The sequence below is a fragment of the Somniosus microcephalus genome, chromosome 19 (genome assembly GCF_052327205.1).
Source record: "Somniosus microcephalus isolate GS21.2 chromosome 19, FLI_Smic_1.0, whole genome shotgun sequence".
NCBI classification, from domain to species: Eukaryota; Metazoa; Chordata; class Chondrichthyes; order Squaliformes; family Somniosidae; genus Somniosus; species Somniosus microcephalus.
The window spans coordinates 75,536,649-75,680,827 of record NC_141005.1 but is presented as its reverse complement, the minus strand read 5'-3'; the positions used below and the strand labels follow the sequence as shown (position 1 = coordinate 75,680,827).

Below are 144,179 nucleotides of genomic sequence, written 5' to 3'. Positions count from 1 at the left end.
AATGCAGGATAAAGTTGCAGCAGAAGAGAAGGTGTTAGTGGCGCTTCAGGCTTTAAGCCAAGAAAGAGAGCAGACGGCCAAGGAACACCAGGCAAAGGTAGAGCGCCTGGAGGCCCAGGCCCTCGGAGTGCAACGGGAACACCAGGCAAAGGTAGAGCGCCTGGAGGCCCAGGCCCTCGGAGTGCAACGGGAACACCAGGCAAAGGTAGAGCGCCTGGAGGCCCAGGCCCTCGGAGTGCAATGGGAATGCCAGGCAAAGGTAGAGCGCCTGGAGGCCCGGGCCCTCGGAGTGCAACGGGAACACCAGGCAAAGGTAGAGCGCCTGGAGGCCCAGGCCCTAGGAGTGCAACGGGAACACCAGGCAAAGGTAGAGCACCTGGAGGCCCGGGCCGTCGGAGTGCAACGGGAACGCCAGGCAAGGGTAGAGCGCCTGGAGGCCCAGGCCCTCGGAGTGCAACGGGAACACCAGGCAAAGGTAGAGCACCTGGAGGCCCGGGCCATCGAGGTGCAATGGGAACACCAGGCAAAGGTAGAGCGCCTGGAGGCCCGGGCCGTCGAGGTGCAACGGGAACACCAGGCAAGGGTAGAGCGCCTGGAATACCAGGCCGCTGAAAGTAAAGCCAGCGCTAGGCACAAGATGGAGCACTTAGAATACCAGGTTAGAGAGGCGAAGGGCAGCGAGGTAAGGCTGCAGGACACAATTTGCGACCTTACCCAAAAATTAAAAGAGCAGGAGGAGAAAGTAAGGGAGGTAAAGGCAGCATACAAGCTAGCCTGCGACTGGGGGTTCGAGGAGGCAGATCATGGGCCCTGTAGGGAGGAGATAGAAAGCTTGGGCATGGCCTTGTCGAGGGCGAAGGGCATGGTATGCCTCATCAGCCCGAAGGCGGGCCAGTCGGACTTTACCGGCAACCCAAACCGAACCGTCACAGGCAGCACCCAGGACAAAGTTGGCTAGGGAATCAGAGGACCCACGGCCGCCACCCATAGCTCCGAGTTTTCAGGAGTTCTAGCAGCAAGGGGGGGTGGAGGATGAAGTGGTAGGGGAAGCACAGCAGGCCCCGCTAGATAGGCCGGGACCAGGACCAGTGTACCCCCTCCGACAACGGAGGTACGGCCCGCCCGTTGATGACGAGGACCCAGGGGCCATCCAAAATCAGTTTGTGGTGCCGCATGGCACCCAACAGCTCAGGGCCATGGTTAGTCACATCCCCAAGCTCACCGAAAAGGGAGACCCCTCTCTGCACTTCAGGGAGATAGAACAGGCAGCGTGCGTCAATGACTGCGATGACGCAGAGCAAGCTAAGATGCTGCTGTTTTCTCTGGGGAGTGATCTCCTCCAGGCCCTATCTGATGAATGTAAGAAGGGGCAGAAAGATTTGAGGAACGAGATATTGGAGGCCATGGGACTCAATGACGGTAGTCCGTTCGCCCGGGTGGAAAAAACGGTACAGCTCCCAGGGGAGTCCCCGCAGGCGTTCGCAGACAGGCTGTGGCCAGTCTACTGGAGCGCATGCCCAGGAATGCCAGCGCAGACATTACTGAACCAAGTCCAATTGACCCACTGGCTCCGTTGTCTAATGACAAACTGCCTGCCCCAAATCCGAGCCCAGGCTGCGGCCTGGTTTGACCCTAGTAGCCCCCAGACCACCGAGGAAACGGTGATCCGCCAGCTCACGATAGCATTTAAAAATATGAGGGGTATCGAGACGCCCAACCCAAGGGAAAAGTCCATGAGGTTAAACCTGGGGGCCAGAATAAGAAAGAGTGGCACCAGGAGGAGAACCGTCCCTCCCAGACTAAGTTAAACTGTTACGGGTGCGGGAAGGACGGCCACTGGCGCAAGGATTGTAAGAATCCCTGGAAGGAGAATAAGGGAAAGAATTCATCAGCTCCAGCCCAGAAGGCAGAGACGGAAATTGCTCCCGCTGCGATCGAGTCATTTTTAGAGACCATGCGATCTCTTATGACCAGCCAGGGGAGAATAGCAGCCACCACCGGTGTGGTGGTTCCCTCGGCCCCCTTTGACGCCCCACAATGACTGGAGCCCGCGCAGCCTGTCCACCTGTGTGATCTCCAGTATGACGGGTGGAAGAGACCGCTCGTGCAGATGGAGGTGGAGAAGGTTAAAGGGATTTATCTGCTGGATACAGGAGCATCGTGCACCATTATCCACGCAGCTAACCCCACCACCACACCTCTGTCTAGCGGGGTTCCATACGTCCTAGTGGGATTCACAGGCAAGGAACAAGCAGGAGCGTTCTCCAAGCCGCTCTCAATCCAGCTCGGCACGCTCCAGACAAAGTGGACGTGCGTCCTGGCGAACTGGGAGGTGGAGGGAGGAAAGGGGATCCTAGGGGCCGACTTCATCGTGGGCCACGGGATCCTCATGGATCTCCGCAATCATTGCCTTTGGGGAGCCAACACGGGTAAAGAGGGAGGTGTAGTAGTCATCCCGAGTAAGGAAGGAAAGGGGACCCTGTGTACTGTGGAGCCAAAAGAAGGTTACGACCTCGGCCTCATGGTCGACGATGTCCCGGGGGAATTTTGAGCATTCGTGCAGGCTAACCTAGCTGCGTTTGCCACGCACCAACACGACTGCGGGAGGGTCACCGGGTTTGAGGTCAGAGTAGACGGGGACCCCATGGCCCGGCCCCAGAAGCAATATAACTTCCCCAGAGAAGCAGAACCCGACATGGAGGCAGCCATGTCCTGTTTAGTACAATAGGGAGTGTTGAGGTCCATAGCCACCCATGTTAACTCTCCGCTTTGGCCGGTTAGAAAACCGGGCAATTCATGGAGAGCCACGGTGGACTATCGGGTGCTCAACAGCAATATCCCCGCGTGTGCGCCCACAGTGGCAGCAGTGGCCGACCTCATCGGGAGTATTCCAGCATCTGCGACCACGCTCACGGTGCTGGATATTTCAAATGGGTTTTGGTCCATCCCCTTGAGGAGGGAGGACCAGTATAAGTTTGCTTTTACTTTTAAAGGGCAACAGTATACTTGGAACTGCTTGCCACAAGGCTTCCATAACAGCCCCAGCATCTTCCACCAGTGTATGGCGGATAGCTTAAAGGAATTTAGTCAGCCCACCCAGTTGCTGCAGAATGTGGATGACCTGCTCTTGTTTACCGACTCAGTCGGGGAGCATGTCCCGCTGCTCGCCGAACTGCTGGCGCTGCTACAGAATAAAGGGTTCAAAGTCAACCCGAAAAAGGCGCAGATCGGCCAGCGGGAAGTTAAATTCCTGGGCCTAACCGTCCGCGCAGGGGAGAGAGCCATAGACAACGCTAGGAGGGAAGCAGTCCAAGAGTTGCCGGTCCCCAACACAGTGAGAGGTGTGAGGTCATTCCTAGGGTTAACGGGGTACTGCAGGGACTTCATTGAAGACTATGCAGCCACAGCAGCCCCTTTGTTCCGACTTCTACACAGAGGAGTGGAGTGGTCTTGTGATGAGGGTTGCCAGGCAGCATTTGTCAAGCTCAAGGGAGACATGCAGACCGCACCAGCCCTAGGAGCCATAGATGGGGGGAAAGAGTTCTTCTTGGGGGTAGCGGCCAGCGGGGATAGTCTCAGTGCTGTGTTGCTCCAGGAGCGGCACGGCAGGCTAAGACCCGTGGTCTACTCCTCCAGAGTACTCACTGATGTGGAGAAGAGCTACTCAATTTGCGAACGGCACCTTTTGGCCATGTATTGGGCTGTGAAAAGATCCTTGATCTTCACAGGCACCTCTCCCATCACCCTCCTCACACACCACACACCCACCCAGATGTTTCTGGATGGGAGGATTAAAGATGGGACAGTCAGCAGTGCCTGCATTGTGCACTGGACCCTCCTCCTCTCGCAGATGGATCTGAAGGTGAGGGGCCTTTGTGAGCCAAAGCTCGCGGCCAATATGGTATATCCTGGAACAGCCCATCGGTGTTCCATAGAAGGGGTATGGGAGGTGAACATAGGTTTACGGGCCGGGATGCATCCCACAGGCCGCGAGATCTATGTAGACGGTTCCAGCATGGTATTTTCTGGCGAACGACTCACGGGTTGTGGAGTTTATGACCCAACGGCAAACATTGCCCTGGCGATCAAGCTCCCCAGCACCATGAGCGCCCAACAGGCTGAACTGTCCGCAGTGGTGTACGTGGTTACCCACCCCGAAATCTTCCCCACCCCATACACGATTTGCTCGGACGTTCACTTGCAACTCGTGTACGGAATACCTGGCCATCTGGTCCCGTTGTGGGTATACCTCCGCCGACGGGAGGCCCTTAACAGTAAGGCCCCTGCTGGAGAAAATCCTGGCAGCTGTGGGGGAGGAAGGCAAGGTCTTCATCCACAAAGTGAAGGCCCATTCCTCCACAGAACCCCGCAGCCAGGGTAACCAGCAAGCCGACATGCTGGCCAAGGAGGGTGCACACGCAGGCATTTTCTGAGACCCGTATGAGTCCGGGCCCGTGGCGGCAGTTAGAGGCAGGGATGGGACCCAAGGGAGCTCAGGGGTAGTGTCAGCCCCGGACCTTAAGACGGTCCTAGCCCAGGACCCTGTCCTGAAAGTCGTCATTAGCGCAGTAATGGAGGGCAGGAAGGTAGAAGGCCCTTACGGCGCAGCGGCCCTCTCCATAAGGGAAGGCATGCTGTTCAAAGAAGAACAGTGGGTAGTACCCCAGCAACACCGGAGGGAGTTCCTTCAACTGGCCCATGAGGGTCCGGGAGCGGGACACCCCAGGCCTGAGACCACCTGGCAACGGGTGGAACAGGCGGGATGGTGGCCGGGACTCCGGGAAGATGTCCGTGAGTTCTGTGCTAGCTGTCTTGTGTGCGCTGCAAATAACCCCGACCCTCACAGAAGGAAGGTGCCCATGGGACACGTTAAGAGGGTAGAGGGACCATGGCAGTCGATCCAGATCGACTACATTGGGCCCCTGCCCACCGCCCAGGGAGGCTACAAATATTGCCTCGTCCTGGTAGGTGTGTTTTCTAAGTGGGTGGAAGCCTTCCCCTGCAAAACGGCCACAGCATTAGGGACTGCAAGGATCTTGGTGCGAGAAGTGTTCTCACGGTGGGGACTACCCCAGTTTGTGGAGTCCGACCAGGGAAGCCACTTCACTGGCCAAGTCATGCAGAACACCTTTATGCTGCTCGGCATCAAGGGGAAGTGGCACGTAGCTCACAATCCACAGTCCTCAGGGATTGTGGAGCGCATGAACCGCACCGTTAAAGAAAAGTTGAGGAAGGAGACAGTGAGCTCGCCCCAAAAATGGGCGGAGGTCCTGCCTCTAGTCCTCATGGGGATCCGGGCCAGCCAGTCCAAGGGTACAGGGTATTCCCTGCACGAACTCATGACCAGTAGGGTTATGAGGACCCCCACCCATGTCCTAGCCCCAGTTCTTACTAAAGGGCATCTCCGGGAGATAAATCGGGATAAATTCACCCGAACACTCCTCGAGCGCCTCAAACAGATTTATGAACAGGCAGCAAGTAACATGGGGAAGCAGCATCGGAATAACCGGTTGCTGCTTGAGCCTAGCAAGAGCCAACAGTGGGAGATAGGGGACCAAGTGATGGTTAGGAACTACGCCCGAGTGGGGAGTTTAGAGCCACTGTACATGGGACCCTATAACATAGTCAATAAAGCCAGCCCCATGGTTTACGTAGTAAAAATGCCCCGGTGTACAAAATGGTTCCATGTGAATCAATGTAAGTTGTTTAAGCCGGAGGCAGGGAAGCAGCCAGTTGGGAGTAGGTCTGAGGTTAGAAATCCTCAGCCCGCAGCGGGTTCAGGCAGGCGCTGTGGCTTGTGTTAGGGGAGGAGCCATTCCGTCCACTGTCCAGACCACTCCCCCTCTCCTATGGGATTCCGAGGAGAAGGAGCCTGAATCAGATGGCCCCGAGCCTGAACCAGGTTTTGAGCCTGGAGGGGAAGACCCTCAGCCGCCGGCAGCCGGTGGCGAGGGATTGCCTGTCCCCAGTTCAGGTTTGGGAGGGAAGGGACCCGAGGGAGAAGGCCCCCAGCCAGCGAGGACTGACCCGAGCCAAGGGTCCACTCGCCAGGGTAGCCCCACCAGTAGCACTCCCCAGGAGATCTCCTCGGCCACCCCAGCCCAGAAAGGTATGGTCACCGACTCCCCAGCTTAAAACGACAACCTCCCGAGTTAAAGAGAAGTCGGAAGACAAAGGTCCCCAGCTAGCAGCTACAGACTGCAAGGGACCGGAAGTGCAGGTCAGTGCAGCCACGCTGCAGGGAGCAGCCTGCAGCAGCCCAAACAGGGATTAGGCTGGCCGCCCAGAGACGGGCGGCGGATGTATATAGTTTAGGTAGTTTAATTTTTAAGTTTTATATAGTGTTAAGTTTAGGGTGTTTAATTTAATTCTAATTAAGGTGATGGTTAGTTTTAAGTAATCTGCTCAGAGTGTGTACATTTGAGTCGAGGTCGCAAGACCTGACCATGCTTCACCCAAGCCAGCGAATCTCTAGGGAACCTGGCTGTGTGCTTCTATATCTGTTACAGGAAAATTAACGGAATGAAGGGGGGCGTAATCCTACTCGCCCTGGTAGGACTGAGCTTCGGAAGGAGAGGTGACATGGAGGATTCCCACCTCTATGGGTGCTCCGGAGACACAGCACCGATAGCGATCGATGGGAGCGGCGAACGGGATGCAGAGGAGAATTTTACCAATTATGGGAATAGTAGTCAGAATGCCGGTTATGGGTAGGACAGCCCGACCCGCCCCGGTATACAGGGTGGAGAACATTGGAGTCATTCAAGGGGGTGCACACATTCGTTTTGCAGCGGTCCCGCCCTATGTCATAAAGTGGGAGCATGCTATGACGGGTACTGACCTCTCGGGGTGCCGTAGCCGGGCAGCACACATCATCCTGTGTCCCCAGCACTTGAATGCCTATTCGAAACCACAATGCAGGTTCAGAGCTGCTGACGCGAAACCTATAAATTGTACCATGGAAGCCATGGCACAAGGCTATGTTCCCCCACAGGTAGCATATATAGGAGGTGGGACATATTGCGTCACCACAGGAGCGTCTCACTACCAGCACGGACAGCACAGCTGGTGCGCGGTGAGTGACAGCAGCTTCTGTTTCAAACCCGAGGCAGAAGTTCAAGTGGCACAGACACAAATTGTCCCCATTCCTGAACCATCCACTGTTCACCTCACTGTGGAGGAGAATTTTACCCACCTCCAGAAATATGTCGTCCATTTCGGTTACCCGATACCCCCTCTCCCAGAACACCTTACCAAATTATTAAAAGCCGTCCTAGTATCGCAAAAGCACTTCTACACTTTGGAACAGAAGACTGTACAGATAGGGGCCAACATTTTAGATATCACGACCCCACCCTGGTGGGACGTTTTTGAGAGTATAGAGGTCCCCTCCTGGATTCGAATGGCGTCGCACATCCTGGTAGTCTGTCAATTAGGGATCGGCCTCTACCTGGTCTGTGTCCAGTGTAGGAGAAAGGGTCCCAGGGTAGAATTTAAAGTAAAAGGGTTGTGGAAGGACCAGTATGCCCGGGTGGAAGAAGAAACACCCGTGTGAGCTTTGTGTAATATCACTGCCCAATGATGGCAGATCCGTTTGTTATTTTAATAAAGCTCGTTTTGCTTTTGCTCGTTATTTTTAATAAATATGTTTTTTTTGGCCTGATGTTTATTTTTATTAAAGGTTGTGGGTTGAAATGAAGTTCTATGATGTCCCAAGTAGTGCAGGGGTGTTGGACCCCCTCCGTGCTTGGATTATTGTAACAGATAGTAATTTGTTTCTATCGATAGATGCCTGTCGTGCACGGAAGGTTGTTTGTGGGGGATCAGAAATTTGCTCACCTTGATTGAATACTTCAAGCAAGTTTCAGTATCCTAAGGCGGACTGAAAGGATTCGCAAATTTCATGTCTCCCCTGAAGATTTACTTCTGGCTTATTGGAGAAACCCTGGCTGGACTGAGTTTAAAATCCAGGGCTCCAGGGCCCAACAAGATGGCTACGGTCAACCTCATGCCCAAGGCCTGCAAAGTTCAGGTTTGGACTGACAAAGAAGGAATGTTCCAGAAATTAGAAGGCAGACAGGCCTTCTGCATTTATGTATGAGAAGCAAACAGTGGCATTCGGGCCTCTGATTAAAACCCATCAAGGCCGTTTGCACAGATAATCAACGGGTAATAGCTGCATTCAGACCTTCGTTAGTTGACTTCAACACTGTTTGGAAACGATCAACGAGGCATTAAAACTGGAATGGCCCCATCACAAGACCAGTCACACAAAGGAAAACACTTATGGGATGTTTAAAGACCGAGTAACCGGACATCCAGGGCGATGGGCCCAGACCGGTTTCCTTTGTGTCATCTTCAACACGTTCAGGTCAGACAAAGAAACAAGCTGATCTGACAGGTGATAAGGGCTCCCAGAAAGGGGTATAACTAGCCCCTCGGGAAGCCATCTTGCTCTCTCTCGCCTGGACTCCGGTGCCCTGCCTTACCATCAAGAAGATCGACGACGAAGAGCCCGTCCAGGGAAGCAAGATACCGACAGTTACCTTTGAATCACTGGGGTATCTCTGCTCTGGGCAGCGAAAACCCTAAAGACATCGGCAGGTAACGGGGCACGGAGCAGGCGTTCTAACATCCGAGACTGGTGAGCATAAACTTTCTGGCCCATCGCAAGACAACTTAGATAAGTGTAAAGGGTGGGAGTTAAGGGGATTGCTAAAATTGTCATTTTAGTCATTTTCCCTCGATGTGTCCGTTTCTCCTCCCCCGCTAAGTGTAATTGTGTTACATACATAATGATTTCCTCTGTATAGTGTTTATTTTTCTCTATTTTTAATAAACATTGGTTTTCTTTGCACCAAACCACTGGTCTCCTTTTGTTCATATCACTGCTCGTAATAAGTCTGGTGGTCAGAACCAGAGGGGAAGCGATTCGAACCGCACGGGGCTGGAGCAACTCAGATACACCTGACTGGCCAGACACAAACCCCAAACCAAAACCCCCTTGGAAGATTATGGCCAGTACCTCCGCAATCTCCACCGTTACTTCCCTCAACATCCTAGGATGCATCCCATCCAGTCCTGGTGACTTATCTCCTTTAAGTACAGCCAGCCTTTCTAGTACCTCCTCTTTATCAGTTTTTATGCCATCCAATATCTCAACTACCTTCTCTTTCACTATGACTTTGGCAACATTTTCTTCCTTGGTGAAGACAGATGCAAAGTACTCATTTAGTAACTCAGCCACGCACTCTGCCTCCATGCGCAGGTCTCCAGTTCGGTCCCTAATCGGTCCTACCCCTCCTCTTACTACCTGTTTACTGTCTATATGCCTATAGAAGACTTTTGGATTCCATTTTATGTTAGCTGCCAATCTATTCTCATACTCTCTCTTTGCCCCATTTATTTCCTTTTTCACTTCCCCTCTGAACTTTCTATATTCAGCCTGGTTCTCACTTGTATTCTCAACCTGACATCTGTCATATGCCCCCTTTTTCTGCTTCATCTTACTCTCTATCTCTTTCATCATCCAGGGAGCTCTGGCTTTGGTTGTCCTACCTTTCCCCCTAGTGGGAATGCATCTTGACTTTATCCGAACCATCTCCTCTTTAAAGGCAGCCCATTGTTCGATTACAGCTTTGCCTGCCAATCTTTCATTCCAATTTACCCGGGCCAGGTCCATTCTCAACCCACTGAAATTGGCCTTCCTCCAATTAAGTATTCTTACTCTAAATTGTTCCCTGTTCTTTTCCATAGGTAATCTAAACCTTATGATACTATGATCACTGTTCCCTAAATGTCCCACTACTGATACTTGCTCTACTTGACCCACCTCCTTCCCCAGAACTAGATCCAGCAATGCCTCCTTCCTCGTTGGGTCAAAAACGTTCTGATCAAGAAAGTTCTCCTGAACACACTTCAGAAATTCTTCCCCCTCTCTGCCCTTTACACTATTACTATCCCAGTCTATATTAGGATAGTTGAAGTCTCCCATTATCACTGTTCTTGCACCTCTGTAATTTTGCTTCAAATTTGCTCCTCTATATCCTTCCCACTATTTGGTGGTCTACAGAATACACCTAGTAGTGTAATGGCACCTCTATTGTTTCTCAACTCTAACCAAATAGATTCTGCCCTTGATCCCTTCACGACATCCTCTCTCTCCAGCACTGTAATATTCTCCTTAATCAATACTGCCACCCCACCTCCTTTCTTTCTTTCCCTATCTTTCCTGAACACCTTATATCCAGGAATATTTAGTACCCAATCCTGCCCTTTTTTGAACCAGGTCTCTTATCACCACAACACCATTTACCACACTTCATGCATTCACACACATGCACTGTAAACCTATCTGACACTATCTTGTATTCTCTCTTAGTCTGACCCCACCTAATACCATACTATTTCTTACTCTAGTGCTATCTGTCTCTCCCAATCCTTTGAGCACTTTATTTCCCCTTTCTATTGCTACATCCTGGTGCCCATCCCCCTGCCAAATTAGTTTAAACCCTCCCCAACAGCACTAGCAAACCCTCCGCACGAGGACATTGGTCCCGGCTCTGTTGAGGTGCAACCCGTCCGGCCTGTATAGGTCCCACCTCCCCCAGAACCGGTCCCAATGTCCCAGGAATCTAAAGCCCTCCCTCTTGCACCATCTCTCCAGCCATGTATTCATCTGCTCTATCCTCCTATTTTTATACTCACTAGCTCGTGGCATCGGGAGTAATCCGGAGATTACTTCCTTCGAGGTCCTGCTTTTAAATCACTTGCCTAGCTCCCTGAAATCTGCCTGCAGGACCTTATCCCTCTTTCTACCTATGTCATTGATACCGATATGGACCACAACCTCTGGCTGTTCACCCTCCCCTCTCAGAATGTTCTGCAGCCACTCAGTGACATCCTTGACACTGGCACCAGGGAGGCAACATACCATCCTGGAATCACGTCTGCGGCCACAGAAACGCCTGTCTGTTCCCCTAATTATCTAATCTATCACTATTGATTTCCCAATCTCTCTCCTCCTCCCCCCTCCTTGGACTTGGCTCTGGCTGTACTTCCCAGAGGAACCATCGCCCTCACCAGACTGGTTAGAGAGTGAGATGCACTCAGGGGACTCCTGCACTACCTGCCTGGTCCTCCTTGACTGTCTGGTGTCACCCATTCCCTCTCTGCCTGCACACTCTTACACTGCAGGGTGATCACCTCCCAAAACGTGCTATCCACGTAGCTCTCAGCCTCACGGATGCACTGCAGTGACACCAGCTACTGCTCAAGCTCCGAAACGTGGAGCTTGAATTCCTCCAGCTGACGACACTTCCTGCACATGTGGTTGTACAGGACGCTTCCCGTGATTCAATCTGCCAATCAGAATGATCGATAGCTGCCATGTGAGAGAGAGAAAAAAACTGGAAAAGATAGGGGCCGAGGTTATGGTCTGAAATTGTTGAACTCGATGTTGTGTCCAGAGGGCTGTAAAGTACCTCATCGAAATCTGCCAGTGCCATTTACACTTCATCTAGAGTCATCTTTTGTTTCTTAACTTGTCCCATTACAGCTCCTTTTGCCTCGCACCATCATCCCTTTTGTCTCTTAATCTCTCCCGCCTTCCACCCTATCACAGACCTTCCCTTTTGTTCTTTCCTCCCCTCCCCCTTTCCCTCCCCCTACACTTGCTTAAAAACCTGTTCCATCTCCAGCTTTTTCCAGTTCTGACGAAGGGTCATCAACCTGAAACGTTAACTCTGTTTCTCTCTCCGCAGATGCTGCCTGACCAGCTGAGTATTTCCAGCATTTTCTGTTTTTATTTCAGATTTCCAGCATCCCCAGTATTTTGCTTTTGTATCTAGAGAATATAGGCCTAGTGTACCCAATCTCTCCTCATAGGACAATCCCCCCGTCCCAGGAATCAGTCTGGTGAACCTTCGTTGCACTCCCTCTATGGCAAGTATATCCTTCCTTAGGTAAGGAGACCAAAACTATACACAATACTCCAGGTGTGTTCTCACCAGGGCCCTATATAATTGCAGTAAGACGTCTTTACTCTTATACTCAAATCCTTTTGTAATAAAGGCCAACATACCATTTGCTTTCCTAATTGCTTGCTGTACACTTGACCTTTGTGACATCACAAAAGGTCACTACAGATCCCAATCAAATCCCCAAAACTATGGGCGCTGACCATTGAAGCTCTCCCTTCTGACCTGCATGGGACAAGGAAGCAACAAGCTGTTTCCAATTAATATGGAAACATATTGGCCCAGAAATTCGGGTCTCCACGGGCGAGTATGCACGGGGTACTCACCCGTAAGCCCGATGGAATTGCCGGTTTTCTGCATGCACTGCGCATGCGTGGGAAACCGGCACTTCCGTTCCTCTGCAAGCAGGGGTTCAGAGGTCGAACGTGTGCGTGGGGGAGGATGCGCGTGCGCATTGAACTTAGTTTTTTTTTACAGGTTTTCAAGCGAGGTTAAGCCTGCAGGATTTAGAAATTTAAAAAGCAGGCGTAAGGCCTGCTTTTTACAAGGTAAGTGGTGAATTAATTAATATTAAAACATTTTTTCCACAGGTTTATTATTTTTAAATACTTTAAAGCAAGGTAAGTTTATTTTTAGCCCCGTTAGAATATAAAATTATTTTTTTCAAAAATTTAAATTATTGTTTAAAATAGTTATTTAATGTAATTTATAGTTTATTTTAAAAATGTGATTTTTTTTTAAATGTATTTGAAGGTTTAGTGCTATTTTGGGGCCCATAATATTTATAAGTCTTGACAGCACTTCTTGTCAAAACTTATGAATGGAGCATTCGCTGCTCCGATTGGCTGCCCATGGCCCACGTGATCCCAGGGGACGCATTGAACTAACTACGCCCCTGGGATACACAAGCACAGCGCGCCGGCAGCTGGACCAGGCCCCAGATCGGAATTCCACGGGGCCCTACAGCTCAATGGCTGGCGCGCAAGGTAAGTGCAGGTCGGGGGCTTGCACCCGCGGGAAGCCCCCGACCCGAATTCCTGGGCCATTGAGTAGGACCTTACAGTCTGTGCTGAAAAGGGAAGTAGCCTGGTGTCATTCTCCATTTCATAACAACACACAAGTTTTCAGCTGCAGGATTTTCCAAGTGCAAAACAGACAAATGCGTCTACGAAAAGAGCCCATGCTGTTTTCTCTCTTATGCCGTTCCTTTGTGTCACTTATTTTGCATTTTCCCCTTGAGTGACAACAGACCAAATTGATTGGAGGAAACTCGAGGACTTTAACACGGCAGTGCCACGGCATCCTCAGGAATTCTCACACTTAACCGAGCATCTGGATACTCCCACAGGGAGAGAATGACATGTCCTGATAATCTACTCATTTCTACTGTGCTGTATTTTAACCACTTTTCAAAAATACAGGTTTCTTGGGAAAATATTTGATCATTAATAATGTATTTTCATCAAAAAAATTCTTTGCAGACATCACTGGTGAAATAACAGAAAACAGATAACAGTGGACAGGTTAGGAGTGGGGGTAGTAAGATATACCGTAGAGGAGCAATCCAAATGTAAAGCAGTGTGAAAAGTGGTGAAGAAGCTATAAAGAAAGACTTGTATTTATATAGCGCCTTTAGCGACCTCAGGATGTCCCAAAGTGCTTTACAGCCAATGAAGTACTTTTTGAAGTGTAGTCACTGTTGTAATGTGGGAAACGTGGCAGCCACTTTGTGCACAGCAAGCTCCCACAAACAGCAATGAGACAATGACCAGATAATGGCCCAGAAATTCGGGTCGGGGGCTTCCCGCGGGTGCAAGCCCCCGACCTACACTTACCTATCGCGCTGACATTTGAAGACTGGGCCTGCGTGGATTTCCGGTCTGTGGCCTGGTTCAGCTCCCGGCGCGCTGTGCGTGCGTGATCCAGCGGCGTACTTAGTGCGATGAGCCGGCTGGGATCACGTGAGCACTGGGCAACCAATGGGAGTTTACAAAAGTCCATTCATGAGTTAGACATAAGACCTGTCAAACTCATGAAAAGTCCGGGCGCCCAAAACACTACTTAAACTTTAAATAAAAGTTAAAAAAAATTCCAATAATTAAATTAACTATTAATAACTTAAAAAAACTAATTTAAACAATTATTCAAATTTCTACCAAAATTTTTTTTTCAAGAAATCGGGTCCAAAAATACACTTACCTTACTGTAAATTCTTTAAAAATAAACCTGTGGAAAAAATGTTCTAACTTTAATTATTAGACCACTTACCTTTTAAAACTAAGTCCTTACGTCTGCTTTTTACATTCGTAAAAAGTGGAGGCCTTCACACACGGACAAACCTGTCAAAAAAAACGAAGTTCAACGCGTACGCGCTGCCTGAAACGTCGCAAGGGAACCGCCTCTTAACCCCTTGGTTCAGAGGAGAGGAAATGCCGGTTTCCCGCGCATGCGCTGTGCATGCTGAAATCCAGCACTTCCAACGGGCCCACGGGTGAGTACCCCCGTCCGTACTCACGCGTTGGGACCGGAATTACTGGGCCAATCTGTTTTAGTGATGTTGGTTGAGAGATAAATATTGGTCAGGACACCAGGGATAACTCCCCTGATCTTCTTCCAAATAGTGCCATGGGATCTTTTACGTCCACCTATGGTTAGCAACAGCAACAAGAGAAGCTAATGCGAGAAGGATAACGAATAAAGCTGAAGAACTAGATGCAATAATTGCAGTAAAAAAGTGTCATTATTGCTTTAACTGAAACTTGGCATCACCCATTGTATGGGGCAAGCTAAATATTCCAGGTTTAGAAGATGAAAGCAGAGCGATGAAAGACGGATTATAACCTGGATAAGCTAGAGGGAAAAGTTCATTAGTAGAACATGTGTAGAGAGAGTAGTGGTTCTGGGACCGAACAGAAGGTCGGAAGTTCAAATCCCACCATGACAAGTTGTGAAACTAAATTCAATAAAATTTGTACCCAAAAAAACCATCTTGAAAGCTGCCAAGTTATTATTAAAAGTCCAACTGGTTAACACTAATGAAACCTACACACGATGCTTGCCTACACTCGGAAGTGGCCGAGCAAACCATTCAGTTGTACAAAGGAGAAGGCGAGTGTTGGCCATGTCCCCAGAACAAGCTTGGGGGCGGAGCAGTCTAGGAATGTTCCATTGAGGAAACAAAGGCTAAAATAAGAAACTACAACTTGTGGCAGAAAGGAGCTGTGAGAAATAGCAGAATCTACAAATAGAGACAACACAAGAGGGGTACAGAGAGTTAAGGAGTATGAAAAAGAGACCCGCGGCCAACAGAAAGGGAAATAGCAGAGGTTTTCATAAAGTCATTAGGAAAGAGAATATTAAGAGGGGTGGGACCACTGAATAACAAGCATGGTGCGATCACAGTGGCAGATAAGGAAATGGCGGAGTTGCTTAATGCATATTTTCCTTCAGTATTTGAAAAGGAGGCTGAAAGATGTCTTCAGAGGCTTGGGGATCAAGAGCTGGAGGGAAATGTATATACATATATACATATAATAATATATGCATTCAAAAGAAAAACAAAACTGCAAATGCAGCAGGCCAGTCAGCATCGGTAAAGAGATGACCCTTTGACATAATCTGTGTTAATAAAGGAAGGAGCTGAGGGTGCTAAAAATTGATAAACATTGCGCTTCAGATGATATGCACCCCAGAATACTGAAGGTTAGTGAGGAAGGAGCTTAAGGAATAATTAGAATTTTTCAGAATTTATTAGGGGAAAAAAAGAAAGACTTGCTTTCACATGGCGCCTTTCATAACCTCAGGACGGCTCAAAGCGTTTAGAGCCAATGAAGTACTTTTGAAGCGTAGCCAGTTATAATGCAGGAAGCATAGCAGCCAATCTGCACACAGCAAGGTCCCACAAACAACAATTAAATTAATTACCATTTCATCTGTTTTAGTGATGTTGGCTGAGGGATAGATATTGGACAGAACTCCCATGCTCTTCTTCCAATAGTGCCATGGGATATTTTAGGTCTACCTGCGAGAGGCCTCAGTTTAACGTTTCATTCATAAGACGGCACCTCTGACAGTGGTGCACTCCCTCAGTACTGCACTGGAGTGTCAGCCTAGATTTTGTGCTCAAGTCTCTGGAGTGGTGCTTGAACCCACAACCTCCTGACTCAGAGGTAAGACTGACACCACTGAGCCACGGCTGCCACCGTGACAGGGGACTGGATATTCCTCCGCAATTCCACCCCAAATTGACAAGAGCAGCAGAAACAACAGGAAAATGGGGGTGGTAAGGCCTACCGCTGCCTCCCTGTTCTGACCTTTATCCTGCGACCCCCGAAGGAACAGATGGGTGTCCCTTTCCTGAATGCCGCTTGTAGCTTACACCATGGAGGTGGGCCCATGCTAGCTGTCCCATTTCCCTGTCTTCCACCATGCCACTGCGGTCCCAGGTACCATCAGGAGAGGGGCGGTGGTGATCCATGGGGCAGAAGGCACTTCTCCCTTTTGGGAGAAGTGGATCGCAGGGTGGGCACCTCTACCTCTTTTAGATTGCGTTCCCTTATCTTATCCATCCCTCTCCCTGGCTACTGTTTAAGGCTGAACCAGACTGTTCACAACCTCGGCATCCTATTGGACCCTGACCTGAGATTCTGACCACACATCCTCTCCATCACCAAGACTGTTTACTTCCACCTCTGTAATATCACCTGTCTCTGGGCTTGCCTGAGCTCCTCTGCTGTTGAAACTCTCATCCATGCCTGTTACCTCCACTCAACGATTTCAACACTCTCCTGGCCAGCCCCCCACCTTCCGTAAACTTGAGCTCATCCGAAACACCGTTGTCCGTGTCCTAACTCGCACCAAGTCCTGTTCACCCATCAGCCCTATGTTCGCTGACCTACACTGGCTCCCGGTCCGGCAATGCTTCAAATTTAAAATTCTCATCCTTGTGTTCAAATCCCTCCATGGCCTCGCCCCTCCCTAGGTCTGTAACCTCCTCCAGCCCTACAAACCATTCCAGTTTTGAAAAAGGGTTTTGACCCGAAACATTGACTCTAATTTCTCTCCACGGATGTTGCCTGACCTGCTGAGTTTTTCCAGCATTTTCTGTTGTTATTTCCAAGAATTCTGTGTTCCTCCAACTCTAGCCTTGTGCATCCCCCACTTCCTTCGCTCCACCATTGTCGGCCGTGCCTTTAGCTGTCTATGCCCTAAGCTCTGGAATTCCCTTCCTAAACCGCTCATAGAATCATAGAATGATATAGCATAGGAGGCCATTCGTCCCATCGTACCTGTGCCAGTTCTTTGAAAGAGCTACCCAATCAATCCCACTCCCCTGCTCTTTCCCCATAGCTCTGCAAATTTCCCCCCTTCAAGTATTTATCCAATTCCCCTTTGCAAGAGCATTCAGATCATAACAGCTAGCTGTGTAATCTTTATGTCGTCTCTGGTTCTTTTGCCAATTGCCTTAAAACTGTGTCCTCTGGTTACCGACCCTCCTGCCAGTGGAAACAATTTCTCCTTATTTACTCTATCAAAACCCTTCATGATTTTGAACACCTCTATTAAATCTCCCCTTAACCTTTTCTGCACTAAGGAGAACAATCCCAGTTTCTCTAGTCTCTCCACGCAACTGAAGTCTTTCATCCCTAGTACCATTTTAGTAAATCCTCTCTGCACCCTCTCTAAGACAAACTTCGAAAATATGCCCTGTATACCCAAGTCCAGGTCATTACTATATATCAAAAAGAGCAGTGTTCCTAATACCGGCCCCTGGGGGGGGGGGCACCACTGCATACTTACCTCCAGTCTGACCCACGGAACGTAGCAGAGAACCCTTACTCTATGCACTGGCTATTGCAGTGTGTCACAGTGATTCTCTTCTCTTTGAACAGTGGACTGAATACACACCTTTACCAAATTGAGACAAAGCTTTGGTCCAACAAGTGATTTTATTTGCTTAAAATAGATGTGAACAGTAAATAATATAATGCAGTGAAATATACATTTCTCTGGACACTGCAATACAGAACAATAATAAAGATGCTAATCGCTTGCTCCTAAACATACAAAAACAGTCCCACTTCTTAGGCTGCTGTTTGAAATCCTTCTGGCTAGCCCTGGAACTTTTATAACTCACAGCCTTGCAGTTATCGGCTGCGAGATTCACACACTGACTGTAGGCAGGCTCCCAATATAACTGTGTGAAACTCTGACAAGAAGCTGTGCATCAATGAGGCCTCCAGCAGTCAACTAGCCGGTCCCCTTCTCAAAAGATTTCAGAAACAGCTGTCAATCACAGCCACAGGGGCCTATCCTGTGATCTGTGGCCAGGCGGCTTGAAACCTGCAGCCAGCTGGAAACAAAAGTAGTCGACTGCAACCCTCGGAATTACCCTCCACTGCCTCTGATTTGTCACGCTGCTTGTCCGACATCCAGTACTGCATGAGCAGAACTTTCTCCCAATTAAATATTGGGAAGACCAAAGCCATTGTCTTCAGTCCCTGCCATAAACTTCGTTCCCTAGCCACCGACTTCATCCTTCTCCCTAGGCACTGTCTGAGGCTGAACCAGACTGTTCACAACCTTGGCGTCCTATCTGACCGAGCTGAGCTTCCGACCCCATATCCTTTCCATCACCAAGACTGCCTACTTCCACCACCGTAACATCGCCCGACTCTGCCCTTGCCTCAGCTCATCTGCTGCTGAAACCCTCATCTATGCAGTGTTACCTCTAGACTTGACTATTCCAATGCTCTCCTGGCTGGCCTCCCACGTTCTATCCAATGTAAACTTGAGCTCATCCAAAACTCTGCTGCCTGTATTCTAACTCGCACCAAGTCCCGTTCACCCATCACCCCTGTGCGCGCTGACCTACATTGGCTCCCAGTCTGGCAACGTCTCAATTTTAAAATTCTCATCCTTGTTTTCAAATCCCTCCATGGATTCGCCCCATCCTATCTCTGTTAACTCGTCTAGCCCTACAACCCTCCAAGATCTCTGCATTCATCCAATTCTGGCCTCTTGCGTATCCCTGATTTTCATCGCTCCACCATGGGCAGCCGTGCTTTCAGCTGCCTAGGCCCTAAGCTCTGGAATTCCCTATACCTCGCTCTCCTCCTTTAAGATGCTCCTTAAAACCTACCTCTTTAATCAAGCATTTGGTCACCTATCCTAATATCTCCTTCTGTGGCTCAGTGTCAAGTTTTGTTTGATAATATTCTTGTGAAGCACCTTGGTGTGAAGGAATAAGCCATATTTCAGAAAAATACACCATCCTATGAACAGATTTCTGATATTATTAAAAACATAACATACTGGGTTTAAAAATCTAAAGTCTCAACGACACAAGCTGTGCAAACAGGCTTCTGAGATAAGATGAAGTGTTAACACACAAGCTTTTGAAATGGGAATTGGTTAAAAATACTAAAACAATGGCCCTATTGAAATAGCAGTTTGGTGCTTCCAGAAGGTCTGGAGTTTGGGAGAAACACAATGGAATGACCCAAGTAAAGTGTTAAAAACTTACACTTCGAACAGGAACACAGAATATTAAAAAACCATGTGCCTTTGTAAAAGTAACATCAAATGAAACAGGAAACACGATATAATATAACCAACTAATGGCTAGGAAAACAAACACCCTAGTTGAAGTGTCTTTAATTTACATGTTGTAAATATGATGCCAATGGAACACTTTGAAGATATGACTTCAATAGATGCACCAAGCAATCACATTGTGTTTGTGTTGAACTTGGAACAGTTAGTAGACATGACATCTGTTTTCAAACAGCAGCGGTGATTTAGAAATTGAATGGAAGACCTTCGATAAGAATGACATCAAATAAATACTACTGTCATATTGTTTTATGATAAGTTTTTCAAACATCTAAACAACAGACAGAAGCCTGAGAGTTGGCAGCTGAAATGACAGTAAGAATTGTAAGAATTCAACAGAGAGAATGAATAAAGATAATGAGCTTACATCAGCAGAAAACTTCAAAGGCTAAACCACTAAAAAAAGTATAAAAATAGAGCTTTTCAGATAGACAGTCAGAAGTCGTTGGAAAGGAGCAAAGCGATTCTCTCACTCTTCAGAGGCATCTCTGTACATTTTTAATTCTTTGAGTCTCGGGGATCAAAAAGGTACTTTTAATTTGATTTTGGTGGATATTCTGGATTAGAATTAAGAATAAGAAATGTAAAAATGTACGAAGTTAAGATTTGAGAATGAGAATCTCTGTGGATAAGAAATGGAAGCTATTTGTATTTTGAACTATTAAAGTTGCGATTGACTTATCAGCTGTTAACTGAATGTCGGTTCTTTAATAAATTTATATATTTTTAGAATTGTCTCAGAGTATTTCTGTATCAAACTCGCGAACTCAATTTCTGTACACTCTTTTGTAAGGAGTTGCAGAATTCTGGGGGGGTTTTCCGGACCCTCATAATATCTGGAAGGTTACAGTCTAGTTAAACTTATTAAAAGTGCTATCCGGAGGACGGTAACATCTTCAGTCATTCCTTTCCTTTAGGGAGAGATAGCCTGGACCTTTAGACCCAATTAAGCGTCTTATGGAATTCGGCTATCTCTAACTTAAGTTGAAGGTGAACGTCTGGGGAATATGCCTGATCTGGGGTAGCCCAAAAAGGGCTAGTAGTAATTATCCCTTCATTGGGACGTTTTACTACATTAAAGGCGCCATAAAAATGCAAGTAGTTATTGTTATAACAACAGAAAATGCTGGAAACACTCAGCAGGCCAGGCAGCATCCGCGGAGAGAGAAACAGAGTTAACGTTTCGGGTCTGGGACCCATCTTCAGAACTGGAAAAGGCTAGAGATGTAACAGATATTAAGCAGGTGCAGAGGCAGGGGGAGGGGAGAATCTGAAGGAACAGTCTGTGCGAGGGTGGGAGGCAGGAACTATTAAATGTTGCAAATGGGGCTGGCAGAATCATACAGCCTGAAAAATGGGGGTAGGGGTTATAGTCTGAAATTGTTGAACTCAATGTTGAGTCCAGAAGGCTGTAAAGTGCCTAATCGAAAGATGAGGTGCTATTCCTCGAGCTTACGTTGAACAGTATTCGCTGCTCACGATGGAGTACTGTGTGCAGTTTTGGCCTCCTTACCTAAGAAAGGATATACTTGCCATAGAGGGAGTGCAGTGAAGGTTCACCAGACTGATTGCTGGGATGGCAGGACTGTCGTATGAGGAGAGATTAGGTCGACTAGGCCTGCATTCACTAGAGTTTAGAAGAATGAGAGGGGATTTCATTGGAACGTATAAAATTCTGACAGGGCTAGACAGACTGGATGCAGGGAGGATGTTTCCCCTGGCTGGGGGGTTGAGAACGAGGGGTCACAGTCTCAGGATACGGGGTTGGACATTTAGGACTGAGATGAGGAGAAATTTCTTCACTCAAAGGATGGTGAACCTGTGGAATTCTCTACCACAGAAGGCTGTGGAGGCCAAATCACTGAATATATTCAAGAAGGAGATAGATAGATTTCTAGACACAAAAGGCATCAAGGGGTATGGGAAGAGCGTGGGAATATGGTATTGAGATAGAGGATCAGCCATGATCATATTGAATGGCGGAGCAGGCTCGAAGGCCGAATGGCCGACTCCTGCTCCTATTTTTCTATGTTTCTACACCACAAGAGTAGACTCTCAAAATGCACTAAATAATGTTGAGAATCAAAACTTTCCAGGGAGGGGGGCATGTCCCAGATCCCTCCAGAAGGTAAGTCTTGAGCACTCAGTGTCCCCATGCCCTTTAATTGGGGTCCAAATCTGTTAACTGTTACTGGAGAAATTAATGGGACTAATAGCTGACAAATACCTAAATCCTAGGGTTTTAAAAGAGGTGGCTGCAGAGATAGTGGATGCATTGGTTTTGATCTTCCAGAATTCCCTAGATTCTAGAACAGTCCCTGCGGATTGTAAGGTAGAAAATGTAACCCTACTATTCAAGAGAGAGAGAAAACAAGGAACTATAGGCCAGTTAGTCTGACATCAGTAGTAAGGAAAATTACAAAGATACAAAGGAGGAAAAGTTGAGTCACGCCCCCTTTGGGGCGCTAACTTCGCCGGGGCGCTACTTTTAGCACCCCGAAAAAATTAGCACTCCCGCGGCCGAAATACATCGGTAGCGTCCCAAGAGGGAAGCAGGGTGCTACTAAAAGCGCCCCGCCTCCCTCTTGGGGTACTGTGAGGGAATATCGCGGCGCTATGTGCGCACGTCACGGTGCAGGCCTTCCTCCCTTTCTTAAAGGGGAGGGGCCTTGCGCAGCGCAACCTGGATCCCAGCTGGGCCACCAGGGATCGGAGAGCCAGGCAAAAAGCTCGTCACTCAAGCGAAGTGCCGGGCTCATGGGGCGCAGCCGGCACTCCGCAGGAGGCCAGGGACGGCAACGGGGGCAGGTGCTGGCGGGCGGCCAGCAACAAAAATGGCTGCCTCGCACCTGGCCTTTAATTATCGCTGCCCCGGCCGCAGATAGGCCCCCCTGACCCCATTGGATATAGCGTCCAGCGGTAAGTCAGGGGGCACTACCAAAGATCGCAGCTGGGGCAATTACGTAATTGCCGGCGGCGCAGCACCGCGGGGCACTAATGGTTACAGCCACCGCTAACCTCCCGCTGAATTTCGCAGGCGGCGTTGGCGGCGCCGCGCCCGGGCAACCAAATTTTTCCCTCAAAGTATTTACAGCACAGAAACAGGCCATTCGGTCCATGTCGGTGTTTTTATGCTCCAATACTGCAGTTAGTGTAAGTGTAGCTTGAATCCTAAAGCTACAAACTAACTCCATAGCAAAGAGGCAGGCTTTACTCCACTTCAGAGTCAGTTCAGGCTTTGAATACCAATTTGCACTCTACAGGTTTGGTGTCAATACAAAATTGCTTCACACCGATGCTAAACTTGTGCTGTGAATGCACCGTAACGGACACAGGAAAGGCTGCAGAGAGATTTAGACAGGTCAAGTGAGTGGGCAAGAAGGTGGTAGTTGGAGTATAACGTGGGGAAATGTTAAATTATCCACTTTGTAGGAAGAATAGCAAATCAGAACACTTTTAAAAAGGTGAGACTAATAAATGTTGGTATTCAGAGGGATTTCGGTGTCCTTGCACACAAATCACAGGAAGTGAACATGCAGGTACAGCAAGCAATTAGGAAGATGGTATGTTAGCCTTTATTGCAAGGGGGTTGGAGTGCAAGAGTAAGGAAGTATTGCTGCAATTATATAGGGCCTTGGTGAGACCACACCTGGAGTACTGTGTACAGCTTTGGTCTCCTGATCCAAGGAAGGTGCAACAAAGGTTCAGTAGATTGATCCCTGGGATGAAAGGGTTGTCCTATGAGGAGAGATTGAGTAGAATGGGCCTATATTGTCTGGCATTTAGAAGAATGAGAGGGGATCTCTTTGAAACATATAAAATTATTAGAGGCTTTGATAGGGTAGATGCTGAGAGGATGTTTCCCCTGGCTGGGGAGTATAGAACTGGGGTCATTGTCTCAGAATAAGGGGTCGGCCCCAGAGGGCTGTGAATGCTCAGTCATTGAGTATATTCAAGGCTGACATAGATAGATTTTTGGACTCTAGGTGAATCAAGGGATATGGGGATAGTGCAGGAAAGTGGAGTTGAGGTCGAGGATCAGCCATGATCTTACTGAATGGCGGTGCAGGCATGAAGGGCCATATGGCCTACTCCTGCTCCCAATTCTTATGTTGCTATACATACTTTTCTGCAGTTTCACTTTTTCTCCACAATGCGAATGACTGGTGTAATTACATTTTTTAAGCTTTTGCTAGTTTTCTATGTTGTCACATACGCACATCAAATACTCCCATAGGTCAGTGCTCCTTTGCACTTTCCTCTCGTTTCAAATATGCCATCCAATGCGGATTTCCTCCTTTCGACAACCACCCAGCTTCAAATATCAAGACACATTGCACCACTTCCTACGATCCGCAGGCTTTTAAAAGGCAAACTTGCTGCCAGTGTTTTCTTCTCATAGAACACTGCACCACAAAGAACCATCAACTGATCCAGGCAGCGGGCGGTCGAGAGGGGACGTTCGGCCCAACTGCCTGCCTCTCTTCCGTGGGGCCGCGTTCGGCCCTGGAGACGGAACGCGCAGTGTCCGTCGGCACGCTCGAGGCCTGCCGCGACCGGTGGGGTGGGCACCGCAGGGACTGGAGTGCATCATCACCCTCGGAAACCAAATTTTAATTTAATTTGTTAAGTTTCATTTGATGTATTTTTGTTAAGTTAGTTTATTTATTGATTGCACGAAAAGAGCAGTCCGTGGCCCACGGAGATATTGGGGCCTCTTTACAATAAAACAATAAAGATCACAGTGGCTCCAACGTGTGAGCTCCATCCTCCTGAAAAAAAAGATCACCCCCCCCGCCCGCCAAATTTTAATTTAAGTTGTTAAGTTTCATTTAAGGTTTTAAGTTTAGTTACAGTCATAGAAACATAGAAGATAGGAGCAGGAGTAGGCCATTCGGCCCCTCGAGCCCGCTCCACCATTTAATGAGATCATGGCTGATCATCCAAATTCAGTACCCGGTCCCTGCTTTCTCCCCATATCACTTGATCCCTTTAGCCTTAAGAAATATATCTAACTCCTTCTTGAATATATTTAATGAACTGGCCTCCACCGCCCTCTGTGGTAGAGAATTCCACAGGTTCACCACTCTCTGGGTGGAGAAATTCCTCCTCATTTCTGTCCTAAATGGCTTACCCCTTATCCTTAGAATGTGACCCCTGGTTCTGGACTCCCCGACCATCGGGAACATCCTTCCTGCATCTAGTCTGTCCAGTCCTGTCAGAATTTTATAAGTTTCAATGAGATCCCCTCTCATTCTTCTAAACTCCAGCGAGTATGAGTCCAATCGTCTCAATCTCTCCTCATACGTCATTCCTGCCATCCCAGGTATCAGTCTATTTGTTATAACAACAGAAAATGCTGGAAAAACTCAGCAGGTCAGGCAACATCCATGGAGAGAAATTTGAGTTGACGTTTCAGGTCAAACCCTTCTTCAAAAAGTCTATTTGTTTATGGGTTGCTCAAAAGAGTACACCACAAAGAATAAGTTGCAAGCTATAATAATAAAACTAAGGAAAAGACCCAATCCAATTCTAACTGTCTCCTGCCCCATGCCCCATCGCCGCCATCTTCCCTGCCGCCCAGTTTGTCCTCTTCCCGCCAAAAGCGCCACGCACGACGTCCCCCTGACGTCATGGCGCCGCCCGACGTCAAAGGCGAAGCCCCGCGCGGCCGCCATCTTAGCCCGAGTCCAGCGGAAGGCGGTGAGGTCGGGCGGCGAGTGAGTACCGGGAGGCAGCACCGAGAGACCGAGCGAGCGGACAGGCGGACAACCCGTCATGCGGAGGCGGCTGTGAGGCGGGAGCAGCGAGCCGAAAGCTACCTGTCAGCGAGGCCCACCCCCCCTCGCTTCGGGCCCCGGGAAGGCGCTGCCGCCGCGGTGTGTTTCCTAAGTGTGTCCCGGGGCCTCGGGCTTGGGCCTTGGGCTTGATTTACCTCAGGGAGGGGGGGGGGAAGAATCAGCGTCGCCATGGCGGCCGCCAAGTTCGAGTCGCACGACCGGACCAGCTGGTATTTCGGGCAGCTGAGCCGGCAGGAAGCGCAGGCCAAGCTGCAGGGCCAGCGGCACGGCACTTTCCTGGTGCGGGACAGCACCACCTGCCCGGGAGACTACGTGCTGTCGGTGTCGGAGAACTCCAAGGTGTCTCACTACATCATCAACAGCCTGCCGGGCAAGTTCAAAATCGGCGACCAGGAGTTCGACAACCTGCCGGGCCTGCTGGAGTTCTACAAGATCCACTACCTGGACACCACCACCCTGATCGAGCCGGCTCCCCGAGCCGCGGGCCCGCCCGCCTCGCTGGGCAAAAGCCAAGGCCACGTCCTGCTGGGGCCCAGCCCGTCCACCGGCGGCGGCGGCGAGGAGAGCGCCGAGTACGTGCGGACACTGTACGACTTCCCGGGCAACGACGTGGAGGACCTGCCGTTCAAGAAGGGCGAGCTGCTGGTGATCGTGGAGAAGCCCGAGGAGCAGTGGTGGAGCGCCCGCAACAAGGACGGCCGGCTCGGCATGATCCCCGTGCCTTACGTCGAGGTGGTGGTCAAGTCGTCGCCCCAGCAGCAGCAGCAGGCGCCGGGCTACCGCAACTCCAGCAGCTACGGCATCCCCGAGCCCGCGCACGCTTATGCCCAGCCCCAGACCAGCAGCCCCCTGCCCACCGGCGCCAACCCGCTGCCCACCACCCAGAACGGACCCGTCTACGCCCGGGCCATCCAGAAGAGAGTCCCCTGCGCCTACGACAAAACAGCCTTAGCATTGGAGGTAGGTGCAGTATTGGGTCGGCCAAAAACACATCCTTCCAGGAGACTTTTAGAGAACGTCATTTCATTTGACAATTTTTCGACTGTTAAAGAAAACTCGGACGAGGGGCAGTTATGTTGAAGCTGGGATTGTTCTCCTTGCAGCAGAGAAGGTTAAGGGGAGGTTCAATAGAAGTTATGAAGGATTTTGATAGTGGATAGGGAGAAACTTTCCACTGGCAGGAGGGTTGCTAACCAGAGGACACAGATTTAAGGTAATTGGCAAAAGAACCTGTGGGGAGATGCAAATTCTTTTTTCTGCAGCAAGTTATGATTTGGACGCAGTGCCTGAAATGGTGATAGAAACAGATTCAGAAGTAACTTTCAAAAGGGAACCGGGCATATACTTGAAAAGGCAACAATTGCATGGCTATAGGGAAAGGATGGGACCAATTGGATAGTTCTTTCAAAGAGGCACGGTACAATGGGGTGAATGGTCATCTTTGCTTTATGACCCTATGGAATTTTTTTTTAAAGAACTACATCTAGGTTAAAATGTGAAACTAACTCCAGCGAATACTAATGACCAATAACATCAGTCCTAGAATGATTGAACACTGGCACAGATCGAGTAAACCCTGAATATTACTTGAAATCAGCCAAGGAAGCAGACTGTGTGAAGATTAGTTTTAAAACTTGTCTTGTTTGGAGTTATCTGTCAGGTGTGGTATTGGAGGCATAGATGGGGAGGGCGCCTGATTTTTTTTTTGGGTGCATAGCCTAGGAGAAATATGTTAATTTACATACACTAAACTGTGGTCACTAAATTACTTTGATTTAAGATCCACCAATGAGGCAACAGCTGTTAAACTACCAGTTCCAAACTGGCAAAATTCAAACCAAGCTAGTAAGAAAAATAAGGCCAAATAAGATTGAGATACTGGGGCTGGAGGCATGTGCTGGGTGTCATGTTAGGGTGAGGTTTGATCAGCCAGTTCAAGTTTTGCCTTTGACTTCTGTTATGTTCCTGTATGAGAGGATTGTTTTAAAAGATGGTTTATGTTGTACTTTGTGTTTCAGAAACCTCTCCGAAGTCATTCACGACTGTTCCATAGTCTATGCAGCAGCCGTTATTTTGTATTTGCAAGCTGGCTGTTTGCATATTGAGGTTGAGTTCAAGGTTTGCAGTGGCTAGTCCTGGCAACAATCCCATTGAGGTGTATGGTGATCTGGAGTTGGCCTGCTTTATCGCAGTGCGTGGTCATTGGCAGGCGAGCTGTATGTCTGCCGTTGACAGTACTCTACTGGTGTAAGAGTCTCTAAGGGGTATTGAGTTAACAGCCTCAGATGATTTTTGACTTGTAAAAATGCACACACAATATATGCAGGTTGGGTGTTTAAAACTAACTCAGTGATTTTGGAATGTGCCATGTTTTCAAGAGCTAGATGTAAGAATCAAATTCTAAGCGTGTAGTTTTTTCTGTCACCTGTAGAAACAGTAACATGGGGGAAAGACCTGACGATGGTGAGATCCACTAAAGGTGAACTGTAGAGCACTTCAGAGAGACCTGTGGATCTCTGCAATTTCAGCTGTTAACCTCTGATAAATGGAAGTCTGTTGTTTTTGAAGCTGACTGTATGAAATGGTGACCCTTATGAGGCAGGACAGTGAAACATCTCCCCAGGAGAGTTTTGTAAAATCTGAGCTGGAGCTTTCCTGAAGCAAGACGCAACAGAATTCTTTAGCAGGTCCACTCCAAGAAAGCCAATGAAAGCCCCCCATTTGAAATTGCCGTGTCATTTCCTAAATTTGCAGTGTGTATTTTCTTTGGGTTTGCAAGTTGGTATTGCAACAGGATTTTTGCAATTTCATTCAGTGTGTTAACCAGGAGGGATGCAATAGTAGAGAACAGCCACTGCTGCTGCCAGGCCTTGTATTCTTCCTGGGGTGAATCAGAGGGATGCATACACAGTATTGGGATGGGCCATAGTAATTGGCAATTTATAGTACATGTTTTTGTCTTTCATTAAGTTGTGCTTTCATTAAGTTGTGCACTATCATTTTGTATCTAGTAAATATGCTTTTTGTCAGATTGACTCCATTTGTATTGTGCTCTCTGTGTCTGATTTTGAGCTAGTTATAAAACCACAATGATTGTGGATCTGGCAACTTGCAGGCAACCATCAACTCAATGGCACTTGGGCCATAACCAAGTTATGGATCTGATGCCATGTTAATGGGAGATCTGTCGTGAATACAGCCAATTGAAGTTAAAGGGTTCCAATTCTAACCATCTATGCAGTTCAGGCTAACTCGATGCATTGAAATTCAACCAAACTCGCTGGCCTGTGTATTCTTGCATTACACAGTTAACCTGGTAATCAGTTTTTTAAAAGAAGAGGTTGAGAATTACAAAGTGGTGCTAAGGATTTCTGTTGGCCTGATTGCTCGCTCTTGTATCTTTGTCATTTATTGTTCAGTTTGACACAGGAATTGCTGACTTTGTGCGGGAGCTGAAATCCTCAGTTGGAATCCTTAACTTGTGTTCCTCATGAAACTGAGCTCTCTTTCCTCTAAGGTTTCCCCCCCCCCCCCCCCCCTCCCTGTGAAGGTCATTGTTCAAACAGAAATGGAAAGAAATTAAAGTTGATCTAAATTGTTCTTAATTGACTGATCTTTTTTGAATTACTACGAGCTCCTGAGTATTGTGACCTGATCATACAAATATTAATTCCGGAGAAAGAATTTATTTGTGCTTGCAGGAAGAGGTCATGTGGGATATTGAATCTGAAATTATAAAATCACTTAAATTGGTTTTATTGGACTGAAAGAAGTCTTCCAAATAGTACCTTTGCAATGCTGGCTTCTGGTGTACACATTCTGTATTTAAGCTTGAAGTGTTTGGCCTATTGGGAGTTCCCCTGTTGCAATGTTCATGCACTGCTGCACTTGCAGTGCAGTTTGAAAGATGTCCCAGACCCTGATGTTTTGGAGTTTTGCCTTGCAAGAGGGGTGGAGGAGGACAGAAGTAAGCAGGGTCTCTGGGGTTCAGTTGGCTCTAAGGTAGCCCGTTTGGTGATGGGAGGATAGAACCATATGTGATCTGTTACCTGAGCTAGGTAGGGCTTCTGCACTCCAAGACCCTGATGAAGATTGGTCAGCCAGCCTGGTTCATTGCGCTTCTATTTCTCCAGGTCTTGTAACGTGGCGGCTGGTATTCTTTCCACTGTTCCAGTGCCTAATGAATGAGTGGTCCAAGTTGGGTAACCAGCAGGAAGCTTATCAGAGTTGTGTGATGAGCTGTGCAGTTTTGCCTTGTTAAACTAGCAGTATCCCGATATATACTTGTAGCGGGGGGGAAGGGGAGGCACTAATCATTGGCTGTGTCAACTACATCTAATTCTCTAGGTGTAGATAAGCGGAGTTGGTCCCTCTTCAGCTTTAGTGACCCTGCCAGATTTTTCTGTGGCAGGGGTGGGGGGTTGAGATGAACGGAGAGCAAATAACATTAGAGGCCAAAGAGATGGACAGATGAGGCAGATAGAGGGCCAAAGGAGAAGAGTTTTGAGAAGTCTGGTAAGAAAAGGCCAGAGGAAAGAGGGGACCAGAAAAGGTGGTAAGGAGCTGGAAGATAGAGAGCAAACTATTCAGGCTTTGGAACTGGGGATTGGGGCAAAGGAGGGGGGGAGGATGACCACATGAAAGGAGGAGGTTCAATGAGGGGAAAAGAAGATGGGGTCTTCGCATGTTCTTTTCCATTAGATTGACTGCTGCCAATGAACCGGAAGCTGTGGCCAATGATCGGAAGCTGCGCAGAAGTGTTCACAGAAATCACAGAAACCCCACAGTGCAGATAGAGGCCATTTCGGCCCATCGAGCCTGCACCGACGCATACCCCACCCGATCCCCGTACCCCCTACACCAACACATATCCCACCCGATCCCCGTACCCCCTACACCAACACATATCCCACCCAATCCCCGTAACCCCACGTATTTAATCCCCCTAACACTAAGGGTCAATTTGTCACAGCCAATCAACCTAACCCGCACATCTTTGGACTGTGGGAGGAAACCGGAGCACCCGGAGGAAACCCACGCAAACACGGGGAGAATGTGCAAACTCCACACAGACAGTCGCCCGAGGCCGGATTTGAACCCGGGTCCCTGGCGCTGTGAGGCAACAGTGCTAACCACTATGCCACCGTGCTGCCCTTTTCTGTGCATAAATCTGGTTTAAGTATTAATGTATAATGTAGTTTTGCTATTGCTGCTGTTTCTGCTTTGTTTCCCCGGTGCCAGTGTCCTGAAGGCCCGCTCTGTTCCCGTTTGCCCAGTGCCTGTCACCTTCGTTGGCAGCAGTCGCTGCCTAATACTTAAACCAGCTTTATGCGCAGAACACTTCGTTGGCAGCAGTCACACTGTTTTGTGTAATCATGTGTGGCCTACTCATTGGTTTTGATATGAAATATATTTGGCCTTCAGCTCCAAAAGATTGGACATTATGGCTTTAAACGTTCATGATAAAGATTAAGGAACAAGTCCTCGTAGAGTTTCCTGGTAGTTTCTTATAAATTTACTTTGTTAAACTTAAAAATAACTGTTCTCGCCCTTTTGGTGTGTACCCTTCAGTTCTGCAGACTAAAAGATAAACAGCTAATGAAGCTTGTGGACTTTCTGTATAAGGGTAGTTTGTCAGGGTGAGGCTTCAGTTGATTGTAACTGGTTTCATTGGGGTCACAATGTTTTGGCTGTAAGAGGAGCTGCAAGTTGGGGCCTGATCTTAACATTTTTAAATACCAAACTGGCATCAATATTCTGACTGTCCACATTAAGCACATTCCAGCTTGGTTCACTATGTACCAGGATACCAGTGACTTGTTGCTTGCCTTCTAATCAAAGTCCAGCGAATGAACGTTTCCACAATTGTTTGCTATAACCTTTAAAAAACACTTTAAAACTTGTGTAAAAGGTCTGCAGGGCTTTCTTCTGCCTGAAATATGTCTGAATTCTAGTCAAGATTGACATTGATGTTAGTCCTGAGCTTTGTCGTGATAGGAAGAACATAAAAAGTAATGCGCGAACAGGATTTCAGTGAAATGTAATGTTGGGGGGTATGGGCAAAGCTAAACTGCAGATTTTTAGTTAATATTTTAGTACGGTATTATACTGAGTGCACATAATTGTACCAAGAAATGTCTTGCATTTATATAGTGCCTTTAAAGTAAAGGTGCATCCCAAGGCTCTTCAAATACGCATAGGGAAATGGTCTAAACAGGAAGCAAGACTTTAGGAGGGATGGCAGAAAGCTATAGCAGAGAGATGGGTTTGGGGGTTTAGGGAAGGCATTCTAAAGATTAGAGTGAAGGTGGCTGGGGGCTGTGCCACCAGTGGAGTGGATGGGATGTACAGAGAATGGAGTGGGCGCAAGGGAGACGATAAAGAGCTGAAGGAGTTTGCAGAGATGGAGTAGGTTAAGGCTGTGGAGGGATTTATAGACAAGGGCAAGGATTTTAAATTCAATATGTTGGTGGAACCAATGTATGGTAGACAAGGTTGGGGGTGGTGGTGGTAGGGGGAGAAACGGTTGGTGAGATAGGTGAGTGGAGCTTAGTGCAGGCAATAGCGTTTTGGACAATCTGGCGTTTGTTCACGATAGGAGCCCAGAAGGGAGGGTGTCACAGTAGTCGAGTTTGGAGGTGATATAATTATATAAAGGAGTCAGTGGTTCAATCAAAGATTCTCTTTACTATCTGATACAGTTATACATTCTGTCCTTCCAAACTGGGAGACGACATTCTGAGACCATTAGGGTTCAGTACTCTTGGTTAAAGGACTGTCATTGAAGGTGAGAGAAATTTGAGGAGATGATTAAGAGCGCATCAGAGAACAGTGAATTGTCTTAACATAGGTACATAAGAAATAGGAGCAGGAGTAGGCCATTTGGCCCCTTGAGCCTGCTCCACCATTCAATAAGATCATGGCTGATCTACCTCAACTCCACTTGCCTGCACTATCCCCATATCCCTTGATTCCCTTAATATTCAAAAATCTATCGATCTCTGTCTTAAATATACTCAACGACTGAGCCTCCACAGCCCTCTGGGGTAGAGAATTCCAAAGATTCACCACCCGAGTGAAGAAATTCCTCCTCATCTCAGTCCTAAATGGCCGACCCCTTATTCTGAGTCTATGAACCCTGGTTCTAGACTCCCCAGCCAGGGGAAACATCCTCCCTGCATCTATTGAGAGAGGTTGATGCATCTACCCTGTCAAGCCCTGTAAGAATTTTGTATGTTTCAATGAGATCACCTCTTGTTCTTCTAAACTCTAGGGAATGTAGGCCTAGTCTGCTCAATCTCTCCTGGGACAATCCCAGGAACCAGTCTGGTGAACCTTCGTTGCACTCCCTCTATGGCAAGTATATCCTTCCTTGGGTAAGGAGACCAAAACTGTCCACAATACTCCAGGTGTGGTCTCGCCAGGGCCCTATATAATTGCAGTAAGACATCTTTACTCTTATACTCAAATCCTCTTGTAATAAAGGCCAACATACCATTTGCTTTCCTAATTGCTTGCTGTACCTGCATGTTAACTTTCAGTGATTCGTGTACAAGGATACCCAGGTCCCTCTGAACACCAACATTTCCCAATCTCTCTCCATTTAAAAAAAACTCTGCTCTTCTATTTTTCCTACCAAAGTGGATAACTTCACATTTCTCCACATTGGCCCTGAAATTAGATCGGGGGCTTGCCACGCGTGCAAGCCCCCGATGTGCACTCACCCTGCGCGCCGACATCTGAAGCCCGGGCCTGCTTGAATTTCCTGTCACTGGCCCGGTTCTGATGTCAGCGCAATGTGCTTACCTGATCCAGCGACGTAGTTAGTGCGATATGCCAGCTGGGATCAGGTGAGCACTCTGCAGCCAATCAGGGGAGGGGAAACTTCATTCATGAGTTTGATAGTAAAGACTGTCAAACTCATGAAAAGTATGGGCTGCCAAAACACTACTTAAACTTTAAATAAAATTTAAAAAAACATCCCACTGATTATATTAACTATAAATAAGTTTAAAAAAATATTTTAAACAATGAATCAAATTTGAGAAAAATAAATTTTTAAAAAAGAGGGTCTAAAACGAAACTTACCTTACTCTAAATTCTTTAAAAATAATAAACCTGTGGAAAAAAAAAAAAAAATTCTAAATTGTACTAAAAGCCCACTTGTAAAACTAAATACTTACGTCTGGTTTCTCCACGTGTAAAAACCGGAGGCCTTTACACTCGGGCAACTCTGGGGGGGGGGGGGGGGGGGGAAAGGAATTTCACTGCGCACGCGCTGCCTGTGCAGTCGCACGCGTACTGCCTCTTAACCCCTTGGGTCAGAGGACAGGAAATGCCGGTTTTCAGCGCATGCGCTGTGCATGCTGAAAACCGGCAATTCCTCCGGGCACACGCGTGAGTACCCTGTCCTTACTCACGTGTTGTGACAGGAATTACTGGGCCAATATATTCCATTTGCCATGCTCTTGCACACTCTTAGCCTGTCTATATCCCCTTGAACCCTCCTTGCATCCTCCTCACAACTTACATTCCCACCCAGCTTTGTATCGTCAGCAAACTTGGATTTATTACATTTCTGTCCATTAACCAATCCTCAATCCATGCTAGTATATTACCCCCAATCCCATGAGCCCTAATTTTGTTTAATAACCTCTTGTGTGGCACCTTATCGAATGCCTTCTGATAATCCAAATACACCACATCCACTGGTTCCCCCATATCTATTCTGCTAGTTACAACCTCATAAAACTCTAACAGATTTGTCAAACACGATTTCCCTTTCATAAATCTCTGTTGGCTCTGCCCAATCCTATTATTATTTTTCTAAGTGCCCTGTTACCACGTCCTTAATAATAGATTCTAGCACTTTCCCTGCTACTGATGTCAGGCTAACTGGTCTGTGGTTCCTTGTTTTCTCTCTCCCTCCTTTCTTAAATAGTGGGGTTACATTTGCTACCTTCCAATCCGTGGGAACCATTCTAGAATCTGTGGAATTTTGGAAAATGACAACCAATGCATCCACTCTCTCTATAGTCACCTCTTTCAAAACCCATTCATCGGCTTTCAGTGCCATTAATTTCTCCAGTACTTTTTTTACTAATAATTTCTTCCAGTTCCTCATTCTCATTAGACCCTTGGTTCTCCACTATTTCTGGGAAGTCTTTTGCGTCTTCCATGAAGACAGACGCAAAGTATTTGTTTAATTTGTCTTCCATTTCCTTATTCCCCATTATAATTTCTCCGAAAGGTCTTCGACCTGAAACGTTGACTGTTTCTCTCTCCATGGATGCTGCCCTGGCCTGCTGAGTTTCTCCAGCGTTTTCTGTTATTTCGGATATCCAGCATCTGCAGTATTTTGCTATCGTATTTTTTGTAATTTCTCCTCTCTCAGCCTGTAAAGGACCCACATTTACTTCCGCTAATCTTTTCCTTTTTACATACCTATAGAAGCTTTTACAGGTTGTTTTTATGTCTCTTGCTGGTTTACCCTCATTCTATTTTCCCTTTCTTTATCAATTTCTTGGTCCTCCTTTGCTGAATTCTAAAATCCTCCCAATCCTCAGGCTTACTGCTCTTTTTGGCAATATTATAAGCCTCTTCCTTTGATCTAATACTATCTTTAACTTCTCTTGTTAGCCACGGTTGGATCACTTTTCCTGTGGGGTTTTTGTTCCTTAAAGGAATGTATATTTGTTGTAAATTATGTATTAAATCTTTAAATGCTAGCCATTGCTTCTTTACCGTCATACCTTTTAATGTAGTTTCCCAATTTACCTTAGCCAACTTTCCCCTCATACCTACGTAGTTTGCTTTGTTTAGTTTAAGACCCTAGTTTCGGATTTAACTAAATCACTTTCAAACTCGATATAAAATTCTATCATATTATGGTCACTCTTCCCTAAAGGCCCCTTTACTACAAGGTTATTAATTAACCCTTTCTCATTGCACAATACTAGATCTGAAATAGCCTGTTCCCTAGTTGGTTCCTCAACATACTGATCTAGAAAACTATCTTGTATACATTCCATGAATTCGTCCTCCACACTATTACTGCAAATTTGCTTTGCCCAGTCTATATGTAGATTAAAGTCCCCCATGATTACTGTATTACCCTTGTTACATGTGCCTCTAATTTCCTGATTTACACTCTGCCCTACATTACAACTACTGTTTGGGGGCCTATAAACAACTCCCACCAATGTTTTCTGCCTCTTGCTGTTTCTTAGCTCCACCCAAACTGATTCTACTTCTTGATTTTCGGAGCTAAGATCCTTTCTCTCTACTGTCTTTATCCCATCCTTTATTATCAGGGCTACCCCTCCTCCTTTTCCATTTTGCCTATCTCTTCTAAAAGTTAAGCATCTTGGAATATTTAGTTCCCAACCTTGGCCACTTTGCAACCATGTCTCCATTATGGCTATTAGATCAAATCTGTTCATTTCTATCTGTGCTATTAATTCATCTATTTTGTTGCGAATGCCTCGCGCATTCAGATATAGTGCCTTTAGCTTTGACTTACTTCTATTTTTCTCAGTCACCTTGGTCACTGATGCCGTATTACCTTTGTTACTCTCTCTGTCCCTTGCTTATTTTTACCCAGAACTCTTCTCTGCTCGAGAGCCTTGTCATTTCTCTTGCTGCTTTTAAATTTACTCTTTCCTGAATTTCCCCACCCCCCTTCATTAGTTTAAAGCCCTGTCTACTGCCCTAGTTATTCGGTTAGCCAGGACACTGGTCCCAGCCGGTTTAAATGGAGCCAGTCCCAACGGAACAGCTCCCTCTTTTCCCCGGTACTGGTGCCAGTGCCCCATGAACTGAGTCTTGGCTTAAGTGTGATGTATTTTTCGGGAAACCTGCCTGTGTGAAGCAATTGGTTGAGTTTTTCTTGAGGCTCCAGTGATCATTATGCTGATAAATGGCTGTGGGAGGAGAGGAAGCGATACAATTGACTATTGGTAACCTATTTTTTCAGCAAAACTTGTTCATTCAGTAAAGTTTTGGTCCAGGAACTTTTCCTGTAAATGCAATAATCGCTGGAGTATTTGTCTAGATACATCAATCTTTTATTTAAAACAAAACTACCTTTACAGCAAAAGGCTCAAGGTGATGATCTTCTGAGCCCTTGGTGCTGTGGCTTGGTTGAATACTCACTTTGTAGTATTTTCTTAGTTCTAGAATTTGTACAAACTCAGACAAGTTACTTTGACCAATGCAGGTACTGAAGTTTATTTCTCTTGATTCAAATTATAGGGAGATTCCAATTTTGTTTAAATGGCAAAAAAATGATTTTCCGGTATCTTGCCGTGTAAAACCAAATGTGTACAACTTTAAAAAAAAAAAAAAAAAAAAAAAAAATTTTTTTTAAATCTGGAAAGTAAGTGCTTCAGCACTTAAATTGTATGAAGTGTTCACTTGCCAGTCACGCCTTCCTGGGAGTAGTGGTGAAGGATTAAAGCCCAGGTTTGCAGTAGTAGAATCAACCCATAACTGAGCCATATAGAATAGCGCATCCGAGGTTCAATTTTGTGTAGATGTTTTAACATGGAAGACATTTTATCGCACTTCTCGGAGGGGAGGAAGGCAAAAAAAATCAAGGATTGAATGCTGATAAAAGATAGATTTAATTTAAAAAGTATATAAAATAAAGTAGCAAATTCTTCTGTGCTGAGTTAGCTGATTTGCGCTGGGGTGGGCTAGAGCTAATACTGTTGACTTCAGTGTTCTTGGGTAGAGTGGGAAATCAGCCAAAGTTCCCATTTAGCCACCCTCCAGTTACTCTTGCTGGAAAGGGCATGCGTGGGGGCATTGGAAGAGGAAAGAACCCGGATCTGCTTTGATGGTTCCCATCATTGAATAACTTGCCAACTTGAACTTTTTAAAATTATATCTACATATACACTCACGCTGTCTGGACAATGTGCTAGCGACTGCCTGCTAATCCTGGGACTACAGTAGCATAGAATGATACAGCACAGAAGGAGGCCATTCAGCCCATCGTGACAGTGCTGGCTCTTTGACATTAGTCCCACCCCTGCCCTTTCCCCAATTTCAATAACTGTACGAACATCAACGTGTACAAACATTAATCAAAGTGCACAGGGAATGAAACTGGCCAAATTGTGATTGTTGTTTTGCTAAATAGACTGCTATAAAAGCGGGTGCATAACTCGTGTCTTCACTTGGACTGATGCAACTCCAAGTTTTACAACAGAGCAAACCTCAAAATGTGGCTGTGCCTACAGATCCTGACTTCAAAAAACCAGAATCCACGACAGTCGACTTTTACACGGAATGGGGCTCCTTTAACTATTCTTATATTTTATCCTAAAAACACTGTTCTGCGCAAAGACCCAGCTACAACAACAACTTGCATTTCTATAGCACCTTTAACATAGTAAAACGTGCCAAGGCGCTTCACAGGAGCGATTATCAAACAGAATTTGACACCGAGCCACATAAGGAGATATTAGGGCAGGTGACTTGGTTAAAGAGGCAGGTTTTAAGGAGCGTCTTAAAGGAGGAAAGAGAGGTAGAGAGGTTTAGGGAGGGAATTCCAGAGCTTAGGGCCTCGGCAGCAGAAGGCACGGCCACCAATGGTGGAGCGATTAAAATAGTGACCAGAATTGGAGGAACGCAGAGATCTCGGAGGGTTGTAGGGCTGGAGGAGGTAACAGGAGACCCAACTTTTATATGGTAAACCCCAAAATATTTCCAAACTGTGGACAAATGTCACGTGATCAAATGTCTACACGCCAGACTGGTGTCGGTGAGCCAGTTTTCTGTGGGTTTACGGTTCTGCTGCTGGGTTAAGTGAGTCAGGTTTTGCTGTGTGAACTCCCGGAGCCTGCACTGTAACTATAGGCTGGGTGCTTTTCCACAGTTCTAGTGGACAGACTATGAAAATTCCACCCGGCCGCTGCCCTGAGCTCCCAGCGACTGCAGTGTACCCGTGACACCCAACACCGGATTAGCTTCACTCCTTCACAGAATCATACAGCACCGAAGGAGGGCATTCGGCCCATCGCGCCTGTGCTGGCTTTTTGAAAGAACTCTCCAATTAGTCTCACTAACCCCTGCTCTTTCCCCATAGCCCTGCAAAGTTCTCCTTTTTCAAGCATAAGTCCGTGCTGCTGCTGTGGGGTTGTTAACGAGCCTATATTTGTGCATAAAAACATCTGTTGCCCCCCTCCACAAAAAAGAGCTTTCGGACAGTCACTTTGGTTAGTTCAGACCTCCAGATGTGTTTCGAATGCTGCAGATGTAGCACATGCTACAGCAGGATTCTCTTTCCCACCCTGTTGCGATTTGATTGTGTGGCTGAAGTGTGCTGGTAAATTAAGCCTAAACCCAGCCATTCATGTGTTCAAAGCTTGGGCAGGGGGAAGGAATTAAGAATAAGCAACACAACAATGGTCGGCCTGTGAATGCTATTATAGTTCTGCAGCTGTTACAAGGGTTATGTTTGGATTTTGGGGGGAGGGGAAGAGTCTTGAATTAAGAAAATTGCTGATGAAATACTTCCTCAAGCCATGAATACTTGGCTTGAGTTTCTTCATGTCTTCTGTCTTCCAGACAGTGCAACGTTTAACTGTAATTCAAACAACTTTGCTAGCTCAAATGGAGTGCAGCCAATTTTGTGTTTGGACACAGTAGTGCTTTAAAAATGGTTTGGTTTATAAGGGTAATAAAACTGATAATTTATGTGATGGTGAGTCTCTGAGGCGAGCCATTGGCGCACAGAATTTGGAATTTTTTTTTCTTCCAATTTACTTCCCCTCTCAAGTTGTTGATATGCTGGGGCAGGGTTCCACAGATCCCAGCAGTCCTCAAGTACTTTGTCCAGGTGCCTCTTTGTGTGTGCCAATAGTGCATGTTGTAAGGCTATGTGACTGTCGGGCCATCCGACCAAAGCCTAAACCTTGGCTGCTGTAATGTTCACGTGCACTTTACAGCTTGGGTTACTCAACAGTGGGTCTGACTTGGGAACTGTGGCTAACTTATTCTCTTCCTTCATCTCTTCTCTCGTTCCTCTGGGCCTGGAGCCACTACGGTCAGTTGTAGTGTCCCGTGGGTGGGGTGTGGGGAGAGAGAGACTCGGTGCCACAGTGGGTTATATACACTGGCCTTTTAACCATGTGATTCTATCTAGTTTAGTACGATGGGATGAAAATTGTCATCTTGACCGCAAGAGCCCTGTATGAAATAAATTTGGGGAATCTCCGTTCGCTTCCTGGTTGATGTGAGTAACAACAACTTACATTTATATAGCGCCTGTAACTTTTTCGCAAAACTGGCACTAAATTGGTACATGAGAAGAGCGATGCAATGGTGGGACATAGAAATCTCGCACTGATCTAGTATGGGTTGAGGCACATTGGTCAGATCGGAGCTTTTTACCTCGGAATGTACGATGCTGATGTTGGATGTCTTTTCCCAGGGCCTCACTTTAGAATAACGCTATCTTGATGGGTGGAGAAATAAGCCCTGATCGAGAGGCTAGATTTGGCGTTGGCCAGAGATCAATCAAACCCAATCTGTGTGGCTCAATAGTATTAAAAATGGGTGGATTTATCTAGTCGCAAGAAAGTAGCACCTCCCCAGGAGCTTTAGCTGTGACAGCAGTGGGGGAGAGTAAGTACGAGGTGTTTGTGAGGCAACTCTTCAAATCAAGGCATTGCTTAACCGGGAGCCAATGTAGGTCAGTGAGCACAGGGGTGATGGGTGAACGGGACTTGGTGCGATTTAGGACACGGGCGGCCGAGTTTTGGATGACCTCAAGTTTACGTAGGGTAGAGTGTGGGAGGCCAGTCAGAAGTGTGTTGGATTAGTCAAGTCTAGAGGTAACAAAGACATGGATGAGGGTTTCAGGAGCGGATGAGCTGAGGCAAGGGCAGAGACAGGCAATGTTATGGAGTTCGCAACCTTGGTGTCATATTTGACCCTGAAATGAGCTTCCGACCACATATCCGCAGCATAACTAAGACCGCCTATTTCCACCTCCCTAGCGCATGGAATGTGGGCTTAGATTATATGTTCAAGTGCTGCAGTGGCACTTGAACCCACAATCTATGGATTCGAGTTGAGAATAATATCAAGTAATCCAACGTGACACCTTAAGAATGAGGTGGTTATAGTCTGATATGCATCATTGACTGTTTTGCTTTGAGCTGGGGCGTGGAATAAGCAGGCTAACTCTTGCTAGGGTACAGTTGCCAGCAGCCCTCCAGCACCTTGCCCAGGTTACCATTCCTCATGTAAGCCTCACCATGACTATTGGCTAGCTGTCAAGTTATTGGAGAGCATCATGGCTGAGGCCAAGTCTCTCATCACCCAATGTCCATGTGCGCACGTTCTAGCAGGGTGCTCTATCTCTGGGCAGTGATTAGGAATAGGAACACTAACTAGCTTTCGTTTTCCACACACTGCCCGGGGCACTGAGGCCAACTGAAATATCGCACCTGTCTGGCAGATTAGACAGGGACCTTCTGACTGGTACGGCTGAGTGCTTTACCACACTAGTCTGTAGATTCTTGTAATTATTTTAATCTTGGTGAGATTTTCCCAATTCTTTGTACATTTCACACTTCCTGAGACATTGGATGTGGAAATAACAGATGTTGGTCAGTACAGGAAACTTTCTGATATCCGGCACTGACGGGACCGAGCTGGTGCCGTAACATCAAAAGTGCCGGACATACCAGAGTTAATGTTTAAACATACGGAACTGCTTCAAAACAGTCGGCTGCAGCTGCAAGTGTCTGGAGCTGAAGCTGTTGCTATAGCTACAGACCTTGCAGTGCTTGACTGGGGGGGAAAAAAAGCAACGAGAACTTAAAAAAAACATATAGAAAACGGCTCCTGATTTTTGCCGTTAGATCAACTATTCCGGACATATAACCTCCGGATAAACCAAAGTTTCCTGTAGTATGCAAGGTGATGTCATCCAGGCTAAGTTGGGTTAACCGTGTAATCTAGGCAACAAGAGTAAAGTTAGCAGCTGCTTTGAATAATGGGTGATACTTGTACCTGACTTTGGGGACACGTGCACCTTTTCAAACATTACCCTACTCCTGATTTAAAATAAAAATGCAGTGTTTTGGGATAGCATCTTTTTTGTAGTGTTGACTGGAGAATGCAGGCTGATTAGGCCAAGTTATTCTAGTACTGCTCATGCAAAACAAAGAGTTGGTCATATCTAAACAGAAAATGCTGGAAATACTCAGCAGGTCAGGCAGCATCTATGGAGAGAGAGTTGACGTTTCAGGTCTCTGATCCATCGTCAAAACTGGAAGATGTTACAGTTGCAGCAGCTTTTAAACAAGTACAGAAGTAGGGAAGGAGAGAACAAAAGGGAAGGTCTGTGATCGGGTGGAAGGCAGGCGAGATTAAATGACAAAAGGGAGTGGTAATGGGACAAGTAAAGAAACAGAAGAGGAGCTGTAAATGCCAACAGCAGAATCACTGCCAGCACCTGCTGTCCAAAAAATGAGGGCAGTGGTTGAACTGAAATGAGTTGCTTATGTTGAAGGTCAAGTTGTTCCACAAACTTCTCTCTAATCGCCACCTTGTTTCTCTCCGCCCCCTTCTATTTGTCTCCTTGCCGGCACTGATTTGTGCTTGGATGGTTCCATGGGCACTGGTGGTCCTTCACATGTTAGTCCAGCGAGTGACAATATTCAGACTGAAGAACTGTACTCTCTCACTTCCCTGGCCCTAAAGTGCTGAGGCCAGTTGTAGAGATTAGCTAAGTCCATGCAGACAGAGGATCAAACCTGCAACCTTCCTGGTCAGTATAGTTTCACAAGGGGTTATCATTACCCACGGGTACCTAGAAATGCTTATTTGAGTTTTGTTGAAAGACTTGGAAGATTCTGTTTACATTAACTTGTGATGGGTGCTACTTCTGATCATCAGTAGCTATTTTGAAGTAAAGATGAGGCCTATTTCAATTCCTTGAGAAAGCAGCATGGTTCTGCTTTGGAGACATCTGCCTAAGGTAGAACTCTAACTGGGACTGCGTTTTCCCCTTGGCTAAGTGTGCACTTCCTAAAATGTAACGCTTCCAAATATATGTAGGCCAACAATTAATGTAACTACTCTGGGGCTTGGAGATTACACGTGACCCAAATATTGTATTTCAGTTCTGCAGCGTTCTCCGTCTTACTACTTGTATCTTTTCCTTATAATGAGGCAATGCACTGTGAGCAATGTCTTTTGTGTAAGTGCTCTCTGTCGTCGTCTTTTCTTCTTAGACAGTCCCTCGGAACCGAGGATGACTTGCTTCCAAATTAAAAATGAGTTCTCAGGTGACTGATGAGTCCAATGCGGGACCTACAGTCTCTGTCACAGGTGGGGCAGACGGTGGTTGAAGGGGCGGGTAGGTGGAGTGCTTGGGTTGACATACGCTCCTTGTGCTGTTTGCGCTTGGCTTCCGCTTGCTCCCGGCAAAGAGACTCGAGGTGTTCGGCGCCTTCCCGGATGCTTCTCCTCCACTTTGTGCGGTCTTGGGCCAGGGATTCCCAGGTGTCGGTGGGGATGTTACACTTTTTCAAGGAGGCTTTGAGGGTGTCCTTGAAGCGTTTCCTCTGCCCACCTGGGGCCCTCTTGCTGTGCCGGAGCTCCGAGTAGAGCGCTTGTTTTGGGAGCCTCGTATCGGGCATGCGGACAGTGTGACCCGTCCATCGGAGCTGATTGAGCGTGGTCAAAGCTTCGATGCTTGGGATGTTGGCCTGAGCAAGAACACTGACGTTGGTGCGCCTATCCTGCCAATGGATTTGCAGGATCTTGCGGAGGCAGCGTTGGTGGTACCTCTCCAGTGCTTTGAGGTGCCTGCTGTACATGGTAGTAATCTGTAGTAATCAACTACTCGTGTGTTTCTAGTCATCTTGTAGTTGATTGTATGTGGAATTTGTTGAAGACTATTCTATCCTGATGTCGGGTGTGTGGAGAAACTTTGTTTCTAAGCATCTGGCTATTCAGTGATGTGAAGCAGGGTACTGACTCTTCGAAAGCTATTTCCAGAGAAAATGGCTTATATTGAGGCAAAACCATGGAGAGGACTTGAATTATTCAAATATGTAACAAAACTTTCTATAGGAGAAAGAACAGAATGGGAAAGAAAAGGGAGGAATGTTTCAGGCCTTACTCTGATCTGGCACAAGACCAGCTTTTTGAGTTTAAACATTAAACAGTATGGGTGCTTACAAATGTTTGCCTATGAAGAATTGTTGCCCTGGGTTATAGACAACTGCTGATGTTGACCACCAAATCTACAGCTATTTTTACCGGGTCAGAGTGGTGTAGAAGCCTGTGTCAGCACTGCTGACGTAGTAAGCCACACAGATCGGAGTTAGCTGGTCTCTGCCACACACTTGGAGCTCTGCAAGTGGCATCTGGATCCCTTGGTGAAGTGGGGGTTTTGGGGGAGGAATCAACCACGGTTCCTGGTCCTTACTGGTATTCAGCGGTTCCTGCTGAAACAGTCATATGTGGATGTTGGGTGAGGGCGGAATCATGCTTGGCCGTGGTGCCCACCCCATAGTCAAATAGCCCGGTTTCACCTGTGAAGAATGGTGGCTTGGGCTGGAGCCCGGAGGGCTGCCAATGCCTGTGGAAACACATGTTGATAGCTTGTGAGTAGAGGGAAGTAAATCAGAATTTTGAAAGGGGGAGCGAACTGTGTTCTAAAGGTGCCATCTTCCTCGTGCCTGCTTTGGACCCGTCCGTCTTCGTTAATAGCATGTTGATCAATATTTTCTGTGAAAGCAGTAACTCGGATTACAGTTTGTGTTTAAAAATGGCAAATGGGTGAGGTCCAGTCCTGAGCCAGGAGGAGCTTTCAGAGCTGGGAAAGGACAGTTCTCAGTCAGCAATGGAATTTTCTACTGATGTGGATACATTTCTGCTGTAATCAAGAGCAATTTTGACTTGCTGTGTCTATAACATAGCAAAATGCCCCAAGGCCTTCACTAAAGGGGCCAGGGAAGGAACTAACAGGATAACATTTAAACTGCTCAAGCCCAGATGCAGGGGTATAGGCGAGGGATAGCCTGCATTCCAGTTCGAACCAGTTTTTAGAAGGCTGTGTTGTGACTTGTGAAGCAAGAGGAATAGCGGTAGTGTCTTTTGATGCACATTGCATCCAGGGTCCCTAGAATCTTGCAGCACCTGAAGGCCAGTTTTTGCAGCAGCCCCAACCAAAATCTGTCGCTATTTTGTTGCAGGGCTTTCTAATTTCTAGGAGATTGCAGCACACAACGAAGTGTTTAAACATCTGGTAATTTTCTAATTTAGGATGCATTTACAGGGCAGCTGCTGGTCAGCAGCTGAAGTTGAGAATCCAGCCAAACCGAACCCTGTTTACATTGCTGGCTCCTATCTGGCTGGAATGCTAATTGACCTGTTTAGGAGAGAGCTCTTCACTTACCTGGATGCACGTATGTGCGAACTAGTCCCTGCTCTGAGCATTTAAATTAAGCTCAAGTAGGTTTCCAAACTCCCTCAGGACTTTGCAAATCAGGTTTCTGTAATGTAAACCAAAAAAGTGGTGTGAAACTAACCCACCTCTCCCACCCCCTCAGGGAGTCTCGCTCCACTTTGCCTCTGACTCAAGATTATCCCTGCCAGTATAATACCAGTGAGAGGCAGAAATTGTACGGGACATTTAGCACTGGTGCAAACTAAGTGCAACTTTCAATAGTAAATTCTAATCCTCTCGTAGCTTTTTAAAGACAGAAAAGTTGATCCTGCATGTCCTTGCCCCTGGCGTGGAGACTGTCTGAGAGCACAGATTGAGAAATCGAAAGCGGAGATCAGTTCAGCCGATTTTTGGAGCTTCTGATTTTCTGTAAATTGGGAAGTGCATAAGATTCTCTGATCTGTAATCCTGTAGAGTGCAAGAGACTGCCAGAAATGGAGCCTTGCAAAATTGCTCAAATTCCCTTTCAGAAGGAGGAAAAAATACAATCAGTAAATGTGAACCCCTATTAAAAATAGGATCAAACCACCAAACCACACAAGAGCAAATGCAAGTGTTTTTGCAGAAGCTCCAGTAATAGCAAGCAGTCCCCTGGAGCAGTGGATCACTTCCTGGAACAACAGAGCAATTCACATCCAGGAGCGAGCGACCCTTGTGGCTTTCCTGCTACTCTTTGTTAAAATGTGTGCTCAGCCCCCTGACTAGCGTCACGTGGCATTCTGTAACCATTCTCTCCAGGACATTGGCCACTTTCAGCTATTTTATTTACCACTGTTTTTAAAGGTTGGGGAACATTGTGCAGGAACAGTTTTTCAACAGGGGTGAAGGGATGCAACTTTGCAGATCTGTATATTTAAAAATAAATAAATAAATAAATAAAATTGTGGCTGCAGTATTGGAATCAAGGACTTGAATAAGTGCAGTTAGATTAAATGTCCAATATTGTACACTTGATCGGATTGTCTTTCGCGTTTACATAGATTTTCGACAGCTGATAAGGTGCGATGGCACTTGTGTTATCAACAAGCTTGGATTAATGTTACTGACGTGTTATGGGGGGAAAAAGTGCACTTTAGCTCAATCCGCTGTGCCATTGTGTGATGCTCTTCTCACTACGCTCGTCACTGCCACAGCTAGTACTTGTATTAGTATTCTACAGCTCAAAATATTCTTCACCGCATACAGTCAAAGTGTATATTGCATCTAATATGGATTTTGCCTGCTGCATGTTCTAATTTGTCATACTTGTACCAGGGTGAAATTTTGTATTCATAAAAAAGCAACAAATCACAACTGAGCAGGTAGGGAGTGTACTGTACAAATCAAAAGCAGGAGTGAAAACTACCAGAGACGCAACTTTAAAATGAGAAAATCAGAGCATTATGAAGAACCAATTTGTAAAACTGATTTTGTTTTTGTTGAACTCCAGCAGTGTATTTTAAAACAAATCGGAATAAGGGAAAGGAATACAGCTTCTGGTGTTGTTCTAATCTCTTCTAATCTCTCATGGATTTCAGGATCTGCCTAACTAATTAGTTTCTGTGGTGCTTTCACACTTTGACTGCAGTCAGTGGGATGCGATTCCATTTTGCACCAATACTGCATTTACAGTGTAAACGCAAACTGAATCTTAAAGCCACAAATTGACTCCATAGCAGGGAGGAGGCAGGCTTTACTCCACTTGAGTCAGTTCAGGCTTTGAATACCAATTTGCACGCCACAGGTTTGGTGTCAATACAAAATTGCTTCACACCAATGCTAAACATGTGCTGTGAATGCACCGTAACGGACACAGGAAAGGCTGCAGAGGGATATAGACAGGTCAAGTGAGTGGGCAAGAACGTGGTAGTTGGAGTATAATGTGGGGAAATGTGAAATTATCCACTTTGTAGGAAGAATAGCAAATCAGAATACTTTTTAAAAAGGTGAGACTAGTAAATGTTGGTATTCAGAGGGATTTCGGTGTCCTTATACACATCACAGTGAACATGCAGGTACAGCAAGCAATTAGGAAGATGGTATACAAAAGCAAAATACTGTGGATGCTGGAAATCTGAAATAAAAATAGAAAATGCTGGAAATACTCAGCAGGTCAGGCAGCATCTGTAGAGAGAGAAACAGAGTTAATGTTTCAGGTCGATGACCCTTCGTCAGAACTGGAAAATGTTAGAGATGTAACAGATTTTTAAGCAAGTGTAGGGGCAGGGAGGGGGAGAGGGGAGGAAAGAACAAAAGGGAAGGTCTGTGATAGGATGGAAGGCAGGAGAGATTAAAAGACAAAAGGGATGATGGTGCGAGGCAAAAGGAGATGTAATGGGACAAGTTAAACAAAAGATGACTGTGTAAATGGCAATGGAAGAATCATCAACAGCTGCCGTGTGGGGAAAAAAAAATAGGGGCCGAGGTTATCATCTGAAATTGTTGAACTCGATGTTGAGTCCAGAAGGCTGTAAAGTGCCTAATCGAAAGATGGGGTGCTGTTCCTCGATTATATTGCGCTTCGTTGGAACTGTGCAAGAGGCTGAGGACCGAGATCAGAGTGGGAGTGGAGTGGAGAATTAAAGTGACAGGCGACCGGAAGCTCGGTCATGCTTACGGACTGAACGGAGGTGTTCCGCAAAGCGGTCGCTCACTCTGCGCTTGGTCTCCCCAATGTAGAGGAGACCGCATCGTGAGCAGTGAATACAGTATACGAAATTACAAGTAAATCGCTGTTTCACCTGGAAGGAGTGTTTGGGGCCCTAGAGAAGGGAGGAAGTAACAGGGCCGGTGTTGCATCTCCTGCACTTGCACGGGAAGGTGCCGTGGGAAGGGGAAGGTGTTGGGGGTGATAGGAGTGGACCAGGGTGTCGCGGAGGGAGCGGTCCCTTCAGAATGCTGAAAGGGGCGGGGAAGATGTGTTTGGTGGTGGGATCACGCTGGAGATGGCGGAGGATGATCTGTTGAATGTGGAGGCTGGTAGGGTGAAAGGTGAGGACAAGGGGAACCCTATCGTGGTTCGGGGAAGGAGTGAGAGCAGAAGTGCGGCCCAGGGCCGTGTCAACCACAGTAGAGGGGAATCCTCAGTTGAGGAAGAAGTAAGACATGTCGGAAGCACTAGTATGGAAGGTGGCATCGTTGGAGCAGATGTGGCAGAGATGGAGAAACTGTGAGAATGGAATAGAGTCCTTACAGGAGGCGGGGCGGGAGGAAGTATAGTCCACGGAGCTGGGAGTCAGTGGGCTTGTAGTGAATTTGTCAATAGCCTATCCCCAGAAATGGAGACAGAGAAGTCGAGGAAGGGAAGGGAAAAGTCGGAGATGGACCATGTGAACGTGAGGGAAGGGTGGAAATTGGGAGCAAAGTGAATGACATTTTCTAGTTCAGGGCGAGAGCAGGAAACTGCACCAATACAGTCATCAATGTACTGGGAAAAGAGGTGAGTAGGACTGGAACAAAGAATGTTCCACATATCCCACGAAAAGGCAGGCATAGCTAGGATCCATGCAGGCTCCCATAGCAATACTTTTAATTTGGAGAGTGCGTGGAGTCAAAGGAGAAGTTGTTCAATGTGAACAAGTTCAGCCAGGCAGAGGAGGGTGGTGGTGGATGGGGACTGGTTGGGCCTCTGTTCAAGAAAGATGCGGAGTGCCGTCAGACCATCCTGGTGGGGGATGGAGGTGTAGAGTGATTGGGCATCGATAGTGAAAAGGAGACGGTTGGGGCCTGGAAACTTTTGAAGTGGCGGAGGGTGTCGGAAGAATCTGGACAAGGAGAAAAAATAGAGCCGAGATAGGAAGAGAGAAGTTCTGTGGGGCGAGAACGTTCGGTCTACCAGGGCAGTCCTCTTTGTGGATCTTGTGAAGGAGGTAGAAGCGGGCCATACAGGGTTGGGGAACTGAGTTTGGCGGCTGTGGAGGGAAGATCTTGGAAATGGTGGTTTGGTGTTCAGTAGTGGGGTCTTGGTCCAGGGGGAGGTAGGAGGAGGTGTCAGAGTTGGTGTTCAGCCTCCGCTAGGTAGAGGTCGGTTTGCTGAACAACAACAGCGCCACCCTTGTCAGCAGGTTTAATGACAATGTTGGGGTTGGATCTGAGAGACTGGCATGCTGCAAGGTTGGAGTGAGTGAGGGGAGCAGAGAAATTGAGATGGCCAATGTCACGCCGGCAGTTTGGCATGAATAGATCTAGAGAGGGTAAGAGGCCAGAGGAAGGGGTCCAGAGAATTCTGAAAACGGGAGAAAGGGTCAGCTGTGTGGGGGGAAGACTCCTGGCCAAAGAAGTGGGCAGGGACACAAAGGTGATTGGTAAAAGAGGTCAGCATCATGCCAGCATCCCCCATCCTCGGAACCATTCTGGTAAATCTCCGCTGCACCCTCTCCAGGGCCTTCACATCCTTCCTAAAGTGTGGTGACCAGAACTGGATGCAATACTCCAGTTGTGGCCTAACCAGCGCTTTATAAGAGCAGAACTACTTCAGGGTGGGCATTCCTAGAAAAGAAGTGGCAGTGAATTAAACACTAATACAAAAGCAAAATACTGCGGATGCTGGAAATCTGAAATAAAAACAGAAAATGCTGGAAGTACTCAGTAGGTCAGGCGGCACCTGTAGAAAGAGAGAAACAGTTAACGTTTCAGGTCGATGACCTGAAGATGGTATGTTAGCCTTTATTGCAAGGGGGGTTGGAGTAAGAGTAAGCAAGTCCTGCTGCAATTGTACAGGGCCTTGGTGAGACCACACCTGGAGTACCGTGCAGAGTTTTGGTCTCCTGACCCGAGGAAGGATATACTTGTCTTCGAGGCGGTGCAACAAAGGTTCAGTAGATTGATCCTTGGGATGAAAGGGTTGTCCTATGAGGAGAGATGGAGTAGAATGGGCCTATATTGTCTGGCATTGGGGGGAAAAAGAGGGGATCTCATTGAAACCTATACAATTATTAGAGGTTTTGACAGGGTAGGTGCTGAGGATGTTTCCCTGGCTGGAAAGTATAGAACTGGGGTCATAGTCTCGGAACAAGGGGTCGGCCCCAAAGAGCTGTGGATGTTGAGTCATTGAGTATATTCAAGGCTGACATCGATAGATTTTTGGACTCTAGGGGAATCGAGAGATATGGTGATAGGGCGGGAAAGTGGAGTTGAGGTCGAAGATCAGCCATGATGATCTTAAATGGTGGAGCAGGCTCAAGGGACCGTATGGCCTAATCCTGCGCCTATCTCCTGTTTTTATGAAAGCACCGCCATTGGGCCTGTGGCTTCAAGGGGATACACCAGGTTACACACAGCTGTGCCTTGGCAGCAGAGTAATGCATTGTACATTACATGGTATAGTGCTGATTTCTTAAAGTATGTCCTTCAACTTACCAAGAGCAAATGAGATCTGTGAGTAAATCTATAATGATGTACTTTCCACTTGAACTGTCAAAAACATACTATGCTAAAGTGAAATCTTATCATCACGGGACTTCATTGCAGTGACGAGCACTTGATTCTTTAAAGTTTCAAACTGAGAAATTGATATGCAAACTAGCTAATCTAACAAACATTTCCAAAAGATGCATAATCAGTGGTGCCTTGTGTGGTCGATAGATTTTTAGAAATGTCCTCTTACTGGAAGTAATACGTGTCTTTTGTTTTCTCCAATTGTGGGTAGTGCAGGAAAGGCTTATTGAGTGTATTGGTACTGATGTGCCTCAGGAAAAGTTGCCAGTATGTTTAAATACTGGGTGATGCTTGTTTCAATCTTGCTCCCACCACCAGAGCGAGACCTGTGACCAGCGGTATTTCACAGCACCAGATGCTTCCTCCAGGCACAAAATAGCTCATTGCAGTGCTGAGTGGTGTTCAGGAATCATGTGGATGCAGTGTAAAAATTTCACACGATCATCGTTACACTTGGCTGACATACCAGTGACACTGTAGATTCATGTGGGATTATTGAGGAAAAGAAGGGATGTGTAAGGTAGTGCAGTGTGACAGATTCGCTCTTTTTATTAAAAAAAAAATCTGAATTTAATGATTTTAAAGGACAAATGAGGCTGCTGATCTGACTATCATCATGGAAGTTCTTGCCAGTTGCCCCCACAGTTGATGTCAGCACTCTATTGTATGTTGTTGTTGAAGTCTCGGGAGAGTGTACTGCATGTGCTACTGTCCTTGTTCATATTGTTTTTGTTCTGGTCTCTATATAGCCCCATTACAGACTGACTACTTGAGGCAGATGTATCCTCATTTGCAAACTGCAGTATTCAACATCCTGTAGAATCCTTGCATGAGGTGTTCAGAGAACAGTTCCAGCATAATGTTAGAGGTCATCTACATTTTTGTGGATCTACAATGCCATTGGCTTCCTGAACCTTGCCTTGTTTGTGTTCGGACTACAGCTGCGTGAGGGAGAGCTGCGCCTCAGCTGCTCGGTGCACTCCTATAGTGTAAAAACATCTATTGGAGCAGTCCGCTGAGAGGGTGGCCTGAAATGATAAATCCCCGTGGAAAGGAAAACGCGCTACAAATAGAAATATCATCTGTGAAGCACATTTTAAAAATTGCTGGGAGAATTTCTGTTGACTTTTCTCTGCATTCGGCGTTGTTTCCCAAGCTGCTTCAGATGAGCAACCTTTTTTGTCTCATTTCATGCTGAGAGCTCTCCAGAACCTGATCAACGTAGCCATTTTTTACGTATGAGCCCAGACAGTGGGTTTTGGCAGGCTCTTTGAGCGGAGCATCACAGCCAAGCCCAAGCTTGTCCTTGCCCATTGTCCCCTTCTGCACCCTTCCAACAGAGGTGCATGGATAGTCATCAGGAGCTAAGTGGTACTTGGGCCAGTTGCCCCCTCCTGTACCCCTTAAAGTAATTCTGAATATTGATTGGCGTGCAGTTATCTGGTGGGATTTGTCATCTTTGTTAAATCCCAGGTTCTGCATTTGCTTGCTTCTAGCTATGAAACCTCACCAGTGCTCAATGCTTCCTTTGGGATGATAGTTGATGTCCAGCAAACGTTCTCCGTTCAGTCCGTAAGGGTGACCCCGAGCTTCCGGTCGCCTGTCATTTTAATTCACCGCTCCATTCCCACTCGGACCTCACCGTCCTTGGCCTCTTGCATTGTTCCACGGAAGCTCAATGTAAACTCGAGGAACAGCAACTCATCTTCCGATTAGGCACTTTGCAGCCTTCCGGACTCAATATCGAGTTCAACAATTTCAGATCATAACCTCGGCCCCTATTACTTTTTTACTTATAATTTTTTCCACCCCTTTGTTTTGGGTCTTCCTTCCCCCCCCCCCCCCCCCCCTTCCTTTCCTTTTGTTTCTCTCTCCGACCTGGCAGCTGTCTCTTACCTGCCAGTACACTTCACACCTAATCTCAGCTGCCTTTTGTCTCCACCGGCCTATTACCATCTCGTCTGGTTTTGAATACCCTTTATTGTCTCTTTCACTACTTTTGTTCGATCGCAGCCCTGCCTTCGATCTATTTTCTTTTCTTTCCAGTTTTGAAAAAGTTTCGACCTGAAACGTCAACTCCAATTTCTCTCCACGGATGTTGCCTGACCTGCGGAGTTTTTCCAGCATTTTTTGTTATTTCGGATTTCCAGCATCCGCAGTATTTTGCTATCGTCCTCCTTTAATCACTGTCACAGATAATGCCAACTGGCCCAAAGGATTTGTTGGTCTCAACTTCAAAATCCTCTAGGATATTAAGTGTTCTACAAATATTGGATAGCAAGTTAATGTTATTTTTTGAAGACTTCTAGAAAATATGTGTAATATTTTAATTTTCTTTTTTGGCTTCATTGTCCCATTTAAGAATTTTTAATATTTCCCCCTGCAACTGAGATAGTGAAAGATTATTTTTAGATACTGATCTCTGCAATCTTTATCCCATCAGTTGGCTCCCTTTTGCACTTGCATTTTGACCTGTTTGAACTGAAGCCTATGGTCTTGTGTTTTCCACCCTCTTCCCCTGCAATCTTTGTCTACCCTTGTTTGTTTCACTTACATTTTTATTGCTGTATTGTGCTTGATAAATTTGCACTTAATTTCTGGGTGTGGCGTACATATTTTTCTTGCATATTCAACACCGATCTTTCAGTTAATTTCTTCCAATTCATCCTTGTTTTAAAGTCGCATGTTCTTCCTGGTCCTTCAGTTGATTACTAGATAAATGTAATTGTATTGATCTTAAAGGCTTCACTGATGCTGTATCATGGGTTTTATTCTAATTATTCAAAAACTAGGCCGAGATGTGAATTTATCCTTGTTAAACATGTCAGCCATGGCTCAGTTTGTAGCACCTTTGCCTGAGTTAGAAAGTTGTGGGTTCAAGTTCCGCTACAGAGACTTCAGCACAGAAATCCAGGCTGACACTCCAGTGCAGTACTGAGGAAGTGCTGCACTGTCTGAGGTACCGTGCCTTCTTTTGGATGAGACCTTAGAGGTCTGTTCTCTCAGGTGGCACTATTTTGAAGAGGGAGTTATCCCCAGTGTCCTGGCCAGAAGTTTATCCCTCAATCAAAATCACAAACAGATTATCTGGTCGTTATCACATTGCTGTTTGTGGGAGCTTGCTGTGTGCAAATTGGCTGCTGTGTTTCCTACATTACACCAGTGACACTATAAAAAAAATTTTTTTAAAACCTCAGTGGCTGTAAAGTGCTTTGGGATGTCTGGTGGTGGTGAAAGGCGCTATATAAATGCAAGTCTTCCTTTCTACCTTTAATTCAAACCAGACAATCTTATTTTGTGTTTTCCCTGGGATATCCACTCAACTTCCTTCATATCCAAATCATTGCAAAAATCTAAGGCTGAGTCTCTTAACCTTCCCTTTAACATACTCCTGCAAAATGATTTCACTTGCATCTTTTGACCATCCTGACATAATATCCTGTCACTGCCATTGCCTCAAGTGTTTTTATTCAATGCTTTTAGCTGATTTTTTCCCCCCTATATAATTTACTTCCCTTTCTTTGAGCCTGCATAGATTTTCCCTTTTGTTCCCTCCCTTCTCTTGACAGCCCTCTGCTTATCACTAATTAAATCTTATCCCCTTTCCCTCCATACCTGGTCTGAGCCTCAGATTGTTTATCTGCATTTTAACAGCTAGCATTCCTTGTTTAAATGCAGCCTGTACGGACCTGGATTGAAAAAGAAACGGGACTGGCATTTATATAGCGCCTTTCACTACCTCAGGACATCCCAACATGCTTTACAGTCAATGAAGTACTTTTGAGGTGTAATCACTGTTCTAATGTAGAAAATGCTGCAGTCAGTTTGCACACAGCAAGGTCACACACAGCAATTTGATAAGGACCAGATAATCTGTTTGTGATTATCCCTCCGCCAACATCACTAAAACAGTTTGCATCAAAAGATCCCAGCTTTAGTTTAACCAGCGCCATTTGACTGACAACCGACCAGCGTGTCTCTCTCATTCCCATGATTCTATTGATCGCTCCTTTCCAAAGGCCAGGGATAGCTAGCTTTGCACACCTTTCTTCAGTTTTCAGATAATATGCTTAAACCTACCTTTTTTGAGTCTATTGCATCACTTTATTGACACCCGGCCTATGTAAATTTGGCATGTTGTAATGGCACCTGCCACCCCCTCTTTCGTGATGGAGCTGGAACTTTGAAATAGCTTTGTTTTAATTAGGTTCTTTCTCCAAGGAGCATGCTCGTCCACCTTCTATACAGTAATGTCAGCTCTTTATCTCCTTTTTGGAGAGGAAGAAAGGGCACTCGATCCCAATTCTGTCAACATTTTACAACCAGAGGCTGGTGGCACTTGGAATGTGTAGTCTGCTGAGGTTCTGGGATGGTCCATAATCCAATCGGATTCGCCATCACAACCAGACACTCATGCTCTTGACTGTAATGTATTAGTTACTGGATCCCAATACTCTGGACTGCCTGCTCAAAGGGCAAGGGGGCACCAGGCTACCAATGAGTATTTATTTTAATTCACTAGCTGCTTTTGCTGTGCATCTATTCAGTGAAACACCATTTCAAACTTTAACCTCGCTCCTTGCCCTCCATGCTTGTTCAGTATAAATAAGCTGCCTTCAAGTAAATGATTCAAGTTCACTCGTTGGCTCGGCAAGCTTATCAAGTAGCTGAGCTGGCTATGATCCCAAGGTGAAAGCTTGAGTGGCGGTGCAGAACTCGATGCCGCCAGGTTATTGTGGGGAAAGTCACCCAGGGTTACCACTCCTGGTAACACTCTACTGGGACCTCTGGTAGCGTGCATTTGTTGAGAGTTAAATGAAGATTAAATCTGGATTTGCTCTGATGCTTCTCCCCCCTCCCCCCCCCCCCCCCCCCCAACCTATCCAGTGGTCAGATAGCCCACTGACCCTCACTGTCCAGGTTCACATATGAATAGTGGCCACATTGGCAAAGTGCCAGAGGGTTACTGGTAATGGTGGAACTGTAGCTGAGCAAGGAGCAGGTGCCTTTAGGACAGCAGGAGGAAAAAAACATGGTTGCAGAACAAGAGAAATGGCTTTATTCTGTACGATCGCATAACTTGCTGCTCTGAAGCGGCATGGAATATCATTTGTTCCCAAGGATCAGGTTTTCCCGAACTTTGACTCCATTTCTTTGCACAATACCGATTGCGGTGGGTTGTCAATGTTACAGTTGGTGGATGAGTGATGTGTGAACTCGCACCCTACAGTTTCAAAATCAAATGTCCTGTAAGCACTTGTGCTGTGGGAAGCTGACAGGTACTCAGGTGGATGAGAGGCAAACCCTTGAACTCCACTTCTATTCAGGTGCTGCTTGTTGCTCTTGTCAGTACAACTAATGGGCAGGTACAAGAGCAGAATGTGGTGCTGAAGTTACTTGCCCCTCATTCATCGGAGTCCTATTTGGGGACCTGATTTTAACTTTTTTTGCCTACCCCAAACCAAGATCCCGCAGCTCTTTACTGACTTGATGCATTTCCCTTCTGAATGCCTCTGCATTGATAGATTGAGATTGATAGATTTTTGCTAGGCCCGGGAATAATGGGCTATGGAACCAAGGCGGGTAAATGGAGTTGAGATACAGATTAGCCATGATCTAATTGAATAGCGGAACAGACTCGGATCTGAATGGTTGACTCCTGTTTCCCGTGTCTCTAGCATAGCCAACATCCACTGCCCGAGGCAGCAGTCTATTCCATAAGATCATTGTTAGCCATGATGTCAATATTTGATTTTATGCACATAGAGAAAAACTTCAAGCGTGATAGTGCTTCAGTCCTCCAGTGTTGTGGTTAAATGCAACTTCACATACTTGCTGCCTTGGCCAGGTAGGTTCCTTATTCCTGCTGTTGTCATGTGGAAGTGCTAAGTAGAGGTTAGATATGGGCCCACCGGAAGGAGCATTAGTGGGAGCAGTTTGCAGACCCTAGTCCGCATGGCCCTGAAATGTAATTCCCTCCCACAAGCTGATGGAAGGGGAGACATTAACAGAGGGCAGAGAGTGTGCAGTATGTTAGAATGTGCCTTGGAGCTTTCAAAAAGGAGAGAAACTGGCATCTGCATCAAGAGAAATAAATGGGGTTATTCTAGTACTGGCTGATTCAAGAATGGCGCACTGTGGTTTTTAACTAACCAGAGAATCAAGTATTTTAAGTAACCCCAGTCCACTTACTCTAATTGTTAGAAAGATGAATGTGCTATTTAAATTAAAAATTAAGTGACATCCTAAACTAATTTTTGAAATAAATTATAGTAATGTCGAAGTTCAGAATTAAGCAATTAATCTATTTTATTATCTCTGTACAAAATACTAAATTGAGCCCTTGCTCTCCTTTTTGGACAGAGGTATTCCTGGTCCATGCGGCATCGCAACTCCCCCTCTCTCTCCCCCCCCCCCCCCCCCCCTTCCCCTTCCCCCCCCCTCTTCCCCTTCCCCCCCCCTCGTCTTCCCCCCCCCCTCGTCTTCCCCCCCCCCTCGTCTCCCCCCCCCCTCGTCTCCCCCCCCCTCGTCTTCCCCCCCCTCGTCTTCCCCCCCCTCGTCTTCCCCCCCCTCGTCTTCCCCCCCCTCGTCTTCCCCCCCCTCGTCTTCCCCCCCCTCGTCTTCCCCCCCCTCGTCTTCCCCCCCCTCGTCTTCCCCCCCCTCGTCTTCCCCCCCCTCGTCTTCCCCCCCCTCGTCTTCCCCCCCCTCGTCTTCCCCCCCCTCGTCTTCCCCCCCCTCGTCTTCCCCCCCTCGTCTTCCCCCCCTCGTCTTCCCCCCCCTCGTCTTCCCCCCCCTCGTCTTCCCCCCCCTCGTCTTCCCCCCCCTCGTCTTCCCCCCCCTCGTCTTCCCCCCCCTCGTCTTCCCCCCCCTCGTCTTCCCCCCCCTCGTCTTCCCCCCCCTCGTCTTCCCCCCCCTCGTCTTCCCCCCCCTCGTCTTCCCCCCCCTCGTCTTCCCCCCCCTCGTCTTCCCCCCCCTCGTCTTCCCCCCCCTCGTCTTCCCCCCCCTCGTCTTCCCCCCCCTCGTCTTCCCCCCCCTCGTCTTCCCCCCCCTCGTCTTCCCCCCCCTCGTCTTCCCCCCCCTCGTCTTCCCCCCCCTCGTCTTCCCCCCCCTCGTCTTCCCCCCCCTCGTCTTCCCCCCCCTCGTCTTCCCCCCCCTCGTCTTCCCCCCCCTCGTCTTCCCCCCCCTCGTCTTCCCCCCCCTCGTCTTCCCCCCCCTCGTCTTCCCCCCCCTCGTCTTCCCTCGTCTTCCCCCCCCCTCGTCTTCCCCCCCCCTCTCGTCTTCCCCCCCCTCTCGTCTTCCCCCCCCTCGTCTTCCCCCCCCTCGTCTTCCCCCCCCTCGTCTTCCCCCCCCTCGTCTTCCCCCCCCTCGTCTTCCCCCCCCTCGTCTTCCCCCCCCTCGTCTTCCCCCCCCTCGTCTTCCCCCCCCCTCGTCGTCTTCCCCCCCCTCGTCTTCCCCCCCCTCGTCTTCCCCCCCCTCGTCTTCCCCCCCCTCGTCTTCCCCCCCCCTCGTCTTCCCCCCCCTCGTCTTCCCCCCCCCTCGTCTTCCCCCCCCTCGTCTTCCCCCCCCTCGTCTTCCCCCCCCCGTCTTCCCCCCCCTCGTCTTCCCCCCCCTCGTCTTCCCCCCCCCTCTCGTCTTCCCCCCCCCTCGTCTTCCCCCCCCTCGTCTTCCCCCCCCTCGTCTTCCCCCCCCTCGTCTTCCCCCCCCTCGTCTTCCCCCCCCCTCGTCTTCCCCCCCCTCGTCTTCCCCCCCCTCGTCTTCCCCCCCCTCGTCTTCCCCCCCCTCGTCTTCCCCCCCCCTCGTCTTCCCCCCCCTCGTCTTCCCCCCCCTCGTCTTCCCCCCCCTCGTCTTCCCCCCCCCTCGTCTTCCCCCCCCTCGTCTTCCCCCCCCTCGTCTTCCCCCCCCTCGTCTTCCCCCCCCCTCGTCTTCCCCCCCCTCGTCTTCCCCCCCCCTCGTCTTCCCCCCCCTCGTCTTCCCCCCCCCTCGTCTTCCCCCCCCCTCGTCTTCCCCCCCCTCGTCTTCCCCCCCCCTCGTCTTCCCCCCCCTCGTCTTCCCCCCCCTCGTCTTCCCCCCCCTCGTCTTCCCCCCCCTCGTCTTCCCCCCCCCTCGTCTTCCCCCCCCTCGTCTTCCCCCCCCTCGTCTTCCCCCCCCTCGTCTTCCCCCCCCCTCGTCTTCCCCCCCCTCGTCTTCCCCCCCCTCTTCCCCCCCCCTCGTCTTCCCCCCCCTCGTCTTCCCCCCCCTCGTCTTCCCCCCCCTCGTCTTCCCCCCCCTCGTCTTCCCCCCCCCTCGTCTTCCCCCCCCCTCGTCTTCCCCCCCCCTCGTCTTCCCCCCCCCTCGTCTTCCCCCCCCTCGTCTTCCCCCCCCTCGTCTTCCCCCCCCCTCGTCTTCCCCCCCCCTCGTCTTCCCCCCCCTCGTCTTCCCCCCCCTCGTCTTCCCCCCCCCTCGTCTTCCCCCCCCTCGTCTTCCCCCCCCTCGTCTTCCCCCCCCTCGTCTTCCCCCCCCCTCGTCTTCCCCCCCCTCGTCTTCCCCCCCTCGTCTTCCCCCCCCTCGTCTTCCCCCCCCCTCGTCTTCCCCCCCCCTCGTCTTCCCCCCCCTCGTCTTCCCCCCCCTCGTCTTCCCCCCCCTCGTCTTCCCCCCCCTCGTCTTCCCCCCCCCTCGTCTTCCCCCCCCTCGTCTTCCCCCCCCTCGTCTTCCCCCCCCCTCGTCTTCCCCCCCCTCGTCTTCCCCCCCCTCGTCTTCCCCCCCCTCGTCTTCCCCCCCCTCGTCTTCCCCCCCTCGTCTTCCCCCCCCTCGTCTTCCCCCCCCTCGTCTTCCCCCCCCTCGTCTTCCCCCCCCTCGTCTTCCCCCCCCTCGTCTTCCCCCCCCTCGTCTTCCCCCCCCTCGTCTTCCCCCCCCTCGTCTTCCCCCCCCTCGTCTTCCCCCCCCTCGTCTTCCCCCCCCTCGTCTTCCCCCCCCTCGTCTTCCCCCCCCTCGTCTTCCCCCCCCTCGTCTTCCCCCCCCTCGTCTTCCCCCCCCTCGTCTTCCCCCCCCTCGTCTTCCCCCCCCTCGTCTTCCCCCCCCTCGTCTTCCCCCCCCTCGTCTTCCCCCCCCTCGTCTTCCCCCCCCTCGTCTTCCCCCCCCTCGTCTTCCCCCCCCTCGTCTTCCCCCCCCTCGTCTTCCCCCCCCTCGTCTTCCCCCCCCTCGTCTTCCCCCCCCTCGTCTTCCCCCCCCTCGTCTTCCCCCCCCTCGTCTTCCCCCCCCTCGTCTTCCCCCCCCTCGTCTTCCCCCCCCTCGTCTTCCCCCCCCTCGTCTTCCCCCCCCTCGTCTTCCCCCCCCTCGTCTTCCCCCCCCTCGTCTTCCCCCCCCTCGTCTTCCCCCCCCTCGTCTTCCCCCCCCTCGTCTTCCCCCCCCTCGTCTTCCCCCCCCTCGTCTTCCCCCCCCTCGTCTTCCCCCCCCTCGTCTTCCCCCCCCTCGTCTTCCCCCCCCTCGTCTTCCCCCCCCTCGTCTTCCCCCCCCTCGTCTTCCCCCCCCTCGTCTTCCCCCCCCTCGTCTTCCCCCCCCTCGTCTTCCCCCCCCTCGTCTTCCCCCCCCTCGTCTTCCCCCCCCTCGTCTTCCCCCCCCTCGTCTTCCCCCCCCTCGTCTTCCCCCCCCTCGTCTTCCCCCCCCTCGTCTTCCCCCCCCTCGTCTTCCCCCCCCTCGTCTTCCCCCCCCTCGTCTTCCCCCCCCTCGTCTTCCCCCCCCTCGTCTTCCCCCCCCTCGTCTTCCCCCCCCTCGTCTTCCCCCCCCTCGTCTTCCCCCCCCTCGTCTTCCCCCCCCTCGTCTTCCCCCCCCTCGTCTTCCCCCCCCTCGTCTTCCCCCCCCTCGTCTTCCCCCCCCTCGTCTTCCCCCCCCTCGTCTTCCCCCCCCTCGTCTTCCCCCCCCTCGTCTTCCCCCCCCTCGTCTTCCCCCCCCTCGTCTTCCCCCCCCTCGTCTTCCCCCCCCTCGTCTTCCCCCCCCTCGTCTTCCCCCCCCTCGTCTTCCCCCCCCTCGTCTTCCCCCCCCTCGTCTTCCCCCCCCTCGTCTTCCCCCCCCTCGTCTTCCCCCCCCTCGTCTTCCCCCCCCTCGTCTTCCCCCCCCTCGTCTTCCCCCCCCTCGTCTTCCCCCCCCTCGTCTTCCCCCCCCTCGTCTTCCCCCCCCTCGTCTTCCCCCCCCTCGTCTTCCCCCCCCTCGTCTTCCCCCCCCTCGTCTTCCCCCCCCCTCGTCTTCCCCCCCCTCGTCTTCCCCCCCCTCGTCTTCCCCCCCCTCGTCTTCCCCCCCCTCGTCTTCCCCCCCCTCGTCTTCCCCCCCCTCGTCTTCCCCCCCCTCGTCTTCCCCCCCCTCGTCTTCCCCCCCCTCGTCTTCCCCCCCCTCGTCTTCCCCCCCCTCGTCTTCCCCCCCCTCGTCTTCCCCCCCCTCGTCTTCCCCCCCCTCGTCTTCCCCCCCCTCGTCTTCCCCCCCCTCGTCTTCCCCCCCCTCGTCTTCCCCCCCCTCGTCTTCCCCCCCCTCGTCTTCCCCCCCCTCGTCTTCCCCCCCCTCGTCTTCCCCCCCCTCGTCTTCCCCCCCCTCGTCTTCCCCCCCCTCGTCTTCCCCCCCCTCGTCTTCCCCCCCCTCGTCTTCCCCCCCCTCGTCTTCCCCCCCCTCGTCTTCCCCCCCCTCGTCTTCCCCCCCCTCGTCTTCCCCCCCCTCGTCTTCCCCCCCCTCGTCTTCCCCCCCCTCGTCTTCCCCCCCCTCGTCTTCCCCCCCCTCGTCTTCCCCCCCCTCGTCTTCCCCCCCCTCGTCTTCCCCCCCCTCGTCTTCCCCCCCCTCGTCTTCCCCCCCCTCGTCTTCCCCCCCCTCGTCTTCCCCCCCCTCGTCTTCCCCCCCCTCGTCTTCCCCCCCCTCGTCTTCCCCCCCCTCGTCTTCCCCCCCCTCGTCTTCCCCCCCCTCGTCTTCCCCCCCCTCGTCTTCCCCCCCCTCGTCTTCCCCCCCCTCGTCTTCCCCCCCCTCGTCTTCCCCCCCCTCGTCTTCCCCCCCCTCGTCTTCCCCCCCCTCGTCTTCCCCCCCCTCGTCTTCCCCCCCCTCGTCTTCCCCCCCCTCGTCTTCCCCCCCCTCGTCTTCCCCCCCCTCGTCTTCCCCCCCCTCGTCTCCCCCCCCCTCGTCTCCCCCCCCCTCGTCTCCCCCCCCCTCGTCTCCCCCCCCCTCGTCTCCCCCCCCCTCGTCTCCCCCCCCCTCGTCTCCCCCCCCTCGTCTCCCCCCCCCTCGTCTCCCCCCCCTCGTCTTCCCCCCCCCTCGTCTTCCCCCCCCCCCCTCGTCTTCCCCCCCCCCCCTCGTCTTCCCCCCCCCCCTGGGCTGTGCTGAGTTAGCTAGCCTCAGCCCAGCAGCAGCACTGGTGCCACAACAGTTGGCGTTGTTGTCTTTGGAGTAGGGAAGGGGAAAATCAGCCAGGGTTCCTGTTTCTAATCACTTTCCAGTTCCCTCCCTGCTTAACAGTCAGCATAGATGGATGTTGAGTAATGATGAGTTTGGGTTGTGCTGTGATTCCATGTACTATGTTCAGGATTCTATTAGCATTTCAACATTGAAAGCTGGAGTAGAGTGGTGGGTGCTTTCCTTGTCTCAAAGGGTGAGTAGTTGATTTATCTGCTTTCATGAGAGGAAACTTAGCAGATTAAAGAGACAAAAATATCAATAAAGCAACCTGGATGATCTCTGTATCCTCCAAGTAGCCATGCTTCATTGAGTATGTAGATTGAGAGCAGGGACCCTTCACAGCTGATTCTATTCCCCCCCCCACCGATGTTTATTCAAGTGGAGTTGACTTGAATGCCATTTGGATTGGACCAGAACGCTCCGTCTTGGACAGCAGCCCACTGCTAATGCGGCCCAGTCCTCCGTGGACTGGGATTACTGGCTGCCCAGCCACCTAAAGTCCACACCAAGATCTCAAACATACTTCACAGAAGTGAATGTAAATTCCCAGACTGTGCTGCTCTCTGTCTGTGAAACTTGACACTGGTGTGCTGAACATCACAAAGCAGATGTTTGGGGAACATTTTGAATCCTGTTCAGGATTTTGCATTGTGCTTGGATTAGTCATCCTTGTGCAGAAGGAGTGAATGGGAAGTAGTTTGGTAAATAACTTCATGTTCTCCCCTCTACTTTGCTGCTGTACAGTTCCAAGGGCACAGGCAGGCCTCTGGTACCTCGCCTACGATACTGTTCTTCGAGTCTGGAGTGTGACTGAGGGCTATTCAACCATGGAGGGATCACAGCCAAGCTGAATCCTGCCATCACCCCATCTCTACACATGCAGCATGCAGGTGAAATCTGATTGTGTGCGTAGATAGCTAAGGAGAGTTGCAGCATCATAAACCCTGATGCCATTGCCTCCTTTCTATAGTTCTGTCTCCCCATCCCCTGCTACAGTAGTCCGCCTCTGGCACTAATCAGAGAAAGGGACTCGCAGCAGTAATACCATCGCAGTCCAACATTCATTTCATTTTGGCATAACTTTTATTTTAGGTTTTTCCCCTTTGAATTAACGATGGGGTTTCTTTTAATTCCATTGAAGAAAGTTTGTCGGGCATCCCTGTTCAGGATTGACTATATAATCACATCTAATTTTCCCTCTCTTGTCCCCTCCGTGACATCCTTGCTGGGTACAGCTCCACGACTGTGCCCATGTTATTGCCTACTGCTCACCAGGCATTGACTGAATTAGCACCGCTGAGCCCAGCCCAGCCCTAACTCGGCATACACTCCTGGCAGGAGATGCTGGACACTGACCAAGGGAGGGGGAACTCGGCTTTTTTTGTTCCTTTTTTCCCCTTCTCTTTACAACCCCTCCCCAACCGCCCAAGGGGCTCTGAGGCCAATTATAGAGATCAGCTAAGATAGCGGAGGACGGCTGTTGCTGTGGTAACAGGCGGTCCAATCCCTGACCTGCCTGGTAAGGAAGGTCAGCTCCCCACTGAAGTCATTTGGCAAGTGGGGAAAGTCTCATTGGTTGTTGTGCCTGAAATTGTGGACTGGTGTATTGGCTGTGCAATATCTCTTTGTGCTGTTTCTTTGAAATACATTTGTATGTGAATGCAGTGCAGTTACAATGTGAAAGTTTCTGTAGAATTATCAGCCATTTGTTTGGCCTTTTTTGCGGTCTTAATACAGCACCAGTATCTCGCCTGGATTTTAAGTGGGATTTCAAAAGTGTATGTTTAAAATATCTGGTCAGTCAAAGCCTAAGCAAAGGAGAAGGCCAGCAGGCCCATCCATCGGCCATGTTGCATCTTGACCCACCACCCCCTGGGAGAGGCCAAAAAACCTGCAACTAATTCTGGAAAAACTCTAGGAGATTCCTCTTGGATTCCCTCAGGCAATCAAAGTTCCAGGAGATTATGGAAGCTCATAACGCCTCATAATTCACAGCTAACTAGCAACTTATCCTCTTAACTTCATGCAGGAATTTCTTGGCTTACCGTATAAATGGAATCTGTTCTCTCCGTATGTTTAGATAGTCTGTTCCAGAGGACGATGAGTCTCTACAGGTGCCAGGAATCAACCGTAGACTAATACCATGATCCGGCTGCACCCAACTGTTGCAGCTCTCCTCTGCTGACCAGTAGGCTTCCTCTCCATTGCAATTATTTCCTCTTCTACTCCCCCTCCTTTGTGACCCAACGTATCCTTTGTATCCTTTTGTGGTAAACCACTGTTTGTATTCCTGTTTGTCCTGTTTGTATTCCACTGTGTACATGCCTGGACATGCCTCGGCTGACTCCTCCCACAGGTCCTAGTATAAAGGTGACTGCTCCCCAGCCCTTAGTATCATGGACCGGTCGACCACGCGAGGCAGACCTCCATTCTGTTGTTAATAAAAGCCTTTAGTTACTCTTCTAACTCTCAGTCTTTTATGAGTAATTAATAGCGCATCACCTTTAAACTGCATTCCAATCCTTCCCCTATTATCCAACTGAGATCGAGATACCTCTAATATCTCAATTCTCTATGGGAGCATACATTTCTACTTCCAGCATTACCATAAACATTCCATGCATGCTTTACATGTTTGCCTCCTAAGTAAACTACCTTGTTCCCTGTAATTGAATTAATTTAATTTTTATTACCATCACCTCTGATTTGTGGTTCGAGAGAAACTACACCGTGCCTGTCCCAACTTGTCTAAGTACCTCCCAGTGGTACTTCCTACATCAAGAGCCAACCTTTCAACCCCGTGTTGATTCTTACTGAACCCCTTCCCTCCTAAAAAGGTCACCGTCTCCAGCAAATGTCTTCTAGTCATCCAACAAACCAAATCTTCCTTTTGCTCAGTGCCACGAGCCAATGATCCTGCTATTACTGTCTGATCGGCACACCAGAGACCACAATCCTACCTTTATCTTCAGTTTTACTGGCAATTCTTTGGTAATTGCCCTTTACTATATACTACTATATGCCCTCTTTATATCATGAATACCTTTGGTAAAGCAATCACAGTTCCTCCCTTCGGCACAACATCTACCCAATTACAAATCTCCTTTAGCTCCTGAAAACACAGAACTGCCCTGTCGGGTGATCTTCCTCTACCCAGCACACAATCTGCATATCTCATAACGGAGTCTGCAACTCACCAGACTTGGTTACTTACTCCGTTTGGAGGTTCCAGCTGTAGAAGCTCTCTGCTTCTCACCTTGTTGGACTTGTGTGGTTGTTAGTGGTGTAGAGTTGGAAAAATCAGCTGAAGTTTTACAAAGCTAAGAGATATCCTCCAAATATTTCAAATCTGGTGCCTTAAGTTTAGTGATTTCCCTTTTTAGGGAAGTGAATCTTATTGGGACAAGTAAACTGAGCTCAGTACCTCCTTTCAACACATCCCCCTCCCTTCCAAAGGAACTTCAACAGAAAGTGTGCATATCACAGTCCTTGCATTGAGGTGGTTTTCTCATCTCTAGCCTTCAAATCACCATCGTTTTTCATTCCAGCTTGGGGGGGTAAAACAAACTCGCACAACTCCCCAGAAAGAGTAACAGTAACGCACGCTAAACCCCTCAGACCAAGCTCCCATGGTCACAACTCTCTTTATGGAGAATGAGCTTCCTTACACCGTCAAACTCTGCCTGAAGTCTCCCTCAAGTGATTGGTGGCTGGCTGGCTAGAAAGCTGCTTTTAAAACCTCTACCTGTTGAAATTATAAATAAAACACATCCCAACATTTGGGAATGAATAATGTCTGAGTTTGAAGGTTGTGGGTTCGAGCCCCATTCCAGGGACTTGGCCACATAAGTAGAGTACTGAGGGTGTCCTGCATTGTCAGAGGTGCATGTTTTAGGTAAGACATTAAACAGCGACCCTGTCTGCCTTTTCAGGTGGATGTAAAAGACCCATTGCACTGTTAGAAGAGCTAGGGAGTTCTCCTGGTGTCCTGGCCAATATTTACCCCTCAACCATCAAAACCAATCAACTAGTCATTTATCTCACTGCTGTTTGTGGGTCCTTTCTGTGCAAATTGACTGCCATATTTTCCTGCAAAACAAGTGATTGCACTTAAAGTAATTCATTGGTTGTCAAGTGAATTAGGATGTCTTGGGGACGTGAAAGGAGCTGTATTTATTCCTTTTCTTACTCTCCCACTTTCAAACCAGAGGACAGTGCCCAGGTTTGTAAACTTAGGGACTGTGTTTGAGTTGCTATCAGTTTCTTCCAGGTTCTTAGCATGCCACAATTGTAATTCCCCTCCTGCAGCAGTTGAGGGGATCCAGGTTATCCCACAATGGGGAAGTAGCAGAAGCTGATGTGGAAATAACGGCACACATCACCATTTAGAATTGCTGCAATACCCTGGCATGATGTTGAGTCCAGAGTTCGTGCTGTAAAAATGAGTTGCTAATACGGCCATATTTCTGCTTCATACCTATCCATGGGCACATTTCAGTGTACTTCTCATTTGTGCTAGCCAGAAGCAGTGTAAACCAAGAGGGGACTCTGCCAGCATGCCTGTGCTGGAACAACTCTGGAGGGAGGAATCCATGCCTGCTGACTATTCCAAACAGATTTGAAATCTGCAGGCCTAATTCTATATACAGTAGATCAATTCAGAGAGAGATATCTGGAACATTTGGAAAGCTGAGGAACAATGTTGGGTGTGTTGATTCATTCATTGCTGACTCTACGGATTTGTGGCCTACCTTCTCACTTGCAAAAGATCAGGGGCAGCTGACCTGCTTTGGCAAGTGTTTAGATCGTGCGTCGAATGGCTGGTGTGCAGCCGTCTTCCTGCATTTACTTGCTTAAAACCAGTTCTCTTATCTGATTGAGCCTTTTTTTTGTGGATCTGTGATAAGGGAGCTGATTTTAACAGTGGACACTGTAATCCAAAGAAAGTGCCAATGTAAAGGTGCCTAAGAAGGGATCCTAATTGGGATAATGGGAACCCTTTGGACATTTGAAGCTAGAACTTGGAGGACTTTGATGTGTGGGGAACATACCCAGATATGTTGTCATGACCCTGTACATTAGCCAGGGTGAGAGAATCTACTTTAGTTTGGGGTTTAGTGTTAAAGCGCATAGGCTCTCCATTGCAAAAATCAGCTGATGGTAACCCAGAATAAAGCTGCTGGATTTGTGAATACTGATAGCCAGAAAGACTTGGTTTTAAAGCAAGCAAATTGGCCTTGCCAGCTACTAGCCACAGTTTACTTTGGGGTTTCTGTTGGCAGTGTGGAACCCACATGTGGGGAGCCGGGGCACTGGCTCCCTCCAAAACCAATACAGAAGCAGCCAACATGTCTAACTCCCTTAATGTAAAGGATCAGGAGGCCTCCGCAATATTATTGTGTCAGTGTGTAGAGAAGATTAGACTCGGTTGCCTCGGCTGATGATAAACATTGTGAATTACGTGCTCAGCACCGATGATGAACCCCCAATTTAGTGTAATTGTGTGGTCACCATATATTAAAAGATCAGTACACTTCCCTTGATGAGCAAAAATTCAAGAGTTTCTTGAACACTGACGTTGGAGCAGGTAGACACCAAAGTATGGGGTTTTGCAAATTCTAACCCTGCCCCCGTGCATGATCGGTGGCTCCCACAGCTAGCCTGCTGAATGTCGATCCGTCCTGCATTAAACCAATGGCGCTCCTGACTCGATCTGGTGTAATGTCAGGTCATTGTTGTGTGAATGCTGCTGCCAGTAAATACTTGAACAAGTCTCTTAAAGGAGGCCTGCGGTAATAGACTAAATAACAGCAACAATAACTTGCATTTATGTAGCACCTTCAACGTAGTAAACTTCATTGTAGTAAACCGTCACAAGGTGTTTCACCGGAGTGTTATCAAACAAAATTTGACACTGAGAAAAGTGGCGAGGTGTAGTGAGAATTCCAGAGCTTGGGGTCTATGCAGCTGAATGCACGGCTGCCAATGGTGGAACGAAGACAATTGGAGGATGCGCAGAGATCTTGGAGGGTTGTAGGTCTGGAGGAGATTCCAGATATAAGGAGGGGTGAGGCCATGGAGGGATTTGAAAATAAGGATGAGAATTTTAAGATTGAGGCGTTGTTGGACCGGGAGCCAGTGTAGGCCAGCAAACGGGGGTAATGGGCAATGGCGTCTCCTGATTATTTTTGGCCTGCGCAGCCCCTGCAAAATTTTGCGCGTGTGCTTTTTCTCTATTTAAAAGCCGTCTCACCAGCTGCACGGGACCTTCAGCGCGCTGCGCGGCCACAGCTTAAAGGGCATGTTGGCGATGGGTGAATAGGAATTGGTGCGAGTTAGGATTCGGGCAGCAGAGTTTTGGATGAGTTCAGGCTTGCGGGTAAGGCAGAAAGCTGCAGAAGTTGCAGTTTATCTTCGATTTAACCCAGTGTATTTACACAGAACTAGATTTGATTTGCTAAGAAAAGCCCCGGAAATCTGTCTGTAACTCTCGACTAAATCCAAAGTTGTCTGTAAACATGTGTATCCATGCAAAATGTTGCCCCATCATTGAAACTCCACGGTGGTTACACTTGGTCAACGCTGAATCATTCTGGTAATTTGTGTTTACAATGTTGAGATTCGGAGAAAGCTGTGCTCTGGAGCACTGAGCTGTGGTGCCAGACCCTGAAAAATGCTGGCCCATTACTACTGCATATGGGTAGCATGCCTTTAGCAGGGAGTATGTTTTAGATTCATTGCTCTGCTTCATTGCTCTGACCAGTCACTGGTTGGTATATTTTTAAACCTGAACTCTTGTGGTGTAATATCCCTGTTTCACTTCAAACTGCTGAAACTGTGGTGTGATATTGAGGAAGGCGAGTTGGAGATTGACGGTATTAAATTGGCAGGTTGCGTTGGTGAATGTGAGCTCCCTCGCGTGCTAACTCGAAGCTAGTGTGCCTTTTTGTGCATTGGGTGCATGATCAATGCCCTCAGTAGAACTACTTAAATGTGGGGCTCATCGTATGAGAAGTTGCAAACAGACTCGTCCCATCAGTGTCTCTGTGCACACCCTTCAGCCTTCCCACTCTGTTACTATTTCTCTTTGATTTCCCCATACCTTCACTGGAAGCTGATCTTTGTCACTATAAGTAAGCTGTGAGGAGGACACAGCCTGCAAAGGGATGTAGACAGGTTAAGTAATGGGCAATAAGATGGAGTATAATGTGAGGTTATTCACTTTGGTAGGAGGAATAGAAAATCAGAATATTTTTAAATGAGAAACTATAAATGCTGGTGTTCAGAGAGATTTAAGTTGGCATGCAGGTAGAGCAAGCAATTAGGAAGGCAAATGGCATGTTGGCCTTTATTGCAAGGGGGTTGGAGTATAAGAGTAAGGAAGTCTTGCTACAATTGTACAGGGCCTTGGTGAGACCACACCTGGGGTACTGGGCACAGTTTTGGTCTCCTTATCTGAGGAAGGACATACTTGCCTTGGAGGCGGTGCAGCGAAGGTTCACTAGATTGATTCCTGGGATGAGAGGGTTGTCCAATGCGGAGAGATTGTGTAGATCGGGCCGATACTCTCTGGAGTTTAGAAGAATGAGAGATGATCTCATTGAAACGTACAAGATTCTGAGGGGGATTGACGGGATAGATTCTGAGAGATTGTTTCCCCTGGCTGGAGTGTCTAGAACTAGGGGCATAGTCTCAGGATACAGGGTCGGCCATTTAAGACTGAGATGAGGAGGAATTTCTTCACTGAGGGTTGTGAATCTTTGGAATTCTCTACCGCAAAGGGCTGTGGATGCTCAGTCATTGAGTATATTCAAGGCTGTGATTGATCGATTTTTAGACTCTAGGGGAATCGAGGGATATGGGGATCGGGTGGGAAAGTGGAGTTGAGGTCGAAGATCAGCCCTGATCTTACTGAATGGTGGAGCAGGCTCGAGGGGCCGTATGGCCTACTCCTAATTGTTCTTTTGTTCTTATCCCTACCCTCTGAGATTCTTTCTTTTCCAAAACCATACTGCCATGCTACCCCTCTTTCCCTGCCTTGAAAAGCCTCCTAGAAACATTTCTGTGTTCTGTGCACCCAATTCTTGAATTTTCCCCCTGATGACCATACACAAACTTCCCAGCAGGGTTTAGTGAATAACGATCCAGAGCAGAAACATGGGGTGAAGATGTCAGCTGAATGATCAACATGAAGTCTAGAACATTAAACCGGAAATAGGAGCAGGAGTAAGCCCATCGAGCCTGCTCCACCATTCAATAAGATGATGGCTGATCTTCTACCTCAACTCCATATAGCTGGTGTACTTCAGAGCACTGCTCATTAATGTAACAACATACTGAGTTTAAAAAGAGAGTTTACTGATGCACTGTCACACTAGAAGTTTACAGCATTAGAAGGTGGCCTTTTGGCCCATCATGTCTGTGCTGCGCCTTTGCTAGTATAGTCCAAAATGAATCCTACTGCGCTGCTCTGCCCATTTAGCCCTGTATCCTCACCTGCTTCAAATATTCGTCCACCTTTCCCATAAAAGATGCAATGACCTGTGCATCAACCACATCCTGTGGCGAAGCATTCCACGCTCCCAACGACTCTGCTTAAAGAAATTTCTCCTGACCTCCCTCATTCTCATTGGTAATTTTAAATTAATGACACCTTGCCACTGACTCCTGAACCAGAGGAAATAGTCTTTCACTGGTCGCGCTGAAAGCCCTTCACCATTTCAAACACCTGTTAAATCTTCTCTTCTCTTAGCCTGCTGTGCTCCAGTGGAATTGGTCGCAGTAACTCGTGCCCTTAAGAGCTATGCATTGTGAGCAGTGTACTAGTTTCACTGACTATTAGTTAATTTTTAATTAAGTAACCTTGGGGTAGTTTTGTCTATCTAGCTAAATAAATGCTAATTCAGCAGAGGTTATTGATGGGTAGCAATGATTTGGCAATAACTGGGCTTCATAGTATTCCTGTGCACCTGGGCACTTGATCTAGGCATGTGCTGTCAGCTTCTCATAGTTGTTACCTTTTAATAAGAAGGTTGTGTGGATTGCCAGCTTTCTTATTGTAGGCCAGCACTCATTTTGGGTCAGCTATGATGGGAAACGATTAACAAATGGGCTTCTTTATTTTATTCACCTCTTCTTCCCTCCAGCCCCTCCTTTTCTACACACACACGCACACATATCCCTGTTCCTCTACGGATAGATAGTTCTGTGGGATCTTTTAACATTGTTGTGATTGAACCTCTGATTAATGTGTGATCCTAAAAACAACACCTCTGAATGCAACACACTGCCAGTACTGCACTGGAGTATCAGCCTAGATCATGTGCTTCAGTCCTGGAGTGGAGCTTGAATCCACAACCTGACTGAGGTCAGAATGCTCCCGCCTGCAATAAGCTACCACTAGATGCAATGGTTTGTAGTTTAGGGCACAGGAGCACATTACCGGTTCTCTTGAATGTATGAAATTGACAGCCATGTTCACGTTGTGATAAAGAAGAAACTTTACTACGGGCACATCACAATCCCGTGGCCTTCAGATAAATGGGCATAAGGCACCAAGTTTTTGTATTGTATTTAATATGATTCAGCTCTATCTCTCTTTCCTAGGATCATAACTGTGTTCAAGTAGTTTATTGGAGGGTTTTTCCATACCAGTTCATAAATGTTCTCCTTTGCGCCTCTCTTGCCATCAGAGTAGAGAGACAGACTGACCCTGCTACTCTACAACCAGCCAGGATACTGCCTTCCTCCTCCTCCGCTCCCTTTTCTTTGTGGGGAATCTATGATGCACCCCCACGACTGAAAGTTTAGCCTGGGATTATTGGGCATGAATTTATGGCTGGCACACTGCTTTGTAGTACATCCCAAACCAGTACTACATGGCAAGTCTTTTGGCGAGAATATTTGGGGGAGATTTGCTGTGGGCTACTTCAGAGCACTTTTCTATATTGGCAGTTTTCTCCCCATTTTTCCCCTTCATCTGAAGGTCTGGTTCTTGCTGGACTGTAATTCAATGACCGTCCTCCTTTACTTTGCCCAAGTAGTTACAATTCATGTGAGCCTAGACTGTTGGGAAGGGAGGGGAGCCTCACAGCCTGATGGTAAATTGTATTGGGAAAACCTGCAAAAAGATGACATTTGTCCTGTGTTTGACTAAGTTTTCAAAATGAATGTAAAAGATAAAGTTCCATTTGGGGCTGGAGAAAGAATAACTAGAGAATTTCATGACTAGAACATTTGCACAATTTTGGGTTGTCAACCATACTTGTGAGTTGTCCATTTTGGCCCCCAGCCTGGGCTGTCGGGGGCAATGACCGCCAGAGTTGATGCACTATTGCCTAGGAAGGAGTGAACCCATGCCCCCATCTCTTCCTGAACCCTACAGCTTTACTACTTCTCTTTCTCATTCACCATTGCCTTTAGTTACTTCCCCATTGTTTTCTCCTGCACGTGCATGGTATACATTTCACCCATCCACCATGTGTATTTGACATTTTGTTCCTTAAAGAAAGAACAGACTCTTCATATAGCGACTTTCAATTTGGGATGTCCCAGAACGCTTCACGCTCTCTTACTTCTGAAGTGTAGTCAGTCTTGATTTTTTTTTTTGTAGGTAAACGCAGCAGCCAGTTTGTGTACAGCAATGTTCCACTAACAAAATGAGCGAAATGGCCAAATCTTTGTTTGGTGGTGTTAGCTGAGGGATAAGGTTGGCCAGGAACCAGGAGAACGCCCAGTGCTACACGCACAAATCACTCGAGGTTAGAATGTTGGGAATGGCCAGGAACCAGGAGAACGGCCAGTGCTGCACGCACAAATGACTCGAAGGTTAGAATGTTGGGAATGGCCAGGAACCAGGAGAACGGCCAGTGCTGCACGCACAAATCACTCGAAGGTTAGAATGTTGGGAATGGCACATGTGGCTTGTAGTTGCTATGGTCCGATGCAGCGACTTAAGCTCCACATACTGCACTCCCTTCTTCTCTTCCCCCCCCCCCCCCCCCCCCCCCTTCCTTGCCTAGTGTGAGCTTCAAAGCTACTGGCCACACCAGTGAAGAATGAGTTCAGTTTTGAGGTCTGATGTTGCTGGTCCAAACATTTGTCTCTTCCCATCCTGATTATTTTTAGGTAGCGGTACAAATAGAAACTGGAGTCAGCTGTGACATCCTGTCCTCCTCGTGAGGAAGAGCAACCTTATTTGAGTTATCGTATCAGCTTCTTTTATGGGAATATGGCTATTTGATGAGAGTACATTGAAATGGCTTCTTTGTATTTTTTGAGGGGAGAGATTCAGCGCTATGATTTTGAGTTAATGCTCCTACTGAACTTCCCTCATCGATTTGTCCAGTTGCACAACCCAATCCAGTGATGCAACAGACTCCGTTATGGTAATGCTTACCACACAGGATTTTCCTACGAATTGGAAATATACCAAATATGCAATATCTTTGATGTAATCAACGTTGTTTGTTCCACATTGGTTAATGATTGTCTATAGATTAAGAAAGCATGATGCGTGTAAGCTTTGAGAAATGTTTAGTGAACTTCACTTATTGGTTGAATTAAAATGCACTGGCAGATTCTGCCAGGCTAAGTATCTGCAGACACTGGGTCCTCTCAATGAAAGCTCTGCTGTGGGCCTCCTCCCCACCCCCCCCCCCCCCCCCCATTAATGCAATTTGTTGGTAAACTATTCTGTTATACTTGCCTATTTCAAAAAATAATTTTAATATTGCTTGTTAACTGGATTTTTAATTGGCTAAAAGCTATGTTTTGTTAGGTTATGTCAAAATTTTGAAATGCAGAATGTTTGCAGGGCATGCATGATTCACCTGGCAGCAATCCTACTTCACTTCAGTCACCATCAGTACTCTGCTTCAGTGTGTAGAACATCCAGTCAAGTCCTTTCTTTAAAAAAAAATAGAAAAAGAAAACTCTTTAGTACTTGGAATCCCTGTAAAGATACGCTGGTCTTTAGTACTTGAGGCAATTCATGGAGAAACAGCACAAAAACTCCACTGTCCAGCTAGAATGAATAGGAAGCGCTTTGAAAAGTTTTTGAAAACATTTGTTTCTGAACATTTGTCTCGTTACTGCAACTTTTCCTTTGCCTTCTCCCGAGGGCACAAACTGGCACAATAGCTCGGTTCCAGAGCGGTGGCCACCTTCCGCTACCTCACCCAAACTGGCACAATAGCTCGGCTCCAGAGCGGTGGCCACCTTCCGCTACCTCACCCAAACTGGCACAATAGCTCGGTTCCAGAGCGGTGGCCACCTTCCGCTACCTCACCCAAACTGGCACAATAGCTCGGTTCCAGAGCGGTGGCCACCTTCCGCTACCTCACCCAAACTGGCACAATAGCTCGGTTCCAGAGCGGTGGCCACCTCCGCTACCTCACCCAAACTGGCACAATAGCTCGGTTCCAGAGCGGTGGCCACCTCCGCTACCTCACCCAAACTGGCACAATAGCTCGGTTCCAGAGCGGTGGCCACCTTCCGCTACCCCACCCAAACTGGCACAATAGCTCGGCTCCAGAGCGGTGGCCACCTTCCGCTACCTCACCCAAACTGGCACAATAGCTCGGTTCCAGAGCGGTGGCCACCTCCGCTACCCCACCCAAACTGGCACAATAGCTCGGCTCCAGAGCTGGAGAATCAAGCTAACAAAAGCAAAATACTGGGGGTGCTGGAAATCTGAAATAAAAACAGAAAATGCTGGAAATACTCAGCAGGTCAGGCAGCATCTGTGGAGAGAGAAACCGAGTTAACGTTTCAGGTCACTGACCTTAAGTCAGTTCTGAGACATTAACTCTTTCTCCGGATGCTGCTTGACTTGTTGGATATTTCCAGCATTTCCTATATTTATTGGAGAATTGGTGTCTGAAAATTTGACCTATCATAACGGACCAATGTCTAGGTTAACAAACACAAAACGCAGCATTTCGCGTCATCGTTGCTGAGATACAGACAGTGCTACTGGAGACCAGAAGCACGCTACAGGTATCTAATCAATTTTGAATTTAAACGTCACAAAATGTTAAACCAAGGCCTTGTCTGTGCTCTCGGGTGGACGTGAAAGAACCCATGGTACAATTTCGCAGGAGAGTTCTCCCCAGTGTCCTGACCAATATTTATCCCTCAACTACAGCTAAAAACATTGTCTGGTCATTGTCACATTGCTGTTTGTGGGAGCTTGCTGTGCGCAAATTAGCTGCCACGTTTCCTGCTTTATAACAATGACTACACTTCAAAAGTACTTTGGCTGTAAAGTGCTTTGGGACGTCCCGAGGACGTGAAAGGCGCTACAGAAATGCATGTATTTCCTTTTACCACTTGCATTCAACGGCATTTTGCTAGTGTACAAACCTATTCATTTTGTTTATCTAAGGAAATGTAGAGAGAATTTACCATTGACGGGTGCAGCCACTGGCACAAGTGTGCCCAGCTGACAAACATCTATTCAGTCCTGAATTAGCAAAACTGCCGTGTACAACTTTGGGATGCATTCTGGACCATGAGGTCCCTAAAACTTTGCAGAGCACACAAGAATTCAATTATACAGAGCAATGAGTGTAGCGGGGCATACTCAGTTACAGAAAGGTCATGAACTTCTAGACTGGTACAATGGCCCATTTAATTTCTGCACTTTTAACAAAATCTTAGTTTATGTGGAAGACAATTGGGCACGTGGCTTCATTGCTGGCCTAGCGAGGAAAGGCATTGAACAATGCAGGTGAGATTACAGGTTTGATTCCCAGCATCTGCTGAATTAACTGAGCTCAGCTGGAATAGCAGCAGTACAGGGCTACAGTTGGCCTCGGGCCACCTGGCTACAGAGAGAAACAAAGACCAGCGTTCCTGTTCACAACCACTAGTTTACCATCAGCAACAGCTTGAATTCATGTAGCGCCTTTAACGTACTAAAACGCCTCGGGGCACTTAACAGGAGTATTATCAAACAAAATTTGACACCGAGCCACTTGCGATATTGGGACGGGTGTCCAAACGCTCAGTCCGAGAGGGAGGTTTTAAGGAGTGTCTTAAAGGAGGGAAGAGCGGTTTAGGGAGGAAATTCCAGAGCTTGTGGCCTAGCAGCCAAAGGCACGGCCGCCAATGAAGAGGCGATGAAAATCGGGGAGGTGCAAGAGGCCAGAATGAAAGCAACACAGATCTCGGAGGGTTGGAGGAGGTTACAGAGATGGGGAGGGGCGAGGACATGAAAACCGCTGCATTATGGATCACCCTTCACTAGAAAGTGAAACTTGGAGCTATTTGGGCTGAGTATTTCAGAGCGATTGTAGCAGTGTACTGGGAAGAGGGAAGCAAAGGCAAGACTAACATTCTTTTTATTGAGAATCGCAGCTGCTCCTGAAGAGGGTTAGCTATTGATTGCATCTGTTTGATTTCACTTCCAAAGGGTAAGGATGGGGTGCGAGAGAATGGGGCAAAAGAGCAGACACAAACTCACTGTTGCACGTTTTGTGGGGGTTTTCCCCACTAATACTAAAATCATTTCACAGTTACTGAAGTCTCTAATTTACAAGTCAACACATTAGTGCAGCCTTATTATTTTGTTTCAAATCCTTGCCAGTGCCAATTCCACAATATTCCCATCAAAAAGGTCAAATTCTCACCCTAATCGAATTGCACATTCTTCTCATAAGCGCGACTATTGTATTCCACAATCTTTTCTGTTAAAATCAGCCTGATTTATGTGCAAATCTTACTAGTGTAGGGGTTTCTTTTGGCTTTACAATCTAGTTGTGTGCAGCATTCATTTTTTTACTGCAAGTCTGTTTAAAACTCAAGTTCATAGTACGACCCTTTCAGTATATTGTGACCAAGAGCATAGATATGGTGGTTTTTACAGGAAAAAATGCACAGAATTGTGATGGCCAGAACAGCAGTTTAGAAACCAATAATTCCATTTAATAAACAGTATTTGAGTAATTTCAGTTATGGTTAAACTGTAGCTCTGCTTGCGACCCATCCAAGTTTGGTTCATTTTGATGTACCATTTCATGCAGTCTCATTGGGAATTGTGCTCAGTTAGATCTTTACTGCTTCCTGAATTTCTAGGTTTTCTAACATGGGTCCTTGGGATTTGTCTAGAATCAATACCAAAAGTTGCTTCTGAGTTTAATTTGGGCTGTAAATTTTATTTCATTTTATCCCATCAGCACACCTGTCTGATGTGGCGAGTTGTCACTGCACAGATGTGTATAGTGCCCCCAAGTTGCAATGTGTCTTGTACAAAACAATTTAGAAAGTGTAGCAGTTACTTGTGATGGAAAGGCATAAAGCAAACTCCTGATCAAGCAGCAGATAAACAAAGTGGATGGTTCATTGGCTGAAAAGCGCTTTGGGACGTCCCGAGGGCGTAAAAGGCGCTATATAAATGCGAATCTCTCTTTCTATGGTTCTGTGCAGCCTACTCCATAGAGTAGAAGTCTACGGAGCAGGTTAAATGTTGTTCAGCAGTGGAATGGACGCCTGTCAGTTGGGTTCTAATCTGTACAGGAAGCCTGAAGGGCCACGTCCAGCTGGTGGGAGCACAGAACTTGTTGCCAGCTTTTTTGTTGGGAGGGACCTCTGCTGGAGATTTTGGTCCCTCAGCAAGAACTTGGGGTCATTTACACAACAGGGTCGCAGTGAGAGGCTGTAGTGTAGATTTTTATTTTAGTTCTCAACACAAGTTTTATGGCGCCACTGTACACTTTGATTGCATTGGTGCATGTGAAAGGAGTATACTGATGAATCCAGATTTCTTAACATGACTGTTTGCGCTGGGAGCAGTATGGGGCAGGGGATTGAAGCCGTGGTTTCAGGACCTGCAGGAAGAAGCAGTGAGTTGCAATGTGCATCAATTTTGGAAGACATCTCGGCCCTCGATTACTGACCGGGCACACAAATGCCCGTTGGTAAGTCGGTAATTGCAGAAAAACTCCAGCTCTACACATAGTGCTAGATGCACGTGGCCCCAGCTGGACAAACATTGAACCAGTCCGCAGGCCCCTGGGATTACCTTATGAAAACCTGTGTTGGTAGCTTTAAAATTCATATCACTCGCCCCTACTAATCATCCTCCTCTTCTCCACCCCCCCCCCCCCAATCGCCATTTAAACAAGAAAGCTGGGAGGTGTCCAGCTCCCTCATGACATTTTGAAGTGTAACTCCAGCCTTACTGATGGGAGGAAGTGAATGCAGCCACTGCACTCTGCACACTGTTGGCCTCCTGGGAGCAGAGCTTTCCGTATGTGATAACAGAGCTCCCGTGTGGCTGACTGCAGTATAGCTCGAGCTGTACTGTGCAAGTGCTCCACAGATACCAGCCTGAGGCCAGTAGCTGCAGCCTACACCTCTCCAGGAAGTATATCAAACTAGTGCAAACGGCAATGGGAAATATACCTTTACAAAGGAAACTGGGCTATTGTGTTGATATTCTTGTTCCTGGGAATCCCAGGGTTCAAGGAAGAGACAGTTCTATTGAAAGCTCCTTGTTCTGTCATAAGGGAGTGTGAGAATGAAACATTTCTGCTTTGCACCTGGTGATGACATCAGTTATTTGTAGACCCAATGCAGCTAGCTGAGTGAGCACCTCGGCATTAATGTAAAAACCTAGACTCTCATCCACAAATACATGTCCTGCTGCACTAGGAATTGTTGCCGGATATTCCCATGAGCAGAATTCTTCCACGGCATTACACATGACGGTGGAAGTGAGTGCTACCACTGAGTCGATGCTGACACCAGGTCAGCTAAAGTGGGGTACAGACTACCCTATTTGTACTCCAAAGATAAGGTAGATCAGAACAGTTTCTGAATCTGCTGTATTTACAATGGGTAGGAAAATCGCAATCTTAAGAAACCAAGAAAATCAAAAACCCATAGGTTCAAGTGGTTCTGACACCAGCTCGGTCAGGATCAAACTAAAATCCTACATAGAGAACCTCCTGAGGAGGAAATAAGCGCACACCCCAAGGGGCCTTCGTAAGCCAAAACATCAAGGCGTGCTTGCCCACTGCCGTGGCCAAAGGTAGTTTGATGGTAACAACAGCAACAAGAAATCTCCCAAGAGCTTGGATTCCACCCTCATCCAGCAGCTCTTGTGATCATTTCAACAGTTGAGATGTAATGCAATACCAATGGACAAAACGCCTCCATCCAGTGTTGCAAACGTTCAGAATCAAGGGTTTCCCTGGAAGTTAGTGCTGTAACTAATGACTGGTACCCCAGCTTTCATGAGTCACGCCAACCGAATGAAAGCACTGGGAGCTGCTGTTTCACATCCAATCATCGCGACCAACTGGGCTGTAGAGTCAGCATGTCCAAGGTGCATCAAGTGACAACAACTTGTTTCCAGCCTATAAATTCTCCTCCTGCAAAAAAAAAGGTGCCAGCATTTGCATTAGACTGCAGAGACATTTGAACAGAGCCCCAGCCTCATTTTTACCCAACATGCACATTCCACCAGTGTGTGTCCACCCTTCCAAAACTGATAGTGGACTATATGCACTTGGTATTTCTGTAGTGAGACTGGATGCAACTTCAAAAATTAGAGCTCATTCTCTCTGGCCACATCTGAGTCGGTGTGTGGTTCCTCAAGGCTATGAGCAAGCCAGCTACAGGGGACCGTTTGTGCACTCACCAAACTGCCTTGATTGGTCACCACATTGGGTTATCGTGCTGCTGTCGGGCTCTAAAGTAGCAGGTGGTCAGAGAGCCACTGCTAGTTTTTACACTTTTGTTGTCAAACTGAATAAGAAAGGATGTCAGGTTATTGAGGTTTTAATGGGTGCAGGTTTGCTCAACTGAAAGTTTGCTCTTCACATACAGAGCTTGCTCCCAATTTATAGGCTCATTCCTTTTCTGACTTAATGTGGCTTGGAGCTGTGCCTTGTACCCCCTCTTACAGTACAGTGGGCAGACCAAACATTGGCAGCCATGAGACACTAGCGAGGCCCAGAGACACCTGAGGAGGTGGTTTTGAGGCTCCGTTGGCTGGCACTGTACACTGAGTTGCCAATTTTTCAGACTGCTGGTGGCCCTGCCAGTACAGGGCAGCTACTTTGTTTTTGCATTACTAGACTATGGATTTTCTCTCCCTTTCCCTCCCACGTTTAGTATTGTTTGGGTGTTGTCACTGACTCCTTGTATCTTGTCACTCCCTCTGGGTAAAGCCCTAAAGCTCTGGGGAAAGGCCACCTAATTGGCCAGGGCATGAAAAGTCTGAGATTGGGTCCCGAGTCACACCAGTGGGGTGAAGGTGACTTGTCCATGCCATGTGAAGGATGAATGAGGACGATCCTACCAGCAATGAGTTGTCTGCCGTCTGCTGCTCCTGTAGATTGTCTCGGTCACTGCCACCTGTGCCAAACTGCTCTTCAGCGCCCAGTGCCACCTAGTGTTCATATCTGCAGAGAATGACGGTGTCTTTTCCCGGTGCCAATAACTCTGGAGCTGTTTGTATGCTGCTGCTGTATTGGACTGAGACTGCGCTGTGAGCAAACAGACCGCTAGCAATTTACATTCAATCCTGACAGCAGACTCGTGGACCCAGTTTTATTTGTGGGTCTGTAAGTTTGTTGCTCTGATAAGGAAGCCAATTTAACAGCATGAATGCGGGAAGCTGTCCCGTCTTCCACCTCCCAGAATCTGAGCAGCTACAGCACCAGTATAAAAGCAGCTTTCTGCAATTTATAGATGCTCATAGTGCTGGAGTATCTAAGCGTCTGTCGTCTTTGAGCATGTAGGTGCATGTCACAGAGCCTCACATGGCTGCCAGTAATATTGAAATCTAAGTTCCATTTACTTTGTATTTATCTTGACACTAACCGATCTTGGGTGTTTGATGTAGGATTTATCTGCCAGTGAGCAAGGGTTTTAAAACCACCCGTTTCACACCTCCATGGCCATTTAATCTGTACAGCGCAAAGCAACAAATGGGAAACGTTCAGCGCAAATAGGACTCTTGCCTAGAATTCAAGGGCCACATTGCGTGGGGCTGGTGGGTGGGGTGAACGTTGCGTTGTGGGGGGGGGGGGGGGGGGGGTGGTGCAGGAGGGTGTCACACCCCTTAGGTTAGGTAGTGGTCAGTGCTCCCGTGGTCTGTCGGTCCCACACAGGCCGGCCACCGGCTTTTGTATGGAAAAACCGGGCATGCTGGGAAATTTGAATGGGCTGCCCAACCTGTTAAAGGGGCTGCGCACTTCCCCCCCCCCAAAAAAAAGAGGGATCATCGGTAGTGGTGCAGATCTGGTTAGAGGTCAGAGATGGGGATGTGACTGCAAGTCAGGCAGGTAAGGGCACCACGGGCAACACTAGAAGAGCCTCAGTCTTTGTCCTTATCCAAAAAATACGAAGATCTTGCTGCCTATGTGGATGGGATAGAGCTTTAAACTAAGGGGGAGGGTTCAGGAAAGGGTAAATTCAAAAGCTGTAAGAGAAATGTCGAGGCTGTAGTAGAATAGCGATTTGGGTAAAAATAAGACTGAGATGAGGAGGAATTTCTTCACTCAAAGGTTGTGAATCTTTGGCACTCTCTATGCCAGAGGGCTGTGGCGGTTCAGTCAAAGAGTCTATTCAAGACCGAGATCAATAGATGTTGCATTTATATAGTGCCTTTCACAACCACCGAACGTCCCGAAGCACTTTACAGTCAATGAAGTACATTTTGAAGTGTAGTCACTGTTGTAATGTAGACTACAGTACTGAGGAAGCCAAGTGATATGGGGATAGTGTGGGAAGGTGGAATTGAGGTAGATCATCAGCCATGATCTTACTGAAGGGTGGAGCAGGCTCGAAGGGCCTACTCCTGCTTCTGTTTCTTCGGTTATGTTCTTGTGATGCTTTCACTTTATCAACTTAAATGACTGCACCCTTAGTGACGAGACCTATACCCACCAGCCCTTCAGCCTACTGTCACACAACTCAAAACCCTCTCTAGACACGGCCTGAGCACAACTCACTGCAGGACGCTTGTCACTGTTTGAAAACTGCCCCTCGCCACCACCATTACACTACCGCAGTCCACGCGACAATACTCCTTGAGCTGGTTGAATTCTGCACTTCCTGTCCAGTGCTGAGCTGGGGAAATGTCACTGTACTCGGTGTGCTTGTGGTCTGAAGTGGAATTTTTATTTCACTCTTCTGCCTTTTCATTTTCTAATCTGCACAATTGGGGAAACTCAACTTCCTGGGCTGTCTTAATTTTCATCTCTCTCTCTCTCTCTCTCTCTCTCTCTCTCTCAGTTTTAAACGTGTACAACGCAGTTTGAAATAAAAGTAAACTTTTTTTTAAATCCTGCCTTGGCTTCCCGTACTCCCTATTCCTATCTTTAATATAGCTCTGTTTTTATATTCCAACAATTGCCTGTGACTATTCTGGGCTCCTAGTACCTGAAGTACTTTTTTATTCATTTACAGGATGTGGCTGTCGCTGGCAAGGCCAGCATTTATTGCCCATCCCTAATTGCCCTTGAGAAGGTGGTGAGCCGCCGCCTTGAGCCGCTGCAGTCTGTGTGGTGAAGGTGCTCCCACAGTGCTGCTCTGGAGGGAGTTCCAGGACTTTCACCTAGAGACGATGAAGGAACGGCGAGATACTTCCAAGTCCTTCTAGGTGGAAGGGGTCACGGGTTTGGGAGGTGCTGCCGAAGAAGCCTTGGCGAGTTGCTGCAGTGCATCTTGTAGATGGTACACGCTGCAGCCACAGTGCGCCGGCGGTGGAGGGAGTGAGTGTTTAAGGTGGTGGATGCGGTGCCAATCAAGCGGGCTGCTTTGTCCTGGATGGTGTCGAGCTTCGAGTGTTGTTGGAGCTGCACTCATCTAAGCAAGTGGAGAGTATTCCATCACACTCCTGACTTGTGCCTTGTCGGTGGTGGAAAGGCTTTGGGGAGTCGAGCGATGAGACACTCGCCGCAGAATTCCCAGCCTCTTGGCTGTGCCATTGTGTCCTGAGGCAACTTGGCAGCATGCCAAGGGTTAATATCCAAGTTGCAGTACCAGAGCGCGCGCTCCTTGTAACTTTTCTAAAGTGTTTTCTGTTTTCTTTATACGTTATCTTTGTTTTTCTCATTTCCTCCAGTGTTTGTGGTTAGTCAGAAGCAGCAGTTCTAATTTGAGTGAAGTATGGGACGCTGGTATTAACAGGCTCCCCAGGTTTTGGATGGAGGGGCCAATACAGAGCTGGCATGGTTCTAGTGCTGTCGCAGACACGCCCCCACTGCAAACTACTGAAGTTTCTCGATTTCGTGTGACCCGGGTCATAGCAGAATACAGTGCTGAACTGGGGGGTGGTGGCGACAGGTTCTGTAAACACAAACCATGTTGAAATGGTTTTAGTACATTTTAGAAAAGGTAGTGCAGCCTGTTGGGCAGTCAGTGTTACATCTTTAAAATGTACTGTGGTACAGTAAGTAGTGTGTGTAAACCTGTTAGAATTTGATGATCAGCTAACTAATTAGCATTATTTTCAAGCTGGTGAGGATGTGTGCAGTGTAATGGGGGTGGGTACCAGCCTGCTGATGGAGAAGCTGGTGAGGATGTGTGCAGTGTAATGGGGGTGGGTACAAGCCTGCTGATGGAGAAGCTGGTGAGGATGTGTGCAGTGTAATGGGGGTGGGTACCAGCCTGCTGTTTTAAAGCTGGTGAGGATGTGTGCAGTGTAATGGGGGTGGGTACAAGCCTGCTGTTTTAAAGCTGGTGAGGATGTGTGCAGTGTAATGGGGGTGGGTACAAGCCTGCTGTTTTAAAGCTGGTGAGGATGTGTGCAGTGTAATGGGGGTGGGTACCAGCCTGCTGATGGAGAAGCTGGCGAGGATGTGTGCAGTGTAATGGGGGTGGGTACAAGCCTGCTGTTTTCAAGCTGGTGAGGATGTGTGCAGTGTAATGGGGGTGGGTACCAGCCTGCTGATGGAGAAGCTGGTGAGGATGTGTGCAGTGTAATGGGGGTGGGTACCAGCCTGCTGATGGAGAAGTTAAGGTATCAAATTGAGGTCTCGCGCAACAAAAAATGTAGTGGTTTGTTTTTAGTTACACAGTTTATTCCTGAAAGTTCAAAGTTGTCTCTTTGCGCTCCCCCCCGAATTATCCAGTAATTTGAGCTGAGAAGCGTAGATAACAGCATGGTAGGAATTTGGTGCTAAAATCTGTTTCGAATTGTCAGCTGACTTGAATTGAGAGTGGACTGTACCTGTTGGTAGGTGGTACATACACCCAATGAGAGCACTGATGTGGAGCGCAGACTCCCTTATAGCCAATATTAGGTAGCCCCCATGTGGCTGTGACTGTCCCATACCTGTAAATGGATTAGATTGGATAACAGGGCAGCACGGTGGCATAGTGATTAGCACTGTTGCCTCACCGCGCCAGGGACCCGGGTTCGAATCCGGCCTCGGGCGACTGTCTGTGTGGAGTTTGCACATTCTCCCCGTGTTTGCGTGGGTTTCCTCCGGGTGCTCCGGTTTCCTCCCACAGTCCAAAGATGTGCGGGTTAGGTTGATTGGCTATGATAAATTGACCCTTAGTGTTAGGGGGATTAAATACGTGGGGTTACGGGGATCGGGTGGGATATGTGTCGGTGCAGGCTCGATGGGCCGAAATGGCCTCTATCTGCACTGTGGGGTTTCTGTGATTCTGTGAACTGGCCACTTAACTCGGGTTCCATGCAGTGACTTGAACTCTGGGTGTTTGTTTTCCCGACAGGTTGGTGACCTTGTGAAAGTGACCAGGATGAACATCAGCGGCCAGTGGGAGGGTGAAGTGAACGGTCGGCAAGGACTCTTCCCCTTCACTCATGTCCAGATCATCGATCCCCAGAACCCTGAAGAGAATGAGTGACCTGAAGGTCTGGGAACATGTGGTCACCTCCATCTGCCTGTTCATCGCACACGGTGTCAGCATCACATCTGGTGCATCGCTTCCAGACTAATGGGGAAACCATCATTTTGCCATGGAACCGCGATTGGATTTTTGAGTATCTGCTTACCTGCTGGAATTTAACGTTTCTGTCTGAGCTCTTCCCATGTACCATTAAAGCTACATGATTACTAATAATAAATGCAGGAAAGGACAGGAGAGGGACAGTCTCGATCCCAGTGCCACGATCGATCATGCTTCAGTACCAGCTTGAAGCCAACTGGGATAACCAAGTGTAAACTTGGTCGCGCCCCTCACACTTGGAATACTTGAGTGGATATTGCTCTTGCCTATGACAGGCGTATAAATGTAGCGGTCCCATGCCAGCTTATTAATTGTGGCATTTAGGGATGCTACTGGGACTAGATTCATATAGCCTCAAATATTATCTTGAGTGCTCACTTAACGTAAAGGAGCTGAGTGAATAACTGAGGCATTGGACTTGTAAGAAATGTTTTTAAATGGTTTGGAGTACAGCCTATATAACATTAGCCTGTGGTGCCATATCCAATATGTAGAGGAGTCACAGTTTTTTTGGATACAATCAGTTAGATAGCTGTAGAAAACAATCATGGATAAGTCACTTTTACAGTTCTGTAACACCTGTAAAAAACGGAGCTTTTAAAGGGGAAACACTCTGGGTAAACAGGAACAGAATTGCTCACACTGGCAAATCCAGAAAGGTTGCCAGGTGTCGGCTGAGTGGGGCACAAGGATTTTGGGTGTGCTGGTGATTCACAGCCTAAACAGTGCTGCGCTTGGGAGCATGTAACCTGCAAAAGGACTGGCCCGTGGGCTTCCGCTTCAGTAAGGCAGAACCTTTTCATATCTCTAAATATGGAGGCCGTGGGTTCAATTTTATAAATGGCCTTTCAGAAAATCTAGAATGGCACAAAACATCTGACTAACGGGCAGAAATTCTAATGGAGATATTTGTGCCTTTTCTTTTGGAAGTGGTTTCTAAAGTAAACAGTTTCTCAATCTGCCTTTGAGTGACGATGCTCAATGTTAGACAGCACTCTTGGTAAGCCCGTGCAGTCTGCCTGACTTGGAGCAGTGCCCAGGCTGAGTCAGATGGTCTTTCGCCTACTCCAGGTGGCCAGAGGGGCAGTTGGGTTTGTGAGGAGCCAGTAGTTGAGTTGGTCTGATGTGGGTGTGGTGCAGCATAGAGTCCTGCTCAGCCTCTGACCTCTGGAATGGACACACACTCGCGTGCGTGCACACATGCTCACTTGCTTTCTCGCGCATGTGCATATGTACTTTCCCTCACGCATGCGCGCACATGTACTTTCCCCTCACTCATGCACATACATGTACTTTCCCTCACGCATGCGCGCACGTGTACTTTCTCTCGTGTGCAACACACACGTTCTCACGCTCTTACTTTTTCCACACACTGGGAGAAAAAAGAACTTGACACCCCTTCCAACAATCTTTTTACAAAGTGTAGTCCAAGGTAGTCTCTTGAAATGGGCTTCCTTTGACTGACTAGCTCCTCATTTTTAGTCCATTATACTTTTCTTTAATTCATTTGAAGAAGTTCAAACCTTGTATGTTTTTAATACCTGTGCACTGACTGTGCTTTATTTAATGACCTGGGTGAAAAAATGGTCACCCACAGTGCAACACTAAAATCAAACACTGTCGACAAGCTATCACCTTACCTAGCCGATTACTGGGGGGTGCTGCACTCATTTTGAGGTATTGGGCCCGACCCTTTGCTGCTGTGGAAGTGTTACTTTCTCAGTAATGCCAACACAGATGACACCTGCGGAGTAATTGTACATGAAGTATTCTGTCGGATTGAACAGCGATGCACCATTGACATGTCCCCAGAGATTACTGTGGGTGATTGGTTGGTTGCACCTGTTGCTGCTCTGTTCCCGGTCAGTCTGTGGGGAAGATTAATTGATCATCGAATTCCAATATCTGGTGAATGAACGGGCAGCGGTGCACGCAGCAGTTTAACAGGGTGGATGTACAGTAATGGCCACTTGCAGTTTTTTCCCTATTGGAAAGTTGTTATTGGCTGGATTTAATCCAGTTGGAGTGTGTATGTAATGAATCCACGGGAGCTTTTTTTCTTGAGTGGCTTGGAGCGGCCATTCCCCATGAATAACTTTAGGCAAGTGTGTGCTATTGTAACCGGTTGCTGAGCAGTGTTCTGTTTTGCACTGTTTTCACAGTACACTGTTACTGGTTATTAAAATGAATCCGTGGTGGCTCTATAGCTGCTGCCCGAAGCTCACTGCATATTCTGAAAATTGAGGAAATCACCTGGGGGGAGGGGGGAACGGCCGACTTCCTGCGGTCCGTTCACCATCGAACCAAAGTATATACCTAGTGCCTAAAAAAATGGTGTCCACTGTATAGGAGGAGCAGGTTGAGGTAGATTCGGTATCGTTGTCCGGGTTACTTTTTGAAGGTAACTTTTAGAACTGTTCTATTTGCTTTGGGGCCACCACATAGTTGGTTCTAAAACGTCTTTGGAACCACAGTTTTATTTGCCTTCCCCTCCACTTCTCGCCTTGCTGAGGTCTTTAGTTAGTTAACCAGGTCCTAAGTGTAGGTCTAACCGTGACAGCAGTGTTGACCCGATGGGCTTTTCATTACAGAATCACAGATGTCTTTAGATATGCCTCAGTTTTGCTGCTCGTACTAATGTGACTAGGTTTGTGCCTTGTTTTATTTTTTGTTTCCTTCATCAAACCACTATAGATCCCTTGGCTTGCCTGCCAAACTATTACACTGGACTCCTAAAATTCTGTCTAGTTGCCAGAAATGCCTCGTGAGAATGGACGATGCCCTACATTTTAATTTCCCTCCCCTCTTCATCTCTTGATGATTCGGTTCCGGTTTGTGAGTGTTTCCCCTTTCAGGTTAATAGCACCTGGCTCGCTTCTCTTCCTGCTTAGCTTATCAGCTTCCATAATATTGTAATTAGGCTCGTGTGCTACAGGAAGGAAATAAAACACGAGTCCGCACCTCTTGTAGACATTGCGCAGTGAGTCAAGCCAAGCGATGAATCGTAATGTGGAGGGCGAGCGTGTACTCCGCCTGCATCACTTGCACTGCCTTCCCACTGCATCTGTCGCCAATAAAAATTGTTTACAACACAGCAAATTCACAACAGGTTTTTAATAAGTGCTAATGAGCTTAAAAAAAACTACGGAAAATGTTTGTTTGTGGCCTCCATGCATGCTAGTCTCACTTTTATTTTTGTAGATCGCTTTGTGCTGTCTGTTCCAAGAGAATTATTAATGCATTTTGTTTAACATTCTGGGAATGGGAGCTTTTTGCCTGTGTACAGTACAGATCATGTCTAACCCTTGAATGAATAAATCTAGTGTTTGGAAATGCAAGTGTCTAGAACTGTAAACTGCTCGCGAACTCCAGTAATCTCTCAAATGCTTAAACGGGCTGTTTTGGGGTGCTTTTGGTATGTGTTTCAGAAGTTGACAGTATTACAGTACTTGGCCTATTTCCAGGGTACATTGAATGAGGGTATGTCTTTTTTGTCCTTTACAACGTAATGTCTTTTATAGTTCTCATCATTTAGGTCAAATATAGAAATGCCCATTGTTGAAGCCAGTGTTTGTATAGCCGGTTTGTATATAGTAAATAAAATTTACAATAATTCAAATTTTTTCCCCTCTACTATCTTGAAGCAGCAGCAATAGTAGAAGCTGATGTGGACATTAGGTTGGAGACACCCAAGAGTGAAGGTAAAAATACAGCCCGTGTGTAATACGCCCAGTGCTACTTCATCAGAGCGGTGTGGACTCAGGAATCAGAGCAGGCATTCTGGTGGATTCAGTAGAAGTATTAAGGATTCAAATGGTAGAATGGAAGGCTGCATTCACCAGGAAATCTGGTTAAGTTAAAAGGGAACAGTTTCAGCCAAACGACCCAGCTCATACTGGGTTTAGTTTTCTACAGTCTACCTTTAACCCAAATTTTATATCACAGTGACTGAAGCATTTAATTGCTATTGTGGGTTTGCTGATATCAGGAGTGTTGATGTTGAATGCTTCTTCAAACCGCAGGCTGCTAACATTTTTCAGATGCATTTATTCATGCCACAGCAGATGCAGCTTTCAGTTTGGCATTTTCTCACCGGCAGTTTGACTCATTACTAAAGTGGTAACAGTAACACTGGGCTAATTTTAGCTCCGCGCCTCTGTTCTGTAGAGGTGTGGGTGAACTCGCTTGTGCCTCTCTGAGCTACAGGTCTCTGTCCCCAGAAACCAGCCGCCTATTCTTGGAAATGGCTACCATTCAGTGACTGAAGCTGCAATACCCCACCAGACATGCAAGCGTTCCATTCTTCAGTGCCGACACCCCCTCGCCCTGGTGAATGGGCGAACAGTCAAACCTTTTTAAAAAGACCCCCAAATTGCCCAAGTAGCAGAGATAATGAGTATTTAAACACAGCTTTAGGGTGAGCTGTGTGTGGAATGTGTAAATATCCCCATTGAAAGGAGGCCACTTTGCTTAGCAGGCTGGGATTTTTTGGTTTTGCCTTCTATGTGAGCAGGCGGACTATGTTTTGCAGTTCTTCGAATGGACAGTACAGAGGGTAAAAGCCAATGGTGGGGAAAGATCTGGTGGTTTATGGTGCGGGCCACGAGTGGTTTACGTACTCGTCTGCCTGGTGGGATAGTAACAGCCTCACAGCCGCTTCTGGTTAGCTTCTCATACATTGCTTTTGCGATGAGTTGATCTGATATTTGGCTGCTGTGACTTGGGGAACATATCTGTTGACCTGGAAGGGTGGGGAGTGCTGATACTGATAACTATCTCCCAGTTTAACCTCAATACATTGTGGTTTGTATCCCCTGCCCCATTCCTGATATTTTTGGTCACATTTGAATGTTATTTTTAGCAAATATATTTTGGGGTGTTTAAAAATTGTTGACACTGAACCAGAAATTGGTACTAATAGTTTGAAATATTTGGGGCTGTTTTTGTCTAAAATGTTACAATAAAGTGAAATTAACCCTTGTTTTGTAACCGTATAATTGTTTTACTGAGCCATCCAGAATTGCTCCAATTTACAAATTATTTCACTTACTCCCTGAAAATATTTCCAAGCAGAAGCTTTCCCCCCCCCCCCCCCCAATTATTTTAGGATTTGTTTTTCAGTTCAAAAAGGAGTCACTTATTTTAATAGAATTTTACGGGAGAGTCAGAGACACACTGGGCGGGGCAGGGAGGGGGAGAGTCACGGAGCAGCATTGGAGGAGAGTCATAAAACAGCACTGGGCTGGACTGGGGGGCGGTTGAGTCACAGAGCAGCATTGGAGGAGAGTCATAAAACAGCACTGGGCTGGACTGGGAGGGGGAGAGTCACAGAGCAGCATTGGAGGAGTGTGTCCTAAAACAGCACTGGGCTGGACTGGGAGGCGGTGAGTCACAGAGCAGCATTGGAGGAGTGTGTCATGCAACAGCACTGGGCTGGACTGGGAGGGGGAGAGTGTCATAAAACAGCACTGGGCTGGACTGGGAGGCGGTGAGTCACAGAGCAGCATTGGAGGAGTGTGTCCTGAAACAGCACTGGGCTGGACTGGGAGGGGGAGAGTGTCATAAAACAGCACTGGGCTGGACTGGGAGGCGGTGAGTCACAGAGCAGCATTGGAGGAGAGTCATAAAACGACTGGGAGGGGGAGAGTCACGGAGCAGCATTGGAGGAGAGTGTCATGGAACTGGACTGGGAGGGGGTGAGTCACAACAGCATTGGGCTGGAAGGAGGGGGAGAGTCACAGGAGCGATGCGCTGAACTAGGTGGAGAGGAGTCACAGCAGCACTGGCCAGAGGATGGTGTCATTGGCTCTGCTTTGGCCTTCACAGTTGGTTAACCTGGGGACGCTGTCCAATCACACTCTCAATAGTCACTTGGGCTGGAGAGTGGCCAGTGCACCTTTTTATATTGCAAGTTTGTTCTTTTCAGGAGAGGAGAAAGTTGGAGGGAAGAAAGAGTAATTTTGAAATGGCTATATTAGTAAATGTAACCTCTCCGGCTGCCATCTACACTCATAGCGGAGATTAAACCCGACGCTTTCTAATCTCTGGCTCGGTGTCATGGGACAATCCAATCGCCACTGGGCTATTCCAACTGTCCAGCTCGCCCCTCAACCATGTGAACCTCACCTTAGACTGATGGTGTTTCTGCCGCCTCTACAAACATTGATAGTGCTGGGGTTTCAGGAACATTACAGCCAGAAAAGATATCCTACTTCCAGCACAAAGTTGTGTCCTGGGGACTTATTTTTAAAGTTCAGAGCTAGCAGCTGTTGTAATGGTAGTGGGTCACTTCATGATGCTTTGTTTCCGTGTCCTGTACCGGATGTTGCTGTCTCACTGCCGGCCTATTCCCACGTTTCTCTTGTATATTTGCCTGGTCGTTTTGTTTTTCCTAGTGGGGCAGGTGTGGACTGGTGCCTGCGGTCCTTGTGCAAATACCCGGTCAGATAAAGTGGCGACATATACATGTAATATTCACTGGGGAAAAACAGTTGTGGTTCCTGCACTTCCCCTGTTCGGGTGGGACAGCAGATCGTGTGAAATAAGCTTCCAATCTTGAGTCACTTCTGCTAACACATGAGCGGCCTGGGACCAATTAATGACAATCATTTAGCTATTCTCGTGTCTGCGGGGTCGGGTTTGTGCTAGAATGGAGGGGGTTGGTTGGACATCATTCCCTCGTCTGAAGGCTCATCACTTACTCTCGTATTCCCACAGCCTGCGAGGAGTAGAGCTGTGTTCTCAGCAAGTGCAGCTCACATGATCTTGTTCTATTCCTCTTTATAGTGTTGTCCATCTCTAATCGTTACTTGAGGTTAACTTAGAAAACGCTGCTGGGAAACACTATGGCCTGGAGCTGCTCGCTTTCCAGATTTGTACAGGATGGATTTTACCCACTGGATTAATCCTAGCCATAACCTAAAATAAATGCTACTGCTGCTTATATAAACCTGCTCCGTGAGGGGCAGTGCCGCCAAGAGTTTGAGCAGGAGCTGGACTCGGAGGAAGTGATCAGCTTGCTGCTAAGCTGCAGTTTATCATGTTTTGCGCTGCCCGAGACGCTGCAGCAGTTTTATAAATTCCTTCACAATTCTGAAAACTTTTCAACCACCTCATAGATTCTTTAACAGAGCTGCCCCCCCCCCCCCCCCCCAATTTCCTTAACCCTCCCTAATATCTACTAATGGAAGGTTGCAACGATCATCCGCAGACAAAGCCGTGTCAGTTGTGGCTCAGTGTAGCACACTCGCCTCCGAGTCAGAAGGTTGTGGGTTCAAGTCCCATCCAGGGATTTGAGCACATGAAGCTAGGTTGGCACTCCAGTGCAGTGGTGAGGGAGTGCTGCACTCTCGGAGGTGCTGTCTTTTGGATGAGATGTTAAACCGAGGCCCTGTCTGCTCTCTCAGGTGGATGCAAAAGATCCCATGGCACTATTTCGAAGAAGAGCTGGGGAGTTACATAGAAACATAGAAGATAGGAGCAGGAGTAGGCCATTCGGCCCCTCGAGCCTGCTCCGCCATTCAATGAGATCATGGCTGATCATCCAAATTCAGTACCCTGTCCCTGCCTTCTCTCCATATCCCTTGATCCCTTTAGCCTTAAGAAATATATCTAACTCCTTCTTGAATATTGGCCTCAACTGCCTTCTGTGGTAGAGAATTCCACAGGTTCACCACTCTCTGGGTGAAGAAATTCCTCCTCATCTCAGTCCTAAATGGCTTACCCCTTATCCTTAGACTGTGACCCCTGGTTCTGGACTCCCCGGCCATCGGGAACATCCTTCCTGCATCTAGTCTGTCTAGTCCTGTTAGAATTTTATAAGTTTCAATGAGATCCCCTCTCATTCTTCTAAACTCCAGCGAGTATAAGCCTAATCGACCCAATCTCTCCTCGTACGTCATTCCTGCCATCCCAAGTATCAGTCTGGTGAATCTTTACTGCACTCCCTCTATGGCAAGAACATCCTTCCTCAGATAAGGCGACCAAAACTGCACAGAATACTCAAGATGTGGTCTCACCAAGGCCCTGTACAACTGCAGCAAGACATCCTTGTTCCTGTACTCGAACCCTCTCGCTACGAAGGCCAACATACCATTTGCCTTCTTAACTGCCTGCTGCACCTGCATGCTTACCTTCAGCGACTGGTGCACAAGGACATCAGGTCTCGTTGCACTTCCCCTTCTCCCAATCTATTGCCGTTCAGATAATAATCTGCCTTCCTGTTTTTGCCACCAAAGTGGATAACCTCGCATTTATCCACATTATACTGCACCTGCCATGCATCTGCCCAATCACCCAACCTGTCCAAATCATACTGGAGTTTCTCGGCATCCTCCTCACAGCACACACGCCCAACCAGCTTTGTGTCGTCTGCAAACTTGGAGATATTACATCTAGTTCCCTCGTCTAGATCATTAATATATATTGTGAATAGCTGGGGTCCGAGGACCGATCCTTGCGGTACCCCACTAGTCACTGCCTGCCACTCGGAAAAAGACCCGTTTATTCCAACTCTTTGCTTTCTGTCTGCCAACCAGTTCTCTATCCAAGTCAATACCTTGCCCCCAATCCCATGTGCCTTAACTTTACACGCTTATGTGGGATCTTATCAAAAGCCTTCTGAAAGTCCAAGTACACCACATTCACTGGTTCTCCCTTATCTATTCTACCAGTTACATCCTCAAAAAATTCCAGTAGATTATTCAAGCACGATTTACCTTTTGTAAATCCATATTGACTTTGTCCGATCCTGTCACTGTTTTCCAAGTGCTCTGCTATTACATCTTTTATAATGGACTCTAGCATTTTCCCCACTACCGATGTCAGGCTTACCGGTCTATAATTCCCCGTTTTCTCTTTACCACCTTTTTTGAATAGTGGGGTAACATTAGCTACCCTCCAATCCATGGGAACTGTTCCAGAGTCTATAGAATTTTGGAAGATGACCAGCAATGTATCTACTATTTCTAGGGCCACTTCCTTGAGTACCCTAGGATGTAGATTATCAGGCCCTGGGGATTTATCGGCCTTCAATCCTGTCAATTTCCTTAACACCATTTCCCTACAAATACTGATTTCTTTCAGATCCTCCCTCTCATTAGACCCTATGTTCCCCAACATCTCTGGGAGGTTATTTGTGTCCTCCTTTGTGAAGACAGAACCAAAGTATGTATTTAATTGGTCTGCCATTTCTTTGTTCCCCATTATAAATTCCCCTGATTCTGACTGCAAGGGACCTACGCTTGACTTCACCAATCTTTTTCTCTTCACATATCTATAGAAGCTTTTACAGTCAGTTTTTATGTTCCCTGCAAGCTTACTGTCATACTCTATTTTCCCCCTCTTAATTAATCCCTTTGTCCTCCTTTGTTGAATCCTGAACTGTTCCCAATCCTCAGGTTTGCTGCTTTTTCTGGCCAATTTCTATGTCCTCTCCTTGGATCTTATGCTATCCCTAATTTCCCTTGTTAGCCATGGTTGATTCATCTTTTTTGTTTTATTTTTATGCCAAACAAATTCTGTAGTTCATCCATGCGATCTTTAAATGTTTGCCATTGCCTATCCACTGTCAACCCTTTGAGTAACATTCCCCAATTAATCCTACCCAACTCACGCCTCATACCATCGTAGTTTCCTTTATTTAAATTCAGAACCCTAGTCTCTGAGTCAACTACTTCACTCTCCATCTTAATGAAGAATTCTCCATCTTAATGAAGAATTCTCCATCTTAATGAAGAATTCTATCATATTATGATCACTACGCCCCAAGGGGCCTCGCACAACAAGATTGTTAATTAGTCCTTATTACATAATACCCAGTCTAAGATGGCCTGACCTCTCGTTGGTTCCTCGACAGATTGGTCCAGGAAACCATCCCGTATACACTCCAGGAATTCCTCCTCCACAGTATTGTTATTGATTTGGTTATCCCGGTGTCCTGGACAATATTTATCCCTCAATCAACATCACAGAAACAGATTATCCGGTCATATCACAGTGCTGTTTGTGGGAGCTTGCTGTGTGCAAATTGGCTGTTGCATTTTCTACATTACAACAGTGATTACACTTCAAAAAGTACTTCATTGGCTTTAAAGCGCTTTGGGACATCTGGTGGTCGTGAAAGGCGCTATAGAAATGCAAATTCAAGAAAATATTTTCTGCACCCTCGCTTCGGCCTTCACATCCTGCCTAAAGTGCGGTGCCCAGAATTGGACACAATGCTCCAGTTGAGGCTGAACCAGTGTTTTATACAGGTTCATCACAACTTCCTTGCTTTTGTACTCTATACCTCTATTCATGAAACCCAGGATTCCGTATGCTTTTTTAACCGCTTTCTCAACCTGCCCTGCCAGCTTCAACAATTTGTGCACACATACCCCCAGATTTCTCTCTTCATGCACCCCCTTTAGAATTGTACCCTTTAGTTCCTACCAAAATGTATCACTTCGCACTTTTCTGCATTAAATTTCACGTGTCCGCAATTTCAATTCCACCAGCCTGTCTATGTCCTCTTGAAGCCTATCACTATCCTCCGCACTGTTCACTATACTTCCAAATTTTGGGTCATCTGCAAATTTTGAAATGTGCCCTATACACCCACGTCCAAGTCATTAATATATATCAAGAAAAGCAGTGGTCCTAGTACCAACCCCTGGGGAACACCACTGTATACCTTCCTCCAGTCCAAAAAACAACCGTTCATCACTACTCTCTGTTTCCTGTCACTTAGCCAATTTTGTATCCATACTTCCACTGTCCTTTTTATTCCATGGGCTTCAACTTTGCTGGCAAGTCTATTATGTGGGACTTTATCAAACGCCTTTTGGAAGTCCATATACACCACGTCAACTGCATTGCCCTCATCAACCCTCTCTGTTACCTCATCAAAAAACTCAATCAAGTTAGTTCAGCACGATTTGCCTTTAACAAGTCCTTGCTGGCTTTCCTTAATTAATCCACACTAGTCCAAGTGACTGTTAATTTTGTCCTGGATTATCGTTTCTAAAAGCTTCCCCACTACCGAGGTTAAACTGACTGGTCTGTAGTTGCTGGGTTCATCCTTACACTCTTTTTTGAACAAGGGTGTAACATTTGCAATTCTCCAGTCCTCTGGCACCACCCCCGTTTCTAAGGAGGATTGGAAGATTATGGCCAGTACCTCTGCGATTTCCACCTTTACTTCCCTCAGCATCCTAGGATGCATCCCATCCAGTCCTGGTGACTTATCTACTTTAAGTACAGCCAGCCTTTCTAGTACCTCCTCTTTATCAATTTTTATCCCATCCAGTATCTCAACTACCTCCTCTTTCACTATGACTTTGGAAGAATCTTCTTCCTTGGTGAAAACAGATGCAAAGTACTCATTTAGTACCTCAGCCTGGCCCTCTGCCTCCATGCGCAGGTCTCCTATTTAGTCTCTAATCAGCCCCACCTCTCCTCTTACTACCCGTTTACTATTTATATGCAAATAGAAGACTTTTGGATTCCTTTTATGTTAGCTGCTGGTCTATTCTCATACTCTCTCTTTGACCCTCTTATTTCCTTTTTCACTTCCCTTCTGAACTTCCTATATTTAGCCTGGTTCTCACTTGTTTTCTCAACCTGACATCTGTCATACGCCCCATTTTTCTGCTTCATCTTACTCTCTATCTCTTTCGTCACCCAGGGAGCTCTGACTTTAATCATCCTACCTTTCCCCCTCGTGGGAATGTACCTCGACTGTACCCGAACCATCTCCTCTTTAAAGGCAGCCCATTGTTCAATTACAGCTTTGCCTGCCAATCTTTGATTCCAATGTACCCGGGCCAGATCCGTTCTCAACCCACTGAAATTGGCCCTCCAATTAAGTATTTTTACTCTAGATTGCTCCTTGTCATTTTCCATAGCTAATCTAAACCTTATGATACTACGATCACTGTTCCCTAAATGTTCCTCTACTGACACTTGCTCCACTTGACCCACCTCATTCCCCAGAACCAGATCCAGCAATGCCTCCTTCGTCATTGGGCCGGAAACGTACCGATCAAGAAAGTTCTCCTGAGGATATTGGCCCCAGCTCTGTTGAGGTGCAACCCATCTGGTCTGTACAGGTCCCACCTCCCTCAGAACCGGTCCCAATGTCCCAGGAATCTAAAGCCCTCCCTCCTGTATGATCTCTCCAGCCAGGCATTCATCTGCTCTATCCTCCTATTTCTATACTCACTAGCTTGTGGCATCGGGAGTAATCTGGAGATTACTACCTTTGAGGTCCTGCTTTTTAATCTCATTCCTAGCTCCCTAAAATCTGCTTGCAGGACCTCATCCCTCTTTCTGCTTATGTTGCTGATATCGATATGGACCAAATGAGCACTGCCAGCACTGCTGATTCATCGCTCCCTCGGAATCATTCACATTCTCAAAGAAACAAAGGAACTATAAAACAGAACGTACTGTTTGGAACTCACTGAGAGGCTCATTGGTAAAGTCAGTGCTTGGCTCAGCCACACAGGATAATCCCAGAATCAATTTCTGCTCTGCCACCAATCGGCCCAGGCTGCAGTTCCAGGGATCCAATTTTTAAATATTCATTCTTGAGAAGTTGGCGTTGCTGGTAAGGCTGACATTTATTGCTCATCCTTAGTTGCTTTGAGAAAGTGATGTTGAGCCGCCTTCTTGAGGCAGAGGGGTTTAGGGAGGGAATTGCAGGGCTTAGGGCCCAGGCAGTTGAAGAGACAGCCGCCAATGGTGGGGCGAAGGAAGTCAGGGATGCGCAAGAGACCAGAATTGGAAGCGCGCAGAGTTCTCAGAGGGTTGTAGTGCTAGAGAAGGTTACAGAGCTAGGGAGGAGTGAGGCCACAGAGGGATTTGAACATGAGGATGAAAATGTTAAATTTGAGGCATTGCCAGGCCGAGAGCCAATGTAGGTCAGCGAGCACGGGGTGATGGGTGAATGGGACTTGGTGCGAGTTAGGATACAGGCAGCAGAGTTTTGGATCAGCTCTAGTTTGCGGAGAGTGGTGGATAGGAGGCCAGCCAGGACAGCATTGGAATAGTTGAGTCTGCAGGTGGTTGCACAGCATTGGGCACTGGTAACAGAGGAAACCACAGCACTGGGATCTGGTACAGAGGAAACCACAGCATTGGGCACTGGTAACAGAGGAAACGATAGCACTGGGATCTGGTAGAGAGGAAACCACAGCACTGGGTACTGGTAACAGAGGAAACCACAGCACTGGGCACTGGTAACAGAGGAAACCACAGCACTGGGATCTGGTACAGAGGAAACCACAGCACTGGGCACTGGTAACAGAGGAAACCACAGCACTGGGATCTGGTACAGAGGAAACTGCAGCATTCAGCACTGGTAACAGAGGAAACTGCAGCACTGGGATCTGGTACAGAGGAAACCACAGCACTGGGATCTGGTAACAGAGGAAACCACAGCACTGGGATCTGGTAACAGAGGAAACCAGAGCACTGGGCACTGGTAACAGAGGAAACCATAGCACTGGGATCTGGTAGAGAGGAAACCACAGCACTGGGCACTGGTAACAGAGGAAACCAGAGCACTGGGCACTGGTAACAGAGGAAACCATAGCACTGGGATCTGGTAGAGAGGAAACCACAGCACTGGGCACTGGTAACAGAGGAAACCACAGCACTGGGCACTGGTAACAGATGAAACCACAGCACTGGGATCTGGTACAGAGGAAACCACAGCACTGGGATCTGGTACAGAGGAAACCACAGCACTGGGCACTGGTAACAGAGGAAACCACAGCACTGGGATCTGGTACAGAGGAAACCACAGCACTGGGATCTGGTACAGAGGAAACCACAGCACTGGGATCTGGTACAGAGGAAACCACAGCACTGGGATCTGGTACAGAGGAAACCACAGCACTGGGATCTGGTACAGAGGAAACCACAGCACTGGGATCTGGTAGAGAGGACACCGCAGCACTGGGATCCGGTACAGAGGAAACCGCAGCACTGGGATCCGGTACAGAGAAAACCGCAGCACTGGGATCTGGTACAGAAGAAACCGCAGCACTGGGATCTGGTACAGAGGAAACCGCAGCACTGGGATCTGGTACAGAGGAAACCGCAGCACTGGGATCTGGTAAAGAGGAAACCGCAGCACTGGGATCTGGTACAGAGGAAACCACAGCACTGGGCTCTGGTACAGAGGAAACCACAGCACTGGGATCTGGTACAGAGGAAACCACAGCACTGGGATCTGGTACAGAGGAAACTGCAGCACTGGGCACTGGTAACAGAGGAAACCACAGCACTGGGATCTGGTACAGAGGAAACCACAGCACTGGGATCTGGTACAGAGGAAACCACAGCACTGGGCACTGGTAACAGAGGAAACCACAGCACTGGGATCTGGTAACAGAGGAAACCACAGCACTGGGATCTGGCACAGAGGAAACCATAGCACTGGGGTCTGGTACACAGGAAACCACAGCACTGTGATCTGGTACAGAGGAAACCATAGCACTGGGATCTGGTACACAGGAAACCACAGCACTGGGATCTGGTACAAAGGAAGCCGTAGCACAGGGATCTGGTACAGAGGAAACCACAGCACAGGGATCTGGTACAGAGAAAACCACAGCACTGGGATCTGGTACAGAGGAAACCGCAGCACTGGGATCTGGTACAGAGGAAACCACAGCACTGGGATCTGGTACAGAGGAAACCACAGCACTGGGATCTGGTACAGAGGAAACTGCAGCACTGGTAACAGAGGAAACCACAGCACTGGGCACTGGTAACAGAGGAAACCACAGCACTGGGCACTGGTAACAGAGGAAACCACAGCACTGGGCACTGGTAACAGAGGAAACCACAGCACTGGGATCTGGCACAGAGGAAACCATAGCACTGGGATCTGGTACACAGGAAACCACAGCACTGGGATCTGGTACAGAGGAAACCACAGCACTGGGCACTGGTAACAGAGGAAACCACAGCACTGGGCACTGGTACAGAGGAAACCTCAGCACTGGGATCTGGTACAGAGGAAACCATAGCACTGGGATCTGGTACACAGGAAACCACAGCACTGGGATCTGGTACAGAGGAAACCACAGCACTGAGATCTGGTACAGAGGAAACCACAGCACTGGGCACTGGTAACAGAGGAAACCACAGCACTGGGCACTGGTACAGAGGAAACCTCAGCACTGGGATCTGGTACAGAGGAAACCGCAGCACTGGGATCTGGTACAGAGGAAACCACAGCACTGGGATCTGGGACAGAGGAAACCGCAGCACTGGTAACAGAGGAAACCACAGCACTGGGCACTGGTAACAGAAGAAACCACAGCACTGGGATCTGGTACAGAGGAAACCACAGCACTGGGATCTGGTACAGAGGAAACCACAGCACTGGGCACTGGTAACAGAGGAAACCACAGCACTGGGATCTGGTACAGAGGAAACCACAGCACTGGGATCTGGTACAGAGGAAACCACAGCACTGGGCACTGGTAACAGAGGAAACCACAGCACTGGGATCTGGTAACAGAGGAAACCACAGCACTGGGATCTGGTACAGAGGAAACCACAGCACTGGGCACTGGTAACAGAGGAAACCACAGCACTGGGATCTGGTACAGAGGAAACCACAGCACTGGGATCTGGTACAGAGGAAACCACAGCACTGGGATCTGGTACAGAGGAAACCACAGCACTGGGATCTGGTACAGAGGAAACCACAGCACTGGGATCTGGTACAGAGGAAACTGCAGCATTCGGCACTGGTAACAGAGGAAACTGCAGCACTGGGATCTGGTACAGAGGAAACCACAGCACTGGGATCTGGTACAGAGGAAACCAGAGCACTGGGCACTGGTAACAGAGGAAACCATAGCACTGGGATCTGGTAGAGAGGAAACCACAGCACTGGGCACTGGTAACAGAGGAAACCACAGCACTGGGCACTGGTAACAGGGGAAACCACAGCACTGGGATCTGGTACAGAGGAAACCACAGCACTGGGCACTGGTAACAGAGGAAACCACAGCACTGGGATCTGGTACAGAGGAAACCACAGCACTGGGATCTGGTACAGAGGAAACCACAGCACTGGGATCTGGTACAGAGGGAACCGCAGCACTGGGATCTGGTACAGAGGAAACCACAGCACTGGGATCTGGTACAGAGGAAACCACAGCACTGGGATCTGGTAGAGAGGAAACCGCAGCACTGGGATCCGGTACAGAGGAAACCGCAGAACTGGGATCCGGTACAGAGGAAACCGCAGCACTGGGATCCGGTACAGAGGAAACCGCAGCACTGGGATCTGGTACAGAGGAAACCGCAGCACTGGGATCTGGTACAGAAGAAACCGCAGCACTGGGATCTGGTACAGAGGAAACCGCAGCACTGGGATCTGGTACAGAGGAAACCGCAGCACTGGGATCTGGTACAGAGGAAACCGCAGCACTGGGATCTGGTACAGAGGAAACCGCAGCACTGGGATCTGGTAAAGAGGAAACCGCAGCACTGGGATCTGGTACAGAGGAAACCGCAGCACTGGGATCTGGTACAGAGGAAACCACAGCACTGGGATCTGGTACAGAGGAAACTGCAGCACTGGTAACAGAGGAAACCACAGCACTGGGCACTGGTAACAGACAAAACCACAGCACTGGGCACTGGTAACAGAGGAAACCACAGCACTGGGATCTGGTACAGAGGAAACCACAGCACTGGGATCTGGTACAGAGGAAACCACAGCACTGGGCACTGGTAACAGAGGAAACCACAGCACTGGGATCTGGTAACAGAGGAAACCACAGCACTGGGATCTGGCACAGAGGAAACCACAGCACTGGGATCTGGTACAGAGGAAACCATAGCACTGGGATCTGGTACACAGGAAACCACAGCACTGGGATCTGGTACAGAGGAAGCCGTAGCACAGGGATCTGGTACAGAGGAAACCACAGCACAGGGATCTGGTACAGAGAAAACGACAGCACTGGGATCTGGTACAGAGGAAACCACAGCACTGTGATCTGGTACAGAGGAAACCGCAGCACTGGGATCTGGTACAGAGGAAACCACAGCACTGGGATCTGGTACAGAGGAAACCACAGCACTGGGATCTGGTAACAGAGGAAACTGCAGCACTGGTAACAGAGGAAACCACAGCGTTGGGCACTGGTAACAGAGGAAACCACAGCACTGGGCACTGGTAACAGAGGAAACCACAGCACTGGGATCTGGCACAGAGGAAACCATAGCACTGGGATCTGGTACACAGGAAACCACAGCACTGGGATCTGGTACAGAGGAAACCATAGCACTGGGATCTGGTACACAGGAAACCACAGCACTGGGATCTGGTACAGAGGAAACCACAGCACTGAGATCTGGTACAGAGGAAACCACAGCACTGGGCACTGGTAACAGAGGAAACCACAGCACTGGGCACTGGTAACAGAGGAAACCACAGCACTGGGCACTGGTACAGAGGAAACCACAGCACTGGGATCTGGTACAGAGGAAACCACAGCACTGGGATCTGGTACAGAGGAAACCTCAGCACTGGGATCTGGTACAGAGGCAACCGCAGCACTGGGATCTGGTAAAGAGGAAACCGCAGCACTGGGATCTGGTACAGAGGAAACCACAGCACTGGGATCTGGGACAGAGGAAACCGCAGCACTGGGATCTGGTACAGAGGAAACCACAGCACTGGGCACTGGTAACAGAGGAAACCACAGCACTGGGATCTGGTACAGAGGAAACCACAGCACTGGGATCTGGTAAAGAGGAAACCGCAGCACTGGGATCTGGTACAGAGGAAACCACAGCACTGGGATCTGGGACAGAGGAAACCGCAGCACTGGTAACAGAGGAAACCACAGCACTGGGCACTGGTAACAGAGGAAACCACAGCACTGGGATCTGGTACAGAGGAAACCACAGCACTGGGATCTGGAAACAGAGGAAACCACAGCACTGGGATCTGGTACAGAGGAAACCACAGCACTGGGCACTGGTAACAGAGGAAACCACAGCACTGGGATCTGGTACAGAGGAAACCACAGCACTGGGATCTGGTACAGAGGAAACCACAGCACTGGGATCTGGTACAGAGGAAACCACAGCACTGGGCACTGGTAACAGAGGAAACCACAGCACTGGGATCTGGTACAGAGGAAACCATAGCACTGGGATCTGGTACACAGGAAACCACAGCACTGGGATCTGGTACAGAGGAAGCCATAGCACAGGGATCTGGTACAGAGGAAACCACAGCACAGGGATCTGGTACAGAGAAAACCACAGCACTGGGATCTGGTACAGAGGAAACCACAGCACTGGGATCTGGTACAGAGGAAACCACAGCACTGAGATCCGGTACAGAGGAAACCACAGCACTGGGATCTGGTAACAGAGGAAACCACAGCACTGGGATCTGGTACAGAGGAAACCGCAGCACTGGGATCTGGTACAGAGGAAACCACAGCATTGTGCACTGGTAACAGAGGAAACCACAGCACTGGGCACTGGTACAGAGGAAACCACAGCACTGGGATCTGGTACAGAGGAAACCACAGCACTGGGATCTGGTACAGAGGAAACCACAGCACTGGGATCTGGTACAGAGGAAACCACAGCACTGGGATCTGGAACAGAGGAAACCACAGCACTGAGATCTGGTACAGAGGAAACCACAGCACTGGGATCTGGTACAGAGGAAACCGCAGCATTCGGCACTGGTAACAGAGGAAACCACAGCACTGGGCACTGGTAACAGAGGAAACCACAGCACTGGGCACTGGTAACAGAGGAAACCACAGCACTGGGATCTGGTACAGAGGCAACCACAGCACTGGGATCTAGTACAGAGGAAACCACAGCACTGGGCACTGGTAACAGAGGAAACCACAGCACTGGGATCTGGTACAGAGGAAACCACAGCACGGGATCTGGTACAGAGGAAACCGCAGCACTGGGCACTGGTAACAGAGGAAACCACAGCACTGGGATCTGGTACAGAGGAAACCATAGCACTGGGATCTGGTACACAGGAAACCACAGCACTGGGATCTGGTACAGAGGAAGCCGTAGCACAGGGATCTGGTACAGAGGAAACCACAGCACTGGGCACTGGTAACAGAGGAAACCACAGCACTGGGCACTGGTAACAGAGGAAACCACAGCACTGGGATCTGGTACAGAGGAAACCATAGCACTGGGATCTGGTACACAGGAAACCACAGCACTGGGATCTGGTACAGAGGAAGCCGTAGCACAGGGATCTGGTACAGAGGAAACCACAGCACAGGGATCCGGTACAGAGAAAACCACAGCACTGGGATCTGGTACAGAGGAAACCACAGCACTGGGATCTGGTACAGAGGAAACCACAGCACTGAGATCTGGTACAGAGGAAACCACAGCACTGGGCACTGGTAACAGAGGAAACTACAGCACTGGGCACTGGTACAGAGGAAACCACAGCACTGGGATCTGGTACAGAGGAAACCACAGCACTGGGATCTGGTACAGTGGAAACCACAGCACTGGGATCTGGTACAGAGGAAACCGCAGCACTGGGATCTGGTAAAATGTTAACTCTGCTTCTCTCTCCGCAGATGCTGCCTGAGTATTTCCTGTATTTTCTGTTTTATTTTAGGTTTCCAGCAGCCTCAGTATTTTATTGTTGTACTCGTGTAGAACTGAACCCAACCACAATCAACACCTTCAGGGGAGAAGAGGGAGGGGAACCAGTGAATATAGAACTGAACCCAGCCAGAGTCAGCACCTTCAGCGGAGGAGAGAGAGGGGAACCAGTGAGTGTAGAACTGAACCCAGCCAGAGTCAGCACCTTCAGGGGAGGAGAGGGAGAGGAACCAGTGAGTGCAGAACTGAACCCAGCCAGAGTCAGCACCTTCAGGGGAGGAGAGCGAGGGGAACCAGTGAATGTAGAACTGAACCCAGCCAGAGTCAGCACCTTCAGGGGAGGAGAGCGAGGGGAACCAGTGAGTGTAGAACTGAACCCAGCCAGAGTCAGCACCTTCAGGGGAGGAGCGAGAGGGGAACCAGTGAGTGTAGAACTGAACCCAGCCAGAGTCAGCACCTTCAGGGGAGGAGAGGGAGGGGAACCAGTGAGTGTAGAACTGAACCCAGTCAGAGTCAGCACCTTCAGGGGAGGAGAGCGAGGGGAACCAGTGAGTGTAGAACTGAACCCAGCCAGAGTCAGCACCTTCAGGGGAGGAGAGGGAGGGGAACCAGTGAGTGTAGAACTGAACCCAGCCAGAGTCAGCACCTTCAGGGGAGGAGAGCGAGGGGAACCACTGAGTGTAGAACTGAACCCAGCCAGAGTCAGCACCTTCAGGGGAGGAGAGCGAGGGGAACCAGTGAGTGTAGAACTGAACTCAGCCAGAGTCAGCACGTTCAGGGGAGGAGAGCGAGGGGAACCAGTGAGTGTAGAACTGAACCCAGCCAGAGTCAGCACCTTCAGGGGAGGAGAGCGAGGGGAACCAGTGAGTGTAGAACTGAACCCAGCCACAGTCAGCACCTTCAGGGGAGGAGAGGGAGGGGAACCAGTGAGTGTAGAACTGAACCCAGCCAGAGTCAGCACCTTCAGGGGAGGAGAGCGAGGGGAACCAGTGAGTGTAGAACTGAACCCAGCCACAGTCAGCACCTTCAGGGGAGGAGCGAGAGGGGAACCAGTGAGTGTAGAACTGAACCCAGCCAGAGTCAGCACCTTCAGGGGAGGAGAGCGAGGGGAACCAGTGAGTGTAGAACTGAACCCAGCCAGAGTCCGCACCTTCAGGGGAGGAGAGGGAGGGGAACCAGTGAGTGTAGAACTGAACTCAGCCAGAGTCAGCACCTTCAGGGGAGGAGACGGAGGCGAACCAGTGAGTGTAGAACTGAACCCAGCCAGAGTCAGCACCTTCAGGGGAGGAGAGGGAGGGGAACCAGTGAGTGTAGAACTGAACCCAGCCAGAGTCAGCACCTTCAAGGTAGGAGAGCGAGGGGAACCAGTGAGTGTAGAACTGAACCCAGCCAGAGTCAGCACCTTCAGGGGAGGAGAGCGAGGGGAACCAGTGAGTGTAGAACTGAACCCAGCCAGAGTCAGCACCTTCAGGGGAGGAGAGGGAGGGGAACCAGTGAGTGTAGAACTGAACCTAGCCACAGTCAGCACCTTCAGGGGAGGAGAGGGAGGGGAACCAGTGAGTGTAGAACTGAACCCAGCCAGAGTCAGCACCTTCAGGGGAGGGAGAGGGAGGAGAACCAGTGAGTGTAGAACTGTACCCAGCCAGAGTCAGCACCTTCAGGGTAGGAGAGAGAGGGGAACCAGTGAGTGTAGAACTGAACCCAGCCAGAGTCAGCACCTTCAGGGGAGGAGAGGGAGGGGAACCAGTGAGTGTAGAACTGAACCCAGCCAGAGTCAGCACCTTCAGGGGAGGAGAGGGAGGGGAACCAGTGAGTGTAGAACTGAACCTAGCCACAGTCAGCACCTTCAGGGGAGGAGAGGGAGGGGAACCAGTGAGTGTAGAACTGAACCCAGCCAGAGTCAGCACCTTCAGGGGAGGGAGAGGGAGGGGAACCAGTGAGTGTAGAACTAAACCCAGCCAGAGTCAGCACCTTCAGGGGAGGAGAGCGAGGGGAACCAGTGAGTGTAGAACTGAACCCAGCCAGAGTCCGCACCTTCAGGGGAGGAGAGCGAGGGGAACCAGTGAGTGTAGAACTGAACCCAGCCAGAGTCAGCACCTTCAGGGGAGGAGAGCGAGGGGAACCAGTGAGTGTAGAACTGAACCCAGCCAGAGTCCGCACCTTCAGGGGAGGAGAGTGAGGGGAACCAGTGAGTGTAGAACTGAACTCAGCCAGAGTCAGCACCTTCAGGGGAGGAGAGGGAGGGGAACCAGTGAGTGTAGAACTGAACCCAGCCAGAGTCAGCACCTTCAGGGGAGGAGAGCGAGAGGAACTAGTGAGTGTAGAACTGAACCCAGCCAGAGTCAGCACTTTCAGGGGAGGGAGAGGGAGGGGAACCAGCGAGTGCAGAACTGAACCCAGCCAGAGTCAGCACCTTCAGGGGAGGGAGAGGGAGGGGAACCAGTGAGTGTAGAACTAAACCCAGCCAGAGTCAGCACCTTCAGGGGAGGAGAGAGAGGGGAACCAGTGAGTGTAGGACTGAACCCAGTCAGAGTCAGCACCTTCAGGGGAGCAGAGCGAGGGGAACCAGTGAGTGTAGAACTGAACCCAGCCAGAGTCAGCACCTTCAGGGGAGGAGAGGATGGGGAACCAGTGAGTGTAGAACTGAACCCAGCCAGAGTCAGCATCTTCAGGGGAGGAGAGAGAGGGGAACCAGTGAGTGTAGAACTAAACCCAGCCAGAGTCAGCACCTTCAGGGGAGGAGAGGGAGGGGAACCAGTGAGTGTAGAACTGAACCCAGCCAGAGTCAGCACCTTCAGGGGAGGAGAGAGAGGGGAACCAGTGAGTGTAGAACTGAACCCAGCCAGAGTCAGCACCTTCAGGGGAGGAGAGCGAGGGGAACCAGTGAGTGTACAGCTGAACCCAGCCAGAGTCAGCACCTTCAGGGGAGGAGAGAGAGGGGAACCAGTGAGTGTAGAACTGAACCCAGCCAGAGTCAGCACCTTCAGGGGAGGGAGAGGGAGGGGAACCAGTGAGTGTAGAACTGAACCCAGCCAGAGTCAGCACCTTCAGGGGAGGGAGAGGGAGGGGAACCAGTGAGTGTAGAACTGAACCCAGCCAGAGTCAGCACCTTCAGGGGAGGAGAGGGAGAGGAACCAGTGAGTGTAGAACTGAACCCAGCCAGAGTCCGCACCTTCAGGGGAGGAGAGAGAGGGGAACCAGTGAGTGTAGAACTGAACCCAGTCAGAGTCAGCACCTTCAGGGGAGGAGAGTGAGGGGAACCAGTGAGTGTAGAACTGAACCCAGTCAGAGTCAGCACCTTCAGGGGAGGAGAGGGAGGGGAACCAGTGAGTGTAGAACTGAACCCAGCCAGAGTCAGCACCTTCAGGGGAGGAGAGGGAGGGGAACCAGTGAGTGTAGAACTGAACCCAGCCAGAGTCAGCACCTTCAGGGGAGGGAGAGGGAGGGAAACCAGTGAGTGTAGAACTGAACCCAGCCAGAGTCAGCACCTTCAGGGGCGGAGAGGGAGGGGAACCAGTGAGTGTAGAACTGAACCCAGCCAGAGTCAGCATCTTCAGGGGAGGAGAGCGAGGTGAACCAGTGAGTGTAGAACTGAACCCAGCCAGAGTCAGCACCTTCAGGGGAGGAAGAGGGAGGGGAACCAGTGAGTGTAGAACTGAACCCAGCCAGAGTCCGCACCTTCAGGGGAGGAGAGGGAGGGGAACCAGTGAGTGTAGAACTGAACCCAGCCAGAGTCAGCACCTTCAGGGGAGGAAGAGGGAGGGGAACCAGTGAGTGTAGAACTGAACCCAGCCAGAGTCAGCACCTTCAGGGGAGGAGAGCAAGGGGAACCAGTGAGTGTAGAACTGAACCCAGCCAGAGTCAGCACCTTCAGGGGAGGAAGAGGGAGGGGAACCAGTGAGTGTAGAACTGAACCCAGCCAGAGTCAGCACCTTCTGGGGAGGAGAGCGAGGGGAACCAGTGAGTGTAGAACTGAACCCAGCCAGAGTCAGCATCTTCAGGGGAGGAGAGAGAGGGGAACCAGTGAGTGCAGAACTGAACCCAGCCAGAGTCAGCACCTTCAGGGGAGGGAGAGGGAGGGGAACCAGTGAGTGTAGAACTGAACCCAGCCAGAGTCAGCACCTTCAGGGGAGGAGAGGGAGGGGAACCAGTGAGTGTAGAACTGAACCCAGCCAGAGTCAGCATCTTCAGGGGAGGAAGAGGGAGGGGAACCAGTGAGTGTAGAACTGAACCCAGCCAGAGTCAGCACCTTCAGGGGAGGAGAGGGAGGGGAACCAATGAGTGTAGAACTGAACCCAGCCAGAGTCAGCACCTTCAGGGGAGGAGAGCGAGGGGAACCAGTGAGTGTAGAACTGAACCCAGCCAGAGTCAGCACCTTCAGGGGAGGAGAGCGAGGGGAACCAGTGAGTGTACAGCTGAACCCAGCCAGAGTCCGCACCTTCAGGGGAGGAGAGGGAGGGGAACCAGTGAGTGTAGAACTGAACCCAGCCAGAGTCAGCACCTTCAGGGGAGGAGAGGATGGGGAACCAGTGAGTGTAGAACTGAACCCAGCCAGAGTCAGCACCTTCAGGGGAGGAGAGAGAGGGGAACCAGTGAGTGTAGAACTGAACCCAGCCAGAGTCAGCACCTTCAGGGGAGGAGAGCGAGGGGAACCAGTGAGTGTAGAACTGAACCCAGCCAGAGTCAGCACCTTCAGGGGAGGAGAGCGAGGGGAACCGGTGAGTGTAGAACTGAACCCAGCCAGAGTCAGCACCTTCAGGGGAGGAGAGGGAGGGGAACCAGTGAGTGTAGAACTGAACCCAGCCAGAGTCAGCACCTTCAGGGGAGGAGAGGGAGGGGAACCAGTGAGTGTAGAACTGAACCCAGCCAGAGTCAGCACCTTCAGGGGAGGAGAGGGAGGGGAACCAGTGAGTGTAGAACTGAACCCAGCCAGAGTCAGCACCTTCAGGGGAGGGAGAGGGAGGGGAACCAGTGAGTGTAGAACTGAACCCAGCCAGAGTCAGCACCTTCAGGGTAGGAGAGGGAGGGGAACCAGTGAGTGTAGAACTAAACCCAGCCAGAGTCAGCACCTTCAGGGGCGGAGAGTGAGGGGAACCAGTGAGTGTAGAACTGAACCCAGCCAGAGTCCGCACCTTCAGGGGAGGAGAGAGAGGGGAACCAGTGAGTGTAGAACTGAACCCAGCCAGAGTCAGCACCTTCAGGGGAGGAGAGGGAGGGGAACCAGTGAGTGTAGAACTAAACCCAGCCAGAGTCCGCACCTTCAGGGGAGGAGAGAGAGGGGAACCAGTGAGTGTAGAACTGAACCCAGCCAGAGTCAGCACCTTCAGGGGAGGAGAGGGAGGGGAACCAGTGATTGTAGAACTGAACCCAGCCAGAGTCAGCACCTTCAGGGGAGGAGAGTGAGGGGAACCAGTGAGTGTAGAACTGAACCCAGCCAGAGTCAGCACCTTCAGGGGAGGAGAGTGAGGGGAACCAGTGAGTGTAGAACTGAACCCAGCCAGAGTCAGCACCTTCAGGGGAGGAGAGAGAGGGGAACCAGTGAGTGTTGAACTGAACCCAGCCAGAGTCAGCACCTTCAGGGGAGGAGAGCGAGGGGAACCAGTGAGTGTAGAACTGAACCCAGCCACAGTCAGCACCTTCAGGGGAGGAGCGAGAGGGGAACCAGTGAGTGTAGAACTGAACCCAGCCACAGTCAGCCCCTTCAGGGGAGGAGAGAGAGGGGAACCAGTGAGTGTAGAACTGAACCCAGCCAGAGTCAGCACCTTCAGGGGAGGAGAGGGAGGGGAAGCAGTGAGTGTAGAACTGAACCCAGCCAGAGTCAGCACCTTCAGGGGAGGAGAGCGAGGGGAACCAGTGAGTGTAGAACTGAACCCAGCCAGAGTCAGCACCTTCAGGGGAGGGAGAAAGCCGAGCCAGAAGGAAAAGGACACTGGAGATGGTGCGATGAGTTTGGATTTCAGCGCAGAGGGAGGTGGAGCGAGTGAGATGAGAATTTACAGTTTTGGGAAAAGGACAGGGAAGAATGTGCTGAATTTCTATCCTGTACTTACAGGGCTGACTTTTGTAAACTCCTTTTACAGGGTATTCGAAGGGAAAGTATGGAAACGGGAAACTTTGGCCTTTATTACAGGAGGATTTGAGTCTAAGAGTAAAGACATCTTACTGCAATTATAAAGGGCCCTGGTGAGACCCCACCTGGAGTATTGTGCACAGTTTTAGTCTCTTTACCTACGGAAGGATATACTTGCCATAGAGGGAGTGCAAAGAAGGTTCACCAGGACTGGTTCCTGGGATGGGGGGATATTGTCCTATGAGGAGAGATTGAGTAGGCTAGGTCTATATTCTCTAGAGTTTAGAAGAATGAGAGGTGATCTTAATGAAACACACAAAACTCTCACAGGGCTTGACGAGGTAGATGCAGGGAGGATGTTTCCCCTGGTTAGGGAATCTAGAACCAGGGGTCACAGTCTCAGAATAAGGGGTCGGTCATTTAGGACTGAGTTGAGGAGAAATTTCTTCTCTCAGAGGGGGGTGAATCTTTGGAATTCTCTACCCCAGAGGGCTGTGGAGGCTCAGTCATTGAGTATATTCAAGACAGAGATCAATAGACTTTTGAATATTAAGGGCATCAATGGATATGGGGATAGTGCAGGAAGGTGGAGATGAGGTAGAAGATCAGCCATGATCTTATTGAATGGTGGAGCAGGCTCGAGGGGCCGAATGGCCTATTCTTGCTCCTATTTCTTATGTTCTTATGTTCTTACAGAGGAAACCACAGCACTGGGCACTGATAACAGAGGAAACCACAGCACTGGGATCTGGTACAGAGGAAACCACAGCACTGGGCACTGGTAACAGAGGAAATCACAGCACTGGGATCTGGTACAGAGGAAACCACAGCACTGGGATCTGGTACAGAGGAAACCACAGCACTGGGATCTGGTACAGAGGAAACCACAGCACTGGGATCTGGTACAGAGGAAACCACAGCACTGGGCACTGGTAACAGAGGAAACCACAGCACTGGGATCTGGTACAGAGGAAACCACAGCACTGGGATCTGGTACAGAGGAAACCACGGCACTGGGCACTGGTAACAGAGGAAACCACAGCACTGGGATCTGGTACAGAGGAAACCACACCACTGGGATCTGGTACAGAGGAAACCACAGCACTGGGCACTGGTAACAGAGGAAACCACAGCACTGGTAACAGAGGAAACCACAGCACTGGGATCTGGTACAGAGGAAACCAGAGCACTGGGATCTGGTACAGAGGAAACCGCAGCACTGGGATTTGTTACAGAGGAAACCACAGCACTGGGCACTGGTAACAGAGGAAACCAGAGCACTGGGATCTGGTCCAGAGGAAACCGCAGCACTGGGATTTGTTACAGAGGAAACCACAGCACTGGGCACTGTAAGATACCCTATTCTTATGTACATATATGTGTAGGGTTAGGACTTGGTGTAATTTCATATGATTAAGGTTTTTGTTTACTTTTCACTTAAAAATAGCTTGGGGATTTGTACTGTAGCTAGAAATAATAAAGTGGTCAAATTGTCTCATTCCAAGAATGCTTCAGGGTCTGGATGTCATTTAGAAAAGAAAAAGCTTTGTCAGCAAGGAATGCTGAATAAGGGTCAATGGTCTCCCAGATAAGAGGGTAGCCTTTATCACAAACAAACAAGACAATGATCAACAAATCAGTTAGGAAGCTGAAAACAACTCAAATACTGGAAAACAACTTTTATCGCACCATAATGAATCATCAAGGTTACAAAGATGGGTGTGAGTGACTAGAGCTCTATAAAGATCTTAAACTTTCCATCACAATTCGTAGAGACAAGAACAAAAGAATTGACGAAGGTTACATTCTCTATCCAGAGCGAAAGTGGGTAATGTTGTTTATTTCTCTGTACGACTATTGCTTAAGGCATTGAGTGTGTCACGACTCAGTCGAACTCAACAAGATTATTTGCAACCAAGTTGATGTCAAGTCCAAGAACCTTATAAAGTGGTGACCACAAAGGACTTGACAAGCAATAATCTGACTTGAGGGAGATGGAGTGCCTGTGACAAACAGGTAGCTAAACCCCAGCCTGTAAAGGCAGGAAACCGTTCCAGCAGGTGTGTGGGGTCAGCCCTCCAGTAGAACGAATAGCCATGGCAACTGTCAAGGAAGCTCTTCAAAAGAAGCTAATTGATGCAACCGGTAATGAGGTTTTGGTCACCGCAATGACCAAAACAGACAAGTCGTATGTGACGACGATGAACCCCATAGAGGGGTTGTTGAATGAGATAAAGATGAAATTAAAAGCTGCGATGTGTTTGCTGATCTATGCGACTTATTTTTGTGCGTTAAAAAGCAAAAGGCAGCTGGTGGAAATATTGTGTGAAGAAGAGGAAATCCAGAAATATCTGTCTGTGTATAATGGGAATTGAGGCGCTCTTGCCTCTGGCGGAGGGAGAGAAGCTTTTTAAACAGCGAGAGACTACATGGATGGTGTGGTAGAGAATAAAGAGATCTCTGTAGAGAAAGGGCGGAAGCTGTTGTGCTCTGCTGCTGACTTCTGTGTGGAAAGAGCCACAAACGATGTGGCCAAAGTACGGTTACACATGGGAAAATTCTCACTGGAGAATGAGATCGTCTGGAACCGGGTAAGATCCTGTTGGCACGAGGTGGGTCAGGTGCAGTCCATGGCTGCTACTGCCTCTGAGGATTTTAAAGCAATGGTACAGGAGGATGTGGAGTTAAAATCAGGCCTTTCACAGCAAACAAATGTTGCAAAAGAGTTCCATACAAAACCCTGGGTTGGACACGAGGTGTAACAAAATGGGTAGGGAAAAGAGGAAGATATTACAAGCCCACAGCCAAAATCTAAATTGTTGTGAGAAGAAATAGGGTAAGTGTTTTCAGCATTTCCTGTTTCTATTTGAAAAGGAAAAGGCTGCTGGATTGTCTTCAGTCTCTGACAGTGTGTGTGAAAGTTTGGTGCTGGCTCGAGGATCTTGAAGGTTAGCAGTGATGATAAACTGATAACCTGTTTAGCAGAAACTGCTGCTGTTTTTTGGTTTTGAACTGATTTGAGTATTTGACAGACTGAGTGATTAAATTACAGGAAACTTTGTGATATCCGGCACCGACGGGACCGGCGTGTTGCCGATCTATCAAAACTGCCGGACATACTGATGCGCTATCAATTCTAATAAAAGGCTAGGCAGAGTTCAGAACAACAGGCTTTTATTAACTACTGAATTGCACTTCAGACAGATCAGGACTATGCCTCTAGTGGACGACCGAATGCCAGGAGCTGCCATGCGGCCGCTCTTATACTCGGTAGCCCAGGGGCGGAGTCAGCTGAGGCATAGTCAGGCACAACAGTGAAACAAGAGTGAACGACAACAACAACAACAACAACAGTGAACACAGTGAACTACAGTGGTTTACCACATTCACCCCTCATTTAAAATTAAGTCCGGCGGGGTGAAGTGTATCAAAAGTTCGAGTAGGCGAGTCTGTCGGGCGGCCTCGTTTGCCGTCGAGATCTTCGTGGCGACGGTTGCGATGGTACAGCTTCCCACGACGCGTCTTGAGCGGGGTCCAGCACCGGCGTATCGTCCCCTTTGGTGTTGGGTGGGCGAGTGGGCTCCGGCTGGTCCTGGGGGCGCGGCATGCCGTCTACTGGGGTGGAATGGACAGGGGTGAGAATTGGGTCTACTGAATTTTGGGCCGTGTCGGAGGGGGTCGTGGTGGGGGGCAATGGTGGCGGGTCAGTGGACCCCAAGGGTGCCAGATCTCTAATGGAGACTGTGTCCTCCCGCCCGTCCGGGTATGCCACGTAGGCGTACTGGGGGTTGGCATGGAGGAGGTGAACCTTCTCTACCAGGGGAGCCGTTTTGTGGGACCTTACATGCTTCCTCAGCAGGACGGGCCCTGGGGACGTCAGCCAGTGTGGTAGTGAGTTACCGGATGTGGACCTCCGGGGAAAAACAAACATTCGCTCATGGGGGGTTGCGTTGGTGGCTGTACACAGCAGTGACCGGATGGAGTGGAGCGCATCGGGTAGGACATCTGCCAACGGGAGGTCGGAAGGCCCCTAGATTTTAAGGCTAGGAGGGCCGCCTTCCAGACCGTCGCGTTCTCTCTTTCAACCTGTCCGTTCCCCCGGGGGTTGTAGCTGGTGGTCCGGCTTGAGGCAATACCTCTCATGAGCAGGTACTGACGGAGTTCGTCGCTCATGAAGGACGAGCCCCGGTCGCTATGAATATAGCTGGGAAAACCGAACAGAGCAAAGAGGTTGTGCAGGCATTTAATGACCGTAGCGGTGGTCGTGTCCGGGCAGGGGATGGCAAAAGGGAAACGGGAGTACTCATCAACTATGTTGAGGAAGTACACATTGCGGTCAGAGGAGGGGAGGGGCCCTTTAAAGTCGATACTCAGGCGCTCAAAAGGGCGGGTGGCCTTGATCAGGTTTGCTCTGTCAGGCGTATAGAAGCGCGGCTTGCACTCTGCACAGACTGGGCAGCTCCTGGTCATGGTCCTGACCTCCTCAATGGAGTAAGGCAGGTTGCGGCCCTTAATGAAATGGAAGAACCTGGTGACCCCCGGGTGGCAGAGGTCATTGTGGAGGCCCCGTAGTCTATCGATCTGCGTGGTGGCGCATGTGCCTCGCGATAGAGCGTCTGAGGGTTCGTTGAGTTTCCCTGGCCGGTACAAGATGTCGTAATTGTAGGTGGAAAGTTCGATTCTCCACCTCAAAATCTTGTCATTTTTGATTTTACCCCTCTGCTTGTTGTTGAACATGAAAGCAACTGAACGCTGGTCAGTAAGCAGGGTAAATCGTTTTCCAGCCAGGTAGTGCCGCCAGTGGCGCACCGCCTCCACAATGGCCTGGGCCTCCTTTTCCACAGAGGAGTGTCTGAGTTCGGAGCCCTGGAGGGTTCGTGAAAAGAAGGCCACGGGTCTTCCCGCCTGGTTAAGGGTAGCGGCCAGGGCGAAGTCGGATGCATCGCTCTCCACCTGGAAGGGGATGGACTCGTCTACCGAGTGCATGGTGGCCTTGGCAATGTCATCTTTTATACGGTGAAAGGCTAAGTGGGCCTCCGCCGTCAGGGGGAAGGAAGTGGACTTGATAAGTGGACGGGCTTTGTCCGCATAATGAGGGACCCACTGGGCGTAATAGGAAAAGAAGCCCAGGCACCTTTTGAGGGCCTTGAGACAGTGGGGCAGGGGAAGTTCCATCAACGGGCGCATCCGGTCAGGGTCAGGACTGATGACTCCGTGTTTCACCACGCAACCAAGGATAGCGAGGCGGGCTGTGCGGAATATGCACTTTTCCTTGTTGTACGTGAGGTTTAGGAGTTGGGCCGTGCGGAGGAACTTATCAAGATTGGCGTCATGGTCCTGCAGGTCATGGCCGCAGATGGTCACGTTGTCTAGGTAGGGAAACGTGGCCTGTAACGCATTCTCGTCGACCATCCGGTCCATCTCCCTCTGGAAGACGGAGACACCGTTGGTGACGCCAAAAGGAACCCTGAGGAAGTGAAAAAGGCGGCCGTTTGCCTCGAAAGCTGTGTACTGGCGGTCCTCAGGGCGGATAGGGATTTGGTGGTATGCTGCCTTGAGTTCAATGGTCGAGAAAACGCGGTATTGCGCTATCTTATTAACCATGTCGGCTATGCGGGGGAGGGGGTATGCGTCCAACTGGGTGTACTTGTTGATAGTCTGGCTGTAGTCGATGACTAGGCGCTGCTTGTTGCCAGTCTTAACGACTACCACCTGGGCTCGCCAGGGGCTGGTACTATCCTCAATAATCCCCTCTTTCAGGAGCCGCGTCACCTCAGATCTTATGAAGGATCTGTCCCCGGTGCTGTATCGTCTGCTCTTTGTGGCGATAGGCTTGCAGTCGCGGGTGAGGTTGGCGAACGGGGGGGGGGGGTGATTTTGAGGGTGGAGAGACTACAGGTGGGGCGTGGCGGGCAATTTAAAAACTGCTGGTTGCAGACAGTGAGTGGGGGAAAAGGTCCACCGTATGTCAAGGTGACACTCTTAAAGTGACAATGAAAGTCCAACCCCAGTAGAACGGCAGCGCAGAGATGTGGCAGGACGAAGAGCTTTACATTTTTATATACGGAGCCCTTCACCGAGAGGGTCACTACGCAGTAGCCGCCGACGTCTGCTGAGTGGGATTTCGAGGCCATGGAGATCCGATGGCGCGTTGGCCGGACCGAGAGAGAATAGCGCCGTACTGTATCAGGGTGTATGAAGCTCTCTGTGCTCCCGGAATCAAAAAGGCAAGTTGTGGCGCGGCCATTTACCTGGATGTCCATCGTGGACCTGGCTAGCTGATGGGGTCTGGATTGATCCAGCGTGATGGAGGCCGCTGTGGAGTCGGTAGCGTCGCTGTAGAACCCCGGTGAGGCGGCGGTGGGTGAGTCGGGGGCCCGTTGGCAGAATGGCAGACAAGATGGCGGCGTCGGAGGGGAAGGACAAAATGGCGGCGCCCATGACGATCCCGATCCCCACGAGGCTGGAGGAAGGCAAGATGGCCGCTCCCACGAATCGCACGCGGCGCTGCTGGAGGTAGGGGTCTTCTGGCTTCTGCAGACGCCAGCGTAGTGTCCCTTCTTACCGCAGGCAGAGCAGACCGCGTTTTTCGCCGGGCAGCGCGCCCTGGGGTGTTTGGTTTGGCCACAGAAATAACATTTCTGGCTCGGGCGGGACATCGCTGCAGCAGTTGAGGCCAGGGCCCGTGGCGGCGCCGCGTCCCAAGGTGGCGGTGGCTGCGGCATCCATGAGGCGGCCGCGCGGTCCGGGGAGTAGGCCTCCATGTTCCGGTGGGCTACGTCCAACGAGAGGGTGAGTGAAATCGCCTTCTTCAGGTCGAGCTCGCTACTTTCCAGCAGTCGCTGCCGTGTGTGAGTGGACCTGAGGCCCGCCACGAGGGCGTCCCGGATGAGCTCCTCCGTATGTTCCGTGGCTGTTACTTGCTTGCATTCGCAGGCTCGGCCGAGTTCCTTCAGCGCCCGTATGTATGCTTCTGTGGGTTCCCCGGGCTGTTGTTTGCGAGACCCCAGGAGATGTCTTGCGTAAACATAGTTGACCGGGCGTGCGTATTGCTCCTTCAAGATGTCGATAGCCCCCTGGTAGCTCGTAGCGTCCCGGATAAGGGCAAAAGCTCGGTGGTTTACTTTAGAGTTCAGCACCCTGAGCTTGTCGGCATCGGCGGCGACGGTCTCGCCGGATGCAGTCAGAAAGGACTCAAAACAGTGCAGCCAGTGCGAGAACTTAGCAGTCGAGTCCGGTTCTTGCGGGTCGAGTTCCAGGCACTTGATCTTAAGAATCTGCAGCATCGTTTTTTTTTTCAGTAGTTAATAAAATTGATGCGCTATCAATTCTAATAAAAGGCTAGGCAGAGTTCAGAACAACAGGCTTTTATTAACTACTGAATTGCACTTCAGACAGATCAGGACTATGCCTCTAGTGGACGACCGAATGCCAGGAGCTGCCATGCGGCCGCTCTTATACTCGGTAGCCCAGGGGCGGAGTCAGCTGAGGCATAGTCAGGCACAACAGTGAAACAAGAGTGAACGACAACAACAACAACAACAACAGTGAACTACAGTGGTTTACCACACATACAAAGTTAATGTTGAAACATACGGAGGTTTTCATCTCCGTATCTGACAACAAACACTGTTGCTTAGCAACAGCTTCTAAAGAGTCAGCTGCAGCTGCAAGCGTCTCTAGCTGAAGCTGTTGCTATAGCTACAGACCTTGTAGTGCCTGACTGGGGAAAAAAAAAAACGAGAACTAAAAAACTTACAGAAAACAGCTCCTGATTTTTGCCGTTAGATCGAGTATTCCGGACATACAACCTCCAGATAAACCAAAGTTTCCTGTATCAAATTATGAAACTGGTTTTCTGTGGATGGCCACTACAGACAGCTAGTAATGCAAATTCTGTAAATAGTCCCTCGGTGCACAACTTGCAATTATCATGAAAGATTTGCCATTTTCAGAGTTCATAACCCATTACAGGAATCAGTATTTTTAAGGTACGTGAAAGCGTGAATGGTTGTTGAGTGTTCATTTCAATTTAGGATTGTGTCCCCAGGTTGGTAGAGTTACGGTGGCGATGTTTGGAAAAATATAAATATGTGGACTTATTTCGACACTGTTAAGTACACAGAGGTTTTTTTTTTAAGTGAAAAGCAGCTTTAGAGAACCAAGCCTGGACACTGCTCATGTGAATGACTTCACCCACAACCCCTACAGTTTTCACAAGCAAGGAGTAATTAACCCATACTGCTGGTTGCCAAACTGCATTGCTAAACTAGTGTTTTTTTTTTAAGAAGTTGGTCTCACACCTTTTGAGCTTCCAGCACTTCAATCTGCTGAGTCCCAGCTTTCTGAGTGGAAAGTGCAGTCACTGTACAAGCAGTTCCATTGTCCCTTAATAAAAACAATGACATTCATGATGGCCCTTTGATTTTTGTAGTCCCTGCCGTCTGTGCCGCAAACGCATTCGCACAGTACATGATATTATTAGACAATGTCAAGTCGTGCACTAATAAATTTCCCTTAGCATTTAAAGGTACTCGACTAAATTCATCAGGGATAAAAATAGAAAATGCTGGAAATACGCAGCAGGTCAGGCAGCATCCGTGGAGAGCGAAACAGAGTTAATGTTTCAGGTCTGTGACCCTTCGTCAGAACTGGAAAAAGCTGGAGATGTAACAGATTTTTAAGCAAGTGTAAGGGCTGTGCGAGGGGGGAGGGGAGGAAAGAACAAAAGGGAAGGTCTGTGATAGGATGGAAGGCAGGAGAGATTAAAAGACAAAAGGGATGATGGTGCAAGGCAAAAGGAGATGTTAATGGGGCAAGTTAAGAAACAAAAGATAGTCATAGAGTCATAGAGTTTTACAGCACAGAAAGAGGCCCTTCGGCCCATCGTGTCTGCGCCGCCCATCAAGCCCTGTCCAATCTAATCCCATTTTCCAGCATTTGGTCCATAGCCTTGTATGCAATGGCATTTCAAGTGCTCATCCAAATGCTTCTTGAATGTTGTGAGGGTTCCTGCCTCTACCGCCCTTTCAGGCAGTGAGTTCCAGACTCCAACCACCCTCTGGGTGAAAAAGTTCCTCCTCAAATCACCTCTAAACCTCCTGCCCCTTACCCTGAATCTATGCCCCCTTGTTATTGACCCCCCTACTAAGGGGAAAAGTTCCTCTTTATCTACCCTATCTATGCCCCTCATCATGTTGTACACCTCAATCAGGTCCCCCCTCAGCCTTCTTTGCTCCAAGGAAAACAACCCCAGCCTGTTTAGTCTTTCTTCATAGCTGAGGCGCTCCATCCCAGGTAACATCCTGGTGAATCTTCTCTGCACCCTCTCCAAAGCAATCACATCCTTCCTATAGTGAGGCGACCAGAACTGCACACAGTACTCCAGCTGTGGCCTTACCAGCATTTTGTACAGCTCCATCATAACCTCCCTGCTCTTATATTCTATGCCTCGGCTAATGAAGGCAAGTATCCCATATGCCTTTTTAACCACCTTATCTACCTGTTCCGCTGCCTTCAGGGATCTATGTACATGTACACCAAGGTCCCTCTGACCCTCTGTACTTCCTAGGGTCCTACCACTCATTGTGTATTCCCTTGCCTTATTTGTCCGTCCAAAATGCATCACCTCGCACTTTTCAGGGTTAAATTCCATTTGCCACTTTTCCGCCCATCTGACCAACCCGTTTATATCGTCCTGTAGCCTGAGGCTTTCCTCTTCGCAATTTACCACCCCACCAATTTTCGTGTCATCTGCGAACTTACTGATCATACCTTTTACATTCTCATCCAAATCATTTATGTAGATCACAAACAGCAAGGGAGCCAGCACCGATCCCTGAGGTACCCCACTGGACACAGGCTTCCAGTCACAAAAGCAACCTTCGACCATCACCCTCTGCCTCCTGCCACTCAGCCAGTTTAGGATCCAACGTGCCAAGGCACCCTGGATCCCATGGGCTCTTACCTTCTTGACCAGTCTCCTATGCGGGACTTTGTCAAAAGCCTTACTGAAGTCCATGTATACCACATCCACAGCATTTCCCTCATCCACACACCTAGTCACCCCCTCGAAAAATTCAATCAGATTGGTCAGACATGATTTACCCTTGACAAAGCCATGCTGACTATCCCCGATTAATCCTTGCCTCTCCAAGTGGAGACTAATTTTGTCCCTCAGAATCTTTTCCAATAATTTCCCTACCACAGATGTTAGGCTCACTGGCCTGTAATTCCCTGGTTTATCCCTGCTACCCTTCTTGAATAATGGTACTACGTTAGCTGTTCTCCAGTCCTCTGGTACATCCCCTGTGGCCAGAGAGGTTCTGAAAGTTTGTGTCAGAGCCCCTGCAATCTCCTCCTTTGCCTCACACAGCAGCCTGGGATGCATCTCGTCCGGGCCTGGGGATTTATCCACTCTTTGGCCTGCTAAAACCGCTAGTACCTCGCCCTCTCGATGCTAATATGTTCAAGTATATCACAGTCCCCTTGCCCGATTTCTATGTCTACATCGTCTTTCTCCATAGTGAACACAGATGCAAAAAATTCATTTAAAACCCCGCCTACATCATCTGGCTCTACACACAGATTGCCACTTTGGTCCCTAATGGGCCCTACCCTTTCCCTGGTTATCCTCTTGCCCTTAATATACTTATAAAACATCTTAGGATTTTCCTTTATTTTGCTCGCCAGTGTTATTTCATGGCCCCTCCTCGCTCTCCTAATTTCTTTTTTAATATGCCCCTGCACTTTTTATACTCCTCTAGGGCTTCCTCCGTCTTTAGTCTTTTGTAACTGCCAAAAGCCCCCCTTTTTTTCCTAATGCATTTTTGTATATCCCTTGTCATCCAAGGTTCCCTTTGCTTGTTGGTCCCACTCTTGACCTTTACGGGAACATGTTGGCGTTGTACTCTCTCTATTTCCCTTCTGAAAGTCTCCCACTGCTTTGATGTGGATTTTCCTATAAGCAGCTGCTCCCAGTCCACTTTGGCCAGATCCTGCCTTATCATATTAAAATCGGTCTTCCCCCAATTTAGAACCCTTATTTCCGGGCCGTCTTTGTCTTTTTCCATGACCACCTTAAATCTCACCGAATTATGGTCACTGTCGCCAAAATGCTCTCCTGCTGACACTTCCACCACTTGCCCGGCTACATTCCCTAGAATTAGGTCCAGTACCACCCCCTCTCTTGTAGGACTTTCTACATGTTGGCTCAAAAAGCTCTCCTGGATGCACTTTAAGAATTCTGCACCCTCTAAGCCTTTCACACTCTGACTATCCCAATTAATATTGGGGAAGTTGAAATCCCCCACTATTATTACCCTATTATTTTCGCACTTCTCTGAGATTTGCCTACATATCTGTTCCTCTATCTCCCCCTGACTGTTTGGGGGCCTATAGTACACTCCCAGCAAAGTGCTTGCCCCCTTTTTGTTTTTAAGTTCTACCCATATGGCCTCATTAGAGGAACCCGCTAATATATCATCCCTCCTTACAGCAGTAATTGACTCCTTAATTAATATTGCAACACCCCCTCCCCTTTTACACCCCCCTCTGTCTCGCCTGAAGATTCTATACCCCGGAATATTGAGCTGCCAGTCCTGACCCTCCCTCAACCATGTCTCCGTGATAGCAACAATATCGTACTCCCATGTGTTCAACAACAACTTCAGTTCATCCACCTTATTTGCAAGATGGCTCCAGATGAGGTGTAAATGGGAATACAGTCACACCCCAGAGGAAAGCACAGGTTCAGAAAAGGGAGGATGTGAAGGTTTGGGAGCCGGGAAGCGGGGATTTACGAGAGGTTGAGAAGGAGGTCCGGCAGACACGGTCCTGTCCAACAGGTACGGTGTACTCGCTACCTGTGAGGACAAGGAAAAAGACTGCAGGGTGGACAGCCACAATGCAGACCAAGGCACCGTGGTTCAGAAGGCTGTCCAAGCAAGAGCAGAATAGAAATGTGGTAGGAATAGGGGATTCGATAATTAGGGGGATAGATAGTGTCCTCTGCAGTCATGAATGAGAATCCTGAAGGGTGTGTTGCCTACCTGGTGCCAGGGTAAGGGATATCTCACGGCGGCTGGAGAGGAACTTGCAAAGAGAGAGGGTAAATCCAGTTGTCGTGGTCCATGTTGGAACAAACGATATAGGTAGGAACAGGGAGGAGGTCCTGCTGAAAGCGTTTCAGGAGTTAGGCTCTAAATTAAAAAGCAGGACCTCGAGGGTAATAATCTCTGGATTATTGCCCGAGCCATGTGCAAATTGGCATAGAAGCAAACAGATCAGGATAATTAACACGTGGCTAATGGGCTGGTGTGGGAAAGAGGGGTTCCTTTTCATGGGACACTGGCACCAGTTCTGGGGCAGGAAGGAGCTGTACCGATGGGATGGGCTCCACCTGACCCGGGATGGGACCCGTGTCCTAGCGGAAAGGGTAAATAGGGAGGTGGCAAAGGCTTTAAACTAGTAAGAAGGGGGAAGGGATCTACAAGAAACATAAGCAGCCTAAATATAAACGAAACAGGAAAAGTGAGCATAGGAAAGAGTAAAGTAAGGGAGGACATTGACGGCAAGGGAGCAAATAGAGTTGTAGAACAGGAGTCTAAAAAGACAGTTAAACATAAAGTGAGAGGAAATCCTATTAAAATGAGTTAAATTGTCTGTACAGCAATGCACAGTGTCCATAATAAAACAGGGGAGCTGGAGGCAATCATGTGTTGGGAGGAACCAGACATAGTAGGGATTACTAAGACATGGCTACAGAAAAATCAGGACTGGGAATTAAACATTGCAGGGTATAATATATTTAGAAAAGATAGAGAGGGGAAAAGGAGAGGTGGAGTAGCTGTACCTATTACGGATAACATAATGGCAGTAGAAATAAGTGACACAGCTATCAGCAAGACAAAAATAGAATCCATATGGATAGAGATAAAAGATAAAAAAGGATCAAACACACTAATAGGCGTATAATAGCAAAATATTGCGGATGCTGGAAATCTGAAATAACAACAGAAAATGCTGGAAATACTCAGCGGGCCAGGCAGCATCCGTGGAGAGAGAAACAGAGTTAACGTTTCAGGTCTGGGACCCTTCCTACAGTGGAAGGGAGGTGGAGGAAGAAATATGCAGACAAATTAGGGAAATGAGTAAAAAAACATAGAATAATCATTGGGGATTTCAACTACCCCGATATTAATTGGACAGAAGAGGTAGGTAAAGAGGATAAGGGAAAGTCTACAAGACTCCTTTCTAACCCAATATGTAAAAAGCCCAACAAGGGAGGATTTTCTATTGGATCTAGTAATGGGCAATGAATCAGAGCAGATAAGAGAAGTAAAAGTAGGGGAACATATAGGCAATAGTGACCATAATATAATACGCTTTAAAATGATAATAGAGAAGGACATAAGTATGACAAAAACCAGGTTAATAGATTGGAGAAAAGCTGATTTTGAGGGGCTGAGAATAGAACTTGGGAAGATAAAATGGGCAACAATATTGGCAAACAATGATGTAGAACGACAATGGGAAACATTTAAAATGGTGTTCAACAGAGTGCAGGAAAAATATATTCCGCTAAAAGGAAAGAACAAACTAAACACTAATGAGACTCCATGGATGAATAAAGACATAAGGAAACAATTGAGGGTAAGGAAAGAGGCATTAAGTACATAGACAGCAGAGGAGGGCATGATAAGGGAGAATACGAAGGGATTAGGAGACAAATCAAAAAAACAATTAGGAAGGCAAAGAGGAACTATGAAATTTAATTATCAAGGAATATAAAACAAAATAGTAAAATATTTTACAGGCACATCAATAAAAAAGGAAGGTTGGGATGGGAATAGGGCCATTAAGGGATAGACAGGATAATACCACAGGTAACGGTAGGGAGATGGCAGAAATATTAAATCATTATTTCGCTTCGGTATTTACCAGGGAGATAGAACAAGTGGACATGACATTGTGGATGATGAGATGAGTAATGAGATAAGTACATTTAAAATTACAAAAGGGGATATATTAAATAAACTAATCAAACTCAAATAGGATAAGACCCCTGGTCCGGATGGATTGCATCAACGCATTTTAAAAGAACGATAGCAAAATACTGCAGATGCTGGAAATCTGAAATAACATTTTAAAAGAATTTTAAAAGAATCTAGGGAAGAGATAGCAGGGGCATTACTACACATACTTAATAATTCATTAGAAAAAGGTGTAGTGCCAGAGGATTGGCGGACAGCTAACGTAATACCTATATTTAAGAAGGGGGATAGAACATGTCCAGGGAATTATAGACCAGTCAGCTTAACATCGGTGGTAGGAAAAATAATGGAATCCCTACTAAAGGAGAGAATAGAAGAACATCTAGAAACCAAAAATATAATAATGAATAGTCAGCATGGATTTCAAAAGGAAAAATCTTGTTTGATCAACTTTATTGAATTTTTTGAAGAGGTAATTTGTAGATGTACTTTATCTAGATTTTCAAAAGGCCTTCGATAAGGTTCCCCATAATAGACTAATGAATAAGGTCAGAGAATGCGGAGTCAGGGGACAATTATCAGAATGGATTGCTAGCTGGCTTCAAGACAGAAAGCAGAGAGTAGGAGTAAAGGGTAGCTATTCAGAGTGGCAGAAGGAGGGTAGTGGTGTTCCACAGGGATCAGTGCTGGGACCGCTGTTGTTCACAATTTATATTAATGATTTAGACTTTGGAATCAAAAACTCAATTTCTAAATTTGTGGATGATACCAAATTGGGGGGGGGATAGTCAATTCTGAGGAGGACTGCAACAAATTACAGGAGGACATTAATAAACTTGCAGAATGGGCATGTAATTGGCAAATGAAGTTCAACACAGACAAATGTGAGGTATTACATTTTGGTAGGAAGAATAGGGAGGTCACTTATCACTTGGAGGGTGCGAGTCTAGGTGGGGTAGAGGAACAAAGGGATCTTGGAGTACAAATACACAAATCACTAAAAGTTGTGCCACAGGTTAGCAAGGCCATAAAAAAGGCAAATGAAGCTCTAGGGTTTATTTCTAGAGGGATAGAATTGAAAAGTAGGGAAGTTATGCTAAACTTGTATCGAACCTTGGTTAAACCACACCAATCTACACTGCGTACAGTTCTGGTCGCCATATTATAAAAAGGATATAGAGGCACTGGAGAGGGTGCAGAAAAGATTTACAAGGATGATATCAGAAATGCGAGGTTATACATGTCAGGAAAGGATGAACAGGCTGCGTCTCTTTTCTCTTGAAAAAAAAAGGCTGAGGGGTGACCTAATAGAGGTCTATAAAATTATGAAAGGTTTTGATAGAGTGGATAGACAGAGAATGTTTCCACTTGTGGGGAAGAGCATAACTAGAGGCCATCAATATAAGATAGTCACCAAGAAATCCAATAGGAAATTCAGGAGAAACTTCTTTACCCAGAGAGTGGTGAGAATGTGGAACTCGCTACCACAGGGAGTGGTTGAGGCAAATAGTATAGATGCATTTAAGGGGAGGCTGGACAAACATATGAGGGAGAAGGGAATAGAGGGTTACGCTGATAGAGTTAGAGGAGGAAAGACGGGAGGAGGTTCGTGTGGAGCATAAACACCGGCATGGACTGGTTGGGCCGAATGGCCTGTTTCTGTGCCGTTTATCCGATGTAATCCTATGTAAACATAAACACATGAAGCTTTTTATAACGATTAGAAATGATTACTACGCTGTTAATTAAAGGTTAGGGATAACGGCAATCGTTCAGAATAACAAAGACTATTAAGAACAACTAATCTCAAAGGCGATTACGTCTGGAGAGTTTCTACTTCAATTAGCTTCAAAAAGGGGTTAAATGGTATTATAAACAATTGGATTCCAAATTTTACATTAGACAAACAAATGAAACCAAGATTCGTGTCAAGTCCAAGAACACTACAGCACTGGTAACAGGAAACCACAGCACTGGGCACTGGTAACAGGAAACCACAGCACTGGGCACTGGTAACAGAGGAAGCCACAGCACTGGGCAATGGTAACAGGAAACCACGGCACTGGGCACTGGTAACAGAGGAAACCACAGCACTGGGCACTGGTAACAGAGGAAACCACAGCACTGGGCACTGGTAACAGAGGAAACCACGGCACTGGGCACTGGTAACAGAGGAAACCACGGCACTGGGCACTGGTAACAGAGGAAACCACGGCACTGGACACTGGTAACAGAGGAAACCACGGCACTGGGCACTGGTAAGAGAGGAAAACACGGCACTGGTAACAGGAAACCATGGCACTGGGCACTGGTAACAGGAAACCACAGCACTGGTAACAGGAAACCACAGCACTGGGCACTAGTAACAGGAAACCACAGCACTGGGCACAGGTAACAGGAAACCACAGCACTGGGCACTGGTAACAGAGGAAGCCACAGCACTGGGCAATGGTAACAGGAAACCACGGCACTGGGCACTGGTAACAGAGGAAGCCACAGCACTGGGCACTGGTAACAGAGGAAACCACAGCACTGGGCACTGGTAACAGAGGAAACCACGGCACTGGGCACTGGTGATAGAGGAAACCACGGCACTGGGCACTGGTAACAGAGGAAACCACGGCACTGGTAACAGAGGAAACCATGGCACTGGGCATTGGTAACAGAGGAAACCATGGCACTGGGCACTGGTAACAGAGGAAACCACGGAACTGGGGACTGGTAACAGAGAAAGCTGCGGCACTGGGTACTGGTAACAGGAAACCACAGCATTGGGCACTGGTAACAGAGGAAACCACGGCACTGGGCACTGGTAACAGAGGAAACCATGGCACTGGGCGCTGGTAACAGAGGAAACCACAGCACTGGGCACTGGTAACAGAGGAAACTACAGCACTGGGCACTGGAAACAGAAGAAACCGCGGCACTGTGCGCTGTTAATAGAGGAAACCACAGCACTGGGCACTGGTAACAGAGGAAACCACAGCACTGGGCACTGGTAACAGAGGAAACTACAGCACTGGGCACTGGTAACAGGAAACCACAGCACTGGGCACTGGTAACAGGAAACCACAGCACTGGGCACTGGTAACAGGAAACCACAACACTGGGCACTGGTAACAGGAAACCACAGCACTGGGCACTGGTAACAGAGGAAACCACAGCACTGGGCACTGGTAACAGAGGAAACCATGGCACTGGGCACTGGTAACTGAGGAAACCACGGCACTGGTAACAGAGGAAACCACAGCACTGGGCACTGGTAACAGAGGAAACCACGGCACTGGGCACTGGTAACAGGAAACCACAGCACTGGGCACTGGTAACAGGAAACCACAGCACTGGGCACTGGTAACAGAGGAAACCACAGCACTGGGCACTGGTAACAGAGGAAACTACAGCACTGGGCACTGGTAACAGAGGAAACCGCGGCACTGGGCGCTGGTAACAGAGGAAACTACAGCACTAGGCACTGGTAACAGAGGAAACCACAGCACTGGTAACAGAGGAAACCACAGCACTGGGCACTGGTAAAAGAGGAAACCACGGCACTGGGCACTGGTGAAAGAGGAAACCATGGCACTGGGCACTGGTAACAGAGGAAACCATGGCACTGGGCACTGGTAACAGAGGAAACCATGGCACTGGGCATTGGTAACAGAGGAAACCATGGCACTGGGCACTGGTAACAGAGGAAGCAGCGGCACTGGGTACTGGTAACAGAAGAAACCGCGGAACTGGGTACTGGTAACAGAGGAAACTGCAGCACTGGGCACTAGTAACAGAGGAAACCACAGCACTGGGCACTGGTAACAGAGGAAACCACGTCACTGGGCGCTGGTAACAGAGGAAACCACAGCACTGGGCACTGGTAACAGGAAACCACAGCACTGGGCACTGATAACAGGAAACCACAGCACTGGGCACTGGTAACAGGAAACCACAGCTCTGGGCACTGGTAACAGAGGAAACCACAGCACTGGGCACTGGTAACAGAGAAAACCACGGCACTGGGCACTGGTAACAGAGGAAACCACAGCACTGGTCACTGGTAACAGAGGAAACCACAGCTCTGGGCACTGGTAACAAAGGAAACCACATCACTGGGCACTGGTAACAGAGGAACCCACGGCACTGGGCACAGAGAAAACCACGGCACTGGGCACTGGTAACAGAGGAAATCGTGGCACTGGGCACTGGTAACAGAGGAAACCGCGGAACTGGGTACAATAACAGAGGAAGCTGCGGCACTGGTAACAGAGGAAACCGCGGCACTGGGCGCTGGTAACAGAGGAAACCACAGCACTGGGCACTGGTAACAGGAAACCACAGCACTGGGCACTGGTAACAAAGGAAACCGCGGCACTGGGCACTGGTAACAGAGGAAACCACAGCACTGGGCACTGGTAACAGAGGAAACCACAGCACTGGACACTGGTAACAGAGGAAACCACAGCACTGGGCACTGGTAACAGAGGAAACCATGGCACTGGTAACAGAGGAAACCACAGCACTGGGCACTGGTAACAGAGGAAACCACGGCACTGGTAACAGAGGAAACCACGGCACTGGGCACTGGTAACAGAGGAAACCACAGCACTTGGCACTGGTAACAGAGGAAACCACGGCACTGGGCACTGGTAATAGAGGAAACCACAGCACAGGGAACTGGTAACAGAGAAAAACACGGTACTGGGCACTGATAACAGAGGAAGCCAGAGCACTGGTCACTGGCAACAGGAAACCACAGCACTGGGCACTGGTAACAGGAAACCACAGCACTGGGCACTGGTAACAGAGGAAGCCACAGCACTGGGCAATGGTAACAGGAAACCACGGCACTGGGCACTGGTAACAGAGGAAACCACGGCACTGGGCACTGGTAACAGAGGAAACCACGGCACGGGGCACTGGTAACAGAGGAAACCACGGCACTGGGCACTGGTAAGAGAGGAAAACACGGCACTGGGCACTGGTAACAGGAAACCACGGCACTGGGCACTGGTAACAGGAAACCACGGCACTGGGCACTGGTAACAGGAAACCACAGCACTGGGCACTGGTAACAGGAAATCACAGCACTGGGAACAGGAAACCACAGCACTGGGCACTGGTAACAGGAAAGAACAACACTGGGCACTGGTAACAGGAAACCACAGCACTGGGAACAGGAAACCACAGCACTGGGCACTGGTAACAGGAAACAACAACACTGGGCACTGGTAACAGGAAACCACAGCACTGGGCACTGGTAACAGAGGAAGCCACAGCACTGGGCAATGGTAACAGGAAACCACGGCACTAGGCACTGGTAACAGAGGAAACCACAGCACTGGGCACTGGTAACAGAGGAAACCACAGTACTGGGCACTGGTAACAGAGGAAACCACAGCACTGGGCACTGGTAACAGAGGAAACTACAGCACTGGGCACTGGTAACAGAGGAAACCACAGCACTGGGCACTGGTAACAGAGGAAACCACAGCACTGGGCACTGGTAACAGAGGAAACTACAGCACTGGGCATTGGTAACAGAGGAAACCGCGGCACTGAGCGCTGGTAACAGAGGAAACCACAGCACTGGGCACTGGTAACAGAGGAAACTACTGCACTGGGCACTGGTAACAGGAAACCACAGCACTGGGTACTGGTAACAAGAAACCACAGCACTGGGCACTGGTAACAGGAAACCACAGCACTGGGCACTGGAAACAGGAAACCACAACACTGGGCACTGGTAACAGGGAACCACAGCACTGGGCACTGGTAACAGAGGAAGCCACAGCACTGGGCAATGGTAACAGGAAACCACGGCACTGGGCACTAGTAACAGAGGAAACCACAGCACTGGGCACTGGTAACAGAGGAAACCACAGCACTGGGCACTGGTAACAGAGGAAACCACGGCACTGGGCACCGGTAACAGAGGAAAACACGGCACTGGGCACTGGTAACAGAGCAAACCAGAGCACTGGGCACTGGTAACAGAGGAAACCACGGCACTGGGCACTGGTAACAGAGAAAAACACGGCACTGGGCACTGGTAACAGAGGAAACCACGGCACTGGGCACTGGTAACAGGAAACCACAGCACTGGGCACTGGTAACAGGAAACCACAGCACTGGGCAGTGGTAACAGGAAACCACAGCACTGGGCACTGGTAACAGAGGAAGCCACAGCACTGGGCAATGGTAACAGGAAACCACGGCACTAGGCACTGGTAACAGAGGAAACCACAGCACTGGGCACTGGTAACAGAGGAAACCACAGCACTGGGCACTGGTAACAGAGGAAACCACAGCACTGGGCACTGGTAAAAGAGGAAACCACAGCACTGGGCACTGGTAACAGAGGAAACCACAGTACTGGGCACTGGTAACAGAGGAAACCACAGCACTGGGCACTGGTAACAGAGGAAACTACAGCACTGGGCACTGGTAACAGAGGAAACCACAGCACTGGGCACTGGTAACAGAGGAAACCACAGCACTGGGCACTGGTAACATAGGAAACTACAGCACTGGGCATTGGTAACAGAGGAAACCGCGGCACTGAGCGCTGGTAACAGAGGAAACCACAGCACTGGGCACTGGTAACAGAGGAAACTACTGCACTGGGCACTGGTAACAGGAAACCACAGCACTGGGTACTGGTAACAAGAAACCACAGCACTGGGCACTGGTAACAGGAAACCACAGCACTGGGCACTGGAAACAGGAAACCACAACACTGGGCACTGGTAACAGGGAACCACAGCACTGGGCACTGGTAACAGAGGAAGCCACAGCACTGGGCAATGGTAACAGGAAACCACGGCACTGGGCACTAGTAACAGAGGAAACCACAGCACTGGGCACTGGTAACAGAGGAAACCACAGCACTGGGCACTGGTAACAGAGGAAACCACGGCACTGGGCACTGGTAACAGAGGAAAACACGGCACTGGGCACTGGTAACAGAGCAAACCAGAGCACTGGGCACTGGTAACAGAGGAAACCACGGCACTGGGCACTGGTAACAGAGAAAAACACGGCACTGGGCACTGGTAACAGGAAACCACAGCACTGGGCAGTGGTAACAGGAAACCACAACACTGGGCACTGGTAACAGGAAACCACAGCACGGGGCACTGGTAACAGAGGAAGCCACAGCACTGGGCAATGGTAACAGGAAACCACGGCACTGGGCACTGGTAACAGAGGAAACCAAAGCACCGGGCACTGGTAACAGAGGAAACCACAGCACTGGGCACTGGTAACAGAGGAAACCACGGCACTGGGCACTGGTAACAGAGGAAACCACGGCACTGGGCACTGGTAACAGAGGAAACCACGGCACTGGGCACTGGTAAGAGAGGAAAACACGGCACTGGGCACTGGTAACAGGAAACCATGGCACTGGGCACTGGTAACAGGAAACCACAGCACTGGGCACTGGTAACAGGAAACCACAGCACTGGGCACTGGTAACAGGAAACAACTACACTGGGCACTGGTAACAGGAAACCACAGCACTGGGCACTGGTAACAGAGGAAACTGCAGCACTGGCCACTGGTAACAGGAAACCACAGCACTGGGTACTGGTAACAAGAAACCACAGCACTGGGCACTGGTAACAGGAAACCACAGCACTGGGCACTGGTAACAGGAAACCACAACACTGGGCACTGGTAACAGGGAACCACAGCACTGGGCACTGGTAACAGAGGAAGCCACAGCACTGGGCAATGGTAACAGGAAACCACGGCACTGGGCACTAGTAACAGAGGAAACCACAGCACTGGGCACTGGTAACAGAGGAAACCACAGCACTGGGCACTGGTAACAGAGGAAACCACGGCACTGGGCACCGGTAACAGAGGAAAACACGGCACTGGGCACTGGTAACAGAGCAAACCAGAGCACTGGGCACTGGTAACAGAGGAAACCACGGCACTGGGCACTGGTAACAGAGAAAAACACGGCACTGGGCACTGGTAACAGAGGAAACCACGGCACTGGGCACTGGTAACAGGAAACCACAGCACTGGGCACTGGTAACAGGAAACCACAGCACTGGGCAGTGGTAACAGGAAACCACAGCACTGGGCACTGGTAACAGAGGAAGCCACAGCACTGGGCAATGGTAACAGGAAACCACGGCACTAGGCACTGGTAACAGAGGAAACCACAGCACTGGGCACTGGTAACAGAGGAAACCACAGCACTGGGCACTGGTAACAGAGGAAACCACAGCACTGGGCACTGGTAACAGAGGAAACCACAGTACTGGGCACTGGTAACAGAGGAAACCACAGCACTGGGCACTGGTAACAGAGGAAACTACAGCACTGGGCACTGGTAACAGAGGAAACCACAGCACTGGGCACTGGTAACAGAGGAAACCACAGCACTGGGCACTGGTAACATAGGAAACTACAGCACTGGGCATTGGTAACAGAGGAAACCGCGGCACTGAGCGCTGGTAACAGAGGAAACCACAGCACTGGGCACTGGTAACAGAGGAAACTACTGCACTGGGCACTGGTAACAGGAAACCACAGCACTGGGTACTGGTAACAAGAAACCACAGCACTGGGCACTGGTAACAGGAAACCACAGCACTGGGCACTGGAAACAGGAAACCACAACACTGGGCACTGGTAACAGGGAACCACAGCACTGGGCACTGGTAACAGAGGAAGCCACAGCACTGGGCAATGGTAACAGGAAACCACGGCACTGGGCACTAGTAACAGAGGAAACCACAGCACTGGGCACTGGTAACAGAGGAAACCACAGCACTGGGCACTGGTAACAGAGGAAACCACGGCACTGGGCACTGGTAACAGAGGAAAACACGGCACTGGGCACTGGTAACAGAGCAAACCAGAGCACTGGGCACTGGTAACAGAGGAAACCACGGCACTGGGCACTGGTAACAGAGAAAAACACGGCACTGGGCACTGGTAACAGGAAACCACAGCACTGGGCAGTGGTAACAGGAAACCACAACACTGGGCACTGGTAACAGGAAACCACAGCACGGGGCACTGGTAACAGAGGAAGCCACAGCACTGGGCAATGGTAACAGGAAACCACGGCACTGGGCACTGGTAACAGAGGAAACCAAAGCACCGGGCACTGGTAACAGAGGAAACCACAGCACTGGGCACTGGTAACAGAGGAAACCACGGCACTGGGCACTGGTAACAGAGGAAACCACGGCACTGGGCACTGGTAACAGAGGAAACCACGGCACTGGGCACTGGTAAGAGAGGAAAACACGGCACTGGGCACTGGTAACAGGAAACCATGGCACTGGGCACTGGTAACAGGAAACCACAGCACTGGGCACTGGTAACAGGAAACCACAGCACTGGGCACTGGTAACAGGAAACAACTACACTGGGCACTGGTAACAGGAAACCACAGCACTGGGCACTGGTAACAGAGGAAACTGCAGCACTGGCCACTGGTAACAGGAAACCACAGCACTGGGTACTGGTAACAAGAAACCACAGCACTGGGCACTGGTAACAGGAAACCACAGCACTGGGCACTGGTAACAGGAAACCACAACACTGGGCACTGGTAACAGGAAACCACAGCACTGGCCACTGGTAACAGAGGAAGCCACAGCACTGGGCAATGGTAACAGGAAACCACGGCACTGGGCACTAGTAACAGAGGAAACCACAGCACTGGGCACTGGTAACAGAGGAAACAACGGCACTGGGCACTGGTAACAGGAAACCATGGCACTGGGCACTGGTAACAGAGGAAACCACAGCACTGGACACGAGTAACAGAGGAAACCACAGCACTGGGCACTGGTAACAGAGGAAACCAGAGCACTGGGCACTGGTAACAGAGGAAACCACGGCACTGGGCACTGGTAACAGGAAACCACAGCACTGGGCACTGGTAACAGGAAACCACAGCACTGGGCACTGGTAACAGGAAACCACAGCACTGGGCACTGGTAACAGAGGAAGCCACAGCACTGGGCAATGGTAACAGGAAACCACGGCACTGGGCACTGGTAACAGAGGAAACCACGGCACTGGCACTGCTAACAGGAAACCACAGCACTGGGCACTGGTAACAGAGGAAACCACAGCACTGGGCACTGGTAACAGAGGAAACCACGGCACTGGGCACTGGTAACAGAGGAAACCACGGCACTGGACACTGGTAACAGAGGAAACTGCGGAACTGGGTACTGGTAACAGAGGAAACCACAGCACTGGGCACTGGTAACAGAGGAAACCACAGCACTGGGCACTGGTAACAGAGGAAGCTACAGCACTGGGCACTGGTAACAGGAAACCACAGCCCTGGGCACTGGTAACAGGAAACCACAGCACTGGGCACTGGTAACAGGAAACCACAGCACTAGGCACTGGTAACAGGAAACTACAGCACTGGGCACTGGTAACAGATGAAACCACAGCACTGGGCTCTGGTAACAGAGGAAACCACAGCACTGGGCACTGGTAACAGAGGAAACCACAGCACTGGGCACTGGTAAAAGAGGAAACCACAGCACTGTGCACTGGTAACAGAGGAAACCACGGCACTGGGCACTGGTAACAGAGGAAACCACGGCACTGGGCACTGGTAACAGAGGAAACCACCGCACTGGGCACTGGTAACAGAGGTAACCACGGCACTGGGCACTGGTAACAGAGGTAACCACGGCACTGGGCACTGGTAACAGAGGAAACCACGGCACTGGGCACTGGTAACAGGAAACCACAGCACTGGGCACTGGTAACAGGAAACCACAGCACTGGGCACTGGTAACAGGAAACCACAGCACTGGGCACTGGTAACAGGAAACCACAATACTGGGCACTGGTAGCAGGAATCCACAGCACTGGTTACTGGTAACAGAGGAAGCAATAGCACTGGGCAATGGTAACAGGAAACCATGGCACTGGGCACTGGTAACAGAGGAAACCACGGCACTGGGCACTGGTAACAGAGGAAACCACAGCACTGGGCACTGGTAACAGAGGAAACCACAGCACTGGTAACAGAGGAAACCACAGCACTGGGCACTGGTAAAAGAGGAAACCACGGCACTGGGCACTGGTGAAAGAGGAAACCATGGCACTGGGCACTGGTAACAGAGGAAACCATGGCACTGGGCACTGGTAACAGAGGAAACCATGGCACTGGGAATTGGTAACAGAGGAAACCATGGCACTGGGCACTGGTAACAGAGGAAGCTGCGGCACTGGGTACTGGTAACAGAAGAAACCGCGGAACTGGGTACTGGTAACAGAGGAAACTGCAGCACTGGGCACTAGTAACAGAGGAAACCACAGCACTGGGCACTGGTAACAGAGGAAACCACGTCACTGGGCGCTGGTAACAGAGGAAACCACAGCACTGGGCATTGGTAACAGAGTAAACTACAGCACTGGGCACTGGTAACAGGAAACCACAGCACTGGGCACTGATAACAGGAAACCACAGCACTGGGCACTGGTAACAGGAAACCACAGCACTGGGCACTGGTAACAGAGGAAACCACAGCACTGGGCACTGGTAACAGAGGAAACCACGGCACTGGGCACTGGTAACAGAGGAAACCACAGCACTGGTCACTGGTAACAGAGGAAACCACAGCACTGGGCACTGGTAACAAAGGAAACCACGGCACTGGGCACTGGTAACAGAGGAACCCACGGCACTGGGCACAGAGAAAACCACGGCACTGGGCACTGGTAACAGAGGAAATCGTGGCACTGGGCACTGGTAACAGAGGAAACCGCGGAACTGGGTACAATAACAGAGGAAGCTGCGGCACTGGTAACAGAGGAAACCGCGGCACTGGGCGCTGGTAACAGAGGAAACCACAGCACTGGGCACTGGTAACAGAGTACACTACAGCACTGGGAACAGGAAACCACAGCACTGGGCACTGGTAACAGGAAACCACAGCACTGGGCACTGGTAACAAAGGAAACCGTGGCACTGGGCACTGGTAACAGAGGAAACCACAGCACTGGGCACTGGTAACAGAGGAAACCACAGCACTGGGCACTGGTAACAGAGGAAACCACAGCACTGGGCACTGGTAACAGAGGAAACCACGGCACTGGTAACAGAGGAAACCACAGCACTGGGCACTGGTAACAGAGGAAACCACGGCACTGGTAACAGAGGAAACCACGGCACTGGGCACTGGTAACAGAGGAAACCACGGCACTGGGCACTGGTAACAGAGGAAACCACGGCACTGGGCACTGGTAATAGAGGAAACCACGGCACTGGGCACTTGTAACAGAGGAACCCACGGCACTGGGCACAGAAAAAACCACGGCACTGGGCACTGGTAACAGAGGAAACCACGGCACTGGGCACTGGTAACAGAGGAAACCATGACACTGGGCACTGGTAACAGAGGCAACCACAGCACTGGGCACTGGTAACAGAGGAAACCGCAGCACTGGGCACAGCGGCGGACCTGGGGGAGAGCAGCATCGAGGCGGCAGATTAAAAGCGGCGGCAGCAGCGAGGCCCGGCCAACTCAGCAGCGGGGAGAGAGGTAAAAAGTAATCAGATTGTGACGTCACCAGGGAGCAGTTAAGTGATTGGTTGGTGAGTATTTCTCTATTTTTTAAACTTTAACTCTTGTTTATAGTTGCTAAGGTCTTTCTGGTGTAGCGGGGACTGTTGGTAAACCATACAAGCGCCCTAGTGTATATCTTTAATTGGTGGTATTGAATTAATTAAAATTAATTAAAGGGTAAGTCATGTCAGGATAGCCCATCCCCGTGTTATGCTCCTCTTGCGCTATGTGGGAATTCAGGGACGCTGCCTGGGTCCCTGACGACCATGTGTGCCAGAAATGTATCCAGCTGCAGCTACTAGTAGACCACATTGCAGCGCTGGAGCTGCGGATGGATGAGTTTTGGAGCATTCACGATGCTGAGAGGGTCGTGAGTAGCATGTTTAGTGAGTTGGTCACACCGCAGGTAAGGGCTGCACAGGCAGAAGGGAAATGGGTGACCATCAGGCGGAGCAGTAGAAGCAGGCAGGTAGTGCAGGGGTCTCCTGTGGACATCCCCCTCTCAAACAGGTATACCGATTTGGATACTGTTGAGGGGGATGACTTACCAGAGGAAGGCAGCAGCAGCCAACTTCCTGGCACCAGGGGTGCTTCTGCTGCTCAGGAAGGGAGGAAAAAGAGTGGGAGAGCAATAGTGGTAGGGGATTCTATCATAAGGGGAACAGATAGGCGTTTCTGTGGCCGTAGACGTGACTCCAGGATGGTTTGTTGCCTCCCTGGTGCCAGGGTCAAGGATGTCACTGAACGGCTGCAGGGCATTCTGAAGGGGGAGGGTGAACAGTCAGAGGTCGTGGTTCACATTGGGACCAATGACATGGGTAGGAAGAGGGATGAGGTCCTACAGCAAGAATTTAGGGAGCTAGGCAGCAGGACCTCAAAGGTTGTAATCTCTGGATTACTCCCGGTGCCACGTGCTAGTGAGTACAGGAATAGGAGGATAGAGCAGATGAATGTGTGGCTAAAGAATTGGTGCAGGAGGGAGGGCTTTAGTTTCCTGGATCACTGGGCCTGCTTCTGGGGAAGGTGGGACTTGTACAAGTCGGACGGGTTGCACCTGAACCAGAACGGGACAAATATCCTTGCGGGGAGGTTTGCTAGCACTGTTCGGGGGGGTTTAAACTAACTTGGCAGGGGGATGGGATAAAGAGTGGAGCTATAATAGGGGGTGATGTACAGCCAAATATAGAGGAAAAAATAAGTCAGACTGGAAGGCAGAGCAAATATGTAACGGCACAAGGGAGTAGGGCAAGGCTAAATGGCATTTATTTTAATGCAAGGAGTCTTACGAATAAGGTGGATGAACTGAAAGTGTTGATGAACACATGGGAGTATGATATTGTTGCTATCACGGAGACATGGTTGAGGGAGGGGCAAGACTGGCAGCTCAATATTCCGGGGTATAGAATCTTCAGGCGAGACAGAGGGGGGGGGGGTAAAAGAGGAGGGGGTGTCGCAATATTAATTAAGGAGACAATTACTGCTGTAAGGAGGGATGATATATTAACAGGTTCCTCTAATGAGGCCATATGGGTTGAACTTAAAAACAAAAAGGGGGCTAGCACTTTGCTGGGAGTGTACTATAGGCCCCCAAACAGCCAGGGGGAGATAGAGGAACAGATATGCAGGCAAATCTCAGAGAAGTGTGCAAATAATAGGGTAATTATAGTGGGGGATTTCAACTTCCCCAATATTAACTGGGATAGTCAGAGTGTGAAAGGCTTAGAGGGTGCAGAATTCTTAAAGTGCATCCAGGAGAGCTTTTTGAGCCAGCATGTAGAAAGTCCTACAAGAGAGGGGGCGGTACTGGACCTAATTCTAGGGAATGTGGCCGGGCAAGTGGTAGAAGTGTTAGTAGGTGAGCACTTTGGTGACAGTGACCATAATTCGGTGAGATTTAAGGTAGTCATGGAAAAGGACAGAGATGGACCGGAAATAAAGGTTCTAAATTGGGGGAAGGCCGATTTTAATATGATAAGGCAGGATCTGGCCAATGTGGACTGGGATCAGCTACTTGAAGGAAAATCCACATCGGAGCAATGGGAGTCTTTCAGAAAGGAAATTGAGAGAGTACAATGGCAACATGTTCCTGCAAAGGTCAAGGGTGGGACCAACAAGCCCAGGAAACCTTGGATGTCAAGGGATATATGAGAATGGATTAGGAAAAAAAGGGGGGCTTTTGGCAGATACAAAGGACTAAAGACAGAGGAAGCCCTAGAGGAGTATAAAAAGTGCAGGGGGATACTTAAAAAAGAAATTAGGAGAGCGAGGAGGGGCCATGAAATAACATTGGCGAGCAAAATAAAGGAAAATCCTAAGCTGTTTTATAAGTATATTAAGGGCAAGAGGATAACTAGGGAAAGAGTAGGGCCCATTAGGGACCAAAGTGGCAATCTGTGTGTGGAGCCAGAGGATGTAGGTGGGGTTTTAAATGAATTTTTTGCATCTGTGTTTACTATGGAGAAGGACGATGTGGACATAGAAATCGGGCAGGGGGACTGTGATATACTTGAACATATTAGCATCGAGAGGGAGGAGGTACTAGCGGTTTTAGCAAGCTTAAAAGTGGATAAATCCCCAGGCCCGGACGAGATGTATCCCAGGCTACTATGTGAGGCAAAGGAGGAGATTGCAGGGGCTCTGACACAAATTTTCAGAACCTCTCTGGCCACAGGGGATATGCCAGAGGACTGGAGAACAGCTAACGTAGTACCATTATTCAAGAAGGGTAGTAGGGATAAACCAGGGAATTACAGGCCAGTGAGCCTAACATCAGTGGTAGGGAAATTATTGGAAAAAATTCTGAGGGACAGAATTGGTCTCCACTTGGAGAGGCAGGGATTAATTAGGGATAGCCAGCATGGCTTTGTCAAGGGAAGATCATGTCTGACCAATTTGATTGAATTTTTCGAGGGGGTGACTAGGTGTGTGGATGAGGGTAGTGCAGTGGATGTGGTTTACATGGATTTCAGTAAGGCTTTTGATAAAGTCCTGCATAGGAGACTGGTCAGGAAGGTAAGAGCCCATGGGATCCAGGGTGCCTTGGCACATTGGATCCAAAACTGGCTTAGTGGCAGAAGGCAGAGGGTGATGGTGGAAGGTTGTTTTTGTGACTGGAAGCCTGTGTCCAGTGGGGTACCGCAGGGATCGGTGCTGGGTCCCTTGCTGTTTGTGGTCTACATTAATGATTTGGATGTGAATGTAAAAGGTATGATCAGTAAGTTCGCAGATGACACGAAAATTGGTGGGGTGGTAAATAGCGAGGCGGGAAGCCTCAGGCTACAGGACGATATAGATGGGTTGGTCAGATGGGCAGAACAGTGGCAAATGGAATTTAACCCTGAAAAGTGTGAGGTGATGTATTTTGGACGGACTAACAAGGCAAGGGAATACACAATGAATGGTAAGACCCTAGGAAAGACAGAGGATCAGAGGGACCTTGGTGTGCATGTACATAGATCCCTGAAGGCAGCAGAACAGGTGGATAAGGTGGTTAAAAAGGCATATGGGAAACTTGCCTTCATTAGCCGAGGCATAGAATATAAAAGCAGGGAGGTTATGATGGAGCTGTACAAAACGCTGGTAAGGCCACAGCTGGAGTACTGTGTGCAGTTCTGGTCGCCACACTATAGGAAGGATGTGATTGCTTTGGAGAGGGTGCAGAGGAGATTTACCAGGATGTTACCTGGGCTGGAGCGCTTCAGCTATGAAGAAAGACTGGACAGGCTGGGGTTGTTTTCCTTGGAGCAGAGAAGGCTGAGGGGGGACCTGATTGAGGTATACAAAATTATGAGGGGCATAGATAGGGTGGATAGAAAGGAACTTTTCCCCTTAGTAGAGGGGTCAATAACAAGGGGGTATAGATTCAAGGTAAGGGGCAGGAGGTTTAGAGGGGATTTGAGGAAAAACTTTTTCACCCAGAGGGTGGTTGGAATCTGGAACTCACTGCCTGAAAGGGTGGTAGAGGCAGGAACCCTCACAACATTCAAGAAGCATTTGGATAAGCACTTGAAACGCCATAGCATACAAGGCTACGGACCAAATGCTGGAAAATGGGGTTAGATTAGATAGGGCTTGATGGCTGGCGCGGACGCGATGGGCCGAAGGGCCTCTTTCTGTGCTGTATAACTCTATGAATCTATGGGGGAGAAATTCGGTTGTTAGCGCCACCGATTAACGCCTAAAGAGGCCGAGAAGTGGGGTGCTAGCTAATTTCCGGGTGGGCACAAGTCGCCCCATATTGAGCATGCATTTAGTGCCGGCGCTGATTTAGCGCCCGCTCATGGGCGCAGGCTGATTATGACGTCATTTGAATGTGCAACGCCTTTTGGGTGCCCCGAACCGGAAATTCAGTGGTGCCCCCCTCTGTAGCGCCTGGCGCTAATAGTGACAGCTTACCTGGACCTTACCAAGTCGCTCTCGGGCTGGAGGAGCGTTATTTAAAGGGGACTGGTGTGGTTTAAAAGCGGCAGCCATTTTTGGAGCGCAACTTCCTCGAGCGCTACAAAGAGTTGCTGAGCTGCACACTGAGAGCCATTTGACCACTGAGCCAGCGCAGGCAGACGATCTTCAGCCTTCTGACCATCACCTTGCTGTTGGTGAGCCTTGACAACGGGGAACCTTCCTGTGGGCACTTATTATGGGGGCTGCATTGGAGGGGAACGTCCTGCTGCTGTATCATCTGGAAAGGGCATTGAGACGCTGGAAGAGGGGGGCGGGCATGGCCAGACGGAGGAGGGCCAACAGACGTCGCCACAGCAGATCTTACGCTGGCAGGGTTTTCCGACAGCACTTTTCCTACATGACCATGCCAGAGGAGCAGTGTGTCAGAAGGCTGCGATTTAGAATGGAGGTGGTGACTGAGCTGTGCCAGCTGCTTCAGCCAGATCTGCAGCCTCAAAGGTGCAGGACATCTCTGTCGGTGGCTGAGAAGATGCCTGCTGGCTTGAACTTCTACGCGAGCGGCTCTTCTCAGGCTGCGCGTCAGAGGCTGATCAGAAGTAGCTTCTCAGCCCCTCTCACGGAATGCTTGCTGCCATTCCAAGAACTGGAATGGAACCGGTCGCCTCTCACACCTGGGAGACTGTCCAAAACATAAATCACATTCCGACCATCTTCCTTGGCCTTGATTCCACTGCGCCAGCTAAAGCATCCAATGCCCCATCAGTGAGTCATTCCGCCCTCTGCCTCACCCTTTCCATGTCTTGCTAGGCTGGTGCGCCACAGGTAGGCTCCCACCGCTTTGAAGGTCTACAAGGCAGTGAGTGTGTCTGGTGATGCCAATTGACCTGCCCCTTTAAGAGCTGGCCGGCGCCACTGTGTCTCAGGGAAAGTGATTATTGACAGCACCCTCGCTGCGCCCCGCCACCGCGAAATTGGGTTGCGCCGCCGGGTTAGCGCCTTAAGAGTAGCGTGCAGCGCCTGATTTAGCGCCGCAATCACCTTTAGGGGCGCTGCAACCCAATAACGCACTAGGTGGCGCTAAATTGCGCCTGGCGCTAACCTTTGCGCATTGCCAGGACTAGCGCCCCAAACGCGGCTATACCGAATTTCTAGGCCCATGAATCTATGGTAACAGAGGAAACCACGGCACTGGTAACAGAGGAAACCATGGCACTGGGCACTGGTAACAGAGGAAACCATGGCACTGGGCGCTGGTAACAGAGGAAACCACAGCACTGGGCACTGGTAACAGAGGAAACTACAGCACTGGGCACTGGTAACAGAGGAAACCGCGGCACTGGGCGCTGGTAACAGAGGAAATCACAGCACTCGGCACTGGTAACAAAGGAAACCGCGGCACTGGGCACTGGTAACAGAGGAAACCACAGCACTGGGCACTGGTAACAGAGGAAACCACAGCACTGGGCACTGGTAACAGAGGAAACCATAGCACTGGGCGCTGGTAACAGAGGAAACCGCGGCACTGGTAACAGAGGAAACCATGGCGTTGGTAACAGCTCCAGGCTGAATGTGTTCCTCCCCTCCCTGATGGGTCGATGGTGCTGCTTGCCCTTCTGTACCTTGCTCAAATGGTTGTTTGCCTGGACTGTAAGCCTGGACCGTGCATGTTGGCAGACTATTCAGCTGCAGCCAGCTTCAGCCTGAACGTGACCCTGTCCTCACACACAAACACACAAGGGGACTTTCTGGCTGGGTTTAGAATAAGGAGTAGGAATTGGGAATCCTGGCCGCACCATCTCCATAACCATAGGGCACTGAGGTCAATTATAGCAGCCCTACTGCCCCATCTTGACCAACATCAGCGCTGAGCCTGCAGGTCTATATGGTTCAGCTAATCATTGAACCACTGAGGGAAGCCCTCAAACTGCTCTGGTGAGGAGTGTGCTTTGTGCAGAATGCAAGGTGTTTGGTGCTTGGTATATAACTGTTGCAGCAGTCGAGGAGTTAGCTGGGGAGCTGACCTACTTACTGGCTGAAAACTCTGGTTCTTGGACGAGGCTGGGTTTGGTCACACCACTTCCCAATGGGGTATGATGCAGACAGTATTGTGCAAAGCGCTCGTTGCAGAATCAGTGAGGAAGCGGTCGAGTGGAACAGTACACAAGTCAACTGTCCAGCTCATGAACCCACGATTACGGCAAGGCAGCTTTAGTTTCACGTTAGCACAATGCCAGCAGTTTGACAGAGCTGGAAATATCGGACCACGTTACAGAGCCGCGCAGCATGAGGACACGGCATAGATCTGCTGATAAAACCATTCATTTGATCATCACCTTTTGCTGCTTATTAACCTTTGAACACAACAGCCCCAGCAGAAAACTAAGTGTGCAGACTGTCACAACTCAAAGAATGACTTGCATTTATATAGCGCCTTTCGTGACTTCAAGACATCCCAAAACGCTTTACAGCCAATGAAAGTGTTCACTATTGTAATATAGGAAACATGGCAGCCAATTTGCCAACAGCAAGGTCCCACAAACAGCAATGAGATAAATGGCCAGTGATTTAGTGACGGTGGTTGAGGGATAAATACTGGCCAGGCCACCGCGGATAACTCCTCTGCTCTTCTTCAAAATAGAGCCATTGGGATCTTTTATGTCAAATGTGAGGGCAGGCAGGGCCTCGGTTTAACGTCTCATCCAAAAGATGCACCTCCGACAGTGCAGCACTCCCTCAGCACTGCACTGGGGTGTCAGCCTGGATTATGGGCTCAAGTCTCTGGAATGGGACTTGAACCCATGACCTCCTAACGTGAGGGAGCTCCTGGCTTCGGTTTAACTGGCCTGGGCCTGTGGCGGTCAGCCAGCACTCACAGGAACAGACATGT

At 49.0% G+C, this 144,179-nt stretch overlaps 1 protein-coding gene across 2 annotated transcripts; it reads left to right on the top strand.

Annotated features, from left to right (window-relative positions):
• The first annotated feature begins 25,237 nt into the window (after positions 1–25,237).
• Positions 25,238–89,609, top strand: crkl (CRK like proto-oncogene, adaptor protein). 2 transcript variants are annotated; one of them, XM_085962061.1, is made up of 2 exons: positions 25,238–26,353; positions 63,772–64,064. In XM_085962061.1, exons 1-2 carry the CDS (start codon positions 25,562–25,564, stop codon positions 63,793–63,795), a joined length of 816 nt encoding a protein of 271 aa, XP_085818187.1. In that variant the 5' UTR covers positions 25,238–25,561; the 3' UTR covers positions 63,796–64,064. The 2 variants fall into 2 exon arrangements, with proteins under 2 accessions (XP_085818187.1, XP_085818186.1); XM_085962060.1 differs by lacking the exon at positions 63,772–64,064 and adding an exon at positions 84,393–89,609 and having other exon boundaries at positions 25,242–26,353.
• Positions 89,610–144,179: the final 54,570 nt, after the last annotated feature.

Bases quoted from the DNA above. Each gene is read 5' to 3' on its own strand.
- crkl (XM_085962060.1), top strand. From the start codon at position 25,562: ATGGCGGCCGCCAAGTTCGAGTCGCACGACCGGACCAGCTGGTATTTC. The intron at 26,354-84,392 runs GTAGGTGCAGTA...TTTTCCCGACAG, and splicing joins AAACAGCCTTAGCATTGGAG to GTTGGTGACCTTGTGAAAGT.